Here is a 144,179-nt window from a genome sequence, read left to right as displayed (position 1 = left end):
TTCTTTTTTTTCTTTTGGCCTCACCACATGGCTTACCAGGGATGGAACCCATGCCCCCTGCAGTGGAAGCACAGAGTCCTAACCACTGGACCTCCAGGGAATTCCCGTTATTTCATTCTTTATAATGGCTGAGTAATATTCCATTGTATATATGTTATTGAGCATATTCTATCTTCCAGAGATTCTGCTAAGGGCTTGATATTCATTATTGTGTTTTATAATTATTGTAATCATTTTGAGTCACTTACTATCTACAGATAAGGAAATTGAGGCTCAGAATGATTAAATAACTTGCCCATGTCACACAGCTCATTTCCACTTGACACAAGGGAAAAGGCCCATTATTCATTTATTCATTCCACAGATTCTCCTTGAGATACTATGTGCAAGATAGAAATGACTAAGAGCTCATCACCTGATTTCTTTCAAACTTAGCTTCATTTCTTTCTAATTTGTTCAGCTAGCCTAAGAGCTCCTAGACAGATAGTTATTAACATTATTTTGATAAGCCTCCAGGGAAGGAAGTTTCTTATGTTTTCTTGGAAACTTGAGTTCCTTAGAACTCCCAAGGATTTCTTAAGGCTAACCTAAGATCCTCTTGCTACAATTGAAGCCAATTCCTCAAGGAGATGGGTAACAGACAGAGGGAAGTCTTTGAGAACAACCTGTCCTAGAAGGAAGGTAGATATAGTGAGATGGGGCCACAGGGTAAAAGAATATTAGTGCTAACTGAGACCTCAGAGGCTAAAGACTAATTCTCCCACTTTACAGGAGAGAAAATGAGCCTAGGGAGAATGAGAAATTTCTCCAAATTACTGAGCTATTCAGTAGCAGAGCTAGAACCAGAGTCTGGGGCTGCTTAGTTTCAAGGACATAAGAACATGGTGATAGAAATAGCTGAAGCTTTGAAGGCAGGCACCCCGGTTCTGGAGTTCCTGGTTGTGGGACTGGGCAGGCTTTGCAATCTTGTATACTTGGTGCCTTGGGTTTTTTTTTGGCCATACCGCACAGCTTGTGGGATCTTAGATCCCCAACCAGGGATGGAACCTGTGCCCCCTGCAATGGAAACATGGAGTCCTAAGCACTGGCCACCAGGAAATTCCTGGTACCGTGGTTTTCTTCAGTGTTAAAATAAGCTGATATCTACCTCATTGGGATGTTGTGATGATTAAATGAGATCATGTATATGAGTCCCATTACGAGGCATAATGGGGGCTTAGTTGATATTAATTCTTTCCCTATCCTGGACCCGGTCTTTTAATCAACTGTATTAGCTAATGTAACAAATCACACAAAAACTCAGTGGCTTGAAACAACGATAATCATCTATTATCTCTAGCAGTTGCTGTTGGTTCGGAATTTGGGAATAGCTTTGTTTGGTGGTTCTGGCTTCATGGTCTCTTATAAGGTTCCAGTCAGATGTCAGCTGAGGCTGCATCATCTGAAGGCTTGACTGAAGCTGGAACATTCAACTTCAAATTGTCTTACTTACATGGCTGGCAAGTTGGTGCTGACTGGCTGTTGGCAGGGGGTCTGAATTCCAGACCACATGGGCCTCTCCACAAGGCTGCTTGAGTGTCTTCACAACGTGGTGTCTGAGTGAGCAATCCAAGAGACCCAAGTGGAACCTGCGGTGTCATTTATTATAGATAAAGAAGACTAGAGCCTTGAAAATCATACACTTCTGCTGTATTCTACTGGCCACACAAGGCCAGCCCTGAATCATGGGGGCAGACACAGAAGGGCCAAACACCAGGTGAGGATTACTGGGGGCTGGCTGACACACTGTGTCAGGATGAAGTTCTATTTCTGTGTCCACAGTTGTGCCAAGGTGTCTTGTCCCCTCTTAACTTCCCCTGTGTTGAGTGTTGAGTTGGCATGTTTCAATAGTTTCTCCTGGTTCCTCAGGGCAGGCAGCGGCTGTGCCCCCCTTCGTGTCTTCTGGAGTTCTGAGAATGCTGTTTATAATTAGCCAAGCAATAATCCCCACTGCTGAGCTAACTCCAAGGCTCAGCTGCTTGCTTCTCTGGAGGTTTTTAAATAGAGAGGGATGTGCTAATGACACAGTACATTATCTGCCTGTTACCGTTTGGCAGGCAGTGTGGAAACGTGACTTTTTTAAGGAGGAGTTAATCAGTATTAAAGCAGCTCCTGTGGCATTGTCATGAAGCAGGCGCCAAATGGCTGCCTGGGGAAGGCTGAGGTTCCAAAGTGCTGGGGGCCTGACAACATGCCCTTTGAGTGGCTCTTGGGTATGACCGGGGGCAGAGATGGATGAAGCTTCTAAGAGACATTGCTGGAGGTCCCAGGGCCCTGATCCAACTGGGCTCATTATTATCATCATCTTCCCACTCCCTCTGCATTTTGAAGGCATTGAGTCTGCTCCCAAACTCAGCATCATTCTCAAAGAGGAAGACTGTGAAGTGTAATTGTTGCCTATGCGTTGATAACTCTCCATCTATATGTTTACCCTACCTACTCCTAAACTTATTTCCTGAGTTCCAGCCTACCCACCACTCATTTCCATTTGGATGTCCCACAAGCACGTTGAAAACTGAACTCATAACTTTCTTCCCACACGAATCCTTCTATGTTTTCCACCTCCATAAATGGCACCACCATTCTCCTTATTGCCCAAGCCAGACACCTGAATGATAGGGCATAAGGATTAAGAGGGAAGGGTAGGAAGATGGGAGCTTGAGTGCCGAGCCTGAATCTCAGCTCTGCCATTTACAAAATGGGTCGTCTTTGGCAATTTGCTCCACTTGATGCCTCAGTTTCTTCTTTAGAAATGGTGATCATGATAGAAACAATCCAAGGGGGTTGTTAGGAGAATTAAATAAGAGACTTCATGCCTGTCATATAGCAAGAGCTCGATAAATGCTCTAAGAATCATTAGGCTCTTTGGAGTTGATCTCCTAAGTATTTCCTGAATTCATCTACTTCTTTACATTTGCCACCGCCCAGCCTGGGTCACTGTCATTACTCAGCTGCACAAGTGCTTCTTGATGGAATCTCTGCAGCCAGGGAGATATTTTAAAAGTACAAATATGAGTGATGTCACATTCCTGCTTAAGTCCAGCCCCTTTGTTCTTAGAATTTGGGACAAATCCGTTGCATGGATCAAAGGTCTGTGCAGGCTTTCCCCTGCCTGCTTCTCCAGCCTCATCCCCAGCCTCCCCTTGAGCTTCTTTCAGTTCCTCTAATGGACCAGTTATCTCTTCCCTTCAGGCCTCACACATGCCTTTCCCTCTTCAAAGAAAAATTCCCCCTGTCAAGTCCATTCTCAGCATTCACGTGGATCTTATTGTTGAGAAAGAAAGGGAGAGGCAGGTAGAGGTGAAATCAGATCAGAGTGTTTTATCTCTTCCTTTCAAACTACTCCTAGGCCTTCAACAGACCCAAGGGTGGAGGTGATATTTGACTCCCAGGTGTCTGCATTGTCTGAAGAGCTGAGGGTGGAGGATTTTTCAGGCCAGAACTAGAGTTTTCCCAGGTGTGTCCAGTTCTGCCCCTTTGCCTGGCCCTCAGTCCTTTTCGTTTTTAAATCTCAGTTACATGTCACGCTTTTGAGAAACTGTTTCCAGGACTTGGCCAGGCTCCCCTTACCTCCTCCCTCAGTCCTGGCTGTTAATCTCCCCTTATCTTCTCCCACAATTTGTTCAGACTTGTTGAAATTATGCGTCATCTGGCAGAGATCAGGCTCACCTCTGTATCCTTGGTGTGTTCATAGTGATGGGTGCTTAATGAATATGTGTTGAAGTAACAAATGAATGGGTTGCTACAATTTTTCAAGTCTCTATGCTATGAGTATCCAAAGGCCCACCAAGGCTTCCTCTTTGTTAATGTTTTACTCTTATTTCAGAAGTGGGTACATAAATCAGATTCTTAGCTTGAATGTGTTTGGCACTTCTTGAAAAAAAAAAAGACATCTAGAATTCCTATGTTCACCCAATGAATACTTATTGAGCATTTCATATTACCAGAAGATATTAGAGATGCAAAATTGAATATGACATAGCTCTAGGGAATTCTCTGGCGGTCCCGTGGTTAGGACTCGGCACTCTCACTGCCGGGGTCCCAAGTTCGATCCCTGGTTGGGGAACTAAGATCCCGTAAGCTGCACGGCGTGGCCGAAAAAAAGCACTCTCACTGACTGACATAGTTCTAGGCTTCCTGTTGTCATGGTGTTTTCAGTCAGGTTAAATGTGGTATTGAACTAATATTTGTGGAATGAATGAATAAATGATGAATATGAGTAATCTAAAAAAAAGCAAAGCTTTTAAACATTATAATTGAAGACATTTGAATGTGTGTTGTTACAGTGCAGCAGGAAATCTATCTTCAAATTCATTCATTCAGTCAAATTAGTTACTAAACATCTATTATATTTTGAGTATATGAACTGGCTTCTGGATGGGAGCCATTAACTCCACCAAAAACGTGGAAAAATACTATGGGCTTTTGAAGACCAAATGAAATGTCCACACAAAAGAGCTATTTGCAATTTAAATGTGAAGCCACCAGCCTTGTAATAAACCGGCCAAGAAACAAACCCTGGGAACTTCTCATGAGAAGATTAGGTTTAGTAGTTTTGATAAATTATACAGGCAGTAAAAATCTGGGGAACTCCTAATTTGTTTATCCTCCATATTTAAGGTCACAGCATCAATCCGTACTTGGGAAAGGCTGCCAGACCCTTGGGCCTGTTTGAAAACCAACCAGTTTCTGCCTACAGATCAGTAATTTTTAACTTTTACGGACACATTCCCATGGAAAATCTGCTGAAAATAATGAACTCTCTCCCCAAGAAAATGTAGGCCCAGCATGCTTTGCATTCAGGTCTGGGGATAGTGCCCTGGGAGCCCAGAGTCGGGGATTAGGACCCTGGAGTGGAGCCATGGGTGTGATCCCATGTGGTCCCACAAAGGTTGCTTTCATTATTTTGGAGATGGAACTTTTGGGCATATGAGCGATGTTGTAATGGGATTGAGTATGCAGGGTGCATTTCAACAACTGTCTGATTTAGTTCCTGGAACATTTGAGGGGCCCTTATTAATGCCTGGGTCCAGGGCTACTGCCCTGTACCAGGGGGTGCCCCCATTGTGTGTTTTCCACATTGCAGTTGTGTCTTCTTTGCTGGAGCCAAGAGACCCAGAACTAAAACCTGGAAAGGCCTTTTAATATGGATTGCAGTGGATCCTGGTTCCTTGACAATTCAGTTAGGATTGGCCATGAGCAGCGTGGAGGCTGGGGTTGGGTTGGAGGAAGGCCTATAGCAACGACTGCATCTTCTGTTCACTGAATGGCCTCTCTTGCTACTGTTCTCTTCCTTACAAGGGAGGAGGAGCACATCCTCTTTCCTTCAGCGTCCGCAGAGTTCTCAGTGCCTCAAGGGCTGGAAAACTTCATTTGCATCACTTTGAATCGCAGCCCTTCTCTCCCCAGGAACCTGGCACAGTTTCCTCAAAGGGCCGAGTTAGATGCTAATTTGAGGGATTCTCCATTTACCTTGACTCATCTCACCATAGGTTCCTTCCTCAGTGGTATTAAGGGAGTTTAGGGATCCGTTTCCCCCAGATCCTTGGAGGAGGAGGAATAGGAGTGCCTTAGAATGATTTGGCTAGATGTCAGCTCAGTCTGTTTGGTCACTGTCTCAATCAAATCAACCAAGTCCTGGAGGGGCCACCTACAGGAAAGATACCACAGATGTGCGAGGGTCAGAGTTGCACAGACAGGTCGTTGCTTATTAAAAACCCTGATTGCTCTGTGCCTATCTGGGTCTGAGCCCTTTTGATGTCTTTTTGTTTCCGAAATCCCTAGGAATTTTCAAGGCTGACTCAAAATGCATGGTAGTTTTGGTGACATGCTGCTCCTGGCAGACACTCTGACACTTCCCTCCAGGCGGGAGGACCTTGGGCCAGGGCTGGCGAAGGGCTGCTCCCAGCTGGAGCTGCTGGGGTCAAGGCCTGTGAACATGCCCACCTGGCCCATGCCAGCCCTAGGCTTTCACTCACACTTCACCATTTTATCTTCCCAGGGTTTGACAAAAACCCAGCTTTTACACCACCAGTGTTGCATGAAACTGGCTGTTTGAAATATATTAGCAGCTGCCATTATATCCAGCTGGCAGGGTGCCAGGGAAGGAAATTAAACCTTGCATTTCCCCAGCCCTCCCTCCCCACTTCCTGCTAACCAATCGATTCTGTTCAGAGTGTGCCCGAGAGTGCCAACACTTGCCTTTTGCCAGAGCCATGGCACTTAGAATTCTCAGTGAATTTGGATATCCATTTAGCCTCTGCCAACCCGCTGACGGGCTCTGAGAATTCTAATGCTATTCCATGGAGAATGGTTCCCGATTGCCCAGTGTTTGACCCTGAGGTGAGTGTAGCCGGTGGAGAGACGGAGAGGGGTTATGGTTGCCAACAGCCCAATTTGACTTTTTAATGATGAAAAGGCAATAATTTATAAAAGTCAGAAGAGTGATATATGTCAACAGTTTAAGAAATCAGTATGTGAATAATAAATTATGGCTCTATTTATTCTGTGATAACAAAACCGTAATCTTTCATCGAGTGAGAAAATAACAAATGTACTGTGTTCTTATGGAGATAATTATTACTACCATGCCAAGGAATCATTGTGCCTCTTTTCCCAACCATTTTACCCAGACTGCCTCTTGACCCATGTCTGACAGGAGCCACGGAAATGTGGAAGGCCCCTTCTGGCTACCGAGGAATTTACAATCCACTCGGGGAGATAGCAGACATACACGTTTATACCTGTGACACAAGGCTGTGATAAACACTTGTCTGAGAGAAGAGGTACCTACAAGGAACATGAGGCACAGCTCACACCCATTCATTCATTCATTCATTCAGAAAACATTTACTGAAATCTTATGATGCTCCCAGAATGATTCTTGCACATGGGATTCAAAGATTAAAAATGTAAAATGTAAAAAAAAAAGTAAATTGTAAAAATGTAAAAAAAGTTTCTATCCTCAAGGAATTCACCATGAGGAGACAGGGGAAGGACATGACTTTCGTAGGGAAGACTTGGGTTCAAGTCCTAGGTCTGCCTTGGGCAAGTCACTTTTCCACTCTGAGTCTGCTTCCTCATCAACAAAATAGAGGAGAATGAGAACAACCTCAAAGGGATGGTGAGGATGAAATGAGATAAGGCATGTGAAGAATACTGTAAGTAAGCCGTAAAGCACTGGATAAATGGGACTTATCCTGGGCCACCAGGTGGGTTGAGAGCTGGGCTGGCTAACTGAGGTCTCCTGGTTTGGACATCTCACCACCAGACCTGACTGTTCCTCCTGTTGGTGGTCTGGTGGATCCTGCGATCTCAGGGCTATAGAGCTGCAGCCTGGGACTCATCACCTCTGTTTCTCTGCCTGCTGGACTGGCCTTTGGGGGATGAGTCCTCTTATCTGCAGAGCTCACCTACCTCTCCTCCCTGCCAGGAAGCTGGAACCCTGGGAAGACTCTACCATGATGTGGTGTGAAATCTGCTGAGAGCCTTGTGCCTTATTTACTTATTCATTATTTATAATTTTTATTCTGGAATATTTCAGACTTATATAAAAGTAGAGAAAATAGTGTAACGAACCGTCATGTATCCTCAGTGTCAACAGTTATCAATGCATATCCAATCTTGTTTCATTCATAGCCTCGCCTACTCCTCCTGCCCCCTGGATTATTTTAAAGGAAAGCACTTTAAAAACCCACAATCACAATACCACTATCACACCTAAAAATTAAAAACAAATTTCTTAATATTAGCAAACATTTAGTAGGAGTTCACTTTTCCCTGATTGTCCCAAAAATGTTTATATGGAGTAGATTTCTTTAAACTGGAGTCTGAACAGGGTCCACAGGATGTATTTTGTAGCTATTTTGGCAAGTGTATGAGCTGATGGGAATAATCTACTAGGGAGGGGAAAGTTGTTGATGCAGGACAGTGAGAGGATAATTTCAGGACCAAAATGCTCCAGTAGATGCAGGGTCCAGCGCACAAGTAGAAAAGTTGACATTAGAGAAGGGTGAAGATACTTTCCCATCTGAACAAAGGAGGAGAGGCAGGGGGTGTGGCTTCAAAGGAAGGTAGGTGGGAAGGCGAGGTGATTCTTAGCTGGTTGCTTCTATTTTCTCAGTTAGGTGTGAAGAGTATGAGACTTGCTTTGAGCTGGGGAGAATCTGAGAACTACTCTGAATAACCTTCATTTGATAGATAAGGAGAGCAAGGCCCCGAGAAGAGATTTGCCCAAGGTTCCATAGCTAGTTAGTGACAGGTTTAAGAGCAAAACCTAGGTCTCCTGGTTCCTAGGCCAGTGTTCCTTTTACTCACCCTGACTGTTCATAAACAGGAGAGCAAATGGTTCTTCTGTCTCCCTCCAGTGAAGCTTGGCTGGGCTCTGCTGGGCTAACAGGGAGGGCGTGTCCCTGGGGATGGTCACTGCTATTCCACATTGGGTTGGGTGAGTCCGAATACTGGGTATCATGATTTAAATCCAAGAGCTTGGCCAAAGAAGGGACTCAAAATCACGGAATCTCAGACTTAAAGAGGCCCCTCCTGGTGGTTCTCAAGACCCATGCTCAATGCTAGACTATGCGCCAAGGCATCCTACAGTCCTCCAATGAGCGATTGTCCAGCTACTCTCTGATTGCGTGCAGTGACTGGGGGCTGGCCACCTCTCAAGCAGTGTACCCTACTGGGGGACATTTTTAATGGCAAGAAAACATCAGGCTAATGCTGGGTTGAAATCTGCCTCCCTATAATTTCTACCCACTGAGCCTAATTCTGCCTCTGAAGCTATACACTTAGACTCATCCCTCTCCTTCCTGACAGCCTTTCAGAAACTTGGAGCCGCCTCTCAGTACCCCCTGCTGAGAAGTGATGCTGCGTCTGAGCCTGTCCCCAGGGCAGAGGCCTCACCCTGGAGCTTGGAGGACTGATTCTCTTGAGAGCTCGATTTTGGTTACCTGCTTTGTGGAATCCAGGAAATAAATTCTGCTGTCTATTCCATTTTCTATTTCTGAAAAATGCCTTCTTTTTTCATTTCGGTGCCCTGGGACCCCAATCAAAGCTGTCTAGTACACCTCATTCCTCTTCCAAGAATGTTGCCTGCACCCTCTTATATGCCCAGGCACAGGGCCTGCTTGCAAGAGAAAAGCTCCTCCCTGCTCCTTTAAAGCCCAACAAGGAGCTCCAGGGCACCAAGCCCCAATCAGAGGTCGCTCTCCCACCAAATTGTTGATCGACAACCAATAGGAAGTCTTTGTGGGGCGGGGGCGTTGCTCCTCAATGCCGTAGACACAGCTGTGGAATCTTGACTGGAATCCTTATACTTATCCCCTCACTATTCAAATTCTTCCCACCCATCAAGGCTCAGCCTCAAACTCTGTTCACCTGAGAAGTCTTCTCATGTACTCTAACCTACGTTAACGTCCCCTTTCTTGGGAATCTTTATCTTAACATCAGTGGCATATGGGTGGGAGCCATCTTTGCCTGTGAGGAGGAATATTCTATCACAGATATTGTTTAGCTGCGGCAATGGTGATAATAGAAAGCAGATCTGCCTTTAGTGAGTCTTTTGTTTCTAAATTCTCTTTGCACAGTCTACCTGCTTATCGCTTGCACTGGGATGGACACTCCAGCCCAGCTGCCTTGGTATGTCTCTGCTTGATAGTGACTCGCAGCTTGCCCTGTGGTTTCTCTAATGGTTTTATGAGCCTTGGTTTTCTCCCCAAGCCCAGGGATAAGCTGTTGATGCCTGGGAGGAGTCTGACTGTTTTCACCCATCTCTTCTTAGCCCGGCGCAGACCTGGGCACACAATCACTGCTTTAAATGTGACTCCCTGATCTTGTGAGTGAATAATTGGAGTGGTTCCCTGTTCCCAGCAACTCCAGAGCAGGGCATTGTGATTTTAAACTTTTCCTTTGAAACTCTCCCTTCAGATCTGTCTCAAGGAGGAGAGAGACTGGGGTGACTGAGCTTTTGTACATATGTGAAGAAAGAAAAGTGGTGCCCACAGGGTAACCCTCCCTACCCCTCGCACACCTGCCACCCTCAGCTGTGTGATAAGGCAGAGCTAGAAGGCCGTCTCGCAGGCTGGGTCTGTGATTCTCCAGTGAATCAGGGGCAGGCATCTGACTTTTCTCCTCTTCTCTCATCCCCCTTCTCAGCCTCACCTTCCTTTCCTAATTATTTTGACGGGATTTCAAAGAACAGAGAATCTTTTCTCCGGACCTCAGCAGTCCGTATGATTTCATTTCGATTTTGCTTTGGCTGAGTCCTTGACCTGTTATAATTATTTTCCCAAAATGCCTTCAGTCCCCAGTGCACACAGCTAATTATCTGTAGAGCATTCACAGAGTGATCTGTCAGCTTCTGATGGATCTGGGGCTCTGCGGCCCTTGTCTGTTGGTTGGGTGCTGGGTGTTCTGGCTGGAGGGCTTTGCATCACTCATTCAGAGTTTTGGCCTGTGGGAGGTTCAGTAAGGGCCCCATCCTTTACTGAAGCTGGTTGTCTGTTACTAACACCCAGTGATCACCAGTTAGCTCCTCCTCGCTCTTCATTCCAACCACGTGGTAGCTGGCCTGCTTCCTGGGAATGAGGCCACCCTGGGAAATAATTTCATTCAATTATTTATTCAACTCATTCCTTCATCTCTTCAACATCTTTTGAGACCCAGCTGTCTGCTAGACATTATGCCAGGTGCTATGTGTCTGATTTGAAAATGAATAAGCTATGACCTATGCCCTCAAGAGACCTGGTCTAGTTGAGGAAATGACAAGTACACAAGGTAATCTTATAAACTATGAAGGGGGCAGAGATCAAATGCTCCCAAAGCTCCTAGGACAGGAGAGGAAATTTACATTTAAATGGGAGAGCAGGGAAATGTTCTTGGGAAAGGATATGGTTAAGCTGGACCTGAAGAATGGATTTAATCTGGACACTGGGAAGCAGGAGGTGGAAGAAGCCCGTGAGTCAGTGAATCTGCAGGACCCTCCTGAAAGCCAGTCAGGATCCTGGCTTCCCCAAGGCCAGCTGCAGGGTCTCGTCAGAAACCTTGCCAACCTCCTGTCTGCCAGCCCCAGTCCTTACTCTCTCTCCTTACTCTCTCCCAACTGGAGCAGTGATCCTCTGGAGGCTGATGGTCAAGGTCACGTTCATGCAGTGTCACAGGCTCATGGCTCCACTTTCTTCTCCTTTCTGTCTCATCGCATAAAAGCTGAGGAAGCTCCCCACTTCCAACTTCTCCCACCTCTTCACTCTCCATTGCATCTTCTCCAAGTACTGGATGAATCACTCTAAAATGTCAAAGATGCTGTCACACAAACTGAAGACTTGCAGAAGCCCACCTCCGCTGCCCCTGGACCAATGCTATTTCTCATCTTTGTGCCTTTGTTTAAGCTGATCTTCCCTTTTCCTCACTTCTCTTGACAGGCTGACTCCTTACATCCTTCCAGACTCAGCTCTGGAAGGATGTAAGTGTTGCCTCTGCCTCACAACCCAGGCTGGAATATGTGCCCCTCTCAGTGTTCCCCTAAACACCACTGTTTCCCATAACCACAATAAATTAAAATTACCTGTTTGTATTTGAACCTGTGTGCTGTGTTCTGTGAGTCCCTGTGTTCTGTGTACTGTGTTCTCTGAGGGCAGCAACTCTGTATTTTCCCATCACGGTGCATACATAGTAAGTGCTTAATTGGTGTTTGCTGGGTCAAGAAATGCAGGCAGGGTACTCTGTAAAGCAGATGCCTCTGCAATCTATGTGATGAATTCTAGGATGAGGGATTGAAGAGAAGGACTTTGCAAATTTTTCTTAAAGCTGTCATGATATTTAAATTATCTCACTGCTCTGGCCATATTCTGGCAAGCCAGAAGGCCCTGGGAACACATTCAAAAGTGGGAAAGGTTTATAGGATGTGATGGGAGGCAGTAGTCTAGAGTGGCCTACAGGCCTGGGGATTGGGGACTTTCTGGGTAAGACTCTTCTTTTACCCACATGTGTGGCCTTTGTCAAACCCAGGCCTCAACAGTCTTCAGGAGGTCAGTGGTTCTCCAGGTGTGGTCCCCAGACCAGCAGCATCAACATCACCTGGGAACTTGTTGGAAATTCAAATTCTCAGGCCCTTCCCTAGACCTACTGAATCAGAAACTTTGGGACTGGGACTTAACTATGTGTCTTAACAAGTCGTCTAGGTGACTCTGTTAGATGCTAAAGTTGGACAACCTCTGGACTCGCTCAGTGCTTCTTAAATTGCACTCTGTATAAGAAACACTTGGGGTAACTTATTTAGAATGATGATCCCTAGACCCCATCACAGAAGTCTGATTTGGAAAGCCAGAGAGGCCCAGGAATCTGCACCTTAAACAAGCACCCTGGGAGATTCAGAATCCATCTCCAGATCCTATACTGAGTTCATCAACACTGCAGGAGGTGATCACTGAAGCCCCTGTGGCAGCAGCCAGCCTCTGGTTCTGATTGACTAGGAGCTGAGCTGTTGGTACAATGAGTGGCAGAAAGGTGGGCCTGAGAGGCAGGTGCTTGGCCTACCTTCTGATTGGCCAGGAGAGGCCCTCGGGAGGGACCAATGATGACTGTGCTGTGGGACAGAACTCTGAAAGGAAAGAGGCTCTGTACCTGGAATGGGACAGTCTTTCCCCAAAATAGCCCAGAGGGGTACCAAAGGTAAGGTGTAGCAGTTCTGCCCCTTTAAACACCCTTGTAATTTGCATTTAAAAATAGAAGCTCATGAATAATTTGTGAGTCATGAGCAAGCCCCTTCAAAATACAATCATGAATAAAATATCCTGCTTTGCTTCCTCTAATGGCGCTGGCCTTTGATGTTTTATTGATGGCTCGCCTGCCCTGAGTGCTGCCAGGCTCCTGGATTAATTCATGTGATCGAGCCCTCGACCCTCCCGGGTAGGTGGGCTTGCTCTCGCTGGCTGGTTGGCTTGCTTACACATAAATACACCAGCCTGTTTTAGACAATTCAAAAGAGTTGCCTCAGATTCCTTTGGAACAAGAAGTGTAATTACAGGGCTGTGGGAACCTCTGCCCGGCCCCATTGAGAGAGTGGAACCTAAATCACCAGAAGCCATTGTTGGCAGCAAGGTGAGTATTTGGGGCAGGTGCAAGTGTGTCCCCCATTTTACTGCTTCCTAAGAAGCCGGGAATGGAAAGCAGACAGGTGGGAACAGAGCCCTTCAGAACCCCAGCCCGGTCAGTGTTGGTAGCTCCAACATTGCTGTGGTTCCAAAGAGGACCCCACCAAGTCTGGGGTGACGAGAGGAGCCCAGGGCCACAAGGGACCATGGCAGAGCAGCTGAAGGCATTCAGGCTGGGGAGCAGGAGCTCCTCGACAGCTAGAGACTACAGTGGTCCGCTGGGAAACAGTGTGAGCTCCCTTGGACCCTGACTGCCCACTCCAACCCCTTCTCCCCACTCTGCGACTGACCATCAAGTCCTGGGCTAGAGTCCCCAGGCAAGGTCTCCTATGGAGAGTAGGACACGGGTCCTGGTCAAGATGCAGAAGGAAGTCATGGGGTGGAGGCAGATTGAAGCCATCAGGAAGCACAAGCCTGGTGGAAAGAAAAGACCCCGGAAGACACAGTTCAGCATGCCTGCACCCCCTCCAGGGATCGAGGGCAGCAAGACAGTCTGCATAAAGTGGGTTCTGTCCCGTTGGGGGCGGGCAGCACCAGGACTAGACCTTTGACCACCATCTGCCAAAAAGTTGTCGCCAAAACATATCCGCCCATTATGATGTAAATGGCATCCCTAGAGTTGCGGAGCGTACAGTCTGCAGAGTCACACAGCAGCCCTGGGCGGGGTTGGGGGAAGGGGCTCTCTCATCATCACCCAAGGCTGCCCTTCAGGGGCAAGTGCATTTAATAGCATCAAAGCCTCCTGCAAAAGGAACTCATGGCATTGCCCACCAGGGGTGGGGATAGGTATTTTTCAGGGAGTGTCTTAGTCCTTTTGGGCTGCTATAATGAATTACCATAGATTGTTTGGCTTATAAAGAGCAGTATTTGTCTCTCATGTTCTGGAGGCTGGTAAGTCCAAGATCAAGGTGTCAGCAGATTCCGTGTCTCGTGAGGGCCGATTCCTGGTTTGTAGATGGCCATCTTCTCGCTGTGTCCTCACAGGATGGAAGGGACAAAGGAGCTCTCTGGAGTCTCTCTTATAAGAGCATTGATCCCATTCATGAGGCTCCACCTTCATGACCTAATCACCTCCCAAAGGCCCTAGCCCTTAATACCATTGGGATAAACATATGGATTCTGGGAAGACACAAACACTCAGTATACAGCATGGAGGGTACTGGCACTGGGGTTCCCTGAGGCTCCTAAAAGAAGATCATGCTTATGTCATTACATCCCCCAGCACGAGAATACAGCCTTGGGTACAAAGATCTTCACTGTTCATCCAGTTCATTCATTCTACTCCTATTCATACTTGGATCAAGGGTTTATTCCAGTCTCTGGAATTAAGTCTAACTTAGTGTAGAGTCAATATTCTGGTATAAGAATGTTGGTTTGACAGATTTGAAAGCGGATCAGAAATGTGTGTGTGTGTGTGTGTGTGTGTGTGTGTGTGTGTGTATGAGAGAGAGAGAGAGGGAAGGAGAGAGAGGGGCTGTGGATGGAGGCTTGATTAGGAGAAACTAAGGAGCTCACAGGAGGTGAGAACAGCTAATTGCTGTCTTGTCCACACAGTCTGGGAGACAACGCAGAGTAAGGTATTGCTGAGACTCAGGGGAAGCAAATACCCTAGAAAAGGCAAGTGAGAAAACAGGAAATGTGTCCAGGCCAGAGGAGGGAGGAGACTGCTTCTATTTCCTCGTCTGCCTCTCAGTCTGTATTAAACAGAGCATCCTTTCTCTGGAACATTTTCCCTAATTTCATCCAGATCCCTTTGTTCAGGATTGACACAGGGGACAAGAAGGTGGCCTGACAGGGACTCTGCAGCCAGATGGCTGGGATTTTAGGATAATACTGCCACTTCCCGACCGGGTGGTCTGGGGAGAGTTAGCGCTGGTGAGCCTCAGGTTCCTCACCTAAAAACCTGTAAAGTAGTCATTCCACGCATGACCTTGTAGGGTTGTCGTGAAGGTGAAATGAGGGTGTTTAAGCCTTGGCACTTAGTAAGCTCGGTAAGTGTAGTGTCAATGCTTCTTGAAAAGCAAATACATAGGAATGGTAAGAATATCACTGTAAGATGTGGGACAGGTATATATATTAAATATGATGAATTAACAACTTTATTACACATACATGGAAACAAATCACATATGGCACAAGGGTATTCTGTATGTCTCCTTCTTACCCTATTCTTAGTTTCTAAGCCCCTTCTTCCAAGAGAGGAAGGTTTTTTTCCTCCTGTTTGAAGGGCTGTGTTTCAGGCTCTCCTTTATTTCATGCTTGTGCTTTAATCATCTCAACCCCCAAGATTTTTTATGCAGCTTCTCTTGCCAGGGAGCCAGTTTTACAGAAAACATGATTTGAAATGTCTAACAAATAAATAAGCATTCTACACATTTGTTCTACAAAGGATTTGTTTTCTCACACCTTGGTGCCCCAGACAAATACATCTGCCTCACTGGCACCTTCAATGGCAGCTGGTGTGCTTCTGTGTGATGGCTAAGAGGCAGGGGCAGTGCCGTGAGTGTATAAGGTGTGAAAGACAAATGACATTTGAGAGTGCGTTTTCATGGGCATTTGGGGGAAGGCTGTGGTTGCACCTGGGCCACTGCCTCTTCTCACTGAAGTGTGACTTCCACTGGTTACTGGCTCCTGCAAAACGGTCTTTTGTGATAGGGGCATTTGAGAGTAAGCCCTGCACTCTTGAAGTAGCAAATACCATGGCTGAAATCTCACTTTGGCAAAAGATAAGCAACCAAAGCCAATGAAAGTTTTCTTTTTCCTGTTGGGCCCCTAAAAATGGCACCGATGTAGATTCCTGCTTGGGTTTATCGTATAAGCACTTAGTAGCAGTGATGGGATCCCCCAACCCCATCCTGCATCCCCACTCACCTCCATCACCTTTCCAAGTCTTCATGGAGACAGGGCTGTGTTCAGTCAATTCCAGCTCTGGGGAGGCCTGGCCCAACACCAAGGGTGTCAAGTCTCAGGCCCATGGGGAACATGACAGATGGACTGTTTCAAGGACCTAATGCATCTTCCCACAGATGCAGTGGGAAAGGAACTACAAAAAGGAAGTGTTTTGCTCCAATCTAGATGCTCCCTCCACTGGCTGCAATAACCTCAGAGCACTAGATTCTAAAGAAAGCTCCGTGATCCTAGAATTTCATATCCATTCACTCAACAAACATCTATTCTGAGGTCCTGGGTGTATGGCATTGCTCTTGACCTCGAGAAGCTCACAACAAACAAGCTGCCGAACAGCTGATGTGAGTACAGAGGTATGTGTGGGTAGATGGAATGACCGGGCACTGCATCATGAGTTGGGGCAGGGAGCAAGGGGCCTTCGTAGAGGGGACAGCTTGTACAAAGACACCAAGAGAACAGCATGACATGTTCGCAAAGTTCTGTTCCTAAGTGTCCTATACTTGCTTCTCCTCATTTTATTTTCTTCCTTCCTTTCTCCATTTAGAGTTCTGAAATCACCTCCATCCCCTGTCAAAGACCTAGGAACTCCTGCAGAATCTTCATGGGGAGCTTGGCCATCCGGCCAGGACATCCTTACCTCTGATGAAGACCAGTGGGCAGTGTCAGTTCAGACTCAGTAGGGCTCTCAAATGAGCTCCTGGCATGCTGGGTCTTGAAGACGAGGCTCATTCTCCTCTCACCCCACTGGGCCTCTGCTCTTCCTCAATTGCATCCACATCTGGCCTGCTCCAGGCACAGGGCCTTTTTTTTTTAAGTATATTAATTTCATTAGTATTTCTTTAAATACTTTTTTTTTTATTTATTCATTTATTTATTTATTCATTCATTTATGGCTGTGTTAGGTCTTCGTTTCTGTGCGAGGGCTTTCTGTTGCTGTGGCAAGCGGGGCCCACTCTTCATCGCGGTGCGCGGGCCTCTCACTGTAGCGGCCTCTCCCGTTGCGGAGCACAGGCTCCAGACGCGCAGGCTCAGCAATTGTGGCTCACGGGCGTAGTTGCTCCGCGGCATGTGGGATCTTCCCAGACCAGGGCTCGAACCCGTGTCCCCTGCACTGGCAGGCAGATTCTCAACCACTGCGCCACCAGGGAAGCCCAGGCACAGGGCCTTTGCACTGCCTGTTTCTTCTTCCTGGTAAGCCTCCTTCCCTAGGTATCTGCATGACTCACCCACTTTTTTTTTTTTTTTTAATGTAGCTGCCATTTATTAAGTGCCTACCATGTGGCAGGGGCTGACCTAGCATTTTATGCATTATCTCATTTAATCCTCACAATAAGCCCATGAAGTAGGTATCATCATTCACTTTTTAAGAACTGGAGGTCGCAGAGATTGAGTGACTTGCCCAGGTCTCCTCTGCTAGGAAGTAAAAGGCTCTGTGTGTGTCCAGGTTTATCAGGTTTCAATGTCTGTGCTCTGTTCCTGTTGCTTTTTTTTTTTTTTCCCCACCCACTTCTTTTAAGTCTATTTTTAAACGCTCCCTTCTCAGTGAAACTTCCCTGGCCATCATATCTTCAACCCCTCATCAATCTACATCTTCATTTCCTGCTCTATTTTCCTCCAGAGCATTTATTAACATAGCTTATATTTTGCTTACAAATTGTCTTTATCTACCACTCCCCAGCCTGCAATTAGAATGTAAGCTCCTGAGGGCAGAGCTTTGCCTGCCTTGCTCGCTCCTGGGTCCCTCAACCCTAGAACAGTGCCTAGCACGTAGCAGGTGTGCCCTACATGTGTGTTGAATAAATAATAAAGACATGGATATTTCCGAGGACTGAAAAATGGGACTGAAGAGACGTGGCTGGGCCCATCTTGTACCTCTGCTGAGGGGTGGTTGTGCATTGCAAGAGAAATCGCTGGGAAATTCCTCCGCCTGGTTTCCAAAGCCCTGCTCCCTTGACTCGGGGACCCACCGATTTCTTTCAGAGAGGCCTCATGCCCCTCTGCCAGATCCTGTCACAGCATCTTCACGATCTCATTGGGGCATTGGGACTAGGAAGACAGTGGCGGCCCCTCTTCCCATCCTCCACACAGCAGATGCTGCTCGGATGTTTGTTCAGCTGAATGGGCCACCCCCTCCCTGCTCTCACCACAGGCAGTATTTTCTTAGCGTAACTTGGCAACAAAGGTGTGAAACAGAGATATAAGAATGTCCTTGTTCACGGCTTCTGGTTTCTGCCTACCTGAACTCACCAGCAGGAAGATCTTTTATTGGGGGGGGGGGGGCGGGGAGGAGGGAATGCAGAGCTGGGGGCCCTGGTTAGCTTTCTTGCTGTTTCTCCTGCTGCTTTTGCAGTGGCCTCTCTGCCCTTCGGATCCCAGGCTGTCTGGTTACTGCGTAACTCAGCTCCCAGCCTCGCCATGCGTACACCACCACTGCAGTGATGCTGGTCTTCGTTCCGTCCACCCTGAGACCTCCCAGCACCCTTCCCCTGTCTTTAGGGGAGATGGGGGTTGTGCGATAGGAAGGTGACACAGGAGCCAATCATGAGGGGAGAGATTGGAGGGAAATCCCATCGTTCCTTCACAGAGGTGGGTCAGACCAGAATTCCCTTAAAATCACCCTTCCTAGAACGGGGTCAGGTGAGGGGGATTTCCTCAGGGCTGGAATAGCCCAGCCTTCCCAGGGCCTTAGCAGGGCTTCCAGACACAGCTGCCTCTGCTGCCCCTTCCCACAGCAGAGGGAACCTTGGTCCTCTGGGAGCCTTCAGCTAGAAAGGAGCTCGAGTGGGAGTCGGGACCCAGTGCTGGACTGAGCAGGCACGTGAGCGCCAACTCTGGATGAGTTGGTGGACGGGCCAGCTGTGGCATGGGCCAGCCCTCTGTGAGCTTCAGTGATGTTTGGGGCTCTCATCCAAAGGCAGGTGGTTTCCCTGGTCCTCCCATTGCTTCTGTAGCTTTAGGCACAGAACCTGTGCTATACATGAAGTAGGTTACTTACTGTTATCCCCAAGAGGGCCCTCAGCCCTCCCCTGCTGCAGGGTTCAGAGGGAGAATTCTAGTTCTGGGGCCTGTTCTTGTGATGGAGGCTGATTGTGCCTGGAGGGTCGATCTCTGGTGGAAGAGATATACTAGTAGCTTTCCAGGAGAGCACAAATCCATGGGAAATAAGTTGCGGATTTCCCTGCCTGTCCCAACCTGACAGGGGAGAGAGAAGCCTGGGCTGAGAGTGACTGCCCGCTGAGTCACCTCTCGAGGGAACTTTCCCTGGATTGGTCACCTCTCCATCCCTGAACCCGGGGCTAGACCCTGACCAGCCTTGTGCTGGGCATCCGGGGACCTATTCCCTGCGCTTCGGGTAAGTCCTGCGGCCAAGCAAAAAATGCAATGACTTTTTGGACATCAGTGTTGTCATCTCTAAAATGGCCTGACCGATGATAAGTGGGCTTTTTCTTCCTTCTAAACTCCCAAGCTGGAGCCTTGCAATGTGCACTGCATAGACCAGAGACCAGGAAACTCCAATTACAGCTCCAGCTCAACATTTATTCGCTGTCTTTCAGCCTCACTGAATCTCTTTTTTTCTTCCTATGCAAATATGGGCTCATAACACCCCCCAAGGTTACTGGTAGGATAAAGTGAGGTATTATATGGGACAAAACTTTATAAACTTCTAGGTTTTATACAATGGAAAGTGCTTAGAAATCTCTGAATCTGGGAATGAGAGGAGCCTGCAAGTCAGGGGGCGTATGGGACCTTAACTCTCAGGGGGCTGGCTCACTTCTCTCTCAGACTAAATTATCACTTCAAATGGACAGCAGCCCTGAGGTAGCTCTTTATTTGACATTGAAGAGACATTTGAATATCATTAAACACTCCAGAGAGTCAGACGACCTGAGACCTCTTGACAACTTTAAAATGCAACCTGGCCATGGGCATCCCAAGTTGCCCTGCTTTCCACTGGGCTACTTGTCCTGGAGGTGGGCTCTCTTAAAGAGGTGGCATTTGGGGGGTCCTTCTAGCCATCAGTTTACAACTTTGGTATTTGGAAGAAAGAGCCAGAGTCAACTCAGAATTGCCCAGGACAAACTCTCCAGTCTGCTGTGTTTGCTGCTGCCAGATGGACCCCTCTATTTGGGATGGGAGAGGGATGTTAGGAAGAGAAGAAAAATTGTCCACCAGATACCATTTTTTACTCGCTCAGAAATTTAACTAGGGATCTCTACAGCTTCAGTTGGAGCCCATTTCTCTTTGTCTTTCCTCAGTGAAAGGAAAATAATTGGTTCCCATCATCTTCAATGTAGATAATCTCACTAGAGTGAACAATTGCTACACCACAGATTGGGCTGTGGGGCTGAGACAAAGGCAAATTCCAGAATTTTGCAGATAGATTTGATTTATTTTGTGTCTCTGTCTCATCTGTGACATGAACTTTCAGTTTGAAAACTATGATCATCATGATTTTAGCTTTTCCCACATCCTTTTTATTTCTTCCCGAAGTTCTTTTATCATTTATCTTGGTTCATTCTCTGTTCTTACACATGAAAATGAGATTTGCCTACTTCCTTCGTCTTGAACCTGGGCTCATCAAGGTTTCTCTGTCTTTTGGGTGGTTTTATCCAACTTCTCTTGGAATCTTGATGGTAGGAGCTGCAGAAGCAGGGTGAGGATACTTTTTATACATCCTCCAGGCTGGGAGGGTGGATGGAGAGGTTACTGTCTTTCCTGGTTGCTCTAAAGCCTCCCACCCTGAGCACGGGGAGAAGAAAGCAGGCAACATTTGGCAGCTCTATAAAGGTGCACTTTATTTTTGTAGAACTTTCAAATTTTTTCCCGAGGGCAAGTACATTCCCTTTGTAGAAGCACAGGGATTGGGCAGTTATATTTAAGAACCATTTCAGAAAATAGAGTATGCCTCTTGTCTTAGTTTGGGCTGCTGTAACAAGAACACCATAAACTGGATTGCTTAAATAACCACGAACATTTATTTCTCACAGTTCTGGAGGCTGGAAACCCAAGATCAGGGTACCAGCATGATTGGGTTCTAGTGAGGGCCCTCTTCCTGGTTTCTTCAGATGGGGGCTGGTAGCGGGGAGAGAGAGAACAAGCTGGGATCTTTTCATTAAGGGTACCAAACCCATCATGGAGGTTCCTCCCACACACAACCTCATCCAAACCTAATTACCTCCCAAAACCCCATGTCCAAATACCATCACTTTGGGGATTAAGGCTTCAACATATGAATTTGGGGGGGTACACAAATATCCAGTCCGTAGCACCTCTCCTCCTGTAGCATCTTCTAAGCTTTCACAGAAGCCATATTCAGTCTTTTTTTTTTTTTAAAGAAGTTTTAATTAATTAATTAATTAATTAATTAATTACTTTATGGCTGTGTTGGGTCTTCATTTCTGTGCGAGGGCTTTCTCTAGTTGAGGCAAGTGGGGGCCACTCTTCATCGCGGTGCGCGGGCCTCTCACTATCGCAGCCTCTCTTGTTGCGGAGCACAGGCTCCAGACGCGCAGGCTCAGTAATTGTGGCTCACGGGCCTAGTCGCTTCGTGGCATGTGGGATCTTCCCAAACCAGGGCTCGAACCCGTGTCCCCTGCATTAGCAGGCAGATTCTCAACCACTGCGCCACCAGGGAACCCTGCCATATTCAGTCTTATTTCCTAGCTTAAACTAATGGGGTCAGTACCAGCTGCCTTTCAGGCCAATGTGACAGTTTTTGTGTTCACTGGTGGGCATTCTCCAACTGCTGAGATGACAAAGTTAACAAAGGGGATGCAGAGGTCTGGAATAGGACAAGAAATCCAACTGGTTGCTCACAGCCACAACTGAACCCCTGGGATCTGTCACAGGAGTGTCCTTTTCTCCACACTGATGCTCAGAACTTCCTAACAAGGCCCGTGTCCCAGTGCTTCTTCAATACGTTTAGTGTGATTATGCACCTGCTGTTACAGAACACCTTTGAAGTGGGCTTGCTTTGAATTTACTTGAATCAGATAATTAGTTTACAGACAGAAAATATATACCGTTTTAATTTGTCCAACTTTAGTAAGAACTGCTTTGGGAGTTGTGTGCAGCATGCTATAAAAATAACTCCTTTTAATTATATTTATTTACTTAATGAATCACACAGATAGTAGGTAAGTGGAATGTTGAAGCAGCCTGCAGAGTTGCCCCAAAGCATCACATCTGTACCGTGCCTTACGATTTATAATGTAATTTCAAATCCAGTCTTATCTTACGTGTGCGGGGAATTTTTCGAGGTTTTGTACACCTAGTGAGATACAATGCTGGATCTCAGTTTTGGATCTTCTGGCTTCATGTCTTGTGCCGTTTACAAACGCATTGAGAAAAATCACACAATGGAGTCAAGAGAGCCTTACTGGAGTTCTCACTCTGACGCTTAGTAGCCATGTGACCTAGGGAAGGTCACTTAACGTGTCTCAGCTGCAGCAAATGAAGTCCTCATAGGTTAAAATTGGAGACAATAAACCTGAGACCGCTTTGGAATGCATAAAGTGTAGCTCTCAAGCCTTACATGGAAAAGGATGCCTGTTAATGCAGAGATTAAATGGGGTGCCTGGAGAGGCCATAATTATTCATGTTGTTGTTATTAGTAAGTGCAATTGACAACTGCTTCTTTGTATATAGCCTACACAGAAATTCACCTGGAAGCAGATCTTCTAGAACTCTTGATCCCTCTTACCTGTTCTTTTTACCCCCTCTCATAGTACTTCTCACCATCTAACACACTATACAATTTCCTTATTTATTGTGCCTATTGTCTGTCTTTCCTCCCACCAGAACGGAAGCTCCAGGAGGGATGGATTTTTGTCTGTTTGGTTCATTGAGGAATGCCCAGCATCTAGAATGTAGTATCTGGCACATGTTGGTCACTTAATAAGTATTTGTTGAAATAAAAAATCTTTTTGCTCTGTGGGTCAATCCAGTGATTTCCTTCACTTATGCAAATGTGGGCTTTCAGGGAGGGGGCATGGAAGAAACGCAGCAACTTGCAAAGGTAACCTGGGCCTTTCTGTAAGACAAAGAAAGCCAACTCCTCCTTCCCAGGCTGGAAGTTGGGATCTTCAGGGGGCCCAGAACCAGGCTAAGAGCAGGATGAGTTGAGATCGCTGACCCGGGGAGGAAAGGGCTCAGGTCGTCGGCCTGGGTATAATGCAGAGATGTAGAAATTCGTCAGGAAGGTGATTTCAGCACACCGTAGGACTGATTCTGGAAGCGCCTCCAGTCCCAGCCCCATTGGCATCCTTTGAGTATAGAGACTGAGCAAAGCATGGTGCTCAAAGCTGTATCAAGGGGACAGCTTGTGTCCTGGGCATCCTGGATGTCTTCCCTCAGGCAGTGGGCAGGGAAGGCAGGAGGAAGGCAGGGCAGGAACGGGTTAATGTGACCCTGTTCTTTCTGCTTGGTGTTTTGACTCTTTTCGGTATGAGTTCAGGATCCAGGGTCCCTGAGAAATGGGGGTGTGGGTGGGTGGGGAGCCTCAAGAAGGAACTGCTGAGCTCTCTGCTAACAGGACCTAAGAAAGTTCAAGTAATGAATTTGAAAAAGAAAAGAAAGACGACCATATTCATACTCCAAGTTGATTAAGTTGTGATGTCCTTTTCACAGAAATAGCAATAAATACATAGTTTTTGTTTGAATATTCTGTCTTTGCTCCCCCAAATCTCTTCTTTAAGTGTATGTGTATATAATTAGTTAAGTTTTAAAAAATCAAACACATCCCTGTTTCCTTTTCCAAACCATTACAGAGTTTAACATAGAACTTTACAGTTTTTTTTTAAGTGAAAAAGAAATACCACTTATAATTTCAGTTTGCCTCAACTGTCACTTACGTTCCCCAAACCTCATCTGTACATTTGAACTGTACAGATATCCCCCACTTTTTGTAAGTTTGTTCTATGAAACTTCATTTTTATGAAAGACCTACATTAGTACCTGTTTTTGCTGACGGAAAGAAATCTGAAGAAGATTTTTGCTTTACAAGGTGAAAAGCGAAAGTTCAGTGTTTCTTTTGCAGGAGCCCTTATAGAGGCAGCAGGCATCTGGAGCAGTGACAGTGGCCCTGCCAAGCTCCTTCCCCAGGAATTACACTCAGCGTCTTAGCACCAAGCCGCCATGGCTTTGACTTGTGTCTGTGAGCATCTCTGCTTTGTCTCAATTTGTTTTGTGCATCCGTTAGCAAGATCGCTTTACACCACTTGAGTTAATGCAAGGTTTTATCGGATAGTGGGGGAGACCTGTATATATACACACATTCACACTTGGTGTGTTCAGCCAGCACCAACGCATGGTTTATTTCTTAAAATAAATGAACTGGGAAAAAAGTGCAAATTGCCCTTTCCCAGAGAGTGTACCTCAGATCACACTTTCTAATGGAGAAGATGGGGAAATTCCTCGCCTAAAATGTGTCTACAAAGCTGCTTCCCATAGAATTGAGCATGTGTTGCTTGGCTGAGTTGGTGAAGGTTGGGGATGTCTTAGATTATAAATACATATGCTTAAAAATATACCCCCCTCACCTCATGACATGTATGATAGAGAAATATTTTTTTCCAAGAGTGGAAACCACTATTTACCACTCTCTATTTCAGTATCTGGGTCTCCTTTCTTGCTTTACCTCTTTTGAGTGGTGGTGGTGGTGTGTATGTGTGTGTGTGTGTGTGAGTGTGAGAGAGAGACAGAGACAGAGAGAGAGAAAGAGAATGAAAGAGAGAGGAGAGAGAGAGAATATGAACTAGTGACTCTCAGCCCTCTTAAAACTGCTGATCCCACAGAATGGTCACATCTCTTATTTAAAATAGCCATGACAGATTTGAATAATAGGTGCAGTAGAGAGAACAGCTGGTACCTAGAGGACACCAGGCACTTACCAGTCAGGCACTGGCTTCCAAAGCAGAAAAGCAGGTCGGGGTGAGGCGGTAGGGAGAGGCAGGGGGCGGGGTTCTCATGGGCTGGGTCCCCAGTTCCTCGTACCTCCATCGGGTTTTCAGAATACAAGTACAGGTCAAGAGCTCCATCCCCACTATACTTCCCACTCTTGCCTAACTGTGGTCTAATCATTTAAAAATGCAGCTCTGTGGGAGAGAAGGCAATATCCCGAAGACTTAACTGCCTTCGGGAGCTCAGACTCTTCCAAATATCTTGTTTTAGTCTGACCTTGGGTAGCAAGTGTTAAGCTAAAGGAAAATCATTTAGCAAAAGCAAAGCAGAAACTGATCAAAGGGTGCTCTAGGGAGGAGTGGAGGTGGGGAGAGGATGGAAGGGCAAGATTTGCCCTCTGTGTTTCTAGAATTTCTTCTTCCCCCAATATCACAGCACTGAGTCACAGACTAAGATAGTGCATTATCAGGGAGAAGGATGAGGACCCCTTTCTGTTCCTTACTCAACGTCATCCAGCTTCTTTCTCATCTGAGACTTGCCTTCTGGACCAACAGTGATTGCAGCGCTCTGCCTTAGTCTGCAAGTTTTCCTAGCTGGGCAGGACTCCTGCATCTGCCCTCAATATGTCCCTGGGGCCTTCCCTGGGCTTTTTGGAAAACCAAGCACTGCATCTTTAAGGACCAAATTAAAAAGAAAAGAGACGTTGTTGTTGTTGTTGAATACATACTGTATTTAACATTTTTTTTTAATCCCAGAGAAGTGAAATGCAACATCTGTTTGAGTTTATGTAACATCCAAAGACTGACGACTCAGAATTTCCTAATTAAAGTCATTTTTAAGGCACTCTGCAGAGCCAGCTTTCATCTCTTCCTTCATTGGGTTTTTCTCCAAACTGTAGCAGAATACCTGGGTTCTCTTTCTTCAAAGTGATACACACATGCTCATGCTTTTAACCTGCTCTTTGTCCGGACGACACCGATAAACAACACAATTCCAATTGGGAAACAGGAAAGGAAGGAAATACATGTGGGGAGATGGGTGAGGAGAGCACGGAGAGAACATCCAAGTCGATGAACTGATGTGGTAGGAGAAGAAAAGAGAAGGAGCAGAAGGGAAATGGAACAGGGTAGCGTGGGCCAGATGGCTGGCGGCCGGTGAAAAATAGGCTACATTTCCCAGTGAGGTTTCAATTAATTTAGCTGGTTCCTTTTTTTTTTTTTTTTTTTTTCATTTTTAAGCATAGGGAAAGTATAGGAGAGGTGTCTCAAAATTATGGAAAGTGTATATAGGTTAAGTGTGCTTGCTTGTGCTCATGCACTGATGAAGGTTTGATTTTAGAGATAGGTATGATTTGAGGGGTTGTAAAACGTCCCCCTCTGATAAAAAGTAATCTCCCCTACTGGCCCACTACTGTGCCTGAAATTCCCACCATGAGGGCCACTCCTTCAGATTAAGGCATTATCTGTAGCCCCTATTAAAACATAAATGTCACCTGGGAGGGGTAACACTCAACTCTGTAGCACCCACTGACTGAACTGTCTGTCACCTATCAGAGAGTAGGACCCTGAGAGATGGGACGTAGGGCAGGGACATTCTGACTAATTGGGAAACAAGGCCTGGTGATATGGGATACAGGACAGGGACCAGCTGGGCAGCTGAGGGTGTGCTTGACATAGTAGTTGCCCCGGGAGGTTACTTGGGGCCAAGAGAGTAACCTTTGAGGGAGATGGGGTAGCAAAAACAACTCTTCCCACATCACAGGTTTCCCTAGGCTGTGTGTGTGTGTGTGTGTGTGTGTGTGTGTGTGTGTGTGTGTGTGAGATGTGTCTAACAGTTTGTAGATATTACAACATTCTGTGTATATATCGAATATAGAATTCACTTGGGTCTATTATGAATGTAGTATATCTCTATGATTTGTATATCGTGTGTGCACATGTGTACACACACACACACACATATTTAGTCACACTCAGCAGTGGAGATCTTGTAAGTGTGAAATGTGAGGTGTCTCTTCTTAGCCATCTGCGGTATGGATGGTCCAATTCTTGGGGAAAGGACTGGCTTGGGGCAATGTGACTCCTTTCTCTGTTATCAGTAGACCTGCGTTCAATTCAGGTGGCTCTGCAGAAATGGCCGAGGCTTGGGTTATAAACACTGGGCACGGGCCTTCCCATCTGGGTTGGGATTTGGAGAATAAATGTCTCCAGCTTTGGAGTTTGGGAGCCCGGGGGAAGGGCAAGTAGAGAAAGAATCGGGGAAAGGGTAGGTTTCTGCTCTGAGAAAAGCTGGAAGTTGTCTGAGAGCAGCCCCCAGGCTGGGTGCAGGTACCAGCCTCTATGTACAACTGGAGGGACCTACCAGCTCTCCGGGGATCTGCTCAGGTTGTTTGACCTGATGGGGAAAGTTCAGTGGGAAGGGTCAGAGATGGGGAAGGTTCAGGGCTGGAGGAATGGGAAGAGAATTCACATTCCTCAATGGCCTTTTCCTATTCTTGGTGCTGAAGAAAGCTTGGGAAATAAAGGATGAAGGATGTGGGTGGTGGGAAGAAGCAAAGGAGAGAAGACACTAGAAGTGCTTCTCAACTCTAGTCTCACGTTAGAATCCTCTGCATAACCTTTTAAAAATATCAGGGCTAGGTTACCCCCAGAGATTCTGCTGGAATGACCTGGGGAGGGGACCAGAACTGGGTTTTCTGTAAGCTCCTCAGGTGTCTCTAATGTGCATGTGGCATTAGTTAAGAAGACAGTACCAGAGCAATTGAGAAGTCTAGTTCTGAGATGGTCAGGCTGGGGCTGAGTGGCTAGTCCCCATCATGCACATGAAGAAGGAGAAGGGGAGGACTGATCCGAGGGGGTAGGGGTAGGGGCTTCTGAGAGCTTCTATTTGGACAGTCAAGCTTCTGCTGATGTGTGTGGCTTTACAGCCTCACTAGCTGGTGGTTTCTAACCCCACTTCTGGTTAAAATCTGCTTGAGGTGGAGGTGTTTGGGCAGAGGGAGAGAATTTCCCGCCCTGTTTTCTGTCATTTAAAAGAGGAATAATTCACTGTGCCCCATGGGGCCAAGAAGACAAATTCTGGGACTGGGTGCTTCAAAGATGGGAGTAGATTTTCTGCTGTATAATAAATACATATTTCATAAATAAATAAATCAATGAGCAAGGCAATAAATAAAATAATGCACACAGTTTTTGCCTTCTTAGGGTGGTTCTCCCCTCACCCCCCGATCCTAGTGACATACACTTTGCCCTTGGTTACCCGAAGGTACCCAGCCTGGCCATGTAGGGGAAATAAGACTCATTTGGCGCTGGCTCTCCAAGGATCAGAGAAATCTAGAGAGAGTATTAACACTCGCCACCCATGTGGAGAAGGGAGAAAGAGGGGAGATATGTACTCCCTCTTGTTTTTCACCCAAAAGTGTAGGGAGGGCAGGCAGGTTTGGGAACCAACGCTGGAACATTTTAGGTATCTGAAGTCCAAGCTGACCAGTGCTTCATCCCAGCTTCACTTAGAGGGATGGGCATGGACTTGAGATCTGGATGGACCCACTCTTTCCACACAAAAAGATACAGCAGGCACAACTCTCACTTTAACACAGCTCCCCAGGAGCCAACCAGCCAGCCAGTTAGCCCATGGAGACTGTTGCATGGCGCGTGGTGGGGTGGGAGGGGGTACAGGTCATGGGATGAGGGGATGGGAGGATGGCGAGGAGACAGGTAGGATGGCACCCATTTTAATGGGAAATCAGCTGTCCAGGGCTTCAGCTTCTGGAGCCACCAGCCATCGCTCATTTCGTCCTCTTTAGTCTCTGCCATGTGGTTCTGCTCCTGGGTGTGCCTTGTCCTACTAGGTGACCTGTATGTGGACATGGAGACATGTAAATAAAATGGGCATTAAGACAGTGACCAAAGAATGCCATTCCTTAAAAGCAGATGTTCATAATCTGGGCTCCATAAATAGATTGCAAGGGGACAATGACCCTGAGATTTTTATGCAAAATTATCGGTACTTATTTACATATGCATTGCTCTGTCAAGATGGTCTATAGCATTTATGTGGTTCTTTAAAAATGATTAAAAACTAAAATAATATTAAGGGATTCTAGATCGTTTATAGAGGTAACCCATCAGCAAGGCACAAAAGGATCTACAGAAATGGGTGGGAATTCCAGACCCTCCATGGCCTTGGTTCTCAGCATCCAAAGGCACAAGGTAATTTGCAAGAATCGCTGATTCACCAGAACCCTATGGCTCACCCAGTATACCTGTGCATGGCCACATATTCCAACTGTGCTAAAACTTTTTGAATATGCCTGTATTATTCAACTTGAAGTTGTCAATCAGTTTTTCTTTAAAAAAAGAAAAAATTTTGCCACTATTTTTTGGGGTACTTGTATATATTGCTTCATGTAATAGTGGTGGTCCTAAAGAAGAAGTGGTGAACTGAATTTTTAAAATAAAAAGGGTATTTTTGAACGTATGAAAGGAGTTGCTCTGAGGTAAATCCAAGCATTGGGCATCTTCCTCTTTCTTCCGTGATCATTTCTGTATGCTTTGTATCGTTGGATTATTGACATGCTGGGTTTGCTTACAGGGATGTACTGCTATATGGCATAACTAGTTTTTATGATTCTAAATGAACACTGTTGCATTTTCAAATTTTATGCATGGTTTCAGTTTCAGAAAGAAACCAAATTCCAAGTTCTTGTAGAGATGGTCAAATAAACTTGTTCCAATTGTTTGAAGTTTGCAGACAACCCCATTATACATGCAAATGGGGACTTAGTAGCCTAGAAGCCATTCTAGAAACTGTCCCTCCCTACACCTTGTGCTCTGGAATAGCTACCATGCTCTAGTGTCAATGAATGCCAGTTCCTCTTCCTGCAGTGAGCGATTGGTCAGAGGCACTGATCGTGCTAGGCTCTGCCAGCCCTTGATGTCACACATGGCACAGAGTGAAAGACATGGTGGGTGATGGGGGAGAGTAGAGTACCAAGTGGGTACAGGTGTGCAGAGGCTTTGAGACAACCTCGGAGTCTCTCTGTTGCTGATGGACCACACTGCCTGTGTGCAGAAGTCATATCATCATGATGACTGCTTTACATGACTATTATATTCATTATCATATTATTCATATTATATTAATTATACAATAAAGATGCCTTTGGGGTAGCATAAGTTTTGTACAAAAAATATTTTAACTGCATGGTCGAGTTCTGTCTACCAGTTTTCCCCAAGGCAAGGCACAAGAAGGTCAGAGCTCTATGTCAGTGTGCTCCCACAAGCCTAAATCCTTTAAAGGGGTGACTGTGGCACTGAGGACAGGTCTTCTTCCCATTTCACAGATGGAAAAGTGCAGGTGATCTGCATGAGAGGACCTGCATAATAAAGTCAATTCAAAAATCAGGCCTCAGGGGTCTCAGATTTCCTGGTCCACTAGACCCTCCTGAGCATTTGAAATAGGCTTGGGAGATGCTTCCTTCTTTACTGAAGAGGAAAAGACATTGTTTTGGCTGCAGAAAGTTTGGAATCCAGGTGAATTTAGAGTTGCTTATTCTGTCATAAGAAATGCCACATTTCCTTTCTGATAAACATGCCCAAAGAAGGAATTTCTCTTTTTTGATTTTGTGAGTGGCTCTTAGGAACAGGTATTTTCTTACTGTTTCAGAAGACCCATGAAATTCTCCAGGTGAGATAGTAGATGAGTCTTTAGTCCCTGATGTGTGTGTGTGTGTGTGTGTGTGTGTGTGTGTATACACATGCATGCATGTGTACTGTGCATGAAGAGGTAAGTGAGGTAGCGCCTCAGTCCCTGTTCATCTGATACGCATACGCAGAGTCCTTCTTTCTTTCCTAATTAATTAGAAGTAATAGCTTTCTATAGTTTCTGGTACGTGAGGGAATGAAGTGGGAAATAATCTAATTGGCTGTCTTGCTTTCAAAGCCCAGTTTAATGAAATAGTTCTTAGCCTGAAGTGCATGTATTATCTTTCCTGTTATTTTTCCAATTAACGTTTCATTGGATCACGTCTGTGTGGAATATTCTAATTGGTTTGAAGGGTGGGGGTGATGGGATGAGAGCAGATGGAGAGAGAACCAGCTGTTCCCTTCATCACCAGAGCCGTGTATGTACTGATGTGGCTGTAGGTTTTCCCCAGTGCATTTCTTTGGAAGAGCTCAAAGAGCTCAAAGAGCTTGACAGAGTGCTGCCTTGTTACCTTTGCCATCCTCATTGAGCTCTTGGGCCAGACAGGCTGACTAAGGGAACACTTGCCAAGATTCTGGGCTTCCTTTTATGATGTGTGACTCCAAAGGGGAAAATGAGTGGCTTCCAAAGTTTCCTGTGGGCACTGTCTACCTGCAGACTCTGTTTAGCCTGGAACATAGGAGACACCCCCTACAAATACTTGTAAGAGTGAGTGTCCAGAGGGGTCTCACAACACCCTCCCATATCTGCTCTTCTTGTGAAGAGAACAATGCATAGAACATGGCACGAAGCAGGGCTGGGGCTGGGGCTGGGGTGAGGCAAGCCAGGTGCCGAGGGCACACACTGAAGGGGGCTCCCTCTCAGCAGATACAGAATCACAGCTCGCAAACAGGAGTTGGCACCTTCTTAGATTTTCCAGCCCAGGCACCTTGGTTGGTTCACGCTAGTCCCGGGTCTGGCCTGAAGCAAAGCATTCTGTCCTCCCTCCTGTCTCCTCCCTGCTCCTAGTGATGCTGGGTCTCAGCCACCCTGAGATCAGCCCCAAACTCAGCCATCTCTCCATTCAAATGCTTCACGTGCACTATCAGAGCCCCTCACGATCTCCAGGGAGGTTTGACTGCAGCTGGGCTGCTGCTCTGTGTCTTGGCCTTCTCCCTTCACTGCTGTAATTCGAACGTCTATATTCCCTTCTCCCGGGCATTTCTGACCCAGCATTCAGCTGTTTTAAGGGTCAGGCCACGTTTTCTGGGTTAGTGAAGGACAAATAGGAGCCCAGAGGCAGAGAAGAGCCTCCTTTGCAAGGCCACACGTGGCCTGCTACCCAAAGGCCTGTTTTCACATTTGTCTTGGTGAGAAGAGATAGTAGGCTCTCTTCAGGACCACTCTCCAGCTGGGCAAAATTACCTTTCTCCCCAGATAGTCTGTGGTGGGGCCCACCTGGCAGTGAGGCACAGATTGGGGTTTGGGGCAGGAAGACTTGGGAAGTAGCCCTGAAGCAGGCTATGTGGCTGGTCCAGATGGGGCCATGTGGAATAGGGCTATAGCAGGCAAGGCCGGCAGAGAGAGGGGCCATGGCCAAATATGCCTCCACAGTGGTGAGACAGCTTGGGGGTGGAGGCAGCGTTGGAAGAAGTATTTCCTCCTTTTATGTGCACCCATGTGACCAAATCTGTAATGTTACCTACAAACTGTGGCATCCCAGCCAAGATTTGGGGCATCAAAAACCATCTAGGGACAGACAGGCCAGTGGAGACCCACATAAAATTATATATATATATATAATGCTAATAATTTTTCCCTCTGTATCTCTTGCCTGAGCCAGTGACAGGAAAAACATAGCTGTTCCTGGCTGGCTTCTCCAGGAGGCTTAAACTAGGCAAATTGTGCTGGGATTTCAAGTCCAGCCCAGATCTGATCAACCTCTTTTCCTTTCCAAAAGGCAAGGAACTCTTGGAATTCCAGCTATAAATTCTGCTCAGAGCTGCTTTCTACAGGGCTATGCAGTGGTCTCCTTTCTTTTCTTGACTGCCAGGGTCCAGTTCTCTCCATTAAGGTGTCTGGGGGCAGGGGGAGCTCAAAAACCCCACCTTCCCCCAAGGCCATGCCTCCCTTGGCAGGGACAGTGGGTTTCCCTGAGATGGTCTTGGGCTTCCAATTCGACGGCAGCTGAGGACCTGCAACTAAGCCTGGGCCCCATGATTCTCCTGAAGTGACAAAACCTTACATCAGGCAGCACTTTAGACATTTTGGAGTGTTTCCAGACATCATCCTGCTGTGTCTTCCTGACTATGATGTTGGCTGGGCTGTATTAGTGGCTCAGTTAACAAAGGAGAAAACTGAGGCTGAGATGAATTACGTGATTTGCTAAAGGTCTAGTTCATCAGCTGCGTTTAGAAAATTCAAGTCATGCTGAGGTCTTGGGCTCTGGCCTCCTGTCTCAGAGTACTCTTCCAAGGTGGAAGAGGAGAGAAATCACCTGAGAGCACAGACCCTGAGACAGCTGAACCCAGACTCTTCAGGACAGCTTATTCTGTCTGGACAAAGTGCATCCGGAGATCAATTAGGGTGACCCTGCAAAGACTCCCTCTGCTAATCAGTCAGCCCTGCCTGAGGAGTAGCAGTGGCTGGACAGGCAGAGAAGGATGCCTGCATTTAACTAGGGAGAAAATGCTCTGTGAGAACGGAGTAAAAGTGTGGTGCCAGAAGACTGAAATCCAAATCTTAAGAGCACCACTGATATTAGTGTGACCTTGGACAGGTCACTTGACTTTCAAATCCCTCGTCAGTAAAGTGGGGATATAAAGCAGACCTTGTAAGACTGTTGAGAATCAAATGACAAAATTTTTGTGTCTGTGCTATGCAAACTGCAACATACTAATCAAATGGGAGTTATTGTTATTAATAACAATAAGAAGAGAAAGATTAGACCAATACTAAGATTTTTTATCTTGAATAGAGATGTTTTTTACTCCACACAAAAGAAGGTAAAAACCCTTTGTAAACTGTAAAGCACTGCAGACCTCAAAAGAATTATTAGGAGGACTGAGGTTAGCTAGTGATGGGATCCATCATGGGAGGGGGCATGGCTGACCAAGGTGAGCGACAGCACTCCGTCTCCCTAGAGGCATTCCTATAAGAGTGTTTAAGGATGGCCAAACAACCTTGGCTGTCCTCTGGCCACTGAGCTGGCAACTCTTCTGAAGGCCTTCCATAGGCAGATGTCCTACCAGGGAAACTGGAACCAGATGTACTCAAGATCTCAGAACAAATTAGTGACAATAAGACTCTGGGGTAAAAATATCTCTGGGCACTGAGCTTGCTCACTCCACTCCCTTTCTATCTAAGGATCTTTTAGGCTTAATTATAGAGTTCAGGCGTTCATTGGGGTTTTAATTAATTTTCTTTTCAGCTTGAAGCATGTGTGAGTGTAGCAGGTCTGTGTGTGTGTGTGTGTGTGTGTGTGTGTGTGTGTGTGTGTTTACATCTTTCTTTGCAACTCAGTCGGGAGCTGGCTCTGGCAATGTTTAATTGTGCCCTCAGTTCTAGCAAGAACGTTCAAGGTGCCAACCGGAGCTTGGAAAGCCATTGTTTCCAATGCCTCTGCCCCACATGCTGCTCCTGACGCACTGAGGGATGGCGGGTGGCAGGGCCTTGCTCAGCTGGGACCTCAGCTGTGGGATGCATGCTTTCCTCCTCCTTTTGTGCTCATGGTGTTTCAGGGATTCTCAGACCAGGAGAGCAGATTTCCTACTCCACTAATTACCAGTACTGTGTTAAGAGATGCCGAGTGACAGCCAGCTCACCCACACTGCAGCCCCCGACAGGCTTTTTTTCTGGGCAAATCTCCCTGGGGATTACACAGTTTTCTGCATAAGAAAACAGTGTTACTTCTCCTATTTTAATATGTCCACTTAGTAGACTGGTAGGGACTACATGACTGTGTGGGTGAAAGTGACTTGCTTTCTCCTTTCCTTCGTTCTCTTTTGTGCTCTCTAGGCAGGGAACAACGCGGGAGGCACCACAGTATAGTGTAATAGCATGGGATTTGAAGCCAAGTGGCTCAGTTTGAATCCTAACTCATGACATTTGCTATTTGTGTGCCTATGGATAAGTCACTTAACCCCTTTGGATCTCAATTTATTGTCTGTAAAAAGGGGATAATAATAGCAATATCAACAACAATATTACACTCATAAGACTGTCTGGGGATGAGAAAATGCATGTGGAAGCCTTTTGTAAAATACTCCATAAATTGTAGTTCTTTTATTTTACTGCTCAGAACTACTGCTGAGAACATGATTTTGACCTGTGAGATATTCCTAGCACCAGGCAAGAGGAAGTTGCAAAAAGGTCCATGGAAGGGGAGGCAGAGAAGGAACTCGCCTCTAACCTTCCCGGGTGCTGTGGACCAAAGCAATGAACTGGGAATGTAGGATGCTGCAAAGGGCCCAGATTAAGAGTTCAATCTCAGAACAGCTTGCATAGATAAAAGGAAACCAGGAACATTCATTTTTTTGAACATACTTGTGACAAGGATTTCCCCCTATTCTTTAAAGGATGGATTCAATTGTCTCTAGTGCTAAAAGGGTGAATGGCTCAAGGATGGTGACAATGCTTTGGCTGGAGACAAGGGGAAAACTGTGGGTCTTAGGTAAGTGTGACCATGCTGTGATATGAGATATGGGAGACCCAGGGTCTTCTCTTGGCTCTGCTGCTAATTATGACCCCTTGAATGATGTGACCCTGAATAGATGAGCTAATATAGCTCGACCTCAATTTCCTTGAGATCATGGAATAAAAAAATCTCAAAGGTGACTAAAGAATCTATGACCTAATGAAATGCTCTTTTCCACACAGGAATTAAAAACTCTTGTGCCAACTGTTGTGTGTATATGTGTTTGGAATCCAAATATATTACTAAGACCACCCAACTAAAACCTAATCAAGGCACCACAGGAGCCCCTTTAAGCTGATGGTATCTGGCATCAAACCCAGGGACTGTCAGGGGAAGAAAGGCCTCATGGGAGGATAGAGGTGACCCCAACCGAGATTTCAAGGTAAATTCTCTCTTGTTGGAGAGTTTCATTTGGCAATATCCCGATTAGCTGAAAGGTAATGATCTAAGGATGACAGAAAGAAAAGGGATCATTTCCTTGTAAAGCAACTATAACTTTAAAATAATAGGCTGCAGAGCAATAGAGCATTCTGCCAGGCTGATTTCAGAATTGAGAGACCCAACTATGGAGTTCTCAACAGTATCACTGACAATAATCAAAATGTATATTTGCACAGTGCCTTTAACTTTCATAAGCACTTTCCCATCTACTTTTCTCATTTTTGTTGTTACATAATTTTCCAGAAAACTTGTGGGAGGTCATTTCTTTTAAAACTCTGAAAAGTGTGAGTTTTCAGTAGGAACAAGTCTAGCTAAGTATGTAGCACCTTGCTTTATAAATACAATAAAAGTTATGCTCTAAACATAATTGTGTAAGTAATATCTTATTTTAATGGACAGAAATCTTGTGTAGTATTTTGCAATGTAAAAAATCCTTCCTCATTAACCCTCTGTTTGTAACAATTTTAGATTTTTAAATATCAGTTTTTCTTAAAGTAGGGCCAACAGGGATTGGATTTCAGGATAAGTAAGTATCCACACTCCAGAATTCCATAAGGGTAGCATCTAATTCAATCACAGGGAGAGAGTCCTGTTTCTGACATCAGCATGGAAATTAAGCAGTTTTATATTTAAACCATGGAGCTCTCTGGGACTACCTCTCCCATAAAATAAGGAGGCATAACATGGGAAGGGACAGAGGAATCCAAATGTAATAGCTGAATTATTACAGCTAAATGGAATGTCTCCAGGTCTTCTGTGAGTCACCGATGTGTCATTAATGTGGTGTTATAAATAGCTCAGCTTGCCATCAATAACTGATCTATAAGAGAGTAGCTGTTGGTTGGAGTGTGAGATTAACACTGCATAATTTGGAGTGGATCTGTTAACCCTCTCATGTAAATAAGCACCATCTCCTGGGACCTGAAGTGACCTGAAATAAATTAGACTGAATTGCATTTTTAATAAAAGTAATAAACAGGTCCTCCTGTTTTTTCTTCTCCATTTTCAAACTCTGATAAAAGACAGGTCACTGGAGCCAACCATGGGATTGTAATAATTGTGTTGAATCGTAACTCTCTCATCTCTGAAATTAGGCTGGCAGTATCCACCCATAAAATCCACGATGATATTACGAGAGTTTTATAATTATTTTGCATGGGGGGGGGCTTGAACAAGGATCTATCTATCTATCATCTATCTATCTATCTATCTGTCATCTATCTACCTATCAATCAAAATTAGCACTATGGAGAATAAAAGGAAAAGTTCTTTTTGTAGTGATTTAAAAGCTCTTTCTGTGGTGATCCATATGGTAAAGACTGGATACTTTTAAACGTTTATATTGGCCTGACTAAAGATCTCAGCAATACAGGTTTGCTTACTGTGAGTAACTCAGATTTTCATTAAGAGTCTGAAGTTAAGACTTATGAAGCACTTTCTCACAAATGCTCAAGCAGTTAGAGTTGAGCTTCTGTGAAACTGAGCTAAAATAAACATACATAGGTACACAGTATATGTACTGGGTATGCATAAAGGCTATAAGCACACATGCAGGTACAGCTGGCACATCTGCTAGTAATTATGCTGTATATATCCTGGCATGCATGCTTGCATGTGTGAATGTGTAACAGCAAAAATACTATTCTTACTTGTAGAAATGTTCTTGAAACTCTACATGGGTTCATGGCTTATAAACAATTATCTTTTTGTACATTTAGGGCTGGTACTGGGAACAGAATAAGCAGCTGTAAACAAAATCACATTTCGGGTTTCACTAAAAACATGGTGAAGGCCCCAAATATCACAGTTATTGCAGAATACAGAAACTATCTATCCAAATACTGTGATTGAGGATACTTTAAATAAGCAGTTTTTGGAAAGAGGTGGGTAGATGGAACCATTGAGAGTCACCATCAATTAGAACTACGGTCAGCAACTTGGACAGTTCCTAGGAGGCTCTCCCTCAGAATGGAACCAATATCATGTCTCCAGTTTTCTTAGCGTTTCTTTCATTCCAGTGAGTGTGTTGACGATCTGGTGATTAACTAAGACATGCACAGGTATTATTTTGCAATAACAAATTATTCCCTCCTCCTTCCATTGCCCATTCTCTTCACCACCTGACTTTCCTTCCACCCCTTTCCCCAGCACCCTCCAGTTGGGCAGTGGAACTGTATGTCTTACAAACACCTGGTGTGGATGTTTTCACTCCCACTTCTAATTGGTTGGGAAGCAGCATTTGCCACAGGCACTGTTTAATTTTGTTTCCATCCCCTGCATCTCACAGGAAAGAAATGGTCAATAGTTCAAAGAATCATCCTGGTCAGCTCCAAAATATGGCTACTTGCATGGTAATCACAGCAAGTCTGTCAAATCAGTGATTTCTTTATTCCTAAAAGGAAGGGATTTTTCCTAAGGATTATGGTTCTACCAACCAAGGAGCAGCTCTACTCTTCACAAGTGGCTGCAAAGGCTGGCAAACCATGAGGTCTGCTTTGGCTCAGAAACTCAGTTTGGCTCCTGCCACCCCTGGCAACCTCACTGTGTGTCTCAGTGGCGTGTGCTCCACACACAGTCAGGCCAGTCTGCTTCTACTTAGGAGGGATCACAACCAGAGGTGGCCCCCGCTTGGGCCTCCACATGAGGACCTGGGCATCGTTGGCATTGGGTTTCACTAGTGCGTTGGGGGGGATAGGTTCCATCCGGCTCAGGATCCGGGGCTGCTCCTGCTGAGTCCTGCCCACCAGCCGGGCCCGTTGCCCCAAGAGCTGAAGAGGGTCCACCTCAATGTCCACCCTCATCCTCCACTTGATAGTCTGCAGAATGATCTTCTCCTTCGTGGTGGTGTTCATGGCCACCAGCCAGGTAGTGAAACTTTGGTCCCTCTTGATCCTCGTGAGCAGTGGCACATTGCTGTCACTCACTGGCACTGCCCATGTCACACTGGGGTAGAAATTGTCATTCATGCTGACGGAGAACCTGGAGATCTTGTTGGTGGGGCCAACCAGGGTCACAGTTTCTGTGGTGTTCCCGTACCAAGGGTAGCTCACCCCATCTGAGTCACTGATGGCTTTTACTCTCCCTTCCCTCAAGTCAGGCAGTTCCCAGCTTGACCTGGCAAAGCAGAAGAGATGCACAAGAAAAGAAGAGGCTGAATGAATTTTTCAAAAGCTGGAGAGATGCCCACCACTTACTATCACAGTCAACTTGGGCAAAATGGGAAGTTCAGAGGGGAATTCAGGTCAAAAAGTTCTATGCTGTGTTGTTTTGGGATTAAATGAGAACAAATCAAAACAAAACAAAAATAAAAAAGCAATACCAGAACAAGTTAAATTAAGCCATAGCTGGTCCAACTGGAAGCAAAAATCTCAAAGAAGCATTTATGAGACCCACAAAGAGGCATCAATTAGCTGGAATGGTGCAATTGTAATGAACTACCTAGAGGCATTCAATTGCAAAAACCACTTTGTCAGGAAGTATGCGCATCTCTAAGGTTTGTTAAGAAAAGGTGGTGGTTGAAATCTGACATACTTGGAAGGAAGTATCAGGTGGAAAGGAGGGCAAAGGGAGGTAAGGTAAAGGTTATACTGATTTCCTAGGAAATCAAAGTAGTAGAATTTCTACTCAACAAAGAAAGCTGTTTAAATTCTAGTCATTGGCCAATCCAGCATTTAGAAAACAGACATAGAAACTGATAACACAGGAGATAATGGTCACCTTTAGGAAAACACCTCAGTGTGCAAGTTATGCCGTAGGCTGGCATACATAGTCTCTACTATGCTGTTCTCCCATCAACTTTAAGTCCAGCCTGGAAGTCTAATTGCTTAGTTTAGCAAACTTGCCATTCTGGGTACTTTGTTACTCCTGGCTGCTCCCAACCTTGAACAGAGGGAAGGAGGAGGATATGTGCCCTACTCTTAGCCCATGTTTCTCCCCCAGTGCTATGGACTACTCATCATCATCATCACAGCTGATACTTACTGAATGCTTGCACTATTCTGACCACCGTGCTGAGTACTTTAATTATGTCATCTCAGTTAATGCTCAAAATATCCCACAAAATAAATACATTTTTATTTCCATTTACACATGAGAGGGTGGAGGCTTAAAGATGTTAAGGTAAATGCCAAGGGTTCTACAGATTGTAAGACGTGGAGCTTGGAGTTGTCTGACTCCAAAGTCTATGTTTTTGACCACCGTGCTACACTGGTTTCTGAAGTGTCCTTACATGATGCTGGAGGAAGCCACAGTGGAGGGCATTCAGGCTATCCAGTGGGCTAGCAGTTCCCAGAGCTGCCATGGGAAGGTGGACTGGGTCCTCCTAGGGGCAGACGTTTAGTCAGCAGAACCTGGCTATGCAGCCTCCATAAATCCTTTCCTGGGACCAAGAATGACTCTCAGCAATGTTGCATGAGAAATTAATAATTAAGGAAAGAAATGAGACTGCTCCACACATCAGCTAAGAGGTGGAAGTCTTGTTCGAAATGAAGTTCTTCTCTTAGGAAGTGACAGAAGATCCTACGACTTTATTTTTTTTCTTTTTAAATATTTTTATTGAAATATAGTTGAACAAAATATGTTACATGTTTGTAATATAATGATTCACAATTTTTAAAGCTTATACTCCATTTAGTTATTATAAAATATTGGCCATATTCCCTGTGTTGTACAATATATCCTTGTAGCTTATTTTATTATTTATTTATTTTTTAACATCTTTATTGGAGTATAATTGCTTTACAATGGCATGTTAGTTTCTGCTTTATAACAAAGTGAATCAGCTATACATATACATATACCCCCATATCTCCTCCATCTTGCGTCTCCCTCCCACCCTCCTTATCCCACACTTCTAGGTGGTCACAAAGCACTGAGCTGACCTCCCTGTGCTCTGCGCTTGCTTCCCACTAGCTTTCTATTTTACATTTGGTAGTGTATATATGTCCATGCCACTCTCTCACTTCGTCCCAGCTTACCCTTCCCCCTCTCCGTGTCCTCAAGTCCATTCTCTACGTCTGGGTCTTTATTCCTGTCCTGCCGCTAGGTTCACTGGGACAGTTTTTTTTAGATTCCATATATATATGTGTTAGCATATGGTATTTGTTTTTCTCTTTCTGACTTACTTCACTTTGTATGACAGACTCTAGGTCCATCCACCTCACTACAAATAACTAAATTTCGTTTCTTTTTATGGCTGAGTAATATTCTATTGTATATATGTGCCACATCTTCTTTATCCACTCATCTGTCATTGGGCATTTAGGTTGCTTCCATGTCCTGGCTATTGTAACTAGCACGGCAATGAACATTGGAGTACATGTCTCTTTTTGAATTATGGTTTTCTCAGGGTATATGCCCAGTAGTGGGATTGCTAGGTCGTATGGTAGTTCTATTTTTAGTTTTTTAAGGAACCTCCATACTGTTCTCCATAGTGGCTGTATCAATTTACATTCCCACCAACAGTGCAAGAGGGTTCCCTTTTCTCCACACCCTCTCCAGCATTTATTGTTTGTAGATTTTTTGATGATGACCATTCTGACTGGTGTGAGGTGATGCCTCGTAGTTTTGATTTGCATTTCTCTAATGATTAGTGACGTTGAGCATCCTTTCATGTGTTTGTTGGCAATCTGTATATCTTCTCTGGAGAAATGTCTATTTAGGTCTTCTGCCCATTTTTGGATTGGGTTGTTTTTTTGATATTGAGCTGCATTAGCTGCTTGTAAATTTTGGAGATTAATCCCTTCTCAGTTGCTTCATTTGCAAATATTTTCTCTCTTTCTGAGGGTCTTTTCATCTTGTTTATGGTTTCCTTTGCTGTGCAAAAGCTTTTAAGTTTCATTAGGTCCCATTTGTTTAATTTTGTTTTTATTTCCATTTCTCTAGGAGGTGGGTCAAAAAGAATCTTGCAGTGATTTATGTCATAGAGTGTTCTGCCTATGTTTTCCTCTAAGAGTTTTATAATGTCTGGCCTTACCTTTAAATCTTTAATCCATTTTGAGTTTATTTTTGTGTATGGTGTTGGAACTGTTCTAATTTAATTCTTTTACATGTAGCTGTCCAGTTTTCCAGGTACAACTTATTGAAGAGGCTGTCTTTCCTCCATTGAATATTCTTGCCTCCATTATGAAAATAAGGTGACCATATGTGCGTGGGTTTATCTCTGGGATTCCTATCCTGTTCAATTAATCTATATTTCTGTTTTTGTGCCAGCACCATACTGTCTTGGTTACTGTAGCCTTGAAGTATAGTCTGAAGTCAGGGAGCCTGATTCCTCCAGCTCCGTTTTCCTTTCTCAAGATTGCTTTCGCTATTCGGGGTCGTTTGTGTTTCCATACAAATTGTAAAATTTTTTGTTCTAGTTCTGTGAAAAATGCCCTTGGTAGTTTGATAGGGATTGCATTGAATCTGTAGATTGCTTTGGGTTGTATAGTCATTTTCACAATGTTGATTCTTCCTGTCCAGGAACATAGTATATCTCTCCATCTGTTGGTATCATCTTTAATTTCTCTCATCAGTGTCTTATAGTTTTCGGCATACTGGTCTTTTGTCTCCTTAGGTAGGTTTATTCCTAGGTATTTTATTCTTTTTGTTGCAATGGTAAATGGGAGTGTTTCCTTAATTTTTCTTTCAGATTTTTCATCATTACTGTATAGGAATGCAAGAGATTTCTGTGCATTAATTTTATATCCTGCTACTCTACCAAATTCATTGATTAGCTCTAGTAGCTTTCTGGTAGCATCTTTAGGATTCTCTATGTATAGTATCATGTCATCTGCAAACAGTGACAGCTTTACTTTTTTTCTGATTTGGATTCCTTTTATTTCTTTTTCTTCTCTGACTGCTGTGGGTAAAACTTCTAAAACGTTGTTGAATAATAGTGGTGAGAGTGGACACCCTTGTCTTTTCCCTGATCTTAGAGGAAATGCTTTCTGTTTTTCACCATTGAGAACAATGTTGGCTGTGGGTTTGTCATATATGGCCTTTATTATGTTGAGGTAGGTTCCCTCTATGCCCACTTTCTGGAGAGTTTTTATCATAAACGGGTGTTGAATTTTTTTGAAAGCTTTTTCTGCCTATGTTGAGATTATCATATGGTTTTTATCCTTCTATTTGTTAATATGATGTATTACATTGATTGATTTGCATATATTGAAGAATCCTTGCTTTCCTGGGATATACCCCACTTGATCATGGTGTATGATCCTTTTAATGTGCTGTTGGATTCTGTTTGCTAGGATTTTGTTGAGGATTTTTGCATCTATGTTCGTCAGTGATATTGGCCTGTAGTTTTCTTTTTTGTGACATCTTTGTCTGGTTTTGGTATCAGGGTGGTGGTGGTCTCGTAGAATGAATTTGGGAGTGTTCCTCCCTCTGCTATATTTTGGAAGAGTTTGAGAAGGATGGGTGTTAGCTCTCCTCTAAATGTTTGATAGAAATCACCTGTGAAACCATCTGGTCCTGGGCTTTTGTTGGAAGATTTTTAATCACAGTTTCAATTTCAGTGCTTGTGATTGGTCTGCTTATATTTTCTGTTTCTTCCTGGTTCAGACTTGGAAGTTTGTACTTTTCTAAGAATTTCTCCATTTCTTCCAGGTTGTCCATTTTATTGGCATATAGTTTTTTGTAGTAATCTCTCATGATCCTTTGTATTTCTGCAGTGTCAGTTGTTACTTCTCCTTTTTCATTTCTAATTCTATTGTTTTGAGTCTTCTCCCCTTTTTTCTTGATGAGTCTGGCTAATGGTTTATCAATTTTGTTTATCTTCTCAAAGAACCAGCTTTTAGTTTTATTGATCTTTGCTACTGTTTCCTTCATTTCCTTTTCATTTATTTCTGATCTGAGCTTTATGATTTCTCTCCTTCTGCTAACTTTGGGTTTTTTTTATTCTTCTTTCTCTAATTGCTTTAGGTGTAAGGTTAGGTTGTTTATTTGAGATGTTTCTTGTTTCTTGAGGGAGGATTGTATTGCTATAAACTTCCCTCTTAGAAAGGCTTTCGCTGCATCCCATAGGCTTTGGGTTGTCATGTTTTGTTATTTGTTTCTAGGCAATTTTTGATTTCCTCTTTGATTTCTTCAGTGATCTCTTGGTTATTTAGTAGTGTATTATTTAGCCTCCATGTGTGTGTATTTTGTACAGATTTTTTTTCCTGTAATTGATATCTAGTCTCATAGCGTTGTGGTTGGAAAAGATACTTGATACAATTTCAATTTTCTTAAATTTACCAAGACTTGATTTGTGACCCAAGATATGATCTATCTTGGAGAATGTTCCATGAGTGCTTGAAAAGAAAGTGTATTTTGTTGTTTTTGGATCGTATGTCCTATAAATATCAATTAAGTCCATCCTGTTTAATGTATCATTTAAAGCTTGTGTTTCCTTATTTATTTTCATTTTGGATGATCTGTCCATTCGTGAAAGTGGGGTGTTAAAGTCCCCTACTATGATTGTGTTACTGTCGATTTCCCTTTTTATGGCAGTTAGCATTTGCCTATGTATTGAGGTGCTCCTATTTTGGGTGTCTAAATATTTACAATTGTTACATCTTCTTCTTGGATTGATCCCTTGATCATTATGTAGTGTCCTTCTTTGTCTCTTGTAACAGTATTTATTTTAAAGTCTATTTTGTCTGATATGAGAATTGCTATGCCAACTTTCTTTTGATTTCCATTTGCATGGAATATCTTTTTCCATCCCCTCACTTTCAGTCTGTATGTGTCCCTAGGTCTGAAGTGGGTCTCTTGTAGACACCATATATGTGGGTCTTGTTTTTGTATCCATTCAGCCAGTGTATGTCTTTTGGTTGGAGCATTTAATCCATTTACATTTAAGGTAGTTATCGATATGTATGTTCCTATTACCATTATGTTGTTTTGGGTTTGTTATTGTAGGTCTTTTCCTTCTCTTGTGTTTCCTGCCTAGAGAAGTTCCTTTAGCATTTGTTGTAAAGCTAGTTTCATGGTGCTGAATTCTCTTAGCTTTTGCTTGTCTGTAAAAGTTTTAATTACTCCGTCAAATATGAATGAGATCCTTGCTTGGTAGAGTAATCTTGGTTGTAGGTTTTTCCATTTCATCATTTTAAATATGTCCTGCCAGTCCCTTCTGGCTTGCAGAGCTTCTGCTGAAAGATCAGCTGTTAACCTTATGGGGATTCCCTTGTATGGTATTTGTTGCTTTTCCCTTGCTGCTTTTAATATTTTTTCTTCGTATTTAATTTTTGATAGTTTGATTAACATGTGTCTTGGCATGTTTCTCCTTGGATTTATCCTGTATGGCTCTCTGTGCTTCCTGGACTTGATTGACTATTTCTTTTCCCATGTTAGGGAAGTCTTCAACTATAATGTCTTCAAATATTTTCTCAGATACTTTCTTTTTCTCTTCTTCTCCTGGGATCCCTATAATTTGAATGTTGGTGCATTTAATGTTGTCCCAGAGGTCTCTGAGACTGTCCTCAGTTCTTTTTGTTCTATTTTCTCTATTCTGCTCTGCGGTAGTTATTTCCACTATTTTATCTTCCAGGTCACTTATCCGTTCTTCTGCCTCAGTTAGTCTGCCATTGATTCCTTCTAGAGAATTTGTAATTTCATCTATTGTGTTGTTCGTCATTGTTTGTTTGCTCTTTAGTTCTTCTAGGTCCTTGTTAAACGTTTCTTGTATTTTCTCCATTCTATTTTCAAGATTTTGGATCATCTTTACAATCATTACCCTGAATTCTTTTTCAGGTAGACTGCCTATTTCCTCTTCATTTGTTTGGTCTGATGGGTTTTTACCTTGCTCCTTCATCTGCTACATATTTCTCTGTTTTCCCATTGTGCTTAACTCACTGTGTTTGGGATCTCCTTTTCACAGGCTGCAGGTTTGTAGTTCCCGTTGTTTTTGGTGGCTGCCCCAGTGGCTAAGGTTGGTTCAGTGGGTTGTGTAGGCTTCCTGGTGGAGGGGACTGGTGCCTGTGCTCTGGTGGATGAGGCTGGATGTTGTATTTCTGGTGGGCAGGATTGCGTCCAGTGGTGTGTTTTGGGGTGTCTGTGACCTTATTATGATTTTAGGTAGCCTCTCTGCTAATGGGTGGGGTTATGTTCCTGTCTTGCTAGTTGTTTGGCATAGGGTATCCAGCACTGTAGCTTGCTGGTTGTTGAGTGGAGCTGAGTCTTAGCATTGAGCAGGAGATCTCTGGGAGAGCTTTCGCCATTTGATATTATGTGGAGCTGGGAGATCTCTGGTGGACCAATGTCCTGAACTCGGCTCTTCCCCCTCAGAGGCCTGACCCCTGGCCAGAGCACCAAAACCCTGTCAGCCACACTGCAGTTGTATGATCTTGGGTAGGTTATTTAACCCCTCACCAGTTTTGCTTCCTTGTGTGTTGGTCTTGGAGAGTCTCCTAAAGAGGCAGAGGGCAGCTTCGGCTCATGCTGAGGCAGAAATATTTAGAAGCTTGTTCCAACGCGATAAGCTGGTGCCAGCGGGTGCCACTGTCACTGCCGGACTTTATACCAATGGCCTAAAAGGGAGTTGCATTGCCAGGTTAATACTGAACTGTCTCAGAATCCTTCACACAGGGACATGGAGAAACTGACTGCTGCCTCCTGCTGCCCCCCACAATACTCCCTATGCCAGGCAGCCCCAGCCTGAAGGGAGGGGAAGGCTGGATTGCCTGGAAAGGAGGTGAGCCCACAGCTGCAAGAACCTTTTCTCTTGCCTCCATGCCCTTGATAACCACTGGGAAAAACTGCAGTGTATAATGGTTGGCAGAAACTAAGTAAGAGGAATCGACTTGATGCATAAAGTTGGAGACTTCAGTTACCATTTTGTTACCCATGCTAGTTGTAGCTTGGCCAAGGAGTAGCTCCCAGGTAATTCTATAGTCACTTCTTACTCTACAAAAGGGAATAAGTGTTGTTTGAGTGGGATATAATCATACAAGGTCAGGTCAAGTGAGAACCAATCTGCCTGCTGGGTTGATGAAATGGTCAAACCGGAGGCAGTTTTGCTCCCCGAGTCAAAGGGTTGTGACAATTATTCAGTCACCAGGCATTCATTTTCTGTGTTGCTTCAACCCTGTTCTTCATTTTACTTACAGTGATCAGGCTCTGCTGGCCTTTGGTTTCCTCTGTGGGACTGGAGGACAAGTATTCCCAATAGGGTAAAATTGTACTTGCCCTCCTGTCCTAAACACCGGGCCAGCTGTGGCGTGTTGCCTGGGGAGTTTAGCTTGTTATAACACTGTCCTTTTCAGGACTGGCTAGCTTGGCATTCTATTCAATTACTTTGTCTATAGAGTCTTTACATTCATGTTTTTTCTCCATTTTCCCGTCCAGAGCTATGTGAGCAACGACTCGGGCCCAGGGTCTAGAGGTCAGTTTTGTGGGAAAATCACAAAGCTTAGTTTGGTCCCAGATTTTCTGAAAACAGAGATAATACAATAAAGTTGCACTCTTGTGCCTGTCTTGAAAGAGAAAGAAGGAAGCTACCCTTGTCTTGGAGGATTCTCTGGAAGAGAGAAATAAAATAGACTTCTTAATCAGCACATCAAAACAAAGGCACCAGAAATACAAAGGATAATGAGAGACTACTACAAGCAACTACATGCCAATAAAATGGACAACCTGGAAGAAATGGAGAAATTCTTAGAAAAGTACCACCTTCCAAGACTGAACCAGGAAGAAACAGAAATATGAACAGACCAATCACAAGCACTGAAATTGAAACTGTGATTAAAAATCTTCCAACAAACAAAAGCCCAGGACCAGATGGCTTCACAGGTGAATTCTATCAAACATCTAGAGAAGAGCTAACACCCATCCTTCTCAAACTCTTCCAAAATATAGCAGAGGGAGGAACACTCCCAAATTCATTCTACGAGACCACCACCACCCTGATACCAAAACCAGACAAAGATGTCACAAAAAAGAAAACTACAGGCCAATATCACTGACGAACATAGATGCAAAAATCCTCAACAAAATCCTAGCAAACAGAATCCAACAGCACATTAAAAGGATCGTACATGATGATCAAGTGTGGTTTATTCCAGGAATGCAAGGATTCTTCAATATATGCAAATCAATCAATGTGATACACCATATTAACAAATAGAAGGATAAAAACCATATGATAATCTCAACATATGCAGAAAAAGCTTTCAAAAAAATTCAACACCGATTTATGATAAAAACTCTCCAGAAAGTGGGCATAGAGGGAACCTACCTCAACATAATAAAGGCCATATATGACAAACCCACAGCCAACAGCATTCTCAATGGTGAAAAAGAGAAAGCATTTTCTCTAAGATCAGGGAAAAGACAAGGGTGTCCACTCTCACCACTATTATTCAACAATGTTTTAGAAGTTTTACCCACAGCAGTCAGAGAAGAAAAAGAAACAAAAGAAATTCAAATCAGAAAAGAAGAAGTAAAGCTGTCACTGTTTGCAGATGACATGATACTATACATAGAGAATCCTAAAGATGCTACCAGAAAGCTACTAGAGCTAATCAATGAATTTGGTAGAGTAGCAGGATATAAAATTAATGCACAGAAATCTCTTGCATTCTTATACAGTAATGATGAAAAATCTGAAAGAAAAATTAAGGAAACACTCCCATTTACCATTGCAACAAAAAGAATAAAATACCTAGGAATAAACCTACCTAAGGAGACAAAAGACCTGTATGCAGAAAGCTATAAGACACTGATGAAAGAAATTAAAGATGATACCAACAGATGGAGAGATATACTATGTTCCTGGACAGGAAGAATCAACATTGTGAAAATTACTATACTTGCTTTGACTATACCCAAAGCAATCTACAGATTCAATGCAATCCCTATCAAACTACCAAGGGCATTTTTCACAGACCTAGAACAAAAAGTTTACAATTTGTATGGAAACACAAACGACCCCGAATAGCGAAAGCAATCTTGAGAAAGAAAAACGGAGCTGGAGGAATCAGGCTCCCTGACTTCAGACTATACTACAAAGCTGCAGTAATCAAGACAGTATGGTACTGGCACAAAAAGAGAAAATAGATTAATGGAGCAGGATAGGAAGCCCAGAGATAAAGCCACACACATATGGTCACCTTATCTTTGACAAAGGAGGCAAGAGTATATGGCAAGAATGGAGAAAAGGCAGCCTCTTCAATAAGTTGTGCTGGGAAAACTGGACAGCTACATGTAAAAAAATGAAATTAGAACACTTCCTAACACTATACACAAAAATAAACTCAAAATGGATTATGGACCTAAATGTAAGGCCAGACACTATCAAATTCTTAGAGGAAAACATAGGCAGAACTCTATGACATAAATCACAGCAGGATCCTTTTTGACCCACCCTCTAGAGTAATGGAAATAAACACAAAAATAAACAAATGGGACCTAATGAAACTTAAAAGCTTTTGCACAGCAAAGGAAACCATAAACAAGATGAAAAGACAACACTTAGAATGGGAGAAAGTATTTGCAAGCGAAGCAACTGACAAAGGATTAATCTCCAAAATATACAAGCAGCTCATGCAGCTCAATATCAAAAGAACAAACTACCCAATCCAAAAATGGGCATAAGACCTAAATAGACATTTCTCCAAAGTAGATATACAGTTTGCCAACAAACATATGAAAGAATGCTCAACGTCACTAATCATTAGAGAAATGCAAATCCAAACTACAATGAGGTATCACCTCACACGGGTCAGAATGGTCATCATCAAAAAATCTACAAATGATAAATGCTGGAGAAGGTGTGGAGAAAAGGGTACCCTCTTGCACTGTTGGTGGGAATGTAAATTTATACAGCCACTATGGAGAAAAGTATGGAGGTTCCTTAAAAACTAAAAACAGAACTACCATATGACCCAGCAATCCCACTACTTTCTCAGGGCATATACCCTGAGAAAGCCATAATTCAAAAAGAGACATGTGCCCCAATGTTCATTGCCGTGCTAGTTACAATAGCCAGGACATGAAAGCAACCTAAGTGTCCATTGACAGATGAATGGATAAAGAAGATGTGCCACATATACAACGGAATATTACTCAGCCATAAAAAGAAATGAAATAGTTATTTGTAGTGAGGTGGATGGACCTAGAGTCTGTCTTACAGAGTGAAGTAAGTCAGAAAGAGAAAAACAAATACCATATGCTAACACATATATATATGGAATCTAAAAAAATGGTTCTGATGAACCTAGGGGCAGGAGAGGAATAAAGACGCAGACGTAGAGAATGGACTTGAGGACACGGTTGGGGGGAAGGGGAAGCTGGGATGAATTGAGACAGTGGCATGGACATATATACACTACCAAATGTAAAATAAATAGCTAGTGGGAAGCAGCCACATAGCACAGGGAGATCAGCTCGGTGCTTTGTGACTACCTAGAGGGGTGGGATTGGGAGGGTGGGAGGGAGGCTCAAGAGGGAGGGGATATGGGGATATATATATATATATCTATATATATATATAGATAGATATAGATATAGATATATAAACACACACATATATACATATAGCTGATTCACTTTGTTATACAACAGAAACTAACACAACATTGTAAAGCAATTATACTCCAATAAAGATGTAACACAAAAACAAAAACAAAAAAACAAAGGCACCTGGTGCGTGTAGCTAATGGGCATGGTGACCTTGGGAGGCTACACACTCGTTCCATCCATTTCTGTGACTTTGGCCACTGCTCTATTGGAAATCCCTCAGGTCTGAGGCATGTTCTTTTCCATAGCCCCAGGGGCCCCAGGACTACATGATTAATGGAGGGTTTGATTTTGGAAGCAGCCAAAATTCATTATGACTTAAGCGTAGTGAATAGGGACTTAAGCCTAGTGTACAGGGAGTAGGTTTCTTTTTGAAAAGTACCATATCATTTTTATTTCTTTTATGAAAAATAGCTATTAATGTGCATTCCAAGGTAGTGGCTTTTTTATTTTTTATTTTTGCAAAAAGAGTTTTGCCTGTAAAATGCATGACTGGTTTATGCAGCTGATAAATTTGCTTTCATAATAGTTTTCAAATAGTTCCTGATAAGTTCCAAGAATAACAGCACCATTGGAATCACTCTATGACCATTATGACTACTTTGAATGGGATGCCAAAATCACTTCAAATTCCACATAGCCCAAACCAAACTCACCACATCCACCATAAACTTGGCCCTTTCCCCCGTCTCTGCTGCAGGCATTGGCCCACTGCTCACCCTGTCTTCCAGGACAGAAGTGAGGGTCATCTTTGGCTCTCCCTCTGCCTTCTCCTAGACTGCCAAAGCTGTTGTTACTGCATCTTGTGAATTTGCCCCATAAGTGATGCTTGAATTTATCTCCCTTTCTCCATTCAACTCTCACTGACCTTATTTAATCCAAGTCTTCAGCATCTCTTACCTGGTCTACTGTAATCGTCCATAACTGGTCTCTCTGCATCCAATCCTGATCCCTCTCAAATTCATCTTTTAGGCTGCACTCATGTACAAATATGCAGATCTGATTATGTCTTTTCTCTACCTAAAACCCTTCAAAGTCTCCTTTACCTGGACATCACTGGCATCACCTACATGAAAAAATTCAAGTTCCTTAATAGGACATATGTGGCCCTCTGCAGTCTGGCCTCCCTGTCTCCACATACCATGCTGTTTCTCACCTCTGCCCCTTTCCTCACTCTGTGCCGTCTGCCTGCACTGCTCTTTCCTCTCCTAAAGTCTCACTGTGTTTAACTATTTGACATTTGAGAATCATTGCATGCATCACCTCCTCCAGGAAGCCTTCTCTTCTGTGCTCCCATGGGTATATCCAGATCTTTACAGGTCCCAGATTATATTATAATTATCTGAAAGGCTTGTTCCCTTGCCTCCGTCATTCCTGGCTCAAATATCATGTTCTCAGTGCAATAGTTCCTGACAGCCATGTTCAAAATGGCAACTTCCTGCCCCAGCCCTCCCCAGCCCTGATTCATTTTTCTTTATAGCACTGTCTAATATTCTATATAATAATTTACTTAGCTAGTGGTCTATCTCGCCTCATCTCACTCCCCAAATATAACCCCCAAAAAGGCAGGTATTTCCTATGTTTTATTCACTGCCATATCTCCAGTACTGACAATTTATTCACTGCTATATCTACAGTACCGACAACAGTGCCTGACACACAGGAGTTCAACATTATTTGTTAAATAAATAAGCATTGAATTGATCTGAAGTGAAAGATGGGAGGAGACTATTTTCAGTTGGGATGTTGCTGCTTTTATGAACTTGCGAAGTTGGGTCTAGAGCTTAGGAGAAAATCAGGGCTAGAGATGTAAATTTGGCAACTATCTGCATGGATAGAATTGGTTGATGTGATGGGGATGGGTGAGATCTCTGGGGATGAAACAGAGATCTTAGGGGGCTTGTTAGATGGTCAGAAGACAAAGAGGAATCTGAAAAGCAGAATAGCCAGTGAAGGGGGGATAGAACTTGTTTCCAAAGTCAAGAGAATCTCAGGGAGTCATCACTGTCAAAAGCCACACAAATGGAAGAGAGTGGGGTTAAGAAAAAGCCATTAGATTTACTATCAAGACAGCAGTAAAGATATGCTGGTGGAGGCCATTCTGTAGGGGTTATGGAGGGAATGAATAAACACAAGAAAAAATGGAGAGTTCAGGGAGTTCCTTCAAGAAGTTGGGCAGTGAAGGGGACAAGAAAGATTAAGTAGAGAGCTGATCAAGCAAAGAAGCTGAAGGCAGGATTTCTGGAGCCAGACTGTCTAGGCTTGTAAACCTAGTTCTATCACTTAGTAGCTACCACTTACTAGACAAGTTACTTGCCATTTCTATACCTGTTTCCCCATTTATCAAATAGACATAAGAACAGGACTTACTTGATGTACTTGGTGTGAGAATTAAATGACATAATGAAGGGAAGTACTTAACACAGTGTGGCACAAAGTACGTTACATTGAAGGTTAGGTATCAGTAAGGAACAGAGATGGGGCAGAGTTAGAGAAAAAGGAAATGAACAGCCACTGAACCCTTCCACGTGCAAGCACTTAATAGTAACTATATGAGGCAGGGATTATTATACGCTGTTCATCCACGAGGAAAAGTGGACTAAGCAAAGTCATATAGATGGTAAGGGGCGGTGCCAGGGTGTAAAGGCAAGCCTCCCTGGCCCCAAACTCTGCCTTTTCTACTGCATCACACTGTGGGAAGAGCTCCTTTGAGTTCTAAATTTCATCTCTCTTTCCTTGAAGTCTTTGGTGTGGTGAATGGAGGAAGCAACCAAGACTGCCCTCAGGAGTCTTGGATGTCAATCCCAAGGTGACAGCTGGCTGACCTCAGCAAATCAGCCTCAGGCTGCTCATGTGTGAAATGGGAAGAAAAATAACCTTGCCTCCTTAATCTCAGAGCTATTACCAGGATCAAATGAAGTGATGATCTGTGAGCAACTGCTTTGTAAACTGTAACACACCTGGTCAATATTAGTTCTTATCATCTCATTCCCCTCCTTCTCCAACCACCCTTCTCCTCACGGTGATAAACACAGTGTTTTCCTTTCAGACAATCAGCTATTGACCCAAAGCTCACAGCTACTGGACTCGCCAATGGAGCTAATAATGAAAACATCGATTATTGCAACCTACATGCTTTCTGCATTCCATTTTTAGAAAAAAGAGACAAATCTCAATCAAACAAGCTCATGTGTAGCATTTCATTCAAATAAGTGGTCCCTGGGTTGAGGTCCGGGTCTCCACCCAGACCCAGCCAGTTCTCCCAGTGTCCATGAGGGCCAGAGCAACCTCTCTGAAGGAGCCTTGCTTTGCTCTTGCCAAAGCCCTGTGGTCATCAAGGGGATGGGGGGCCAGCAGCATTCTTGAAGGCAGGGAGTGGGCAGGTGTGCAGGGGCACTGCTGAGACTACTGTCCCCTGACGGAGACTGGAATGGGAGTCAGGGGAACCACACATGGAGAGGACTGATGGTTTCAAGCCTGTAGAGCTCCCAGGGGAGGCCATCTGGGATGGTTCTGCCCCTAGGCCTAGGTAAGAGAAGTCCCTGCCTGGCCCAACACTTTAAAGGTGCCCACTCTAGTATCTTCTGGCTATGCCCTTACACATTGGGCAAGGAGTTTGCGGGGCTAAGAGGGCATGCCCACCTAGAACCTGTGCCCCTCCTTCTAGACCACCCTCCAGGTATCTGGGATCCAGCTCAGATGGCCCCAAATTTGCCTTCAGGGTCTACACAGGCCTTTTTCCTGGTCTGTTTTCCTAAGGGGTCCACTCCACCTGTGTGTACACCCCTGGCCCCAAGGCTGTTTGTTGGGGGTATGCATGGAGTTTGGACATACCCATGTTAAATGTCCACATGCATATCTGTGATGGTCCATGTCTCGATACGGTACAGAGCAAGGGGAAGGAAGAGAAATGCAACCAGGGGCTGGAGGTTGGCTACTCCTACGCTGCTACATCTGGCACAGAACTTTTGGAATCCAAGAATTCTAAACCTGAACTTGGCTTTCAGGTTGTTATAAAGATACATCTGTCAAGGTCAGAGGATAGAACTTAGTGTTCTGTTAGTCTGAATTATACATTCAGCATTGTGTTAGTTCGGCTTAAAATTAATATTAATATTTTAAAATACGGTACGTGGGCCTTCATTCTTCCTCTGGACCCTACAAATATTAGGGATGGGTAACAGGTGGGAGATCTGTATCCACAGCTCTGGAACCATGGACAGTTCCAACCCTGAATTTTCTTTGGGTATGTGAGTTTTATTCACATCTGTTTAGTATTAACATTTACTCTTGGAAACAGCATTGCACCTACTTCTTACACTGATCGCATGACATGGGCATCATTCCATTTCCATTACACAATAAGGAACCTGCTCAAGGTCACACAGCTAGTGCTGGGCAGAAGTGAGTTGCGAACACAAGATCTTATTCTAAATCACACGTGTTCCCTAAAGTGACTCCCTGGTACTAAATTAGTGCTCCAAAGGCTCTGAAAAATAATAACAGTCATGGATGATATTAGCTGGCACTCAATGCTCTCACCGTATCTGTTGTTAAAATATTAAAACAGTTTTGGAACAATGGCTAAAGAGACTCCCCTCTCCCCAAGAGCATCCCCACTGGCTACCCAGGTTCCTTCTCGGGCCCTGGTTCTGTCCCAAATCCAGCAACTATAGGGTTAGTGTAGGCAGAGCAGAGGCAGTTCTGTATCTGGGTATCAGTCCTGGTCGCATGCCAGGCGCTGTTCTGAGAGTCTGTGGTCTAACCGCCTCAGCGCGTCTGCTCTTAAAGAAGACTGGCCGCTGTGTAAACTCTACTGCACTTGGAGGGTGGAAAAGAGGCCCCTACCTAGTTTCTTTCTGTCATAGCTCAAACCAATAGAGTTACCAGTCAGGAACGTGGAAAGTTTAGTTAAAGAGAAGACTACGCTTTCTGAGAATTCAGCGTTTCTGCTCCATCCAGCGCGGAGAAGAGTCATGTGCCTACGTCCTGGGAAGCCTCCTGCTCAGCGTCCCTTCTGACTCGGCAGAGGCGGTGCCCAGCATCTTTCCTCCCCCCCACACCCCTGCACAGGAGGCTCTGGAGACATCAGTCCATGGTGGGCAGGGAGGTCGAGAGGGAGAGGGTGGAGATAAGACCCTTTGGAAGTAGCAGAGCTCAGGGCTGAGAGAGGGCGGAGGTGGGGCTGGGGGGAAGCCAATACCCTGTATCACCCAGGGAGTCACGAAGCCCATGGCCCCTGGGTAGCCTCCCAGCCCACTCAGGCACCAATCCCAGCCCCGGCACTGGCACACATCCCGATTCTCAGATGGTCTGCACCATGATTACAGAGTAAGTTTTAAAATTAGGCTTTTCCTCATTCTGCACTGTTTATGTCAGACTCTGAGAAGCCTGTAAATACCACCCTCCCACCTCTGCCTCCGCCCCCTTCCTTCCTGACCACATCCTTTTCTTTCTGGCACACAGAGAGGCATTTTTCCCCCCCACAGCAGAAAAGACAATTTCCAGTGTTTTTAAAGAGTCATCAGCGTTGGGCGAGGCTCCATGTTTAACCGAAAGGCTTCTTTTGTCAGCCACCCTCATGTTCTGTTTAGACTGCGTTTCTCTACCAATGGAGACACCTTCTCAGTATGTATTTACTCTCGGGCTTCCCTGGTGGCGCAGTGGTTGAGAATCCGCCTGCCAATGCAGGGCACACGGGTTCGAGCCCTGATCTGGGAAGATCCCACATGCCGCAGAGCAACTAAGCCCCTGCGCTACAACTACTGAGCCTGCGCTCTAGAGCTCGTGCTCCGCAACAAGAGAAGCCACGACAATGAGAAGCCCACGCACCGCATCGAAGAGTAGCCCCGGCTCGTCGCAACTAGAGAAAGACCGCGTGCAGCAACAAAGACCCAATGCAGCCAAAAATAAATAAATAAATAAATGTTTTAAAAAAATATGTATTTACTCTTCACCACTTAGAGGTCAGTTACTGTCTCGAAGCCCTTGTCCTGGCTGGATTCTCAGAGACCTCTGCTGCTTCGTCCTAGTTGACAGCCCTGAGGTCTTGGATCGGCGGCCAGTTTTCTGGGTCATGTCTGAGTATGGTTTGCCTCTGACTCCAATTCTGAGCGTCTTGGAGCAAAGGGCCTTTCCCCGCAGAGAGAGCTGTGGGCCTCGGTAGCCTTATCCACAGAGTATCCTCATGGGTGCCTGCAGGGCGGGAATGCGGACCCAGGCTGTGTCCCTTACAGAGCCAGCCAGGCATGGGCACTCTGCTGGGCATGTGAGGGTCTGTGCTTGGCCTCAAGGAGCTCGCAGCCAGCCTGAGGTGACCGGCCAGACCTCCTGATGGGTCAGACGCCAGAATTCGTCTTTACGCTCTATGTGCATGGCCACCATCCCGCCCCTCATCATTTTTCCTCTCTCCAGGACACTGCAATGACCTCCTTGCTGGGCCCCCATGTCTAAGCTTGCCCTGCCCCCACAAGCCACGAATGTGGTTTTTAAGAAATGTACGTCAGATCGTGCCTCACCTCTCTGAAAACTCCGATGACAGCTTCTCTTGCACTGCACATCCACGCTGCATTATTTGGTCCCTGCCAGTTCTCCAGTCTCATCTCCACCACCTTCTCCTGGCTCCTTATACAGCCCCAACACTGACCTTTTTCATCCTGGGACAAGACAAACTCCTTCCCACCTCTGAGCCTTTGGACTTGCTGTTCCCTTTGCCCAGAACCCTCTTCCCCCAGCTCTTTCAATGCTTGGCTCCTTTTCATCCTCAATTTGCAGCTCCAAGTCGCCTCCTGAGAGGGGCTGCCCGATGGTGCCAGTCTCCCCACCAGACTGCAGGCATCTCGAGGACAGGCCTCACTGTGCCTCCAGCGAGCCCAGAGCAGGCGCTTCCTTCAAGCTTCTGCAATGAGCGGGCCGAGTGTTTCCGGCAGAGCAGGCAGGGCCGGCTATTGAGGTTAGTTCCAGAGGGCAGTAGAGGGGATGCTATGGGAAGGGTCTTCAAGAGACCAGGGGAACAGGCCTGATGTGACGACCAAAGGAATGCGAAGGGATTGGATGAAGACACATTGGGAGGAGCGTCTTATGGTTCCCGGCTTGGAGCTCGAGTTGAATGTCCTTCTGACATTCAGCATTGAGCATGAGCCCGGCCCCCCAGTTGCTGGGAGAGGCTGGAGGCACCAGGTGGTGGGGGTCATGATCTGGCCATGGCAGTCAGCTGTATCCTCTACTTCCATCCCTCTAAGCAGACAAATAGTGGACAAGAGAAGAGGGAAAGTGGACGTGTGTTTTTTTTCTTCTTATTTTGGAATTCTGCTACTACAGGTAGAACCTCAGTTAAAATTTAAAAAAGACATTATTGGATGGAGACTTCAAAATGTTAAAAGTATGATGATAAGATTATGGATATTTTCCTTTTATTTTTATTTTGTATATATCCTCATATAAAAAATAATTAATTTGCATTTATTCTGTAATCAAAAGAGATGAATTGCTTCACAGAATTGTGTATCATGAGGGTGAAGCATTTTGGGGAAAAAAAGAGGAGGAGGAGTGGCAACATAATGTAGGTTGAATTGAGCTGGGCAGGCTGAGGGGCAGCTGGAGGTGACACGGAGAGGCAGCGAGCAGGACTCACGCAGACCTGTGTGCAGCCCTGGACAGCACTGCCTGCAGGGCCGTGCAGACTTGGGCAAACAGCTAGGCCTCTTGGGTCTTCAGTTTCCAAGCATTATGGGAATAATAATAAAACCCACCTTATAGGTTGCTTTTAGAAATAAATGAGAAACCTATGCAAAGCAATCTCTGCAGAGTGCCTGGCACAGAGTAGGTGCTTCACGAATGGGAACTGTTATTACAGATACTACTCATTTAAGGAGAATGTTGACTGGTTGGGACCCAAGCATCCTCAAAGGGTAAGAGGTATTTCCTCCTTTAATGCAGGTGATGTGGGCACCTGAGTATTTCCCTCCCATACTGACAAGGTTACAGGAGGGTAGATGGCCACCCTTCATTTACATGATGGGGACACTGAAGGAGAGAGAGAGAGATGGTCCATTCATGACACTCACCAAGAAAGACACACATCCACATGTTCATTTCACAAAGATTTTTGAGATTTTCTGCTCAACATTGAGTCAGACTTTGTAGTTAACAGAGAGGACCTAGGACACCAACCCTCTCAAATTTTGCATGCGATTTCATGGGAGAAGGGCCCTGCTTTGGAAGCTACTAGCTTGGCCAGAGACCACTCTCTCATGCTCTTCTGGGATGACTTTTGGGCTACCTTCTCCAACGCGAGCCCTTTCACCTTCAATTTGTTTCATCTATAAAACTGAGAGGGTGGAATACCCAGTAATCTCATGAATAAGGCCATGTCTAGTCCTACGTTCTTTGACCAAAGACCTCAGTCCTTGTACTGATGGCCAGTGGGATTTTCAGGGCCATAGAGGAAGAAGTTCTGCTTTCAGAAGAGAACTGTAGTGGGTACTCCCCAGGGATGGGCTGCTCTCCCCAGAACACAGGATCCTACACAACTGGTTCTCCTTGAGATCCAAGGCCACTGGGGACTCAGGGTAACTTCCCTGGCTCTACACTGGGCCAGGGTCCCCATTCACATTCCACTCCAGGGTCTGGCACCGTCCTGATTGAGTCTCCTGCACTACCTGCAGCTGGGGAGCCACTGCAGCTCTTGAGCCCTGATGGGGCCTCTGACTTGCCGGTTGTCAGGCTTCCAGTCTGTGCCTTGGGTGGTGGAAGGAGACACCGCTCCTGCCTTCACACCACCTGGATCCCAGCCCCAAGCCAGGCCTCTCCTACAGCTCCCATTGGAGCCTAGAATCTGGGAGCTCCTGTGATGATAAAAGACCTTTGACACTGTCAACACCCAACCTCTTTCTTTCTTTGCATTTTTCCTCTTGTTCCTTGTCCCTGACTGGGTGGAGGTGTGGTTCACTTATTTCTTTTTTTTTGTTATTCAAGTGGGATTCCTAGTAGGAATCTTCTGGTGATTCCTGGAGGAGGACGTGTTGGGGTCCTCCCATTTACCCCGTCTCGGTGAGCTGACACAGTCTGGCACTGCGTGCCCGGTAGTCTCATTGACTGTCTTAGCCCAGAACATCTGCAGCTTTAACTGTTATTTATAAAGATACAGCTAGTTTTCTGTGGGCTGAATCCAATGGTGGCACATGTATCTGATGAAGACGATGTGAGGAAGGTTGGCTGGGGCCCCCCCTGAGGAGAAGAGAGCCACTCTGCCAACCCCACTCTGCCATCTGGACCTAACGTGGTTGGGGGCTGGGGCCAGAACTCAGAAGTCTCCCTATTTCTTGGCCTGGACAGCAGTTGTTGTGATTTCTTCCCATCCAATTTGGGAACGATTAAGGGCAAAGATTCTTCAAGGGCAAGGAGATATTGGTAATGACACGATTGCCAAATCTTCCCCAAGATGAACAGGAAGTCACTAGATATATACCATCTGAATGAATGAATGAACCACAGCAGGACTCCTGGGCACAGTGTCTGAGCAGGAGTGAAGGGGCACTGCCCACCCTCTGGTATCAGAGAGCATTCTTACCCTTCCCCTGCCTCTGGTTACAGAGGTCTCAGGGACCCAGGGAGAAGTGACCAGGATTTGGACATGTCTGCTGTCACCTTGTTTAAACCTAGCTCCTCTGACCAGAGCTGCCTGAGGCTCACTGATCCCAGCCTGGGGAAGAGAGAAGGTGGCCTCCTTCCACTCCTGCCCACCCCATCGGCTGGCCGTGAGGAACGTCCCACAGGGCTGTGGCTCAAGGATCTGGGTACTGGGGGGAGGGGGAGGGTTGATGCAGGGTCTGGGGAGGGGGGTCCTTGGCCTCAGCGTCTAGAGGAGCCTAAAGTCTGGAAACCAGGAAATAAAGTCAAAGTCAAAGATCTGTTCATTGGAGCAAGAACAAGACCAGGGGAATCAGATTGAGCAAAACAGCCATGGTGACAGGGTTGAGAAGATTAAGGCAGACAGAGGGGAGACTCTCAGAAGTCAGGTATTATTAATACTTCTACTACTCATAAGAACCGCTAATATATACTGGGGGCTTACCATGTGCCAAGCATTCGACTAAATGCTTGATACATCAACCTCAAAGGAGGCACTGTTACTCCCTCAACTTTTTTCTTCCCCCACATAAGGGACCTGAGGCTCAGGTTAAGTCACTTGGCAAAGTCACAAAGCAAGTAGGTGGCTGAGCTGGTATGAACCTAACTCTCTAGCACCTGTGCCCACCTGTTGCCCAGAACCAAAGGTACTGACCTGGGCCCCCTAACTTGATTCCCCAAACACTGGTTCTCTGTACAGGTGAAACCACAGCTAAGGTGAGTCCCCAGGGGGAGCATGGTGGCAGAGGGACAAGACTGCCAGGAGCTGCTGGGACCAGTCCTCTCTCACCAGCACTGGGCCAGGTGTGGCCGGGAAGATGGAAGCTGCCCTCGCAGAATGTGGACATGCCAGTTCCCCTTCTCCCAGCTGCCAAGTCCTTCCGCTGCTTCTTTAGGGAGCTCCCATTTCCCACCAAATAATGACCAAGGAGAGAAGGGGAAGGGTGGGGAAGGGTCAGGTTCATTCGTCTAAGCCAAGGAGGGAGGCAGACACAGGCTCACAGGAGGGACCAGGCTGAGGATGGAGGTGGAGTTATGCAGCGGCACAGACTTTTAAAATCAGAGTTTACGGTTTTCATTAACTTTCCACTGCGTGTTCATCACAGGCCACGTTTCACTGCCCGCTGGGCGGGGCAGCAGATGTGGGGAGTTACCGGCAGCAGCGAAGCTGGGAGCAGACCATGTGAGGATGCCGGCGGCTCAGTGTGTGTCCTGGCGACAGGGCTGTGAAAATGATTTATTAGACAGGTCCCTGTTTAGCACACAGAAGGGGCGCCCGTGTGCAGGGAGTTGCGCACATATGTGAGCACAGAGGACTTCACGTGGGTGTTATGACACTAGAGGGCAGAGAGATTCCAAAGCACGCAGCGGCTTCTAAGTTTTCCCCCAGTACAGCATGTCCAGGCGGGATGCCCCTCTGGGCGACGGTCGAGGTAAATGCTTCACACACTTGCTCTCTTGAATCTGTGCCAACACCACCAGGTGGCTTCTATTACCACCATCCCATTTTGCAAAGGAGGAAACTGAGACTCAGAAAGATTAAGAGGTACCTGGGATCACGTGGCTGGTAAGTCGTGGAGCCAGGATTCACACCCAAGCAGTTGCCTCCATGGCCCATATTTAAGCACTCGGCTCTCCAGAGACAGAAGGAAAGTACCTTTTCTTGAGCTCCTACTATGCTTCAGGCACCATGCTAGGTCCTTTGTCAACTCATTTGGTCTTCGTAACTGTCTTTGTGAAGGAGGCAAAACCCTGACTTAGAAATGCAGCAACTTAGGTTGAGAGAAGTTAGGTAACCTGTGTACATTCTCCCAGCTAGTAAGTGCAGAGCTGAGATTTAGCCCAAGAGAGATGCCGCACCCTTTCTCCTAAACTGGGTGCCTCCTACCTGACGGCATTGTGTTTTCAATTTTAAAAAGTTACACTACAGCTGACCCTTGGTATCCAAGGGTTCTGCATCCACAGATTCAACCATTGGCGGATTGAAAATATTGGGAAAAAGAATTCCAGAAAGTTCCGAAAAGCAAAACGTGAATTTGCCATGTGCCCTGGCAACTATTTACATAGCATTTACATTGCATTTATAACCATTTACATAACATTTATATTGTCTTAGGTATTATAAGTAACGTGGGGATGATTTAAAGTATATGGGAGGATGTGTGTAGGTTATATGCAAATACTATGCCATTTTATATAATGGACTTGGGCATTCCCGGATTTTGGTATACTCTGGGGGTCCTGAAACCAATCCCCCATGAATACTGAGGGACAACTGTATTTTTGACACCGCCTGCCCCAATCTGTTTTGTTTGTTGGTTGTTTAATTACTTCCTTTAGCACGTAATTCTTGAAGTCCTTTTGTGTCCAAGGCAATATGAGGGAGGGGACACAAAGCTGGCTGTGACCTGGCTCCTGGTGGGTTTGATGACCTTGATGCAAGGAGGAAGGTGAGGAGTGCCGCTCAACCAGAGAACATCCTGGGGGTGCTGGGATGGCAGAGGGCACTTGTTCTCAGTATTTTGAATGGGATTGTTTTACTAATTTCCTTTTCAGATAGTCATTATCAGTGTACTGAAATGCAACTGATTTCAGGAAGCGCTGTGTCTGCTGCTGTTTCCTTCCGCACCCCAGGGGCAGTGGCTCAGGAGTCAGCCTTCCCCAACATGAAGTCCAGGCTTGGATGCTTTGAGCCAATTCTGCTCAAGCTGTTGGTCACCTCCATCAAACACTCAGGGGACTGCCTTTTGCCCCTGGCTGGATCATCTCTGCTCTGATGATTCTGGCATCAGCCTGAGAGCCAGCAGGGGAGCTGGCTTTCAGCAGAGGCCTCTGGAAACTCATGCTTTTTAGATGTTCAGTTGAAATCAGGAGCTTTATGACTCTTCCTTTATTCAGAAGCCCATCAAAGCCAATGCGGGAGCTGCCATGGATTCAGAAGGAACACCAGCATCACACCTGCATGGCCCTTCAGCCCCACCATGTTCCACTCTGTCCTCACTCTCTTTCCAAGGGAATTTTCTTTCTTCTGCAGACCCTGTTGGGTGGGGCAGAAAAAGCACTGGGAGGCAGAAGATCCAGGACCGCTTTCCTGACTGTCACTCAGCCACATGACTCGCATGGGTTACATTATGACTCTCTTAGGCCTCAGTTGTCTGAGCTGTAAAATGGAGATCATAATGCCCCCTTACGGATTCACCATGTGGGTTACATGAGAAGTAAGTGTAATGTTAGGTTTTATGCCCATTACAACTTCCAGGCTTCATTGAGTAACTTCCAGCTATGGCCAAGCCATTTCTACCCTGTGATCCTGTGTGAAGGGTTTTTTGATCAGTCTAGCCCACCTGACTTTCGGAGGGCTGTGTGACTTCTTCCCAGGAGTAGGGGCAGAAGAAGCAGATGCTGGATTAATCTGGGGTTTGGGTTTTGCTGGGTTGGTGGCCTCTCCACTCTACGACTCTTCAAAGGCTTCCTATCACAGGCAGAATCAAACCTGGAGCCCTAACTTGCTCCACACGGCCCTGCTTAATCTGGCCTCTGACTCTCTCTCCAGCTTCATCTCACAGTACACTCCCCGTGCTCTCAGAGCTCTATCCCCACCAGCTTCCCTTACAGTCCTGAAACACGCCTGCTCTTCCCTGCCTCAGGGCCTTGGCACATGCTGTTGGGAAAGCACTTTTCCCACTGTTTGCATGGGTAACTCTGAATAATCCTTAGCTCTCAGTGCGAGTATTACTTCCTCTGGGACCTTCTCTAGTCTGCACACACCCTTCCCCAATGCTGAACTAAATTAGGTCTCTCTTATTGAACCCTGTTCTTTTTCTGATTCATAGAACATATCACTGTTTGAAGTTACATATGTGAGTGTGTTTATGGTTTAACACCTGTCTCTTCATGCGGACTGGGACAGCTCAACTCTGATCCCTGTTGTAGACCCGGCACCTGCCACTGTCTGCCTCACGGTGGTATTTCATGAACGTGTGGAAGGGTGAATGTCTGCAGAAGAGGCAAGAGGATGGAGGGTGTCGGAAGAAGAGTGATGGTGATGACGTGCCTGAGAGGTATGGAGGCAGGGAGAAGGCAGAGGGCTCTATGAGACGGAAGATGAGTCCAGTGGAAGGCCTGAGGGTGACTGTTTGAATTTAAGATTTCACAGGAGCAGCCTTGAAGGATGGTCTGTTTTGAGGCTCCCAGAAAGGGTACTTGCTGCCTCCTGATGGGGTTTTGTGCAGTCGGGGCATCCAGAGGGCCCCGGGAGCTGGGAAATGGACCGGGAAGTAGGAGAGGGCTCCATGGACGGGCCCATGTTGCCGTGACCCTGTGGTATGGGGAAGCCCTGCCCTGCAGGTGTCTGAGGGAGTTGGGACTTCACGTGTATCCCTTGGACTCAGCAGGAGGGAACTCTCTTTGGGAGGCAGGGGCTCTGTGAACACAACTTCAGTGGGGGTTAGAGAGCAGCTTTCCCTCGTGGTCTGGAGCCCTGTGGCCAAAAACGCTGCATGGACTCTGTGAGACTCAGCTTACACCTTCCCTGGGCCACACTGGGGCTCTTAGTCCTCTGGAAGCAATGAAAAAGCTGAACAGCAGAGGCAGGGATGGAAAACTAGACAGGAAGCTGGTAATAGCCTCTTGCAGATGTAGCTCTTTTATAATAGAAAGGTTCATACCAAGGTCAGATATACAATACTCCTCCTGTCCCGCCCACGCCTACAATTCTTCCCAGTGTTCACTTTCTGACCCTTTGCTCTCATGTGGGTTGAAAGATGTCAACATGAAAACTGGGAAACAGGAAGCCCTGTCTCGTATGTGTCACTTTTCGGGGCTCTTGAGCACACAACCATGGGGGGTAACTCTTTGTTTTCCAAGCCAGGACCATGATACCACCTGCTCATTCACTAGCCCAAGCCCCTGGATGGACGGGCAGACCAATGCCCCAGCCACTGAAACTGACCCCTATGCAACAGGAAGACTGGGCTGGAATAGCAAAAGTCATCAGGGGAAGTAGGTGCCATGAGCTGAAGGAGGAGGCCACATTGATGACAACAACAGGGTAAGAGCCATTCAAGATCATAGGTTAAGTCCATCCTTCTATGGCTAAGACTAGACCCACCGAAGGGAATGTTGTCCCAATCAAAATTGATAATAAAGAAAAACCACCCCATGGTGACAGATGATAACTAGACTTATCATGGTGGTCATTTTGTAATGCATAGAAATATTGAATCACTATGTTGTACACCTGGAACTAACATACCGTTGTAGGTCAATTATACTTCAATTGAAAAAAATCATGATGAAATGGATGTGGAGGCAGGGAAGTTTGCCAAATTCCTCTTAGCAGCAACCTGCTCCCAAACATAATTAGATAAATTGTGGGAAGAAGTTACATTGAAGTCTCACCCAACTACAGTGTCTGTATTCCAGACCCCAGGTCTAGCTCAAATGCCATTAGACAGGACAGAAATCATCTAAAGTATATACTGAAATATGATGTTATCTCTGAGAGTGGCGTTGTGGGTGATTTTATTTTCTGCCTTATACTCTTATGTATGAATTACTTATATAATAAAAAATGGTATTTAAAAAGAAAAAGAAAAAAGAAAACCACCCCAGAGATATGGCTCATTTAAATCAGTTCCCTGATTTCTTGAACCCTTACCATGTGCCTGGCTCTGTCCTGGGTGCAGAGGACGTCAAGACTCATAAAACAGGGTCCCTGCCCTCAGGGAATGTTGACATTATTTGGGGAGGACTCAGAGGCAGATTACTTCAGTACAATGTGGGATATTTGGGGACAGAGACATGTCATCACGAGGGCAGCAGTGCTTTTGCTGGGAGAGGATGGTGGTGGTAACAAGGACAGCCAGCGCTGATGGAGTGCCTGCTCTGTGCGGGCCTCGTTCACGGCCCTTCACGTGCATTAGCTGATTGATCCTCACAGCCACTCGGTGAGGCTGGAACTAGCCTTCTCCCCATTTTACATGGGAGGAACTGAGGTTTGGGGAGGTAAAGAAACTAGCCTAGGGTAACGCAGGATTTGAATGCAGGCCAGCTGGCTCCTAAGCAGAATCTGGATAAAGAATGAATAGCAGGAGAGGAAGCAGCATGAACAAAGGCCTTAACGAGTGGTGTGGGCAGAAAGGGTAGAAGAAGTAATTTCTGAATCACCCGAACATAATGTTGGGCTAAGAGCGAGGGAGGACGAGGCTGAAGGGGAGGTGGTGGCCTTGACAATTGCCCCAGGGCTGTCTGGTCAGGTTGGTGCACGGAGGTGGGGTCTCAAGAGTGATTCCTTGTGGGTCCTGCCACCTCCTGCTGCTACGGAGATGCTCCACAATGTTCGGTGGTTGAATGAATGGGAAAACCACCACAGCCAAATACTGGCTTAATATTCTGCTTTTCGCAACATCCTCCCCTTATAAATGATCTCGTTTAACCTTCATGCTAACCCTATGAAACAGACAGTATGTCCTCCATTTTATAGACAAGGAAACCAAAGCTCAGAAAGACTAACTGATTTTTCTCAAGGTCCAGCAGTTAGTAAGCGATGGAGACAGGTCTTGAGCCTATATCCACATCCTGTATGTTTCCTACCACATGCCCCACTGCCGTCACTGAGGCAGGAGGGCCTGAGAACCTGGAAACGCAGTGGTTGACACAGTTGAGCTATCATTTCTCTGAAATACAGAACGGGTGGGAGGTTTAGGTATGAAGAGCCCATTTTTCTGAAGAATTTTCCGGAACTTGACTCTCAGGAAGAAGATCTGTCCAAACGGTCTATAATACACTTAGTAAACATGAACAAGAAAAAATTAGCTAATGAGCTGCCATCAACGCTAATCATCTGTGCCAAAGGAGGCGAGCACTGATGAGGGAGATAAAAAGCCACGGGAAACTGTCTTTTGGATGTTGGGACCCCGGCCCTGCTCCCCAGCAGGGGGTCCCAGGCTGGCCTGAATTCCAAATCTGCCTGGTGTTCCTGACCCTACCCACTCTGGGGGCTTGTTTAAAGGGACCCCTCCAGGTGGTCAGTGGTCTCAAGCCCCCTCCTCCTCCTCCTGCCCCCAGTTAGTCCTGCTCGGTTTCCTCTCTTCCACAGACCTTTTGCCTTGGATTCACTTCTGGTTCTCTGCCTAATCTGCCCATTAGTCTTCGTGCTTCAAACTTCCTTAGCCCGTTCTTGTCATCCAGGATGCAGACCTGGCTTCTCCTTTATTCCATACTCCTCAGTTACAAGCCAGCCTTGCCCACCCAGCACTCCAGTCCTGACCCTTGGGAGCCCTAGGTGTGAGCCCCACAAAGTGAATTTTGTGTACATGGCACAGTTTTTATCTTAGGTCCAACCACCCCAAACATAGTCTCTTAAATTTGGCGACATCTGCGCAGTTCTTTTTGTGTGATACGGTAAAAGAGGCTCTCAGAAATGTTATTCTAATTTACACTTTCGATGAATGAAGTAATAAGGAACTTGTTTAATCCTCCCAACAATGTCCATTTTACAGAGGAGCACACTGGATCTCAGAGACCTTCGAACTTGCCACTAAGTGGCCAGGCCAGAATTAAACCTGGGCCTATCTGAGCCCCAAACCTACACTCTTTCAAATCCACTTGGAAGTGCAGCACTAGTTAAGGATATGGAAAGAAACAAATATATTGGGGCAGCTACTCCTTAAAGGAGCCTCGCAGAGAAGCATTATGGAACAGAAAAATCTTTATGTAACATAAATAAGCACCCATTAGTTTTCTGGTTTTATAAGTTTCTCTAAATATATATATATATATCTCCAGTTCCTTAAAGTGGGGCGTGTCAGTTTGTGAGAAATAACCCAGAAAAGTGGCCAAGTTGTGTCTCAAGTCTAGTTGTGAATGGTAGTTGTGAACAGCAGGAAAAATAGGCAGCTGATAATAAATTCTAATTTTCAAGCAGCTGTTCTAAGTCCCTGCCCTTCCCACTACTTTTACCAAGAAAAAAAGGGGTCTTATAGAGACCTGTGATTGCCAAGGGGGAGGGGGTTGGAGGAGGGATGGATTGGGACTTTGGGGTTAACAGATGTAAACTATTTTATATAGAATGGATAAGCAACAAGGTCCTACTGTATAGCGCAGGGAACTATATTCAATATCCTGTGATAAACCATAATGGAAAAGAATATGAAAAAGAATGTATGTATGTTTATACATATATATATATATATTTATGTATAACTGAATCACCTTGCAGAAATTAGCACAACATTGTAAATCAACTATACTGCAATAAAATAGATTTTTTTAAAAAAAGGAGTCTTGGGGAGGCATTTGTTACCTCTTACTTCCTTTTCCCCTGGGCCAAAAGCAGAAGGAAATAGGCTGAAATGTCACTCCCTGCCAGGTACTATGGGACCCAGAGTTCACAGAACCCCATTGAAAGCAGGGTGCTTGCCTTCTTTGCCATCAAATATCTTTCGGGGCCCTTCCCACATGTAAAGGCTCTAAGAGATCGAACCTGTGCTACACGAACGGACGACAAACTCATGAGAGAAAAGTGTGTCAAAGAGCAGTTCTCTGCAGAATAAAAGAATCCTGACCAGCAGAGGTTTCTCAAGGGCCTGGCAACGGCAGGCAAGCAGGTCACATGGAAAGGGCTCTTTATTATTTTTTTAAAGAAAGTGAGAAAATGAGCAGATGTAGATTAGGCACTGAAGGTAAGGCAGGCATTGATTTTCAGGAAAGACTTGATACCTCCTGATTGGCTCGGATGATATAAGCATAGCGCTGCTAGGAGGGGACTGCGTATCTTGGGAGCAATGACTGTGCAGAGGGGAGAGGTGGGGATGTGGGGAACAGGGAAGGGGGGCACACAGGGAGTGTGAATGAGTGAGTGAGTGAGTGAGTGAGTGAGTGTGTGTGTGTGTTCTGGAGTCCATGCTTTATAGAGCCAGAGGTCCGGCACAGGGAGGGGAAGCAGGAGGTTGGGATGCAGGGATGATCTCAGACAGCAAGTGCTGAATGCAGCCCCAGAGCAGAAGTCATCTGAGGGGGAATGCGCCTGGGGGAGTGTCCATACCCACAGCCAAAAGAAAAATGGTGGTAACTGAAGAGCACACAGAGGTGGTGGGAATGAGAGTCTCGGTCCCGATGGAGCGGGAGGCTGCAGCCAGGAGGGGGGGCGCAGAAGTGGAAGGTTGTCACTCCACTACGGAAGGAGGAAGTATCCTGTGCTCCCTGTGAAATCAGTCTTCAAGCCTCTCTCCCCGGAGGTGTGTGTGCCACGCTGACATCTGCTGTCTGCCAGAATGCTGCAGTGGGCATTCTGCAGTCAAGGTGGACCCAGCGCTGCCCTTGGCCATGCTGCATCAGGGCTGCAATGAGTCCGTGGATTCCTGCTGCCATGTTCTGTCACAGCAGATTTCCCTCTGCTTCAAACAGTGTGTACTTAGGAGGCTGACAGTGCGAGACAGTCCTATAGATGCAGGGACAGAATGTGCCTTAATTCTTTTGCAGTGAACATTCTGGCCCCGTATGGATGCTGCCATGAATCAAAATGGTCACATATTCTGGAAGGATCCCTGGGAGGAGCAGAGGATGGTTGGGGCCAAATGAGGCTGAGATGTGCAGGGGAGGAACAAGCTGGGGCTTCTGTTGTAGTGACAGCAATACAGGAGTAGTACTAGTTACTGTGGTCTATGCACCTATGACATGCCAGACAGGATAGAGCGTTTTATGTACATTTCTTCCCTTAATCCTTAGTGCCATGCTTCTGCACAGTGGATAGTATTAGACCCAATTAATATATAAGAACACAAGTTCAGGGAGCTGAAGCAGCTTGTCCAAGGTGGGGAGTCAGAGGTGGCCCAGCTGGCAGGCTGCTCTGACACTTAAGCTGCTCCTGTGCCCCCTCTTTAGGCAGGGGGAGCTCTGTCCTCGGGCCCCTGCAGGAGCAGAGTTGCGGGCACACGTGCGGGTTCAGGAGGCCCGGCCTCAGGTGGCTGCATTTTCCCATTGCCCAAGGGCTTGCCAGGCCCTGTGGTGGCAGCTTCCCATCCCTCCCCTCCGTCCTTTGAGCACGGAAAACTCAGCAGACAGGCCCCTCCCGCTCCCCAGTCCCACTGTGGTGGCAGGCCAGGCCCAGGAGGACTTGGGCAGAGGTGTGCACAGGCATCACAGGTGAGACCAGGGGTGTGGGGAGCAATCTGGGCAGGTAAAAAAGAAGGCAGACGGGCAGGTAGAGGCAGCGGTCAAGGTGGCCAGTGGGCCAGGAACCGGGGCAGGCAGGCAGGAGAGCTCACGAAGATGGAGTGGTCAGAAGACACGGAGGCAGGCCTGGTGCTGGCCCGAGGTTCGGGCACATCTAGGGGTGTGGGCACACAGCTTCACAGCTTCTCGATTCTGCAGCGTGGGCTGTCAGGAGCCACCGGGGAGGGGAGGTTAGGGACTACCCTGGAAGGAAGGCCACCACGACCGTTTTCAATAGGAGCAGTACAGCCAGAGCCTCTGGGCACAGACTGCCAGGCATTGCCCTGGCAGAGAATCCGCACTCCCTATCTCTGCCCCAGAACTCTTGCACACCAGGGACCCCTAGGCCTCCTCAGTCATCCCTCTCTTAACCCCTGCCAAGAAAGGGGCTGGGGGAAATGGGCAGGGCATTGCCCAAGTGAGAGATACAGTGAGTGAGGCTCAGACCCTCCCCCGCCACCTCCCAGAAGGTCTCTGGGGCTGGAGCAGGGGACGGAATCAGGAACTCTTGTGGGTGGAGACACTCCGCTGGCAGAGAGGAGTAAGGTGCCGATGCCCGAGGACTGGTGACGGTCAGAATAAACACGGAGATAATCAGATCCTAAGTGCAGCAAGCTGCAGACAGCAAGGTAATTCCCCATTCGGCAATGGCAACACCTAAAAGTACTGAACTGTGGTTCTCACAGGAATGCTTAATGGCCCACATTCAATCTAGAGCAGCTTCTGGATTATGGGTTAGGGTAAATAAAGAAGATCATCTAAGCGACATAACCACAGGTTTTTAGCTTAAAATGACATCTGGTACCAACAGAGTGTCTGTCTCTAAGAAACTCAGATTGCCAGTCATCCCAGGAGCCTCTCTGCTGCTCTCAGCAAGTTTTCATCCTGACTTGTTCTGACTGGTGGGAAGAACACAAGTTTGGACCTCCAGCTCCCCTTTGGGGCCCTGTCGTTTGTTAGCCAGGAGCCACTGCTGAGAACGGGCCGTCACCGGTCAGCATGTGGGCCGCAGCTCTGGCAAGGGCGGTGAGCTGGGTCTGCTTCCACCCGTGGGCTGGAAGCTCACCCCGCTGGCCAGCCCAAAGAGCCCCCCACGCACATCACTATACCCCCGTCTCTTCTCCAAGAGAAACAACTTTAAGCACACAACTTCCTGGTGGCTGGTCAGTGGCAGCATTTCCTTGGGAAGGAAGGAAAACTCAGGGTCTAATTCCTGGTTCTATAATGTCCTGGCCATGTGACCTAGGGTGGGTTACCTCGCTGCTTTATGCCTCAGTTTCGTCATCCAAGATGGGGACTAAGGAGGGGAATGTCTCTGACTGCCCTGAAGTCATCAGAGAGGTCTGCTTCAATGCTCTCATCTTCTCTTCACCCAGTTGGCCTTCCTGCCCTGAACACCCATCATGGCAGGTCTGCCTGCATCTCACCGCACCCTGACCTTTGCCTCTGGAAGCCAACCTAGTTGCCATGGAAACAAGGCTGGAGTCCTAGGATCAAGCGATGATGAACAGCTGTCTTCAAAGGGAAAAGAACAGGATTTATCACTGGCCCTGACCCTGGGTATCATGAAACCCTGACTTCACATCCTCCCTCTGCACAGGTGGGCACCTTTGAAGAGTCAGGCAGTAAGAGACTGTAACTGCTCTCTTACTTTTGCTATTTTGGATGTTGTTATTCATTATCTTTTCTTCCTCTGGCTGAGGCCAAGGCAAGTGGTGAGCAATCCTGGCTTTTCCTCCCGTGAGCTGCTCCCCAAAGCCCAGCTAATAGTTAACTTCCCTGCTTCTTTCTTGCTTGCCGGTCACTGATGTCATGAGCACATGTCATGTGCATGCTGGCTGCTGGCTAGTCCTCAGCTTTGGGAGAGTAGAGTTTGTGGCCCTCAACTATGAAAGACTCAGCTTCTGCTATCTCATCAGGCAGAGCTCCGGGAAGCTGAGCACATCTGGACCTGTGAGGAGTGAGACAGAAGATATAATGGGATGACGGCTTAGGACAGACACAAGCTCTGAACCTCCAGCTTCTCTGCATGTAATACTGAGAATTAAGAAGTTACAAGTGTGAGCATGGGCTGGCACTATACCATCAAGCTTTGGGAGGTCCTATGCCCTGTAAATGTTGACAGGAATGACCGAGAAACCTGAAAGGTCCCTGCTGAGCAAAAATGAAGGACACCACAGTTGTGAAAAACCAAGTGACCAGTATGAACTGTCTTTGATGACCAATGTTGGAGGGTGGAAAGCGTTAGGCCTCTGCGTGAAGACAACTGATGGGACCACTGTAGACCGGGGTCTCCTGACCATCCCACAAATGCTGGCCTGAACCTGACCCTTCTCTTACATATGTTCCCTGGATCAAGCAACTATGGAATTTAGGTGACTGAGATCAGTCCAAGGAACACATTTTTCAGTGCATCTGCTCTTTTCTGCATCAAGGAGACCCCAAATGTATGGCTTGTTAAAAATAGATACTCTCTCCAGGACTCATAGGCAGGAATAGGAAGGATAAGGTTATACTGGGTTTCACGTTTGTTCTCTGCACCACAATAAGTGGGCCTCTACTTTCAGAGCTTGGTTGTCAAGTCAAGACGCCTAATATGATGATCGCACCAATGCAGAGAGAGAGAAAGCTAGAAGTCTCAGACGAGTCCAGGACAACTTGTAACACAGGCTAGAAGAGCTGTCATCCGGCAAGGACACATTGACTATGGTCCACGTACAGCGTCTGTGCTGTACCTACAGTCTGTTCTGGAAATGTAATAAGTCTCTTACTTTAGTTACAAATAACTGGGAATTACCACTTCCTTTTGGCCACCTGAAATGGGAGAAAAGTCAAATCCACAAGGTCCCAAAATATGTCTTTATAACAGAAAATTGTCAAGTGGTTACTAGACCAGGATGCCTTCTGCACAGGGCTTTTGAGGGGATCCAATGAGTGCAGGTCATCAACGTTCAAAGCACTTAATAAGTACTTGGTCAATGTTCAATGTTATCTAATTTTCTGTAATATTTGAAATATAACCAGCCAGAAACTAGGGCTCCTGGCTTCCCAGAGGCTAGTTCATTACCTGTGGCTTTCCATTCTTTATTGCTCTCTGGCTAAGTTTCCATCCAGGTCGTAGTGATTTTGCCTAAGATAATATAAATTGAGTTCAGTAAGTTGCATGATCCAGGTTCTCAAAGACTTGATTAGCATCAGGAGACATTACTCAGCACCATGGCCTTCCCTGGCTATAATTCTGCAATCTCGTCTCCAGAAGCAGCCAGGTCTCTCTGGCATTGCTGTTTCTGTCTAAATTCTTGGGGTGTATCTCCCCCCTGGCTCTGTCTGCAATTCTCTTTCAGCTTAGTCATTCCCTCTTCAGAACGGATTTACTAGGGATTAGCTTTCTTATTCATTTATCACATTTCTATTATAATCATACTCACGACCCCAGTCCCTGGATAGACACAAAACAGAGAGAAAGGTCGAGAGAAAATATAGGTCCAAGCCCAAAGTAGGCTTCTATGGAGTCCAGCCTAGTTCTTCTCTTCCAATCTTCACCTCGCTTCACCCAATTTATTTACTTTTTATTTGTTTCTTTTCCATTATGGTTTATCACAGGATATTGAATATAGTTCCCTGTGCTATACAGTAGGACCTTGTTGTTTATCCATCCTATATATAATAGTTTATATCTGCTAATCCCAAACTCCTGATCCATTTCTCCCCCACCCCCCTCCCCCTTGGCAACCACAGGTCTGTTCTCTGTGTCTGTTCGCTTCACCCAATTTAAAGAAAAGCACTAATCAGGTTCTTAGGTCAACAGTCTGAATTACCTTGGAGAGAAACCTCTGGAGCCTGAAAGGGTACTTTCCCTTAGAATCATCCTCCAAATGCTGCCAGACCAAGCTCTGGGCCCTCAGCCCTCATGGCACCGCCTCAGATAAGATAAGTGAGGAAAGGCTTTGAGGGAGATGTTAATTCACGGATTTCCCTGATGAAGAGCAGAGTACACACTGACGTCCCACTCTGGCCATTCCTTTCTGCAGATGCCCCACTATTCAAGGAGCAGCTGGGTGCTCTGTTACTCCAAGAGGCAGGTATTGTCTCAGCTCCTGCCCTCAAACCAAGGAGGATGGGGATCTGACAACAAGGCCCTGGACCACCTACAATTCTGGGAGTACTTTCTATATGGCAGGCTCCATGCTAAGTACTCTATACATTCACCTCTTTTCATCTTTGCAACAATCCTATAAAGCACATACTAGGTGACCCCCATTTTACAGATGTGCAAACTGAGGCCCAGAGAGGTTATGTAATTCAGCCAAAGTCACTAACAGGTGCCAGAGCTGGGATATGAACCCATTAGCCTCTGTATTCTTGGGAAACCCACTTAAAATACATTGTTAAATTGGCTAAATTAGAGAGATGAGAGGTTAAAAACAAATCTGTTTTCTAATTAAAAAAATAAAACCACAGAAACTTCCTATCATGAATCAGGCTTGGCTGTGCCCCATCTGATGGTCATTCAGTCTGAAGATGGTCACTGGCCCCCCCCAGACTCTGCATGCCCTGTCCTGGCCCAGGTTGGGGGTGGATGTGTGGGGGTGGGCAGCAGATGAGCAAGCTGACTCTCATGACGGCCCTCTGGACCAGTTAGCTGTCCTCAGCCAGGATTCCCCTCCTGCGGGCTCCGGACTCACAGCCTGTCCCCATCAGGGTCCTGCCCCCTACAGGCTTCCTCGGAAACAATGTGGTTTAGTGAAAAGAGACTCTTTGCAAGGGGAAAAAGCTGGATTTGAAATTCCATCTCTCTTATTTGTAGCTGTATGTTCAGATGACTTTACCACTCCAGCTTCGGTTTCCTCAACTGTGAAGCAGAGCTAATCACTCCAACAATGTTATAAAGATTAAATTAAACATGTGGTGAGAGAACACAGGGAAAGCTTTATAAACATTAGCAATTAAATATATAACAAAGTTCATTTTCATCAGGGTGTGAACGACCATTAGGAGTTTTGCATTTTAAAGAATACTTGCATTTTAAAAGAGGAATCTGATAAAACAAATGACGCTCAAAGCAGTGGGTTGTTGATGTGACATCAGAAATCCAGGAATCCCACTTACTTCCTCTGGCAGGCCTGGAGGACAGGAATCATGCTGTCCCTCCCTTCAAAGAGGCTCTGGCCCTGCTCTGTTGTTCTACCTGGCCTCCCGTGCATTCACACTTGAGTGTGTTTCCTTGAACGGTCCTGCACAGAAATGAGTTGGTGCTTCCTGGTATATATGGGTTGCTGAAGGGAGGGTAAGGAGGTGGGGTCTACGTGCAGATGGGAGCAGCTGTGAGATCTCAGCTCTGCCGTGTAGGATGGGGAGGTCGGGGGAAGATGCCACTTCTGGCAGGAGCAGTGTCAGGATCCAAACGCATAAACCATTAAGGTCAAACACAGGGCAAAAGGAGGCAGCCCATCAGAACCAGTAACACCCCCTACCATGCTGGGATCCACCACCCTGCAGGTACTTGTTGGCATGCAAATTATTTACATAACAAGATGCAGGGCAGTAAGTAAATCAAATAGACACCATTTATGCTCTTAATATTCAGCCAAAGCCCCCCTCTGTGCACACGTTATGTCAGGCACTGCTGGGGGATACAATGTATGATGATAAAAAGACATTGTTATTGCACATTAGGATTTCTGAGGTGCTCACACATGCACTATCTAACTGAATTCTTGAAATGAACTGTGCAGAACATAGTCTAATGCCCATTTTGAGGTCAGTAAACTGAGGCTCAAGGAGGGTGTCCTGGGTCATAGTAAATGGCAGAGCTCAGGCTAAAGGCCATTGGTTCATTCATTCATTCATTCAGTCACAGAGTGGCCAGGATTTTTCCAAATTGATTTTGGTGTAGATCTGTCATCTTTAAGAAAAGACTGGCTGCTGAGGCCAGAGAATCCAGGAGCTTGTGAGAGGCAGGTACGTCTGTTTGGTTGATGTGGTCTCCCCAGGACAGTGGCTGCTCTCTTGGACACAGAGTGGGGAGTAACAGGTAGAAAAGTGAACTTTTACCTCCTTCAAACTGTGCCTCTCTTCTGCTCAGCTCCTACAAGTCCAGAGATGGATCACATTGGGGAAACAGGCAGCCCAGCATCCACCAATCACACAGGCGGTCAGCTGCCACTTTACACCTCGTTTCATCTCCACAACATCCCTGGGAGGTGTTAAAACCCCACTTTACAAACGAGAAAAGCAGGAGAGGGATAGGAGGCAGAGGGCTGCTGCATCCTCCTGCTGCTCTGAAGGTCGCCAGGAGCGGTGACCGCTACAGGGCTGTCCACCACCTTGCACGTCCTTCCCTTCCTTCCATCCTCCTGCTGTCATGGCTCTAGTTTACCCAGACCCTGATTTTCTCTCTCTTGCACTACTGCAATAATTCCATTTGACATTCATTTAAAAAAAAATGTATATACTTAGTGAGCTCCAGCAGTGTCAATGCTGGGCACTGGGATAGAATGATGCGCGTAAGTTAGTGCCTGCCGTTCTAGTGAGGGACACGACAAGAGAACAGGCAACCCTAAATGAGGGTGAGTGCTGTAGCAGGGAGAAGTCCAGGTGCAGCATGAGTGTGTGGCAGATGCACCCAGTCCAGCTGGGGGAGGTGAGGGCAGGTGGTGCTCATGGTCAAGGGAGGTTGGGGACCTCCAGGATGCATCCAAGTCAACCATCTTCCTAAGAACCCCCTTTGAGAGTCCTTCTGAAAATGAAAACCTAAGCAAACCACTCCTCTTCTCAAAACCCTTCAGTGGCTCCCTATCACCCACAGAATGAAGGACAGGCTCCTTAGTGAGGCTCCCAAAGTTCTCCAGGTTCTGACCTCATCTCCCACCATGTCCCAACGTATCTACGTGGTTGTCTCCTCCAGAATGGAAGCATCTTGAACGCGGGGCCTATGTTCACTTTAGTTTTCTGTATCCACGGCCCAGAACAGGGCTGCTATATATTTAGGTGTGATGGACTTATTAAAATAATGAATACATTCCTGAGGTCTGAGCCCTTGTCCCCAAAGAGAAGGCCAATTCTGCCTTCCCTTGGGTCTCCTGGTAGGAATGGTCCAAGCCCCCTGCAATTTTGGTCACTGAGGGTAGAAGAGAAGTTTAATAAGGAATGGGGCATGTGACTTTTCTGGGATGTAGCTCTGCATCCCAATTTCCTGATCTCAGCCCTATGGCGAGTTCTTCCTAAGTCTTGACACAGAGGAGTCCTGGGTCAGTTGACACATCCCCCAAGTCAGAGTGCATGGAAATTCCTTTGGGTGACCTGTCCCTTCCCCCAGTTCTCTGCATTCCATCCCTAGGAGCCGCAGCCCCTCACACAGTGCTCTGTGCACATCAAGCATTTAGGGAGTTCTGTGTGAATACTGAACACTCTACTCTTGCCACCAGGATGGGGTTTATAACGGAGACAAATTCTCCTGTGCTAATTTTCAGGGAGAAAAGAAATGCACTTCAAGCAAGAAAACTGGGCATCTGGGAAGGTTTCCAGCCAGGAGATTTCCAGCAGGAGTTGAAAAAATGTAGTCCATCCCGCACTGTAACAGGCTGGGGGTGGGGTGGTGGCCTTTACACCCCTTTCCCCAGCCCTGTGCTAGTCACCGCAGAGGACACAGAAGAGGAAGATGTGGAGCCTGCCCAGCACAGTATAACAATGTGGATTCCTTATTTCAAAAGAGACAACAGTGTAGCTTAGGTTCTCTGTTTTCCCCCCACCAAAACTCAGAAACCATAGCTGTGCTAGCCAATATCTTTGCAGAGTTAGACTGTGTCTGACCCACATCAACCTCAGGGCTCCCGACTCCCGCGGAGACAGTCTGATCATGTACAAAAGGTTCCCCGCAGCCTTCTCTAATTGTTAGCATAGAGACGGAGAGTCTCAAATATTTTTGGGGGGAGGGCAGAAGATGAGGAATGAGGGAATAGGAGGGGCATGTGGTACCACTATGCTCTCCAGATGTAACAGGAAAGCAGCTTTTGGTGCCTTAACGTGGAACAGCATGGTTTGTTCATTCATTCGATAAATGTTTGCCGAGGGGCAGGGACTGTTCTAAGCTCTTGGAGTCACAGCAGCAAACAAAACAAAGCTCTTGCCCTCAGGGAGCTTACATGGTAGGAGAAAAAGACAACAAGCAAACAAACAAACAGGATAGAGGTAATGAAGGATGGGGCTGCTTTTTAAGACAGAGGTGGAGGGAAGGTCTCTTTGGGAATGTTGTCCCATTGTCATATTAAGCAAATACCAGAATGAAGTGATGGAGGGAGCTGCTTGAATGCGTGGAGGTGGAGGGTTCCGGGCAGAGGGGCCAGCAAAGGCCTTGGAGTGGGGAAGTACTTCTTGCATTTGAGGTCTGCTTGGGGAAGGTGGGTAGAGGTGAGGTCAAAGGGGCTGTGGGCCCAGGGGTGATGCAGATCCTATGGGCCCTGGAAGCCATGTTGAACGGACTCTGGGTGTCTGCTGTGCACCTTCTATGTGCCAGACATGTCCTAGGACCTGGGGATACTCCGATGAACAGTCACGACCCGCTGCTTTCATGCAGCTTATGATCTAGGGAAGGATGACGGACAAAGAGAGGGAGTCCAGGACCCCATGGTCAGTGCTAAGGGGGCACTTGGAGGAGCTGAGGGCTCAGGAAAGGCCTTCCAGAGGAGATGTCAGCAAAGCTGGCAGGAAGAGTTGTGAAATAAGCCAGAAGTCAGCTGTGTTATGGAACCAGTTTTGCTCACTTGTTATCTCAGTCAAGTCCCTTGATGTCTCTGAGCCTCGACTTCACTGCGCATAGAATGGGAGCAATAATAATAATACCTGTTCTCTAAAGAAAAAACAGGGTCATAGGTGTGAAAGTACTTTGAAAACTGTAAAGCCTCAGACAGATGTAAAACACTGCTGTTAGCTCACTGCACTGTTTTCTCTTCCTACGTATTTTGTTACTCTGGGTTTGAGCGCACAGGCTCATAGCCTCTCTCCTTCCCCCTGGAGCCAACCGGAGCTGGTGGCTCAGTCTGTGAAGATCTAAGCCAGGCTTCTTGGCCAGAGGCCTGGTTGCATTGTGTGGACTCCATGCATACCGTGGCCACCAGTAGGGCTGCCGGAGCCACCCTCATGGCATCTGCTCCAGTGGTAACTGGAATTGCTCAAACGTGTGTGTAGACACCTGTTTGCTTCTGGGCTCTTCATCTTCTCCAACCAGAGCCAGAGGTGGGACCTTGACCCTGCTCCCCAAGCCCCAGATGAGAGGCGGCCATCCTGCACTGCCATTTTTCTGCGTCTGGGAGGGGGACATTGTTGCCACATACACCAGGCTTGGCTCTGTCCAGAGCTGCATTTCTCTGTAGCAAGAGGCATTCAGCCAGGGAAAGAGAAGAGCATGCTCTCTCTATAAACAAGGTCCATCTGGGGAGTAAATTTCCATCTGCAGATTGGCAAAGTCATAGTTTAACACCAAACAATCTCCAACGAATGTAGAATGAAGTGCTTTCCACAAATCTTATTCCATGGTTAAGAAGCTCTTTTTCCTAGGTCCCTTCAGGAAGAAGAGAGTTTCCTTTCAATAATCTTAGGCTTTAGGTATTTCATTTTCCAGGGTATTTTCTCCAATCAGAGTTGTCCTATGGAAAACTCACCCTCCTCAGCTGAAACACCCACTCTCAATTCCTAGGGGAACACTGGCTGGGTTCAGGTACTGGTTCTGTGACCCCGAGCACCCCTTGGGCCTCAATAACTATCTGTAAAATGGGGGGAATGAGAACAGATGACTCCAAGGTCTCAGGACCCTTTGTTTTTGTTTTTTAGTTTTTATAAAATAGACTTTATTTTTAGAGCAATTTTAGGTTCACAGCAAAATTAAGTGGGAGATAAGGAGATTTCCCATATATGCCCTGCCCCCACTCATACATAGCCTCCCACATAATTAACATCCCCACCAGAGTGGTACATTTGTTACAACAGATGAACCTACACTGACACATCATTATCACCCATAGTTTACATTAGAGTTCACTCTTGGCGTTGTATATTCTATGAGTTTGGACAAATGTATGACAAATGCATCACATGTAGGCACAATTATAGTATGCAGAGTAGTTTCACTGCCCTAAAAATCCTCTGTGCTCCGCCTATTCATTCTTTCCCTCCTTTCCACTCCTGTTTTAAATTCTATGCTTAAAATACATGATTTCAACTACTGCTCTATGTTTAGAAACTCCTCTGCTCTGAGATTCAATACCAAGTTACCTGTGCTAGTTTGACTTGTTTTGTGTGTTTCCTTCTATAATTTTTTGGTATAAAGTGAAGATCTACATATTTAACAATAAGAATAGTTAATCAATCATCCTACTAGTATTTCTTTAAACTCTCTTTCCCCAAATATATGTGACTCCCATTCATCACAAGCTAAATTGTAACTATATAATAGTCTACTTCTGCGTTATATTCTGTGCCATTCATCTGTCCATTAATTTTTTTGTCAATTAAAACTATTTAATAAAAGTGTATTTCAGTATTTGATAGGGCAAGTCCCTCATTTTCAAAACATTCTTGACTATTTTCATTGACTTAATTATTCCACAGGAATTTTTTGATGTGTTTTTCAAGAAAAAATATCCCATTAATATGTAGTGGAATTAATTTCCATGATTTAAAAATTATGTTGAGTCACGAGTTACTTAAGGAGCATAACCTTGGTTCTCTGGTACGGCTACTCCTGGAAGACTAGTATGAGCAACGCTTTTAATTGGCAGCCTGGGAGGAACAGGAAACAGCTACATGGGATGTAGCCAAGGATGGGGCCAGCCAGAACTCACACAAGAAGAGATCTGACTCCCTTCAAGAAAGAGCCAAACCATTTACTCACTCAATATCTATCTGAATATGAATCAGAAAACAAATTTGGCTTTTAATCCAAACACAGAATGACTGGAGTCTGAGCTACAGAAGAATAGAGAGGTAGCAACTCTTTAGATTAGCTAACCAAATCCCATCTGCCCTCACATTTTTCTACTCCACATACTGGGAACCAAGGCTGTAAGCGATTGAGAAAAAGTCATCCAAACATATCAGATCATCATCGCTGATAAGAGTCCGAGACTTAGAAGTCTTTTTTTTTTACTCTGAGGGACCCTTTGTTTTTAATGGCACCACCCTGCCATCTTGTCCTGGCTGAGGAGTCACCATGTCCCTTGACTTTTATCTTGACTGTTCCCTTTCCGTGGTCTCTTTCTGCTTCCCCCGACAGTTTAGGGAAAGACACAAGTCCCTGGGGAGGATTCTTGCCTAATATGGCATGGTGTGGAGCATTTAGTTTACTGTTGGTGTTCAATAAACACAACAGCAGAATAACAGACCCCAAATAGCAAGTTTTTCTTTGTTCATTTAGATGATCAGCTGTTACCCTGGTTTCCTCGTCAGCACAAGCTACTGCTTCTCTGATAGGCTAACAACCTAAGCATCCATTTATTCCCATCTGAGAAGCGTAGTTTCTAGGGCCACTGTTTCATTCCAGTTTTAATGGCACTTATTTTTCTATGGATATATGCTTTCATTAGCATAGATTTCTGTTGAGAAGGCAGTTAGCTCTTTTATTCATGGTAGGAATGGCTGAACTGTGGGTATATAGGTAGGCTGAAAGCACTGGGGGTCTGACTGGTCTGGAAGAGAGTGGACTTTAAATACCTAAAGAGTTATCATGTATTCTAAACATTCCTGGATAATTGGGGCCCAGGGGCTGGACACAAGCAGAGCTTCTGGATATCTGGGAAGGGCACAGGGGCTGAACCAAGTGCAGTCTGAGACGTAGAGTTGGGAGTGCAGCTGGGATGGAAAGCTAACATGCAGTCCTCCTGGAGTGAGAGTGCTCTCTCCAAAGTCCGGGCCTGCCCGGAGCCAGCCTGACATGAGGCAGCTGGGGAGGAGGTGGGGGGCCCAGGAGCGGTGCGCCAGGTTTCAACTGGAAGCGAGGAGGCAGCGCTGAAGTGGTCCTTTGAGGCAAACCTCCTGGACCCGACAGGGGAAGTGCGACTCATCTGTGGGAGATGAGGGTAGAAGGAGACGGTAGAAGCAAGGAGCATGCACAAGTGGCACCAATGGGGGAAGTCACAAGGAAGCAGAGTCTGCCTTCGTTGAGAACTTGTTGACAGCGGGAGGGGCCTGGATGGAGTGGGCTGTCTCCTGAGATGAGAAGCTCAGTGCAGACTACGGGTAACCAGGAGTCAGGAACTCGTAGAGGGGCTTCCAGGATGGAGCAGGTGGTGGTCCCTAAGACCCTTTTAGCTCTAAGAATCTGACATTCTATGAGGTTTTGAAAAAGTATATACCAAGGTAGCCATCTAATGTGTAACTTCAGTTAATCACATAGCAAATAAAATCAGCAGTAATTTCACACTCTAATGGGTTTTGTGACTTCACAAGATAAACGTGTAACTTAATTGTTAGGAAGAGCCTTATTGGATATGTTTATTACCTTGACTGAGGTGATGGTTTCATGGGTGTATGCATATGACTTTAATTTTAAACTCATCAAATTAAATATTAAATATGTACAGGTTTTTGGTATGTCAATTATACCTCAACAAAGCTCTTAATAAAAAAATTGTGAATTAAAAAACAAGAACCTTATTGGTCATCTAATCCATGGTTGGCCAATTATGGCCTGCTGTCTGTTTTTACAAATAAAGTTTTATTGGAACAGCCATGTCTATTCATTTACATATTGTCTTGGCTGTTTCCGTGCTATAATGGCAGAGGTGAGTAGTTGCAACAGTGACCAAATGGATTGTGAAGCCTAAAATGCTTATTTTCTGGCCCTTTAGAGAAGAAGTTTGCCACCCTTCAATCTAATGCAGTCCCCCATTTTATAGGTAAGAAAACGGAGGCTGACATAGTTAAGTGACTTCCTTTAGGTTGAGTTAGTTGGTGACTGAGTCGGGACAAGAACCATGGCATCTGATGCTCAGGCCTGTATTTCTCTGCCTCAGCCCCTAGTGTCCCAATGCTGGCTGGTCTGTGTACAAGCACCTCTTAATGTCCTGCCACATTCACGTTTCACAGACCCAGGGCCCGAGGGGCAGAGGTGAACAGACCCGCCCACCGTCACTCCACCCACCCGCCAGCCACATGACGGGCCTCGCGCTTGCGAGTTCCGACCCTACAGAGCTGGCTCCAAACCACTACTCCAGGAAAGCTGAGGCCTTGGGAGGCAGTGAGAGCTTCTAAGAGCTTCTAAGACAAGCACTCATCCAGCTCCCCGAGTCCCTCTCAGCATTAGCATTCACCTTCTGTTATCCAACAAAAGGACACATTTACAACTGTCTCAAATTCAACCTGAAAACCCTTTTCACAGGTTTCCAGGGAAATTACTCCAAGCAGCCCTGATGGGTTAAAATGATTTTAACACACCCAGTTGCCTTCAATTACTTTGGTGGCATCTGCTACAAAGAGCAAAACATATGAGTACCTGATATTTACCTTCTTTTGCAGTAAGAGATTCCAAAGGAGACAATGCAAAGGGTAAACAAAATAAAACAAAACCAAGCCCTATCTACCCACAGTCATATTTAAAGGAAAAAACAGCCAATCTGAGGCCCAGGTCAGGCCTCCACTTTCCATGTGGGAGATTTCCCAGAGGGATGAGAACCAATCAGACCATTAGAATGACCTGTATTTGTCCAGGAGAGTATAAATTGAAAGCCAACACCCACTTTCACCCTTCTTCCAGCTGCCTCCCTAAAAGGGCTGTTTTCCTCCTCCTTGCCCTTTATAAGCCTTTAAATTTTCTGCATTTCCACTTCTCTTACACATCTCTCTTAGACAGATAAGAATGAATATTCATGCAGGAGACTAAAGCACATCAGCAGTCCTAACATAAGTGGTCAAGAGAATAAAGGACGAGGTTTGTAAGTGGCCACATGAGACTCCTCAAGCCTTGCCAAGGCGATACTTTTGACATATGTGTGGTTCCCTGGGGCCACAGGACTCCTGCCCAGCTCTGACACAAGCTCGAATTCCAAGGGTGACGTTTCCCACCCAAGGGAGGAAAGCTAAGGATGAGAGAGAAGACAGATCCACAGAGGCAGCTCTGCTTGGGGCTCAGCCAGTGGATCTACTGTTACTTGTACCTTTGAACTCAGTCCGCCCCTCTCAGCAGAGTCAGATCTTCACAGCGCAAAGATGAGAACCAACATACATTATGTCAGGCACTGGGTGGGGTGCTGGGAATCAACGGTAAATAAGGTCCTTGTCTTTACATTTATTGAGAATCTATCTGTGCCAGTTCCTGTGCTAGGGGTTTCGCATGTGCCATCTCTCTAAATCCTTGCACAGCACTAAGCTCAACATTATTATCCTCATTTTATACATGTAGCACCCACAACTCAGAGAAGTTAAGTAACTGGTCCAAAGATGTACAGGAATTAAGTGGTGGAGCTGTGCTTTGAACTCGTGTGCGTCTGGGTACTCTCTATTACTCCGTGCCAGCGCAAGACCTGGGGACTTGCTTTCACCGCTGTTGCTGGCTGACTGTGCCTCACCCACTTAGTAAGATGCCCAGCAGCTGCAGGAACACGGGTCGAGGAAGAGATGCATGGGGTGTGCTGCGTGTCATGTTGAAACGAGAGCCCGTGGAAACGCTGAAGGTCATTTGGAGAAGAGAGGCAGAGGAGTCAGAGGAGGCAAGAACAAACCCGATTTGCGTGGAAATACAATTGTTTATGTTGGTGTGAATTATATGGATTGATCTTGGCTGCTGTGAGTGCCAGATGTACAGACAACTGTGCTCAGTCAGGCCCCAGGGGCTCCTGAAGAGGGGTCCCTGAGGGCCACTGTCAGGGATGCTGAGGATAGTAAAAACACCAGATTCCAGCTGAATCTGAAGTGAGGTGGGTGGAGAAAACAGGAGGAGCTGAGAGCTGTTTCCAAGAGAAGGGAGGGTGGGGAGCAGAGGACCTCTACAGAGAGCTCGCAGTTAACCAGGGTGAACGGATGAATGCTTGAGGCGGGAGGGGTCGGCCTGACTCTAGAACCCCTGGCCCCAGAACCCCTGGCCGCATTTGCACACACCATTTGTTTTGTCCTTTACACCTAAGTTTCCAACACCTCTGCCTTCTCTCTACTTGGCCACAGTTAGCAGAAGGAGGGAGTGAGAAAGCAAATCAATGCAGTCCTGCCGTCAGCTTCAGGTGTTTGTCCCCAGGGCATCAGCTCAGCAATTGCTCTCCATCTCCCTCTTTACCACCAACATCATCACCACATTCCCCCCAATTCCCCTAAAATTTTCAGGGTCTGGGACAATAATTTTTTTAAAAAGCCCACATACCATATCACTAAGTATTTAAAAGTTATAAATCAATCCTACAAATTGCTAAATAAAATATGTGCTCTTCTCTGACCTTGACAAGCTTCAGGTCTGGAAGGCTAGATTCAAATTTAGAATTCTCGGACTCCACCGAGTTCTGCTGGACCATGGTGGTGAGGGATGGTAGTCACACGGATGTGGACACCACGATCCAAGAGGAGCGACACCCACATCATGAAAGGCCACAAGGGGCCCCATACAAACAAGTGCAGACACTGTGGCCCACAGGGGGCTGATCACACCTGGGCGTGGACACCAAAGTCCACAGGGCCAGGTTCTATACACACCATCACCTTTGGTCACCTGGGGCCTCTGGGGGTTCCCAAGGCAGTGGAGTCCACCCTCAGGAGGTAGACCTGGGGAAAAGGTCTACAAGGGTCCTGGAAGCATGCATGAGGCTGTTTCAATAGGGAGTTCTGAGGTCCTGGTACCTGAAGTATAGTCTAGAAGGAGGAGTCCAGACATGTCTCCTTGGCCCTTCAGAACTCCATACTCTGTGGAGTGCAGGGCCCTCTAAGGCATGGGGCCCAGGACAAGGGTCTAAGAGTGGCAATGATCTTCACTGATAGCCACTGAGCATCACATACTAATAGTTGTCCTAAGCATTCTATGTGGGGTAACTTAGGTAATTCTCACAACTCCATGAGCTGGGTACCGTTATTGCCATTTCTCAGATGAGGAACCTGAGACCAGAGCAGATAAGCCACTTGCCCACAGTTATACTTGATGGAGCAGGCTGTCTGGCTGCAGGTCCTGACTCCTATCCATCACCCCATGCCCCTCCTCACATGGGCGAGCCCACCTTCGGGGCCCGTAAGGCTCACATGGCAGCCTCCCAGAGGGATACACAGGTCTCAAGACAACTCCCAATCAGGCACTATGGAGCTCCTACTGTATACTCATTGCCTATATTCCTGAATGTTTGGAACAACTCTTCGTCATATCCCTGCATCTCTGACTGCTTTGCTGAATCACAGATTAATTCCCAGATCTGTGTGGTGGACTTGCATCATTTTGAGGAGTTGGAAGTGACTTGGAAGATGGATTTTTTTCTTGTCTCAGACAAGATAAGGAATAGAATCTTCCTTAAGGGAGGGGACAAGCATGGTCTGAGGGCATGTGTGGTGTGATGCCATAGCTGGTAACCAGAAGACTGCTGCTCTACCCAGGACACAGATCTGCCTAAAGTGTAAGAGGTGGAAAACAAACAGCCCAGATGAGCAAGGTTTCTAGCAGGCAGTGATGGTAGCTGCTCTTGAATTGAGGGAAAGTACAAACCAAAGGAAAGAAAACTTTTGTACCTCATCTTGGTTCCCTTAAAAGTGCAACCCACCTCTACCTAAATCAGATAAATGTGAAGGAAGATACCATCAGCTCGATATTTACATATGTTTGTAAAGTTTATTATCCAACGCTATGTCAGCCAACTCACATCTTAGATAATCATAGATGTTGGACTAGAGATAACAGCAACCCACTCTTAAATGGTTAAAAAAAATCAGTCTAGGGCTTCCCTGGTGGCGCAGTGGTTAAGAATCGGCCTGCCAATGCAGGAGACACGGGTTCGAGCCCTGGTCCAGGAAGATCCCACATGCCGCGGAGCAACTAAGCCCGTGTGCCACAACTACTGAGCCTGCACTCTAGAGCCCGTGAGCCACAACTACTGAGCCCGTGTGCCACAACTGCTGAAGCCCGCACATCTAGAGCCCGTGCTCCCAACAAGAGAAGCCACCACAATGAGAAGCCTACGTACCACAACGAAGAGTAGCCCCCCGCTCACCACAACCAGAGAAAAGCCCACATGCAGCAACAAAGACCCAATGCAGCCAAAAAACAAAAAACAAAAAACAAAACAAAACAAAAAAAATCAGTCTAAAGGTGAGAATCACCAGGGACCTGGGTTCAAATCCTCATTTTTTCCCTTAGCAGCTGCATGGTGTTGTGTATGTCATTTGATCTTCCTGAACCTTGGCTTTCTCACCTGTAAAATGGGGATAGAAAGTATTTACCAGGATTATTGTGAGAATTAAATGAAATGATGCTTGTAATGTCTCTGGTATATAGAATGTACTTTTTTTCCTTTAAAAATTTTTTCTTTTTAAATTTTTTTATTGCATGATTCTTCAAATTCTATAGTGCCTTACAATTTTCAAAAGTTTCACATGAATGATTTCATATAATCCCACAGTAACCTTTTTGTCTTTTTCCCTCTGCCCCTATATTTCCTCTCCCCACTGGAAACCACTAGTTTGTTCTCTGTATCTGTGAGTCTGCTTCTTTTTTGTTGTATTCATTAGTCTGTTGTACTTTTTAGGTTCCACATATAAGTGATATCATACAGTATTTGTCTTTCTCTGACTTCTTTCACTTAGCATAATGCCCTCCAAGTCCATCCATGCTGCTTCAAATGAAAAAGTTTCAATCTTTTTTATGACTAAATAGTATTCCATTGTGTGTATATGTGTGTGTGTGTGTGTGTGTGTGTGTGTGTGTGTGTGTGTGTATACATACACCACATCTTCTTTATTCATTTGTCTGTTGATGGACACTTAAGTTGATTCCGTAGAATGTAGTTTTTTTTTTTAGAATGTAGTTTTTTTTTTTAACATCTTTATTGGAGTATAATTGCTTTACAATGGTGTGTTAGTTTCTGCTTTATAACAAAGTGAATCAGCTATACATACACATATATCCCCATATCTCCTCCCTCTTGTGTCTCCCTCCCACCCTCCCTATCCCACCCCTCTAGGTGGTCACAAAGCACCGAGCTGATCTCCCTGTGCTATGCGGCTGCTTCCCACTAGCTATCTATTTTACATTTGGTAGTGTATATAAGTCCATGGCACTCTCTCACTTTGTCCCAGCTTACCCTTCCCCCTCCCCATGTCCTCAGGTCCATAGAATGTACTTTTAAAATGCTATTTCCCCCACTCTCAGGCCATTTCCCCTTCCACTCCTCCCTCCTGGGAGCCTCGGTCCCCATGCTGTCTTTAGGATCCCATGGAGCGGGTTGTTCACAGCTATGGGAGGCCTCTTCTGCGTGGGGGAAACGTGGTCAGGCTGGGAGGCCCGGGAGGAAGGTACAAAAGCAGCAGAGGGCAGGGCCTGCTTTTGATGAGGAACCACTCTAAGGAAGATGGGAAAACAGACAAACACATTTAAAAGAAATCCCTCGGCAGTGACAGACAGCAGAGCCCTGGGGGGCAGACCTGACACGGCAAGGTGACAGCGTGCTGAGCAGAAAGGGTTTGCTGCAAGGGGAGAACAGAATTTCTTGCGCCTCTGCCACCTGCCGCTTCCTGGCCTTGACCTTCCAAGCCAGGCCACCTGCAGCTGGTCCAGGGATCTTTCGGCCGTGGGCCTCATGGGCAGAGACACAGCTGATGGTCAGTCAGCGTCTGGCTCCTCCTGCTCTGGGCCGCCTCTGGTTTCTCAGATCAGCCTGTCATCTCCATTCCTACTTCAATTCTTTCAGGTCAGGCCCTCGCCACTTCTCTCCTAGATGAGGATGATAGCCCGTCACTGGTGTCCCCAGCTCCAACCTTTCTCTCTAATTCATCCTCCATACTGCTGTCAGGGTGACATCCCTGAAAGGCTCAAGTGACCCCAGTTTAACACCCTTTAATAGCTCCTAGTGAGGAGGAAATCCCAGCTCCTTGGCGTCATCTATTAGTCAGGCCTTTTTCATTTGCAAATATCAGAAACCCACTTGAAGAAGTCAGGATTGGGAGGGAGACGCAAGAGGGAGGAGATATGGGGATATATGTATACGTATAGTTGATTCACTTTGTTATAAAGCAGAAACTAACACACCATTGCAAAGCAATTATACTCCAATAAAGATGTTAAAAAAAAAAGAAGCCGAGATTCTAAAAACAGGTTTGCTAGTAGGACAGTGAGAAAGTTCACAGCACAGAAGGCAGGCCTGCAGGAACCTGGGCAGCTCCTGGATCTGAGGGGCCAGGACTGGGGACCATGCCACAGTGGGGAAGAGGTCTTTAGTCACCCAGAAACACACTCCTCCAGCAACATGCCACGAGGGGCAGTGGACTGGTCCACCCGGGCCCCAGAGGAAATTTCAGGGGACCATTATGATTGGCCAGCTTGGGGCGCATGCCCTTCCCCCCGTAACTCTCATGGCCAGTAAAACTGGGAAGGTGACTGGTACCTGGGCCTAGATGGAGTGGGAAGTAGATTGGAATCTGAGCTAAAAGAAGTCAGGAGAAGGGTGCTGAGCTGATGAAACCCCCCATGATCTGACCCTGCTTCAGCTTCATCCCTCAGCATCCTGCCTGGAACTTTACACGGTAGCAACACTAGCCTCCGTGCAGCTCCTAACACACTCAGGTATGTCATATGGTTTCCAACACCCCTTTCCTGGACCATCTTCCACCTCCTTGGCTTGGGTAATGCCTACTCATCTTTCCAGACTCAGTGCATTGTCACTTCCTCCAGGAATCCTTCCCAGATTAAAGTCTCTTTTTGGGCTCCTAGCACTCCCGTGCATCTTTATATCACTTATTACAGAATAACACTAAACAATAATAATGACAATAAAAACAAACATATATAACATTTACTGTATGCCTGGCACTGTTCTAGGTATTTGACATACTTTAATTCATTTGCTCCTCACAAAAACCCGATGAGGTAGGCACGATTATTAGTCCTCATTTTATGAAGCAAAGAAACCGAGATACAGGTGGTTTATGTAACTTCCCCAAGATCACAGACCTAATAAATAGCAGGGCCAAGTTCAAACACAGGACTGGTGGCTCTGGGTGTGTGCTCCTAACTACTGCTTCTAGAAGTGGCTTGAAGAGCCTCAGTCGGCCTTGCTGGCTTGTGAGCCCTCAAGGGCAGGGATGGTGACAGCCATCCTCACACACCTAGTGATGGCTGAGCTGGCACTCACGACATACTGCCTGATTGATAGAACTCAATAGAACTTTCTCTGTTAGGTGATAGAAGGAGGAGGATGGAAGGAGAAAAGGCTACTTGGGCCCCTGGGAGCTGGATTTTGCAGGGCCGTGGAAGGAATGGGGTCAGAGACGTCCAGCCCCACAATGCCTGTGTCCTAGAGGTCACGGTATTGGGCGGGAGGGAGGTGGGGTGTGGGCACAGACACCAAAGAATCTTGCCAGAGCCCTGCTGCCCACCAGGCCATTTCTGTGGAATGTCTCTGGCTGACTCGGCCTCACTTTCTTTCTCTCCAACTTGTCTCCATATTCTTTAAGCAAAGTTGACTTCTCCTATGGTTTGCTGAGACTTCCTTAGCGGCACAAACAAGGAGGCTTCTGCATTGAGCTCTCACAATCGCAGTTCCTTTCTGTACATAACTTGGTAAGGCCAGCGTCAGGGTGTGCTGCGCTGGGGGGATTCTCTCCCGGAGCTGAGGCATTCCTCAATTTAGCTGCACTTTACTACAGTTGTCTTTCCTTAAACAAGCTACCAAATGCTCCCTGAGTTGGTTTCTCCAGTTGCATATTGAAGCTGACTCTGATCACCTGCCCCAGTGGGTCATAGAGCTCCATGAAATAGTCTATTTGTGTCCACGAGGAAGGTGGGCGGCAAGGGGGGATTGCTCCCATAATGGACAGACCATGGAACATGGCCCGTGTTTCCCTCCAGTGGAACCTCAACCCAATACAACCCAACAGCAAATTAATCAATATGAAAGTCAGATACAATGAGAGCAGCCTTTTACTGAGTCTTTGCTATGGGTCAGGCTTTGAGCTAGGCTATTAACAAATACTGTCTACTTTAATCCTTACAAATCCGTGTTAATCCTTTCAACACTATGACTGAGTACCAGTATACGCCAGGCTCTGTATTGGGCACCTGGAACACAGCACCAAACAAAACAGACAAAGAACGTTGACTTGAATACAGATAGCAAGCAATAAACATAATAAACAAGTAATAAACAACAAGGTCAATATGTAGTAGGTAAGGGAAAAATACTATGGGTAAAACAGTAGCACAGGTAAGAGGGACTGAGAGTGCTGGGGGATGGTCCAGGGAGGTCTCATTGAGAAGATGATATTTGAGCAAAAATTCGTTGGAAGTGAGGGAATAGGCCATGTGGCTATCTGGGGGAAGATCTTTCTGGACAAAGAGAATGGCCAGTGTGAAGGCCTGAAGGTGGGAATGTGATGGGGGTGTTCAGGGAGTGCTGAGGAAGCCAGTGAGGCTGGGAAGGAGTGAGGGCAGGACAGATGAGGATGAGAGACAATGAGGGGCCATGTAAGGTAGGGCCTTGTAGGCCATAAGACGAGTGCCATTATTATCCTCATTTTACAGATGAGGACCACTGAGGCAGAGCAAGCTTATGCCATGACCTGTAGGTATTAGAGCTGGGAATTAACCAGCTCTAACCACATCCACAGCCCATGTGCATATCCTAATACTATATACTCCCCCTCTCCACACATGGCAAACCAGGAAGTTTCTTGATATCCTCCCATGTCAACCAAGTTAGGCTAGGTGGGACCCAAGACTCAGAAGTTTCTGAACTTGGAAGGAATCCTAGAGATCTTCTTGTCCAATTCTGGCATTGTGGAAGGAACAATAGATTTTGAGGCTGAAGCCTGGGTGTTCTCTCTTGCTGGGTGACAAGACTTATGACATATGACAGGTATCCTTACCTGCTAAATGGAAACAATCACTCCTGCCTCATATGGTTGTGCAGATTAAATGAAATGATGTATGTACCAGGGCTCTGAAAAATGCTGGCAGTTCCTCTTTTTTTTTTTTTCCCCTATCTATCTCCTTCCCTAGCTTCTTGGAGCTGCAGTCAGTGACAATCCATCTTCAAGTTCAACCCTGCCTCAGACAGAGACAGGGTATGTAGTTTTTAAAAAAATTTTATTGGCGTATAGTTGATTTATGATGCTGTGTTAGTTTCAGATGTACAGCGAAGTGAATCAGTTTTATATATATATATATATATATATATATATCTCCATTCTTTTTCAGATTCTTTTCCCATATAGGTTATTACAGAATACAGAGTAGAGTTCCCTGTGCTATACCATAGGTCCTTGTTATTGACAGAGGAATGGATAAAGAAGATGTGGTACACATATACAATGGAATATTACTCAGCCATAAAAAAGAACAAAATAATGCCATTTGCAGCAATATGGAGAGACAGGATATGTATTGATAGCCTCCCCTGTCCACAGTCACCACCAATCCAGTGGGGAGCTTGGAGTTTCCCTGGGACTGGGGAGCAACATCCCCCTTATCTGTCCCCACACATGGTGAGTCCACTGTCCTCAAACTGTCATCTGGTGCTCCAGGGGTTCCCAACCTTGAGTCTCCTCACTCCCTCTCCCATCAGCTGGGGCCCCACTGTATGTGCTTACAGCTCTGTTTAAAGTGTTAGATACATAATAGGTGCTTATTAAATGGTTGTTATTGTTATTACTAGTAGAAATGGAACTCGCTGCCACAAAAATATCTTGCCAGTTTGAACAGACATTGGCAAAGGAAAACTTGATGATGGAAAGAGAAAGATAAATTTAGTTCACCAATCTGTCTGAACAGCCATTGCACATGTGGGGAAGTCAGTGAAACAGCTGCACCAAGATGCGAGATCACACAGACGGCCTGCCGGGGTTAACTTGCGGGCTGAGGATGGTATCAAGATCACACCTCACCTGCGACAGCCCTGGTGGGTCAGGTGGCAAATGGATCTGCACAGAATTACTGAGCATGCACCTGTGATTATCTTCGAAATAATCAGTATAAAATGCAAAGCCGTCTAGTTAATTCATTCCTCACTCATTTATTTTCTCCTCACTATTTTATTCATACCCTAGTCACTTATTTTATGCATTTATTTTCTTCCTCCCTAGCTGTTCCTCACTCCACGGTGGCCCTAATCAGCAGTGAGATGGACCAGAGGAAGCCTGCAGCTGGAGGAAAGGAAGCAAAGGTGATGGACTTGACAGAAGTTGCCATGTGGCAGGAGCCTGGACAGAGGACTGGGGTTCCAGTCCTTGCTCTGGCACACAGGAGCTGTGTGGCCCTGGACGAGTCACGCACTTCTCTGCACCTCAGTTCCCCACAAAGCGGGGGCTTAATACCTGTGTTGGTTTCCATCGTGACAGCTGGCTTGGCTAACATGGATGAAATGGTGAAAAGTTATCCACATGTAAGGCTCAGTTTTTTGATCATCAGCTGGAGAATAGAGGAGAGACGTGTTCACAGATGGATCCCACTGCCAACATATATAAACCAGAGGCAGGGGACCTGGTCCTTGGACCTCTCCTCCCACTCTCCCCCTGGGAGCAAACCTGGTTGTCAGCGAGAGTGGCTGAGGTAGGATGGCCTTCTCTCCTGTGTCAGCCCCACAGATGCATGAAGCATCCCTTTAGCTGGTTAGCAGATAAATATTAATGACTAAACACGTATGTAGGGTGGAAGATGGACGGGTGTCCTGGGAGCCATCCCTTTGATTGTCCCTTCTTAGATGCATTTAAGGATCTCAACATCATAATTGCAGAATGTGCTGGAATAAAATAATAAAAAGGGTGGCAGGGGGGCAGGGGAGGTAAAGGAAGGTTCATGGGAGGAAAAATAAACCAAAGCCGAATCACCTGCTGAGGGGACAAGATGAGAATGTGACAGAGGCGTCCCTGGGAAGGATGGAAGCCTTTTGTGGGAACATAAACATGGGGATACCTGCTCACACACTCAAGGGTCCAGCCTCTGTTTTCCTGCCTGGGTGTGTGAGCAGGAAGTCCAGCTGGACCAATTTGGGCTCAGAGCCCCTGCTGTGGGCACACTCCTGTGTATATAGATTTAGAGCGTCCCGGTGTATTGTTAGAATATTAGGAAAAAGCAGCATATGGCATATGCTCTGTGTGCAATTCGGTTCCTGCTGTTAAATTAGTTAATTCCATACTCTGATTCTTTCTGCTTATAAAAGGTGCTTTGCACAGGGACTCAGGCCCCAGGCTGAGCTTCTTTTCTTTTTTTCAATGAATGTTATTTTTTGAGATAAATAGTCCCTAAAAAATGATAGATGGATTTGAGAAGCCCATCTCTGTTGAAAAAACAAAGCACTGAGCAAACGACTGTGTACTTTTTCCCACAGGAAGCGTGCGAGACTGTGTACAGGCATGGATGCAGAAGGATTCGGGAAACCCACACATTTAATGCTTTTCCCTGGCCCCTGCTCGGTGCCCAGAGTTCCTGATTTCTGGTTCTTCCTCCGTTTCCTCCTGTTCTATTAATGGAAACCTCTTTCTCAGGGATCAGAGTCAAAGCTGTAGTCCCCTCTGCCTCCTTCCCTTCCTCCCTGCCCCCCACCCCCAATTCCTCTTGCTTCTCCCCTTGTACTTTCTTCTCCATTTCCTCGTCCCTGCACTCCAACCACTGTCACTCTAGTCTAGTCCCCCAGTCATCTTGTACTTGGCCTCTCCTCACTCCCATCCACCCCAGACACTACTGCCAAACCCCTTAAACACAGTTCTGGCCATGCCATCCCATTACTCAGAAACCTTCCATGGCTCTCCATGGCCCACCAAGCTAAGGACAACTTGCAAACCCGGCATTCAGAGCCTTCATCAACTGGCCACAAGGCCATATCTCCTGCTACCTTGCCCTCTAGTCCTGTGTGCTTCTCTGCCCTTAATCACACTGCTCCCTACTGAAATCCCATTCGACCCTCAGGGCCTGTCCCAAAGAGCACCGCTTTCATGAAGCGCTTTCTCTCTGCTACCTGAGTGTCTCTTTCTGGCCTTAGGTGTGTACACTCTGCATTCCAGTCATTTCCGTGCTTAAACATTCCTCCCACTGGAATTTATCATCCATGAAAATAGGCACGGCTACTCACCTCTCTGGCTCTTCACTTCACATACAGTCGACACTAAACACGTTAGAAGAAGGAAACTTACTTGAATTGCATGAAGTAAAGCACAGACTTATCAAGTTACTTGCTGGGCCATGGAGGGGTCTGGTATAGAATGTGCTGCTTCTACTTTCTGCTTCTACAGAACTATAGTCAAATCAGAGAAGACCAAAATGCTAAAGGATAACGATGACAACTCTGATGTCCTGTATTTGCACACACTGTGATTCAATGTATCTGGATAATCTTATCAGTTAAAGCAGTGCTTCTCCACTGAGGCAATTTTCCCACCACGGGACACTCAGCAATGTCTGGAGACACATTTTGTTATCACAAGGCAGAAACGCTACTGGTAGAGGCCCGGCGTGCTGCTAAACATGCTACGATTCACACGACAGGCCCCCTCCCAGCCCCCCACAAAAAAATTATTTGGACCAAAATGTCAATAGTGCTACCGTTGACAAACCCTGGATTAATGTAAAAAAGACATTATTAACCCCACAATGCAAATGAAGAAACTGGGGCACAGACAAGTCAGGTGGCTTCCCCAAGATAACACGGCACTTTAAGTGGCAGAAATAGGCTTTAACTCCAGGTTCCCTGATTCCCAGCACTGTGCTCTTTCTCCTAGATTACGCATCCATCTGCATAGCCAGACACCACGGCAGGAACTCAGAAGCACCAGACTGGACCGAGATGCTATTATTAAGCCTGGTAGATGCCAAAGTGACCACAGGGGTGTGGGCCCAGGTTGGATAACTTGGTCTACCAGCCAGTCCTGCTCCAGGATGCTTTTCTATATCTCCTCCTAATTGAACAACACAGTGGGAGGCAATGCCAGCAGCCCAGAGGGCAGCTGACCCCTATCCCAGTAGGCAGGGCCAGACTGCTCTAGGGTTGAAGCAACTCCACTGGACCATGTTGGAAAGGGTGCCAGGGAGAGGAAAATAATTCCCCCTCCCATCAATGGATAATTGAACCCTCCAGCAGACAGTGGCTTTGCAGAGACCAAATAGCATCAAGGTCAGTCTTCCTTACTCCAAGTGCTGTATGCAGCCTGGGAAGCAGCCCAAGGAGGGTTGATATCCAGTGATGGGAATGCCAGCTGGGAAACTCTACACAAAACCTCGCTTACTGAATTTCTTGACTCCAGAGAGCAGAGGGGCAGCATGTTGGCATGGAGGGCTTGACAGACACAGATGTCACTTTTTCTGAGCATTTGGGCCCATGTCCTGAAACCCACCACCTACAGGAGAGTGGTGGGATGGAAAAGGGCTGAGGAAGACTGATGGGGAGAGCAGGAGACTTGCGGGGCAAGAGCTCTTCCTCAAGTATCTTCAGGGCAGCCATGTGGATCTGTGAAAAGGCGTATCTTAGGGGCTCTCATGGGCAGAACTGGAACTCATGGACAGCATAAAATTTGACAGGTGTGGGCCCAATGTGAGGAAGAATAGGGGTAACTGTATAAAACTGTATGAGGGTCCATGTCATTGGGATTCAGGGTAAGCTGGATGATCTCCAAGGGATGTTGAAGAAGTTCTCAATTGGATACCTCCAATAACCTGCACGTTTTATGAAAGAAAAAGCAAGGCTACGTGGCAATGTGCCAACTGTAGGGCCTAAGCTTATGACCCACCTAGCATGGGACATGTGACTTGAAAAAGCCCTGCCCCAAATAGCAGGAGATGTTCAGCTGAACGCAGAAGGCCTAGGTCTTAAATTTTGCAGTGACAGTGACACATATGCATTGCTTTCACTCTGTTCAAAGCTGTTGACTTCAGTTAAGAAAGACTTCTGGCGGCTTCCCTGGTGGCGCAGTGGTTGAGAATCTGCCTGCCAGTGCAGGGGACACGGGTTCGAGCCCTGGTCTCGGAGGATCCCACATGCCGCGGAGCAACTAGGCCCGTGAGCCACAACTACTGAGCCTGCGCGTCTGGAGCCTGTGCTCTGCAACAAGAGAGGCCGCGATGGTGAGAGGCCCGCGCACCGCGATGAAGAGTGGCCCCCGCTTGCCACAACTAGAGAAAGCCCTCGCACAGAAACGAAGACCCAACACAGCAATAAATAAATAAATAAATAAATAAAATAAACCCAAAAAAAAGTTTAAAAAAAAGAAAGACTTCTGCTTCAGTCTAAGGCTGAAAGTCAGGAAGGCCATAAAAGCTCACCTAAGTACACTTTTCATCAATTAAAAAAAAATTTGTTAGGAGATGTCTCTACAGTAAGCACAATAGGCTATGAAGACTGGGCATGTATTAGCTGCCATTATTAAATAAAACTTGTAATAAAGTGAATATGATATGTTCAGCAATATCTTATCATTACTATTGTGTAACACAGGGATTAAGCAGTTCACATAAACAACTGAAAGGTGTTTGTTTGGTTTTTCTGTTCTCACTTTGTTACTTAGAGTGGTGGTTCCAAATCTCCTCTCCCCCAACACTCACAGTATGAAGAAAATGACACACTGAGGTTGACTGCTATTGCCTGATTTCAAATTCTGGCACTGCAACTTAACAGTATGCAAGTCATGTAATTTTCATGTTGTAGTTCCCTAATCTGTAAAATGGGGATGATACTACTACTTACCTTTATAGGGTAACTGCTGAGGATTCAATGAGATGTTTGTACAGGGCACAGGAAGTGTGGGCACAGCAAGTGGCTGCTAAACGTCAGCCGTCATTACAAGGGCTTTCCCATGTCATCTCCCTTCTCCTTCTACCACCATAAGGTGCTTCCCCCCATCCCTCCAGTGCATCATTCTCCACCTAACAGTTGTTCCCTCTTGTTCTGCCTAATTAGACAAAGATTCTCATGTTAGGATGAAGGCACCAAGTTCAAAAGCCACTTGCTTCCAGTTATGTTCTGTGAAGGAACCACTATAAAGTGTAGTATACTCATCAACTATGTGAACCAGTAAGGTCAGCTTTGTTGCTAATGGCCCCAAAGTATTATTAGATAAACAGCGACTTGAGCTATAATACCAGCTCATTGGTGTGATGAAACAATGCTTCATAATATCTGCTGGCTTCTCAAGATGAACCATGATGAAAGCAGTAGGGCAGTTTGTAGGGGTGTCCATTGTCCTATTTATCTCTTCAGGGATACGGGAACAATCTCTGGGGCCAGTCCAAGGTCTTCAGCAGTGCTGGGGATTTGCTGGGCAACTTGTGCTTCCAACAATGAGGGAAGGTATGGGTAGCTTATTAAATGTTTATTAAATTGGCAGGATCTTGGCAGGAAAGGGACATTGCTGACTCTGGGAATGACAGAGTGCCTCTCTTCTTATCTTTGAGAACAGGATTTCCGCTAGAGTCTGGATCCCAGTATTCTTCTCTTGGCTTCGTGTATGGTGAACGGCTGAGCTTTGCAGAACTGAATGTCCTGATCCAGCAGCTGCATGCAGTGCTTGAAACTCCTAATAATGCCCGCTTTGGTCTTTCTCAAGAGCAGGTTACAAGACCTCTAGCAGAGGATGCTTGTTCCTGTATAACTTTAGGTTTAGAGTTGTCTTTCCCAAAGACGTATGCAGAAGGTACAATTTCTTCAACAAAAGAACCTGCAATTTGAATACTCTTCCAGCAGGTGGCAGTGATGTGAACCAAACTACAAGGTATCTGGTTCACGTGGGGAATCTCTCCCCAAACTCCACAAGTGTAAAACTGTTTTTTTTTTTTAACAGGTTTTCTTGGTAATGTCTTTTTTAAAAAATATTTTATTTATTTATTTATTTGGTTGTGCTGGGTCTTAGTTGCGGCCAGTGGGCTCCTTAGTTGTGGCTCTCTGGCTCCTTAGTTGTGGCATGCAAACTCTTGGTTGCAGCATGCATGTGGGATATAGTTCCCTGACCAGGGATCAAACCCGGGCCTCCTGCATTGGGAGCATGAGTCTTAACCACTGAGCCACCAGGGAAGTCCCTGCAAGTGTATAACTGCTATTTCCACTGATTTATTAAAATGTATACAACTTTCAAACAATATTAATCAGCAAAATTGAACAACCTTAAAGAAAGAAAAAATATAGATATAATGTGAAACACTCAACCTGATTTTTACTGGTTAGGAATGTTTTCTACCGCTAATTTCACACCCAGTTAATTGCAGCAGACTTTGCATAGCCGTGGGCTGCAGGCTATAACCTTTCCCAGGCTGCTTCCTTCAGCTGCACCAGCTTCTCTTTCCCTGATGGTTACTTACGAGGAGCTTGCCATTATAATTGCCCTGTTCTGGAACACCTCTCTCCTTTCTCTAAACATTATTATTTATTGAGCACTGACTCTATACCAGAAACTGGACAGAACACTTTATGCCAATAATCTCATTTCTGCCTCACCACAACCCCACAAGTTCCATGTTATTACTTCCATTTTACCATTGAACGACTGGGATCTGCTGGTGACTGAGCCACATCTGAACTCAGATTTTGCCTCACTCTCACACACACTGTGAGCTCCCCACTCTCTCTCTCTCACTTCCTCTACCAAATTCAAAGAAAAGGAAATTATGGGGAGTTTCCTGATGCTGACACGGGTTTCCGTGCACTGCCCCTATAATATTCATTTCCTGTCAGAAGGGGGAAATTGTCTACTTTATCCTTTTTGAAAAATAAGACAAAACAGTCTCTCCACCCCACTATTCTTTTATTCTAGGCATTCCCTGAATGATTGTGCATATCGTATTTATTTATAGATTCATAGAATTTTGCCACCAATGGGACCTCAGAGGGGGTTTAATCAAACTCCCTTTCTTTGAGATATGAAAAACTAGGGAGGAGAGCTGCAGTGACACCCCAGGGTCAAGCAACTGGTTAGTGGCAGAGGCAGGATTGGAGCTCAGGAGTTCTGTCTTATGGTTGGACTGTAGTACCCTGTAGGTTTTTCCAAATCATTTCAGAGAGTTCTGAAGAAGTGGCCAATTGAAAGAGATCAGAACATCAGCATTATCATCAACAACAAAAGAAAAAGAGAAAGAAGGAAAGAAAGACTAGAGGTTAAACTAGTTAAACTGGCTTAAAAAGAATGGAGCATGAGAATTTAAAACACCTCAGTAGGTCAGATCAGCATTCACCCCACCTTACCCAGAGCCCCTGATGGTGGTGTCACCAAGGGTCATGGGAAAATATGGGAGACCCATCTGTAATGTTAACTTTAAGCATTTAGAAAACGTTACCTAACTTCCCTTTAATAACCCCATTTATATCTGTCATCCATGACTCTCTGAAAGTTCATTCCTGGAATCTATTTATAATTTCAGTCCATACTGTTTCTAGGAGTAACAATTTTTACACATTTACTACCTGCAGCGTAAAGTACTACTTCCTTCTATTTGGCCTAAAACTATCAAGCTCTCTGGCTGTGCTCAGCAGGTCAGGATGAGAAGCCATTAACATCTTTCATCTGAAGAATTATTTTTAAAGAAGCTAATTAAGTCTACAATGAAAATAGGTATATTGACTATGCAAAAACATTAATTAGGACAATTTTGAGGTTCCTACAAGCTTCCTGAAAGAGTTCAGTCCACCTACAGGGCTTTATCTTCTCCAGATGTCTTCCAGGTAGAACCTACTTCAGTAGGAATTTTCTTTACACACCTGTGTGGACATGGTTTGTGTCTGTCCCAGAAGAAAAATGAAAATAGTGAGTCCAAGGGGCAGGAATATATAATCTATAACTACAGTATTACAGCAATGACATCGTGAAAATGCATTCTTTTGTTTCCAAAGTCCAAAACTCTGAAAACAACTCCTTTCTAAACAAAGGTATGTTGGGAATGGTTAACTGACTCCAATATCTAAAGCTGGGAGATGGATAGCAGGAAACACCATCTCGATGAAGATTCAGGTTTCATTACCTGAATCCTTCCAGATCACGATTTATATCAAAAGCATGCGTTGCCCCTTGTCTGTTTCACTAACAGTAAGGAAAAAGCTTCCGTTGCTTTTCTATTCAGCCCGATAGCATGAGACCTGTTGGGTGGAGACATTCTCCTTGAAGATTCAAAGAAAGGGCAGATAGATGGCACTCTCTGAGTCTCCTTTTCTGGCCAGGGGAGGAAAGGGATGGAGAGGCAATCGGCCAGAAAGAATTCCAAATGGAACAGTTTCCATGGAGGTGTCAGGGTTCTTGGGTTACCAGCCCCAAATGACACAGGCACAGAGTGCTTCTAACTCAACACCATGGCGTCTGTCCAGTGAAGAGGGGAGGTTGGTGCCCAAATGTGTTTCTCTCTCCTCTAAATAGATTTACAATCTGTATGCATTCCACAGAGATAGTGCAAAGGTTAATAATCTGAGGTATTTTAGAATCAGTACAGACCAAACCCCCTTTCCAAAAGCTGGTTTTTGATGTATTAAGAAGAGATCTAGTCTCCCAAGACCCAGGAAATCCCCAGAGGTTCCTGCATTTGCAAGATGGAGCAGAAGGAATGTATAAACATTGCAAGCCTCAACACTAAATCTTTTCAAGGAGCCCCTTTGAGGGGGACTTGTCACTCACCAGTATTTTAAGATGGGCTAAGTACAGTATCTTAACCAAACCCTGCCAGTAATTTGCTTGTCTATGAGACCAGCTGGGAACTAGCAAAGGACACGGAAGATGTAACAGAACAAGGCTCTAAGAATTCTAATGCATGGAGGGTGTCAGAGATTTAATGAGTTCAATCTTATACCAATGTCTGAATTCACAGCATGGCTTTTCCCAAGAAGTGCCAAGTACTTTAAGGATGACACGTTAATCTTCCCAGAGCCTGGGTAATGGAAAGCCTGAGCCTGCAGGGACAGGGTGTGAGGCTGGGGAAGCAGACTTCTGGCAGACTTCTAGCTGTGTGCTGGCCCCCCGAGAGTGGATCGGTGACGTGGGTAACAGGACAGCCGTATCCAAACGCCTCATCTTTTTGCCCTGACTGCTGCTGCCAGGGCTGCCAACTCTCACTCGCAGTGTTATTGCAGACTGTGACCCCTTACTTCTCACTTTCTTTACAGCAGCAGAACTTTATTGATAAGTAATAACCAAAAATAAAAGAGCTGAAGAGCAGATAAGTGAGTGAAGGGGGTAACAGGAAGATTTGCCAAAAGAAAAAAGCAATGAACTTATGGAAAGTAACGCTATAGGATGGACAAATCCACCTTCTGTCCAAGGTCCTGGGTTACCTCACCCACATTTGGGGGTGTGCTTGCTCCAGACCAAGAGTCTAGGCTCTCTGTCCCTGAGCAGAAAGAAGATCTAGATGCCTGGTGGGGTGCTTAAGTTCCTGGCCTGACCCAGTACAAATAAGGCTCTACCCCACGTGCTAGTGCAGTGCCTGGCACACAGCAGGTGCTCACTGAGTGTCTGCTAAGTGAATGTACGTGTACTGCACTCTACAGTATAGTAAAGTGCTTGCTCATCTTAACTCCCTCACTCATCGTAACTACCATGTGAGGTAGGTGTTATTACCCTCGAATTAAACTAAGCCTGTAAGGCAAAAAGAAAGTGCCTGAACCCAGATCGTCTCATTCTATTACTTTTTCTAAATATCTGTAGAAAAGGAATGTTCCAGGCTGACCTAGTGGAAACAGCATGGGCTGGAAGGGAGGAGACCAGGTTTCTATGCCCAGAATGTTAGACTGGAAAAGAACCTGGAGAGCTAGTTGGGGGATGACAAGCAGTTTTATTTTATGTGCTAACTCTGATTTTCAGCAGTGGCTGTGGGCCGCTGGGGAGCAGGGTACTGAGGACTCTGGGGCTGCTCAGGGGAGCAGCGTGCTGTGATCGATTAGCCATGTCTGCCACAGGTATGGAAAGGGCTAATTGGACCAAAGATGTTACCTATTTGTCATATTTTCTTTTTCTAGTCTACCTACTTATTTCATAGATAATAAAATTAAGTCTATCAGAAAATTAATATATTTGAAGTCACACAGCTAGACAGCAGCAGAAGGGAAATTTGAAGCCAGGACTCTTGACTGCTAGTGCAGTATGTTTTCACTGTCATACTATTCTGGTTCCAATACTTAGTTCTAGCTCCCTAAATATGGATAAATGAGTCCCCTATGACTCTGTTTCCTCACTTGCAGATTAGAGGAGATAATTCCTGTTTTATCTTTCTCACAGAATTACTGAAAACCAAATGAAATGCCAGAATCCCAGAACTTGAAGCTCCCAGGCCCACGTTCTTGCTACTGCACCATGATGCTATCAATAGACACGAAAACATTGAAAGGCGTAAGCAGCCCTAAAAACGTAGAGCAGTATTATTGGAAGTGAGGAGTCTGGAGCCCTAGATTCTGCTTCAGTTGCATCTGCTCCACACCTGCAGGCTTTCTCTCTATAGCCCTGCGCGCAGGGGCTCAGGAAGAGTCTGAATGGGAGCGAATCAAGGCTAACAGGGGAAGCAGACCCCAGTCCCCTGGGAGGCAGTTGGTCCCATGTATGTTGCAGAGGAGAGCATGAGACTGGAGGTGGAAGCTCCAACCTCTTATATTCCACTCATCTCTTCTAGCCTGCTCTCCGGAGTACGTGTCCCAGACCTAGTCAATGAACAGGAGCTGTATGATCGGAACCTGGGATACTGCAGGTAGCCTCCCAGCTTCTCAGCAGTATGGCTTACATGGGAGTGAGGCTGGGATTCCTGGGTCTTGCATTGAGGGGATTCCTCTGTCTGTCTCCTACTTCTGCACTCTCCTCATCAAAGGCTCCATCTCCACCTCCCCTGCTTGCTGTCTCCTCCTCCTCTTCCTCCTGACTCACTCTCATTGGTCCTTCAACCAAGTTGCCTATCCTCTGAGGTCCTCCTTCTTCAGCCTCAGTATCACAGTGATCTCAAGAAAAGGCAACCACCCCTCGCCATGCACATTTGTGAAGTACTGGGTTTTGGTACCTTTCATAACAACAGCCACTGCATCTACCTTGTCTCTCTTAGAATGAGAGTTGTCATAGAGTGGAGACCATGATTAAGCCTAGAGGCGTTAGAATACAGAGAGATCACTCATCTTAACCAGCCTCAGATTCATAAGATTGCAGAGCTAAAAGGAACTAACAAGGTCTAGTCTAACCAGCCACTGGAAACAAATTCTAAGTATTAAAATTAACGTATCTGAAGTCACGCAGCTGGACAGTAGCAGAGGTGAAATTTGAAGCCAGGACTCTTGACTACTGGTCCAGTACTTTTTCACTATGTCATACTATCCTGGTCCAAATACTTAGTTCTAGCTCCATAACTATGGATAAATGAGTCCCCTGTGACTCATTTAGAAAAGTATCCCTGAACATAGGAAACAATAGCTCCCAGGCAGCCCACTTTGGAAGTCCAAGAAGCTCTGACCCAATACATTTATTTTATTTTTGGATTGCCTCTGCTCACTAGAAAGTAAACTCCATGAGGGTGAGGATTTTTGTCTGTTTTGTTCATTACTATAGGTCTATTACCTGGAATAGTGCTTGCAAATGGCAGGTGCTCAATAAATATTCACTGAACAAATTAATAATTGGTCTTCTTTCTAGCCCTTGGGGCCTTTTGAGAGTCTGATCCTCTTCCTCGTCTATATGATAGCACCTCAAGATTCAAGACAGCTGGCATGTCCCTAAGTCTTCTTCCTCCCTGCCTAAGTACTGACAGTCCCTTGAACATTATATGAAGAATATCCAGACCTTTTGCCATCTTGGGGTGTTCTCTGAAGTGCTCCAGAATCACAAAACAGCAAGGGGGAACACCTGAAAATTTTCCTAGCTAGTCCCTGTTCTCATTTTACAGACAAGAATTTGGAAGCCCATAAAGGTACAGTGGCTATGTTAGAAGGAGAGGCCTGGGCTCAGAGCTTTATTCAGTAGCAGGTAGGCCAACATCAGAAACAGCTGAGATAAGCTCCATGATGCAGAAACTTTGTAGGTAAAAACAATCCCACACCAATGTATTTCCCATCTTTTTGATGCTATTCCTGTGAGTAGCAAAAACAGGCGTCTCCAAAAAGAAACCAACCACTATGGCTTTCCATGCAATCAGACTTTTTATTCATTCAACAAGCACTGCTGACAGGTCAGTGTGTGCTATGAACTGTGCTGGGCTTTGAGCCTACATAATTGGGAAAAATAAGTTTCTACACACTTGACACTTACAGTCTAGTGGAGAAACCCGAGCAAACAAACAAGATGGCCACGGTGATAGAGGGGCAGAGTTGACAGGGAACAGAGAGGGAGGAGCCCCAAAGTCATTGTCAGGGAGATGGGGAAGGCTTCCTGGAGGAGGAGGTAGCATTTGAGCACCAACAAGCCCCACCAACACATGCCTGGTCGGGGTTTGCCACTGGTTTCAGATTGAACCCTGATACATATAAGATGAGCAGCTGGCAGAGGGGGCTGTTAGGCTCGTCTTATCCAGACTAGCAAATCCCCTGGGCTACTCTTCCTGTGGACACCATCAGCCAGGCTTGTGTTGCCCCAGAAATAGCACAGTATGTTCTTTCAGCCAAAGAGTTGAACAGCCCTGTTGCTTTCTCATGCAGCTGCAAGTTGGGCTGTCCTACTTTGGAGATGAAGGTTAAGAGGCTGGACTCTTCCACGATGCAGAGCAGGGTGGCAGCCTTCCTACCACCACTGCCAGGGCCCCCTCGAAGGCAGGATGTGATGAAGGCCATGCAGGATGTGGGGCAGGGTGGAGGCAGATTTCTCCAAACCCTTTTGGAGGACTGCTTTAAATGAGCAGGAAAGAGAGGTGTAGAGCACACACGTGTCTGACACCCTACAGCAGAGCCACACTCTTCTTAGCTAGAAAATAACCTTTCTAGTAGTGACTAGGATATTCCAGGAGCAGAATTGCTACCTACCCACTGCATCCGCCTCCCCACCAAACCTTCAAGTGGGCAGATACCATGTTCATTCTTTCATCCACTGCACAATCCACTGCCATCATGAGACTCCTAAGAGTTGCCCCTGTCCTGGAGAGAGAAGGCTGACTTGCTGGGAAAGAGCAGAGACCACAATCAGGTGAGAGAACTGGCCCCAGCTGGATTGCCGCCTGGGAGGATTTGGATTGGACAGTGAAAGTGAATATGCAAATTAGACTCCAGACATTGTTAGTGCCTAGAGACTGTGATTATAAATCTGGGAAGCCAGACAGCAGCATTACAGAGCTCTGGGCCTTCAGGAAATGATAGGACAACTAATAAATCTGACCAGAGGAGGGAGAGAGGCACCATCATCTCCGCTCCAGGGTGGGCTGAGGAAACTGACCTGCAGAAGGCCTCTGTCCTTTGCTAGGATGCTGATGCTGAATAAGTCATAGGGTGTGCCTCAGTTTCCCTTATTGCAAACAGTGGGCGAAGTTGCTGATTGTTAGGAAACAGCTGAGGTTTCTAAGAAAATACTTGATGATAAAACACAACAAAGAAGACGTTTTTTTTTTTTGGCAAGATTTGTATCAGTCCTGACCACTGGTCTGTAGCATGGAGAGGAGGGGAAGTGTCCTGAAGTTTACAGAATGGTTTCCCATTATCCTATTCGCTCTCAAAACAGCCCTGTGAGGCAGGTATCATTATTAATGCCTCCATTTTCCAGATGAAGAGACGATGGCTTAGAGATACCAGGCAACTTGACTTGCTCAAAGTTCACGGCTAACCCACAGCAGAGCTGTGGCTACAATCTGGCCTTTGGACGCTAAAGCCCAGGCTACCTCTGTAAGTGAAAGTAGCTAAATTAGAGGCGCATTAAGTGTCTACAAAGCGGAAATCTTCATGTATTAGCAATGCTCCCTTGACATCGAAGGCTGGGCCAGTGAGCAGGCAGAATGCTCATAAAGGGCTCACCCACCGTGGTCCAACAGATATGTATGACATGCCCACTGCGGCAGTGACATATAAGGTGCACAGAGACAGTCTCTGCCCTCATGGTCTCTAGTGCAACAGAGAGATAAGTCAACATGCAATTACATCACAGTCAGACAAATAGTTGATGGGGCAAGTGCCCCATCACAAGCAGAGGTTTGGGGACATCGAAATCTCCATGAGTTTTACTCCAGTTATTGAGCAAGACACCCCATTTCCCTGCATATCCTAACAGCATCAAACAACTGAAGGAAAGGAGTTGGAATACTGCTACCTGTGCATTTTCCATGTAGCTTTGAAACCACTTTGTCTAAGACAGAGTTTCTTAAAACTATTTCAATTGAGTGTTTACTATGTGCTGGAGGCTGGGCCCCTACAGGTACTTAAAAAGTTTGTTAAACAAATAGATGTAGGATCTTCACAAACACTCTGCAAGGAAGGCATGTTTCTCTGCGTTTTACAGAAGAGGAAAGCGTGTTCCTACGAGGAGGTGATGAGAGGTGCACATCCATGTGGGGCCTGGTAAGGGGTGACCTACAGATGAGTGGCAGCCACGTCTGGTTGTCCTAGCTGCTTCTAGAGGCAGTCCATGACAGCATGCATTGTCTTCTGCATCCACATTGGTGCATGCAAAGCCGTACAAGCCAGGGACAGACGGCAAGTGCCCCCCACTCTGTTGGAGGGAGACTGCTCCGGGCTGGATGGGGTGGAGAAGGGGAGGGGGCAGGCTGACAGGTGCTGAGCTGGTTCCACAAAAATGTGGTGCTCTCTGCACTCCTGGCAAGACGTGCCGACTGTGAGAGGTCCTGGGTTTCCCTGCTCTGAGCACAGTTCCCCTGTGAGCAGACTGGCTACGAGGGTGATTGGCACAGTGGCAGACGGCCCTGCTCTGTCCTGGGGCATGTCTGCATGGAAGGGCACTGCTGCCTTGTAGAGGTCTATACCCAGGTGGGTCACTAGGGGATGCTGTGCAATGGAAAATGATTGGTAGTGAGTGGAGGGGTCAGACTGCACTGAAATGAGGCTCTAGAGTCCTGGACAACTTGGGTCTATTTCAGCTTGGGACTATGTCCCCAGAAACCCACTTCCAAACTGGAATTTCCCAGATGTCTGGGTCTTTTGCGTGACCTCACCCAGGCCTGGGAAGACTGCATAACTGAGGCTAGAACACGGGGCAGCAGCAGAAGCCTTAAGTCCATGGAGAGGCACTTGCTGAGTACCGGGTACTGAGCTACAGTACATTGGCCCTCTCTTCAAGGGTACTGGGGTCTAGCTGGGACAAGTGGGAGACTATTTTTATATGAGGACTGACCATAAGACAAAGAAACTGGTTTTGTTTGTGATTTGAAGCATCATTATCATTCCTTTAGGTTTGTGTATAATCTTGTTTATTTCAACCAAATTATAAGTTCCCCAAGGGTGCAGCCTTGTCTTCTAAGTCTCTGACCCCAGAGTTCTAACACATGAAGGCATTCTAGGCCTTTTTCTATGGAATGATGTATGGGCAACTAGTTGCATAAAGTAGGTTCATCTTAAATCTACTGAGTCCCACAGGCCTAGAACAATGGATTGACGGAAGGGTTACCTGGAAAGGAATTGTGCTTATACCCTGAGTGAGGCAGGGAGACACGCTCCAGGATCAAACATGCATAGCACAGGGCTTCTCAGGTCAAGGAGCTCAGTCCATGAGGGACATGGCTTGGCCAACAGCACCAGAGGCCAAAGAGCCCAGTGGTTAGGGTGTAGACTCTGGAGCCAAGATCATTTGGGTTCAAAGCCCAGCTCAAAAGTGCTGTGAGATCTTAGACAATCAGTTAATTTCTTTATGTCTGAATTTCCTCATCTGTTAGTGGCCATAATAACAATGCCTAGTTCATACGGTTGTTGTGAGGATTAAATGTGTTAAGAGATATGAAGTATCTGGGAACACATAAGTGCTAGCTATTAACACATGGAAGAGGCTGGGGCAGTGGAAGGGAGGGACACCGAATCCAGGCTGGGGGAGGGTGCCAGGGAAGGCTCTCTGGGGAGATACATCCTGGCTGGGAACTGCACGTAATTTGGTGTGGCTCTGGCTGAGGGACCAAGGAGGGACAGGCAGATGAGATGGATAAGAGACGCCTCTGGTCCCCTAAGCAGGGAAGGTTTAGCGTAACTTGCTAAGGAGTTTGAATTTTATCTCGAAGGGCATGGGGAACTGTAGGAGACTTTTAAGTAGGAGGGGGTGACCTGATCAGACTGATAGTCTGAGGTTCTCGCTCTGACCGTGATGCAGAGGATGGCTGGTAGAGGGGAAGAGTGTGGAGATGGGAGGCAGGGAGGCCAGTAAGGAGGCCATGGCGTTAAGGCAGGTGAGAAGCTGAGGCTTGCACTAAAGGAGTGGGGATGGAGAGAAGAGGGCAGACAGATCCGAGAAAGATGAGTTAAGTAAGTCATGTTAAACAACAAGACTGGCAGATACTAAAACACCAACAATAGTAATATGTATGGAGCCCTTAACCAGGCCCCATGCTAAACAGTTGGCATGGGTCATCTCATTTAGTCCTTACCCACATCCTACAAACCTCAGAGGGGTGCGGGGTGGTGGAGGGATGGGGAAAGAACAGACGTCCACACGGACTGGAGGACAGATAAGACACAACCTACTAACCTACCTTTGATGAAAATAAAAAAGGAGATTTTATCAAGGAGTAAGTAATGATAAGGAAGCCAAAACAGCTGACAAAAGTCACCAGTGAAATCCTGAACCCGAATCAGTGGGTCCAGTAACCAGGGTTCCCAAGGAATAAAGGGATTGGCAGGTCTCTACTGTTAAGTATTCAGGAAATAAATACCAAAACGTAAAATTGCCTGACAGTCTGCAGTCTGTCAAATGCGTGTGTGTGTGTGTGTGTGTGTGTGTGTGTGTGTGTGAGAGAGAGAGAGAGAGAGAGAGAGAGGGAGAGAGAGAGAGAGAGAGAGAGAGAGAATATGTTTTCACAGATCCACGCATGCTCCGGCATTTGGATGGGAAGAAAGAGCTGTGTGTAAGAGGGGGTCTAGGAATGGGTCTCATCCTCCTTATGAATGATCTTGATGTGGGTGTCACAGGAATGAAATCAACAGATGGCAATAAATTTGTAGGAAATGAAAGAGACAGATTTAAATCCAGGATCACAGGAACCCTTAAACTGCTTCTATGCAAGGGAGGCATATGAACATTAAATATTTCCTGAAGGATTAGCTCAGTTCTGAAAGGTGGGAGGCAGGGACAGGGAGGAGGAGGCCGGCTGTCCTCATGATGGAGCAGGAAGAATCAGAGAGTAATGGGGCAGGCGGAGACGGGAGCAGAGAGAGGTCTCCCATTCATCTTAAGCTGTACTGGCTCTTGACAGACAGGGAGTGGGTGGCTGTTTATTTCTCAAACCTCAGCTATTTTCTTCAGCAACAAGGTGTAAACTAACTCTGCTCAGGGCAAAATCTTCTGCTGCAAAGGGGAAAAATCACATCAAAGGTATAGAGCCCACAGGGGAAGGAGGGACCTTCCAGGGAGGCCCCCTCTCTGTTCCCCACAATGGTACCTCTCCCAGAGGCTCCCCTAGGAATTCATTCATCTTTCCATAAAAAAAGCAACTCCCTCTTCCAACCCCCTGCCTAGGAAAGGAAGAAGTTTGGGGTTTCTTTGAAAGAGCCAGAGATGGGGTGGGTGTTAGGGGGACTCAACACCTGCCAGGCTTGACTATCATTTGAAAGGTACACATCAGCCCCCAGTTCCTTGGATCTCAAACTTTGCCAGAGAAGACAGGTGGGAGGAGGCCCTCAGGTTGGGTTGAGTCCATTCTAGTCAAAGTGAAGGATGTGCCCCCCAAATGGCCCTGGGACAAAAAAATCCGAACCGTTGTCTGACATCCCCAGGATGCCAAGGACTGCGGTCATCACCAAACCTGCCTCAGACTCTCATCTCTTCCATCAAGGTTGTTCCTATCATGCTCATCTCTCCAAGTCATAGGTGCCTCCTAGACATGGAACTGAGGCAAGATTTTACGTTCTGGATGATTTTCTACCTGCCCAGCCTGTTTGAATGGCAAAAAATATCATTCCAGAACACATCTGGCATCCTGCCTTCCAGGGCGTTCTGCAGGTTGGTACCAGATGCCAGCTTGGCATCAGTGCTTTGCCTGGGCTTTCAAAGAAAAGAGGGCTTCTCAGTGGGCAAAGGGGGTGTGTGGAAGGGCCTGTGTGGTACAGGACATTCATCTGCTCTGCGCTGTGTGGAGGAAGAGTCAGATGTCTCCCCCAATTCCCTTCCAGCTGCTTCATGAGTTTAAGAGAGGCCACAAAGCATTATCTTAGCAAAAGTCAGCAGAATGTCCAGTCCTGGGTCTGTATATGATCAAAGACAAGCTCAAGTCTGACACATTTGTGGCACCCAATGGGGCCCATCTATGCAAGTTTTCCAAATGAAAGGGGATTGACTCTTTTTCTTGGTTGGCTGCACATTAAGCTGATGCTCAAATTCAGGACCCAGAAGGCCAGTGGGATGGCAAAGTGGACAAACAGTGCATAATGAGTCAGAGGACACTTTGTTAGCCTATGCCTGCATCCTTCTGGCCTTGGACAACTCACACCACTTCTGAGTCTTTGTTTCTTCATTTGCAAGAGAAATGATACCTTCTCTACCTTTAGTCTCATAGTTACTCTGAGAAGCAAAACAAATGTTATGAGCCAAAGCACTTTGTAAGCTTTTATTACCAAAATGAAGGATGGTTATTAGTAATATGGCTTGGAAGGGCCAGAATCTTCCCTGAGGACAATTCAGGGGAGTGCTTTAGGCCTTCAGTTCAATGGACTAATGTCTCAGAGTTACTGCCACTGCCATTTTGTTGACAAGGCTTTTGACCTCAAGGGCCAATTTCTACCTTCTTCATTCAGGGTTTTATGGCATCTGGGACCACAAAGCATTGGGTTATTGAGGATCCTGTCTGAGTCACTTTTTCTACCTCTGAATTAACCTTATTGATTATTGGGTCAGGGGTGGCACATTAAGCTGGCACTCACATTCAGAACCCATAAGGCCAATAGGATGGCAAAGTGGACAAACAGCGGGGAGTGAGTCTCGGGGGACATCTCCGTCAACCTCTCAGCAGAGGCAAAGGGCCTCCTGAGCATTGGTGTTCGTTTCATTTTGGCTCGTGGGGCCTGGAATTTTCCTGGGCTTCCTTTTCTAGAAGCATTAGTTCCTTAGCCTTCCCCAGTATTCAGTGCTCAGGCTCAGTTTACGACTCTGTGATAATGACCTACAGTTCCTCTTTGCAGGTCTCATCCCCTGCCACCAAGCACACACACACAGCCATCAGCGTTCCTAGAAATTCTGAGCTCATAACCTAATTCCAGGCCTTTGAGCTCTGAGTCTGGTTCTCACCCGCCTGGGGTTTAAGCGAGACCACATCTAGGGGGAGATGAGCAGAGAGGTGGTCAGGAAAGAACAAAGTGCAGCTCCGCAAGCCAGCAATGGACACGGGGAAGGCTGTGTGTGAGGTGAGGACAGCCAGCAAAGTCCTAGGGGTTGCTGAAGGTAACAGCTGGCGTCTCTTACTGGAACGCTGTGGTTCCAGAGATAAGAAGCAGGTGCAATGCCGGCAAAATAACACCCAGGTGGGAATCAGTGAGCAGGAGGCCTGGGGAAGTCTGCTCGTGGCTGCTGCCCGCTCAGGCCAGATCTCATCTGAGAACAGAGTCCAGGGGTGAGCAAGTTAGACCCAGTAAGGATGCTTTAGGGAACTGGCACAATTCTGCCCGGAGAAGGCTGGATGAAAAGGCGACTTAATGGTGGTTGTCAACTGGTTTCTACGCATCTATAGGGTTCTCCCTCCTCTGGGTGAGCTCCCTGACCACGAAGCTTATGCTGGACCCAGCACAATGCCAAGTACCAAGGTGCTCAAAACACCAGCTGGCTGATCCAGCTGGATAAAGGGCTTTTACACAACCACAGCAGGTTTTTCTTCACGGTATGAAACACTTCCCAGCACAGTTCCTGGCACACACCAGGTATTCAGTAAATTTTTGTCCATCTAGTTATTTGTTCACCCATTTAAAAAACACGTAACAAAAACATAGTGCCTGCAACGCCTCAGGCGCTGTAACTAAGCACTTTATAAACTCATTTCGTCTTCCTAACAACTTCATGATGTAGGAACTATTATTACCCCCTTTTATGAATGGGGAAGCAGAGGCACAGAGAGGTTAAGCTACCTGAAGCTACACAGCAAGCAAGTGGTGGAGGCAGCATTTGAACCTACGTGCAGAGGCTGCAAGGTCCATGCTTTTTAACACTACATTGCCTTCAGTCAAAGAGGAATGAAGGGCGATTTTCAGTGACCAGTGGCTCTGAAAGCCATGCCCTTCTCCACTGCGGCACACTCTTCCTGTTAATCTACGGCTTCATCTGTAATAACACCAACTACAACAATGATTCTCTAACTCTGTGGTCCACCCACGTAGAAGCCCCAGATGAACACAAGGGAAGATGTGAGGGGTCTAGAGAGCTGGTAACACAAAGAATTCAAATCTTGGATACTATTCTTTCAAGAGTGGTTTTCTTGGCTTACAGATAAATCCTGAAATACCTTTCATATGCGTGCAGTTTGGTAAGAGTGCTTGCAATAGTTTTGTTATCGGATGTTCAAATTACTTGCTGTTCCCAGCATTCTCAAGCCCTGCTTGGAATCTGAAGTTAACTTTTCTCTTTTAGGTGAAGCAATAATGTACTAATAATGGCGGTCAGGGCATAGATTTGGAGTCCTTTGAACCTGGTGTTAAATTCTGGTTCTAGCACTGTTACACGATCTTTCAAAAGCCTCAGTTTCTTTATGAGTGAAATAGAGATAAGATGAATTTAAATGAACTTTAAATGAGGTATAATTTGGGTAAAACACCTAGCATCTCATGTTTGTCTTGTCCCTATTAGGTGATGAACCAATGATGGTTATCTGAGTTAGGAAAGGACTTACCCTGACAGTCAAGTGGGTGAGACACAGCTCAGATTTCTGATGGGTACTAAATGGACGTGAGGGGCGGGACAATTCATTCTACCACTTGGAGTCAGGAGGCCCAGCCGACAATCGTGGTTCAGACCCTTTCTTCCCAATACAGTTGTCTATTAGGCTAGGCCATTCCTGTAGACTGTCGTTCCATTTTGGAGTGTGTTTCCCAGAGAAATGACAAGATTTCATAAAAAAAATTAAATTCACGGAATTGAATTGCTATCAAAAGCACAGACAAAATTTTTAAAATAAACACAATCCTTCGAGGATCTCAACTGGTCTGCCACTTAACTCTTTGTATGACTTTGGACAATTCCTTTTACCTCTTTTAACATCTGGGCTTTTTTTTTTTTTTTTAAGCCTGTAAAAAAAAATAAAGGAGTCAGACCCAGGAACTCCAGCATCTTTTCAGCTTCCAAAGTTCTATCACTTTTTCTTTGACCAGCATCAGCTACCTAAAGGGAGCAATCAATTTGGAATCAGATGGCAACTGTGGCCACTTCCTCACTTAACCTGCCAGATCGCTTAAGCTTATGGAGCCTTGGTTTTCCCCTTGCTACATGGACAGTAATATCATCTCTAAGAGTGAGCATGAAGTTCAACAGAAGTAACATACACGAAAGCATTTTTGTAAATGCTGAAGTGCTAGCCTAGTCTTTTGTCATCGGAGTCTAGCTTTACGTGGTCCCAACCACCTTGAGATCTCCACAGCCCTGAATAGCTCAACGTAGGGAATCCCCCCCTCCTGCCTCCACCTCTGGAGAGAATCAGCCTGCTGAGTGCCAGGGCCATGCCAGGCATGCGCGCCTTCTCAGGGGTTCCTGGGTATGCCTTCCAAAGAGCAGACAGCTATTGGAAAGCATACCCCGCCTCCCTCCCACACTCCTGCCTCCCGTTGGTCTTTCTCAGAGCCATCTGGAAGAGAAGGAGGCAAAACAAGCTCACGAACTGCCAGAAGCCAAATGCCAGTGCAAAATGAGCCTCGGGGGTAAGGCCCAAGGAAGAAAAGTGTGGAATCCTGGAGCCAACTCGAGCCTCTGATGCTACAGAGAGACACTGAGGATGGTTGTGCTCGAGCGGGGTTCTGAGGCTCTCCAGGAAAGCAGCTTCTTTTCCAGCAGGACATTCTGGCTTGTCAAGGCCAACTCGGGGCCCTGAAGTGTGTACAGATGGGTGGCAAATGCAGTAGTCATTCAGCAGTCGCTTACCACACGGCAGAGACACTGGGTCCGCGGAGAGAGCAGTTTGCGCCCGTCAGCCGTGCCCAGCGCCCAGTGGGGGTCTGACGGGCTCTCTCTTCCTTAGCTGTGGACCCAAGATCCTCAGAGTGCCTTGGCTCCCCTCCTCACCCCCAGCGCCAGAGCGCTAAGAAACCTCAGCTCTTTCTATCAACGCGCCTTGCCTAGGCAGACAACTTGCTTTAAAAGACATTCATTCAAACCAGAAAAAGTAGCCACTGAAAGCTCTGTCTATGGCTGAGGAACAGAAGGATCTAGCAAGCAAATCATAATGTGGTAGACTAAATATCTTGAAAAACCCTCCATTACAAATTTCTTACTGAATCCACAGTTGAGCTTTGCAAAATAAACCCCCAGGGGTCAGAAAAGGAGAGGAAACTGAAAACCAAAGAGGTAAACAGGCTCAGCCTCAAAATGTATAAAGAAACAGTGGACAGCCCTGCAGGAAGAGTCACGAACACACAAGCAAGAGGGAGAAATTTCAGCAGGCTTTCTCAGTAATTGATAGATCAAGCAGATAAAACTTGGCAAGAACACAGAACATTTGTATAACACAGCTAACAAACTTGAGCTTATGGACATAAGAAATAGTGAAAACACATTCATTTAAAGCATACATAGAAGCCAATCAGAAATGTTCAGAAGTTGGATGGAGTGACCCGGAACTGGGATTTTGAACTCACGTGGAAAGTGATTTCCCGCAGGGGGACCCATCTCAGTTCTGTCCTGGGTCATGCATATATCACACCGCTGACAAACGGGTATGGCACCCGAAGAAAATGAACACCTGAGACTGGAAATGATTGCATGTAGAGTTGTAACAGCTCAGGAGTTCATTGTTACCTTGTACATTGGTCTGCGCTCTTGAACTCTGGATATATACTTAGCCCTTGACCTGTCCCAGGGAAGACAGCCCGACCGTTACACCCACTTCTTTTTCTCTGGTACTCTGCTTCCATTTAACCAGAGGTGTTTCTAAGAGAATACTTTTTCAATGTCTTTGTTCTTTCAAAATGGCATGACAACACTCCAAGATGCTTTTCCTTTTCGTGGAAAGTCATCAACACTAGCGTGTAATTCTAGATCCCAATCCTGATGCCCAGACATTCCAGGAAGCACCAGATGCTGAGGGAAAATCTTGAAAAAAAACCTCTCGGCATCCAAGTAGGGGATTTCCTTCTCAGAATAACCACCTAAACATGCCTGTGTTCTGATCTAGAAGCATCCCTACTCTGCTGGGCTCAATGGTGGTTGTTTGTCCAATTGTAGGGTACCTGGCCTATGACTCCTCAATCCTGAGTCTGAAGACATTGATACAAACCGCAGAAACTGTGGCCCCATGTGAGTGGAGAGGAAACTGTCTTAAACGCTAAGTGGTCGCAAACAGTCCCCCATGGGGGCTGTGCCCGAGTGTCTCGGCTTCAGTGCTGGACCCACGCCATTATTCATCCATTTGGCGAAAGAGATTGGTCGCTTAATAAAAAAGTAACGGTGCACAGATCCTAAGGTCGACAGACAGGGTTTCCATGAAAACTTTCTCACGTCGGCAAATGCACCTTCCTCGTGTGGACAAATTCCCCCCTTCCATTCGGCGCTGAGGCCTGGTGGTTACTGCGGGAGAAACGGGCCCTCAGCGCTACATCTGCACCGTGACCCCTTTCCGTCAGCCTTTCTCCAGGTCCAACTCTCGGTATAAGTATGCAGCAGGTCCATCTCTGAAAGTCTTTCCAACGGTGACTAAGCAACCCCACCGGTACCCAGCTGGTCTAGATTCCCTGTGGGATTCAGGTCCTGAAGAGACAAGCTCTCCAGAGACATCTGAGAGGAACCGGCATTGGCCAGTGCAGGAGGATGCCTGCCTCGACCACAGAGGGGCTGCTTTGGCATTCCCAGCTCCTACCCTCCCTTGCGTCTCAGAAGCCTCTCAGCTGGGGCCACTCAGCTTGGCCACCCGCCTGGAGATGGTTACCTTAAGGGGCTTTTCTGCAGAGAAGACTCTGGAGTGTGGCTGTTCTCTGGCCTCGGGGCGGGGGGGGGGGCGGTGAGAGCAGCTGCCACCCTTGCTTGGACCCCGCCTCCCCCGCCCCCAGCTTCACACCCGGCAGGACAAAAGGTCAAGAGTTTGTACCGACTTGTCGGGCAGGAACTAGGCTGCATGTGGCTTCCCTGGGCCCTGTCCACCCCCCATCAATTGTCCTCTTTATCTTAGGGTCTGCTCTCGACACCCAGGCCTTTCTGATGGCTGCTGAGAAGACAAGGGCAGTACAGCATGTTCTGAACCCCCTTTCGTACTCCCTCTCTCTGCTCCAGACTGTGCGCTGACAAGCCCTGAGTGCTTGTCCAATGAATTCCCTCCTCCCTGCCCCCACCCGCTCTGGGGATGTCCACAGCGCTCTGGTCCTAGCTGTTTCAGCTTCCTCACCAGACCTCTGGAACCTAGTTTAGTTGCCCCTTTAAGTCACAAGCAATTTTCCTCATAAAGATCATCCCCACTCATGAGATGAGAGTGGAAGCCCAGTGCAGTCTCAGAGGGTCCAAGGAGGACAGAGGATCTCATGGGCGCCCCCGGCGGCAGCCCCCTCTGCATTTGTGTCTCCTACCTCAGAGGGAGAGAGTAAGCCCGACAGGGAGGACCCAGGAGGACAGGGGGCCTGGGGGCAGGCGTCCGGCTGAGGCCCAGCAGCTTGAAGAGTGCCTGGCCCGAGCAGGGAAACCAGAGGGTCAGAGAGCAAGCAGGGAGACACTGAGATGGACACAGAGACAGCACAAGTGGTGGACAGGGACAAAGGCAGGCAGAGCCTTCAAATACTGAAAAATATACTTCATATACTTCAAATACTGAAAAAATCAGGCAGCAGGGCTGATCAGACAGGTACAGGGAGCCCTGAGAGTTACAAGACTTGAAAAGGCCAAGCCAGGTTGGTGGGACAATGGGGAGAGTCCCAAGGAGGCCAGGAGACCTAAAGGTGCCTCCTCCTCCAGGGAGGCCTCCAGGGAGGGCCAGGGGTAGGTCCCAAGTGCAAGTTTTGAGAGGGAGGGCCAAAGCTGGAATGGGACCGGGTGTGGGGAAGGCAGACCCCCTGACATCACACTGGATTTCCAGAGTCTTCCTCGTGAAAGGCAGTCTGGAGTGGTGCAAAGATCTTGGGTTCAGCCAGACAGGCTGCTTGGAGGCACAAACTCGGCCCCTTCAGATCCCAACAAGGGCAAAGCAGATTGTATTGTAGCCCTGACCCGCTGGCTCCTGCTCCCCCCCACCTCCCACCTCCTTTAGAGTAAGCAGACACAGGACAATTGGATCATGCCCCTATGCTAAAATGTATCGAGTTCACAAAAAATAAAAGGGGGGAAAAAAAATGGAGAAAACCCAACTAAAAGCCACAACAGAAACAGAGTCTCCAGGCTGCTAGGATCTCCCTCTCAGACGCCCCCATCTGCTCTGCTCCACAGGGGCCGCGCAGCTGAGCCCTGCTGTCAGGGGAGGGCCCTGGCCCCCTCACAATCTGTCATCTCTGATACCACTTGGATCCCGTTTCTTCTGGAGCTGCCAGGGGCCATGGAGCTATCCTGCCTGTCTGTGGGCAGGGCCCAGGGGCCCCGGGATGGCATCAGCGCCTGCCCTGGGGGGGGGGGGTTGTTGAGGGGTGGAGAAAAGGATTTCTGGGTTGTTGGGCATCCATGCTGAAACTCAATTTCCGATTTTTCCATACACCCCTCCTCCCCTGGGCTGCCGAGCCCTCCCATTTCCTGCCATCTGTGATGGGCGTCTCTGGGGAGCCCCTCTGTTTTCTGGCTTGCTAATCACTGCCTATGGACACTGGGAAAAGCCTGGTTTCTCTGCTCCTGGCAACTGTGTAGACATCCCCTGGGCCCATCTGAGTTCCTCTCTGTGCGGCCCAGGGCTGTGCTGCTTCCTCCCTTGGGCCCGTGGCCATCTCTGCCCACAGACTTGGTCCCTCAGCAAACGGGGGGCGGGGGGGGTGTGTGTGGAAAAACAGGCGGTGGTGAGCCCTGATGACTGCTTTACAGACCAGGGGTGCCCCCTGCCTTGACCCACGGAGCGAGCCACCTGCTCCCCCTCAGGTCTGGTGTGGCCCGGTGGTGAAGAACGGTGGCTGTGAAGTCGGAGGGACCTGGGTCTGAGGCCCAGTTCCAGCACTCCCTCGCTGGAGTTCAGTGTCCTCTCTGGGCTTCAGTGTCCCCATCTGTGAAATGAGCAGCTGGGCCAGACGATTGCCCACAGGGCCCTGACACCCCCAAGTCAAGGAGGGCTCTGCTGACCCACCACTTGCATTTTCCCGGCTGTTCCTCTGCCCTGTAATCTAGACTCTGCTATGACTGGCAGCTGGAAGCAGTCACGTGCAAGGCAGCTGGAAGGGCGGAGTGCTGACCTGGGTGCTGGGATGGTCTCCTGGGTCTGACCCCGAGACCCCGATCTCATTAACACGCCCTGACCAGCTGAGCAAACGGGCTGGGAGGTGAGGAGGCTGCTTGTTTCCAAAGTGATTTCAACCCTTTGTTCCCCAGGTCCCCACAGCAAGCACAAAAGCAAGCACTCAGGAAATATCCTGAATGCTCCCTGCTCATCCATTTGCTCATTCATTCACTCTATCGTGCAATCATTCGTTCTTAATGTGGCAGGGAAACATCATAAGGAATCACTGGAATTCTGGTTTCTGATCCTGGCTCTGTCACTTATGAGCTGGGTAATGCTGGCAAGTTACCTACCCTCTCTGGGCCTCTGTTTCATCATCTCTAACATGGGGAAAGCATGGCACCTGTCTCTCAGACAGTGCATATGAAGCATTTAGCACTGGATAAGTGTTCAACATTAAGTTGATCATCATTAAGTTGAGTATGTTGTTCATGGCCTCGTGGGGAGACAGACAATAAGCAGATACCTGCCCACTCCTTAAAGTGTACACATGTCCCAGCAAGACAGACTCCCGGCTCTGAAGGCCAAGAAGAAATCTTCAACAGGAGTTTGGGTTTAGATTTTTGGCACAAATCTCTTCTCCATCCTTAAACAAGGTGAAGGCTATTTATGGAAGTTTGAAAGGGAGTCTCAAATATTTGAGTCACTTAAAACCTGGTCTTGAAGTGACTTCCCCAGGCTCAGCCGTGGAGGCTGCCATTTTGGAATGGAGGCTCAGCTGGTGGCTCGTGGGAGGGGGAAGAATGAGAAGGCCACATCCTGTTCTCTTTCAAGCCTCTCCCTCCCCACACATACCAGCTCCTGAACCCTTCCTCCCGCCCATGCCTAGGGCAAAGGAACATCTCATTGGTCTGTTTCTGGCAGTTCCCAGGCTTGCCAAAGGCTGTCCCCGTCACCACTCATGCCCTCAAGCCATGACCTCCTTGGCCTGCATGCCCCCTCAGGATGCTGCAGAGCTTGCTGACTGAGGATGCTGATTTATTGCTGCCCATTAGCCAGACCTCTGACAGCCTCTGAGCACCCCGGCCTGACACAGCCCACAAGCCAGCTTGGAAAGGTCAGGTCTCAAGAGAGGAAGCCAGCCACCAAGGTGCCATCACGTGGCACATGGCCATGTTTATTTTGTCTTAATCAGACAGTCTGAAAATTTCTCTTTGCTTCTGTTGAACATATTTAGATGTTTCTATCTACCTTCTCGTGTCTTCAGAGGCCATAAATGACGCCCCCCAAAGTGCCCGTGTGCCGACTGACCCTGGGGTGCTCAATGGCTCTGAGCACGTGACTCTGAAGATGACCTCTCGCATCCCCACCTCCTATCCCGGGTTGGCGCTGACCATGCACTTGGCTCAGGAGGGCACTAGGGCAGGAGCTGGGAGCCCTGATTCTACCAGCGCCTGCCCTCATGACCTCAAGTGACCTTGAGCACATTACTTATCTAATCAGCTTGCTTATCTAAAATGGGAAAAATGCTTACCCTAAATAGGTTTCATGATTATTTTGGGATGATGTGAGGTCCCCTTATAAAGGGTTTCTTCTTCATGGTTTCTTCTTATAAGGAAACAAAATCATGGAAGTATATGTTAAAGATATACTAAAGATATATTGGAAAGAATATATTAGAAATGGTTTCGGACACAGATTATTTCAGGTGTGGGTCTCATCGTCCACCCAGGCTGGCAACTCCAGACCTTCCTGAGCCTGGACAGCACAGCGGACATGCTCTAGTACCCCCCCAGCCCTGAGTCCTCGGCTCCTCATCTGGGGCCTGACTGGTACACCTCAGGAGGACCTGGGGGCAGGGCAGGCAGTCCCCACGAGGACATGGCCGAGTTGCAGGCATTGCACCAAGGACTGGGAGCGGCCAGGGCCCTGCATGCTGCTCATCTGCCCGGGGCAGATCCGGGAGGGCGACCTCTGGGCGGGGCAAGAGGTAGTAGCTACCACCCTCCGCTGAGTATGAATGGAAAACAGCCCTGGCCCTGAAGGATCTACAAAGCGACTCTCTCTCCTCCCCTCTGGCTCTGAGTGGGGCTGTGGGAGAGCAGTGGCTGATGCATGAGGGACCCCTCTCCAGAGTGTGAATGCTTCTCTCTGCCAGGGGAAGCCACAGGGTCACAACCTCCCTGTTCCTTGAGGCTGATCCAGAGTCACCCTCTAGTAGTAATCACAGCCACACTCTATAATAATAAAAAAGCAACATGTGCACAATACACTACAGTTTGGAGAGCCCTTTCACACTTTTCATCTCACTTGATTCCTGACCCCCAGCCAAGGAGACAAGACAGATCTTTTCATTGTCTATTTACATGCATACAAACTAGATACTGGATTGTTAAGGAACCTGCCAAAGGTCACACGGCTGAAAATCGAACCCATGTTTTCTGACTCGAATCCCTGTGCTGGGGAGCCAGCTGCTATACCTTCAACTGGCACAGTGAACAGTTCCAACTGGCTTGTATCAGAGCCACCGAGGGAGCAGGGTCCACACAGCTAACACACTGGCCTGAGGGGGCCTTGGAAAAGGAATAATAGTATAAGAATTCCTGGGAGCCAGCGGAATGTCCGATGAGCTGATGGTAGAGCCAGGGGTCCTTCCCACCACCAGAAGGGGGTCCTCTTTTCTTCCTAATCATCTGTCCAAACAGCAATTGTCTGGAGAGTTTGAGGGATGAACAGACTCACAAGTCCAGTAACTGAGTGGTCTGGGTGACTGTCAGCTGGGGTCCAGGGCTGTCCATCTGAGCTGACATGTGATTCCCAGGGAAGATTCTGGAGAAGACAGCACGGGGCTAAAACCTGCAGTCCAGACTGGCCAGCTCGGGGTCCCTGAGAGCTGAGGAGGCATCCCCTGCTCCCAGGGAATGAGCTTCTCAGCAATGGATGGACCTGGTCCCTTGCCCTCTTGGCTCCACCCTCTCACAAAGATTCAGCTCAGCCACTTACTAGATGTACGGTCTCATCTGACCCCCCTGAGCCTTAGTTTCCTCATCAGGTATAAGAGTAGCTTCCAGCTCCCAGGGCCATAATAGAGAGGGTCAGACAAGATCAGAGTGCTACACAAATCAGAGGGAAAGGGGATATTTGGGATCTTGCGTCTTACACCAGATTCTGCATTTCCTTACTCAATCGCCAGCCTTCTTTAACCTGGAACGTGAAGCATCTGCAGACCTAACCCCGCAAACAGCATTTGCCTCTGCTGTCATGTGGAAGGTCGCTGACATCTTGCAGTCCAACACCTCCCAGCTCACCCGTCCCTGCTTTCTCCATCCCGTGCAGCTGTATTTCAGCATCCCAGGCTACACAAGCCACATCCCGTTGTTAACTCCCATTTATTTCTCCCCTTCTCTTTTCTGAATCATTTGTTTCCTCCCCTGTTCCTCCTACACCTCCCCTCCAGCTCCAGAGTTGTGCTTTATCTCCAGAGAGCTTAATGCTTCCTGATAAGACCAGCTAATCCTCTGCTGCTCCTCTTTTGCGGAGATGGAGAAGATTAGAGGCAAAGGGTCAGTCCGCCTCCCCTTCAAGGGCACTCAGGACTTTAATAAGGGAATTGGATCCTGCTTTCCCATCTGATGCTCTGGGACTGAGGGTCCCCATCGTTTCTGATGAGGAGCAGCTCTCGCTACTTCCAGATCACGAGGCCCCTGACTGAGGGGGTGTGATGGGAATGGGGGATGGGTGTTGATGCAAGTCTCCGCGGGGAGACAGAGGAAGTAACAGATGTGAGCCCTGTGCTGAGGCGCATTGGACCTGGTAGGACAATGCACCTGGAGACTCATCAGGCTCCCTGGACAGATAAGCCGAGCTGGCCCTCAAGAGCAAAATGCCCGAAGGAGGCACCTCTATGACCAGTGAGAGCCACACTCACAGCCATGCCGCACACGCAGCCGTGAACAAGGGCGGAGGTGTTCACTTTGTGGGCAATGACCCTATCAGGCAAGGTATTTAAGTGATTGCTAGGGCCATCACCTCCAGAAGCCCTGGGGTTCAGACCGCGAGTTAATGATGCAGGTGGAACTGTGCTACGACAAGGTTTCTATGTCCCATCTCCTTGGGCAGACGGTGAATGCCACTTTGTAGTAGGTGACGTGTCAGTGAGGCTTCAGTGTTTGCTGAACCTCACTCGTGGTGTTCAGAACACCTCAGGGCGACAGAAGAAGTGACGGACACGAGCCCTGGGCTGAGGAGCAGCGGATCTGGTGGGATGATGCAGGTCAAAATGACACAGAAGCACAGCGGAGTTAAACTGTATGTGCTACGTGACTGCTGGAATGTCAAGAGTTGGACAGATTTGTGGGGTTGCCGTAGGTTTTATATGAAAAGCTAATTCTGCAGAGGCATGATTTGTTGAAGAGGACACAGACTATTTGAGGTCAGAAAAATGGCTCCTTTATTTATTTTTATCCAATGTTTATTGAACTTCTGCTATGGGTCAAGCACTGTTCACAGAGAATAAAATGGATGTAATACCTGCTTTAATGGGGCTCATATTCTTGTAGATAAGTCAGACGTTAAATAAACATATAATTACTTGCTTACTTGCAACAATTACTTGCAACAACTAAAAGAATAGTGTATTACTCAAGAGAACAGGAGAACCCTAATTTAAACTATGAACTCAGGGCTGCCTCTCTGAGCAGGTAACAGTTGAGACCTGAATGAGGAGCAGGCATTTTGCGAGACAAGCGTGGGCGAGAAGAGCATTTCAGACAGAGAGCAGCACATGGAAAAGTTCTGAAGTGGGATGAAGCTGGTTCCTTTGAAGAAATGGAAAAAGGCTGATGGGGCTTAAGAACAGAAATCCAAAGAGTGGGAAGAGATTTTCAAGTTTTATCTTGATTGCAATGGAAAGTCATTAAAGGGTTTAAGCAGGAAAGCGACAGCATTTATGTTTTTAAAATATCACTCTGGCTATCGTATGGGGGATAGACCAGAGGGAGGGCAAGAACGGAGGTGGCAAGTTTGGTCAGAAATCCTCCATCGGAGCAAGTGATAGGTGATGGTGACATGTCCTAAGATGGAAGGGGTGGATGTGGTGGCTGGATTAGAGCTATCTGTGAGATGCAGTCAGCAGGATTTGATGATGGACTGGACGTCTGGGGAAGTATCCAGAGTGACACCCAGATTTTCAGGTGGAGCAATCCAGGGACTGGAGGTGTTATTTATTAAGATGGGAAAGAACGGTGGAGGTGCAGCTTTTGGGTGGGAGCTACAGCAGAGATCAAGAGTGCAGGTTTGGATACATTAAGTTCAAGATGTCTTTCAGACAGCCAAGTAGAAATTGTATGTAGGCACACACACCTACACTGCAGGTGACTGTGTAGCACAGAGACCATCTGCTGCTATTGGGATGGATGAAATTACCATCCATCCAGTATGGCGTGAGAAATGTCCTGATGAACTGTCCTAGGAGGTCAGATAGAGGAACAGCCAGAAAAATAGCATGAAAGCTAAATGATGGAAGGAGTCAAGACACAGGAAGCTGTCAACTATGTGGAATATTGATGAAAAGGTGAGCGTGTCTCAAAGTGCCTGCTGGATCTGGCAACGTGGAAAAGCCCAGACGAACTGAGCAAGAACAAATTTGGAACAGATAGAAACCAGCTTGGATTGAACTGAACAGTCAACAGAGGTGGGTGGGTATAGTCAAAGCCTCAACAGTGTTGGCTCTGAAGGAGGAGTAGAGAGACAGGCAGGAGCTGTCTCCTGAGAGGAGTAAGCTCTGACCTCCTCAAGCTTCACCCAGGACAAGGTTCTCCAAATTCTATACCATCAGCCCTAAGCTGACCAGAGAGCTCCCTACGGCTCTAGAAGACAACGCACATGGGCTCAAAGGGAGTGGGAAGGGCCTCCAGCCAGCCACTGCCGGCTCTCCCCTTGACCTCAGCTTCACCTTCATCCTTGGCACGTGAACCTCACTCTTTGTTCTTGGGTATTGTACTCTAGCATGCAAAACTGTTCCATCATGGGGTGGGGGAGGGATGGATTGGGAGTCTGAGATTAGCAGATGCAAAGTATTACATATAGAATGGATAAACAACAGTCTTACTGTAGAGCACAGGGAACTATATTCAATATCCTGTGATAAACCATAATAGAAAAGAATATGAAAAAGAATGCATATATATGTATAACCGAATCACTTTGCTGTACAGCAGAAATTAACAAAACATTGTAAATCAACTATACTTCAATAAAATAAATTTAAAAAAAAGAAACTGTTCCATCATAAAGGTCTCATGCCTCTACTGAAAAGCTCCTGTATGCCCAAGAGGCATGGAGAAGGTATGAAGAGCTTCCTTATACTCTTCTGGTTAAGAAGACCTGACCTTACTTAACCTTCTCTTTTCCAGATCATATTGTCCTAGGCCTTCCCCAACAGACCCTTTCTGACCTCATCTCCCACTGTTCTTCCCCCTGAAAGCTCCTCTACTACCTACGCATGCCCCCTTAAGACACCTTATATTTTCCTACCGCCATACCTTTGTTTTTCCCCTTTAGAACTAACTAGTCCCTCCTCCTTGCCTCACTGAATCTTATCCACATCTCACATTCAGCTTGAGTCCTTACACATCTAGAAAACCCGGCCTGGTCCCCTGCCCCTCTCTCTGGCCTTCCTCCTACACTGCTTGGGAGCACTGGCTTTTTCTGCGTGTGCCCCTACCTCCTACACTGAGGATCAGTGACGCTGTGTGCTTATTCCTTTGTTTTCTTTGCTGGCGCTGGTACATCAGAGGCACTTGGTAAATATTTGTTTATTGATGGGTTGATTGAGAAAATACAGTAGCCCTTCCTCCCTGAAGGATGAAGCCTTGCAGTGGTCTCAGCAGGGCTGCATGACCGGGGCTCATCAGGGCCAAATGAGAAATAAGTGGGTTCCACAAGCATTTATAGCCTGTTTCCTGTAGAATTATTGAAGGAAGTTCCAAGTCATTTGAGTTCAAGTTCAAATTAAGCTCCGGCCATCCTGACCATCAACTATTTCAAATGCTCCTGTAGAAGCCTACTCGTTTTTGGAAATGTTGCGAATTTAAACCACAAAAGCTCATGTTTTCTTTTAAACCTATAGATAGAAGTTTCTTGGCATTTTAAGTTGCGGGTTTCCTCTGGCATAGTCCCTTTTAAATGTTGAAAAGGTAGCTTTCTAACCTACACTCTCTCATCGTGTCATGCTTCATGTAACAAGAGCATTGCACAGGGGTGAAAATTCAGCCTGCAGTGTTTTTTCCACTCAAGGTACTGGCTAAAGTGGACATAGTAACTAACAGACTTCAGTGACTTTCATGCAATATGAGTTTCCATCAAAAAGTTTACACTGATGAAGTTTTCAGGGCAGAAACATTTTGTGGAAATTGGTTCAATCAAATCTGGGCTCCAAAGTGGCCTTAGACACATAGCAATTATCGCAGCCATGAAGAGACAGGTAGACCCTTGACCCATTTCTAAAATAATATGCTTTGTGATTTGCTCCCTGGTACCAACAACAGGAAAACCAAGAATCTTAAAATACAGAAAGTGGTAGTTTAAAGGCAAAACTTTTTTCCCAAATCCCAAAGGCAAGAATTCAGCAAGGAAGGGTCAGGGAAGATGTGTCCCTCTGGGCGGGCACCAACTCATGCCCATTAAAGCAGGTTCCCATGAGGGCATATCCTCTCATAGTCAAGGAAGTTCAACTACCGTGTGTGTTTATACCTCACCTCGGCTTCTCCTGAGGTAGAATATACTTTCTTTTATGGAAAGAATGATTTATTTGCTTTCCGAGTACTAATTTACAAGAGATGTGAGGCAACAGAGAGCCTTGGCTGTGCAGTCTTGGGAAAAGTAAGGCTGTTTCGGCTCAGTACCTCCTAGCCTCCTCCAGAGGGGCCCCAGGCTGCAGTTACAGCCCCCCAGCAAGGCTGCACACTGCCATTAGGGCCAGGCCAACAGGACAAAAGGGAGGGTGCCCTTGCCCTGTCTGGGGCTTTCTCTGACTTGGCTGGAAATAATAAGTTTCTTAAAAAAAACATCTTCAAGAGACACATGTGTTCAGATATAATCATTCTTTCGAGGATGTGTCTGTTTTTAAATGGCATGATTCACCCCAAATAGTATGTCCCCCATTTCTCATATCCAGCTGCCATACAGAAAGACAAGAACACTCTACGTGCACAGGCACAGAAGAAACTGGGCTGTCACACTTCTTCCCTAGGAAGGAACTTTCTCCAGCATTTAGCTTTTACGGTTAAAGAGAAAAGTTCAAACTCTTTGGGGTGGGGATGGGAGGGGGGAGAAACAAAGCGACCTGTCAAAATTCCTTTTAGCACCTACGACTAGTGTTAACTCACATGCTCTCAGAGTGCAATAAAAAGCCTCCAAACTGCTGTTAAAGAGATAGTTTGACCTTTTAAAATGGAAACTCTCCCACCTTATATCCATATTCAAAAGATGAACCTTGGGAACTCTAGAGTTTTAGATTAATAATGAAATGAGGCTGCCTTTCCAGAACAGGGTTTCCCTACAGGCTGCAAGCTAATTAGGGTTCTCTAGACCTACATTGTAACAGCAGGTAGAACGCAGGCCCCAAACCTTTTAGCCATTGTAGTTGCCAACTGCCCATAGTCTACTTCTGAAAGGAGGCTGGCAGGGAGTCATGAAAATTTAGTAAATAAAGAAGTCCTGGACGCGACTGTGGAGTAGCCTGCGGTTCCGGGGCAGGCTGTCGGCCCCTGGCGGCAGAGGAGTCGCCGCGATTTCGGGTCTCCACCGCAGCCGCCGAGCTCGGCGCGCACCGAGCGGCGCTGCTGAAAGAAGTTGGAGAGCTCCCAGATCGCCAACAGAATTCGGCGGTGGGCGCTGGGGAATCACTTCCAGCGTCGCAATCAGTAAAGTTTTGGAGTAAGTAAAGACTTTAGACCGACAAGAGACCCATACTTTCCTTGAGCATAAGACACACACCGCACCACGCCAGCCAGAGGCTGCTCTTACAAGGCCATCAGCCCTGCTCCACCGGGACGCGCCCGATGCCTTCCAGTTCCCACCACCCCAGTACTCGTCCAGAGGGAGCCGAGCCAGAAAAGCGGCTCTCCCGGGTTTGCGGTTCCGGATGCAAATGCCTCCAGGCTTCCCGGCCCGGGGGACAAGGGCTAGAAGTCAACAGTCGAGGGAACAAGGGCAGAACCACCAAGTCCAGCTGGGACACCCGGGACCTTCTCCTCCAAGCCCGCTCGGGTTTCTCCAACGGACGCGCGCGGCACAGCCCACGCGCCCCCGGCACTCCACTCCACTCCTCTCTACAGGTCCCCCCCAAACTCTTCCCGGGAAGCCCCACAAAGCACAGACGGCGCCCCGAAACTCCCAGGGCACTAGCCAGCCACCCCCACCTCCGTCTCTCGAACCCTCCTTATCGCACCGTTCTCGCGTTCATGGGGAGTCAGAAGCAAACCACGAGAAAATGCCTTCGCGAGGAGCCTCCCTACACACACCCGCCCTGTCACTGAAACAAAAGCGTAGGGAGGAGGGAGATGGAAGAGGAGGCGGGAGGAAGGTTTAGAAAGAGGATGGGGAGAGCAGTAAGAAGGAGCTGGAGAGGAGGATCGGGATCAGGAGAAGAGACCGGGGCCAGGGACCCCGTTCCGACTCCGCGCGGCCGGTCGCTTACATGCCCAGGTCGCTGTAGGTGTTGAAGAACTCCATCTGGTTGCACGCCTGGATCCAGCCCACCACCCAGGTCTCGTGGCGGGGGATGGGGGGCATGACCACGCGGGCCGAAGCTTTGAAGTAGGGGGTCTTGTAGCGCAGGACGATGGGCGAGGTCTCCTCGATGCGCGTGGGGCACTGGTCGATGGTGGCGCACACATCGTACACCACGATGTTCTCGCGCCGGATCCGCGCCTTGCAGGTAATGCTTTGGATACAGCCCATCCTGCCGCCCGGCGCCGGCGCGGCGCGGCGTGGGGCAGCGCGGGGGACCGCGCGGGCAGCCGGGGGCGCCCGTCACACCGGCATGGCGACGCGCCGCCCGCTCCGGGTCCGGCTCAGCCCGTGCCTAGGAGCGGTGAGTCGGCGCCGGGCATTCTCCGAGGCAGCCCCCTCCTCTCGTCGCCGTGCCGGGTCTCCGCTGCCCCGACGCCCGCCCGCCCCTGCCCACGCCCGCCCCCTCTCTCCGGCAGGGCGCGCGGAGCGTGCGCTCCTAGGAGGCGGCGGGCGCCCCCGCCGGCTCCAGGGCCGGCGCGGAGGGCAGGGAGGGGAGCGGCACTGCGAGGAGTGGTGCCCACCCCGGGCCGGAGCCCCCCGCCCCTCGCCGGAGAGGAGGAGGCGGCAGCGGCGGCGGCATGTAGCCGGGGGAGGGCGGCGGCGGCGGCAGCGCCGGGTCTGTCTGCCTCCGCGGTAGCAGCAGCAGCAGCAGCCGCCGCCGCCGCCGCCGCTGCATGAACCTCTGCACCGCGGCTGCCCCCCGCGTGCAGCGCGCCCAGAGGCTGGCGAGCGGGCGGCCCGAGCGGCAGGCGGAGGCAGCAGTGGCGGCGGCGGAGACCTGCGCTCCCGCCGGCCCCGCCCCGCAGCTGGGCCGCGGCGACACTCCTCTGCCCGGCCGCCGCGGGCTGGGGGGGCGCCAGGGGACTGTGGCCCAGGGTGGAAGGCCCCACGGGCTGGACAACCCCAGACGAGATCCGCGGAGGAAACTGGCTGTACGCCATCAGTTTTGTCCCTCTCCGGCTGCCGTCCGGCTGCCGTGGGGGGGTACTGTGTAAGGGTGGGGGTGTTTAAAGGACAGCCAGCTCAGGGGTGGGGCCCGACACGTGGGGACCGGGAGGGGCGTGGCCGCGGTGGGTGGTGTTCCGGGGGTGGGCGTGGGGGCTGTGGGGACCCCTCGTGGATTGGGTGGGTGGCTGGGTGGGGCCGAGAAGGGTGCGGCGCTGTCCAGGGTCGAGGAAGGAACCCGGCAGTGAGTCTTTGGGGCAGCCTGAGGGTTAGGGGAGCAGCTATATCTGAGATTGGCCAGTTATTTATAATGTAGTTTGTTAGATTAGAGTTAGACTGAGGTCTGGGCTCCAGTATGTTGATACATGCAGTGGATTTCCGTCTTTCCCTGACTGGGTTTTCTCTGGAAGCTTTTCTTTCCACCACTGTATATGGGGAAGGTACCCAAAGAATCCTTCCGTGCCCTAACACCAAGTCACCAAAACTCCCAAGAGTTTTGACTGAAGCTCGAGCTCAGTTTTACTCATCGCCTGCCTTCATCCAAATCTTTTCCTTCTTAGAAAACGCTCTTTCAGCAAACCCCCGCACATTGGGGAATTAGAGCAGGAAGGGACTTACCCTAAACACTGCCTTTTGAATGTAGCTGCATCCCGAGACAGGTTGTGCCTTGCAGAACCGACTAGCTGGATTAGAATGCTTAGCAGCCTTCTTGAGGTTACCCAAGGTAACCTGTGACCTGTTAAGTACATGGAGAACTTGAGAACATTTTTGGAACCGGGCTGGATTTAAATAGTAACTGCTTAATGATACATGTCCAGGGTGCCCGTTTGTAGTAATCCACATGGCCTACAGAAAGCCTGGAATCTTAGGACCTATTCTTTTCTTTGCTTGTCCAGGGCACAGCATGGTGACTGGCACATAGTAGCTGTGCAACAGTTGTCTGTGAATGAATGAATGAGTGAACAGAAAAAGCCTCACTGTAATTGTCCTGTAGAAACTGCCACCACAAATATGATTCCTTGTGTCTAATATTGTGGTTTACAATGCCAAAAAGAAAAGAAATTAGCAAATGGTCTTATTGGGCAGTTATTTTTAACATTTGTATTTTCAAAGCCAATAGCTTCTCTTTAAGTATTTCTTCCATGATCATTGAGCATTTGCTGGATCTGGTGTCCAAGTGTGAAATATTCTGACTTAACAGGCTGCACAGGAGGCTGGCTAGAGTTAGTCTTTAGCTAAGACAGATGTGATGAGTAATTTAAAAGTCAGTTGAGATCTAAAAGCACTCTTCATCCTTATTTTAACTTTTCTGGTACCTTGATTCACTTTAGAGTTAACAAAAAAGCAGTTTTGCCCTTTGATAACATGCTTCTCTCATTTTACCATTTTAGCCACCGATCTCAATCACTGATCCTTTCATTCAGCAAACAATGACCGCCTGGCAGGAGCCAAGCAGTCAAGCATTGTGCTGAGTACTAGGATTCAAAGACAAGAGCTTGTGGATCACTGGAGAAGATAACCTTGTGAACAGTTTGTCGCTGTAAACTATGACACATGTTTTAATAGTGTGTATTCAGGGCCACAGGAGCCCAGATAGGAGAGCCACTGAGAGATTTACATGTGGCTCCCTTGAAGTAGTGGCATTTGAACTGGATCTGGAAGGTCCGATAAGAAGCTCATTAAGAGTAGAGGAGTGAAAGGGCAGTGCAGGATGAGAGTTGGGCAAATGCAAAAATGCACAGAAGTATGAAAGAACACAGCATGTTTAGGGACATAAACAGCTCAAGTCAATGCAGTTCTCAAAGTGTTATGTGTAAACCATTGGCATCAGACTCACTGGCCAGGAACCAGCTATTGATGGGAACATATTTTGATCTTCAGTGGAAACTAATGAATGCAAGATTTGCATTTTGAGAAAAATTACTCTCTATCAATTAGGAGGATAGAGGAAGGACAGGTTAGAGGCACTGTGTCAGGATATTGTGATGACAGATGATTTGGCCCTGAGCTAGAGCCGTTCCATGGGACTGGAGAGGCCTGACTGCTTCTGAGAGTCATTTAAGAGGTAAAACTGATTTACTTTGTAACTGAGGAGATGCTGGGGGAAGAGTCTGGTCAACTCTGAGTTTTCCAGCTTCAATTAAATACATGTGATCCTAATAGCCAAAACAAGGTGACAGAAGTGGAAGCAGATTGAGGTTGTGTGTTGTCATGTTAAGTTTGAGGTACATGGAGTGTATTTTGGGTAGGGAGCCAGAGTTTGAGTTTCAGTGGTTATTAAGTTCCAAGAAATAGACCAAGAGAAAAGCATTTAACTGGGAGAATTTAGTTATCTTTGTTGATTTGAGTTGCTTGTCAGGCTGCAATTTTGTGGATAAATATTATCCTTTGTCTTCTGGTAATACATGGTATGCCTGCATAAATAGGGAAGGGCAATAGTAGCCTTCTCCAAATAATAGGAAAATCATATAAAGGAGAATATATCTTACTTTTCAAACTTAAAATGAGACCATGTTATGTCCAATAGAGTGCCAATAAAATATAACTCATCATTCACAGACATGGACCCTTGACATTCTCAAAGGGTTCATCCATGACCTTCATGAGTATCCAGAATCATGAATGTCACGATGACATATAATTTTCACTATAAAAAGCAGTAAAGTGTAACTGAAAAATGTAAGGGATCATTTTTAGACTCTTAATGGTTCTATAAATATGGCGCCAAGGTAATTTCAAAAGCTACTTAAATAAATTTTGCCATTAAAATAAACTCTTTACTTCATTACATCTGTACCTTATTAACTCCATATTCCTCTGACTCTGCAAAGAAAAAAAAAAGTCAATCAAAGTATGAGAATTACTACATAGATGTCAATGAGAAGAGCTAAGCTGTGCTGGGGCACAAATGCCAGGTGTTGGGTGTGGTTCATTCACTAACTAAGTGGCTGGCAAGTACACTCTGGCCTCCTAGCAGGCCATTCAGATTTGTGTCTCAGAAAATTACCTCACTACAGGGACCTTTCAGATCACTCAGTGGAGACTATTTTCATCCATGAACATTCAGTCTGCAAATGCCAATGGGCCGCTACATGTAGCTCAAACCAAAGTCTTCAGAAGTACGACAATGTCTCTGTGCTACTCTTTTAAGTTTCTTTCTCTCCTGGTGAAGTAAATCTCCCCTGCCTCTATTAGCATCCTGTACCTGCCTCTGTGAGCACCTTTCCAGCTGTTTCACAGTTGTTTGCTCACACTTGTCTCCCTCAATAGGCTGTACACTCCTCAAGGAGATGTGTCATCATGCCCTGTTGTCCAGCCTAGTGCCTGGCACCTAGGAGCCGCTCAGTAAATATTTGAATGACTAAATTTATTTTTTAAATCTGGTAAAATACTATTTTCCATAACTTAACTATAAGCTCTGTCTCCTTACCTACAATGAGCATATTTTTTTAATCTACTTCTTTCTGTATGGTACCTCTTTTTCTTCCCACCGTCTTTCCCCCAGCGTCCCTCCTAGATGTAAAAGTGATGCCCTTTGTCTTTGAGCACTAAATCTCCTCTCAAGGGTTATCAGTTCTAGGCACCAAGAAATGGAAAAACTTCAATGACAGGACCTGGATGACAATCATTCCTTGTGAATAACTTCATTTGAGTTTATTCTCAGGGCACAGCACAAATACTCCTTTGTACTTCATGCTTGTGATATTCTTGAGCATGACAGAGCCCCTCAGATCCCTGAGTTAGAGCCCTAGAGCACACTCTCCAGGATGCTGGCCTCTGCACCCCCTTTACAATCCATTCCCTCAGCCTCCAATGACCCCATGCTCCATCTTTCCAGAAGCAGGTCAATCTCTGACTTTATTTTTCCTATCAGTTGACTCATTACTCAATTTGTCAAGTGAGCTTTTTAGAAACTTCGGGCCACAAAGGCCTATTTTCTAGTTGACCTTGGCAAGGGTTTTCAGAAACTGTAGAACAGACTACCAGATTTGCTGGGAAATAACCTCTGGAACTGCTAAAAAGGGAGATAATTTCTATCTCGCTTATACGGTCTGAAGGCAGGCAACGGGTTAAATGAATCCTCAATGTCCAAGAGAACAGGATTAAAGAAACAACTCTTTTTGGGGTGAACTCCTCCTACGACCACTTCAAGTCAGAGTAACCAATTTCCCTTCCAGGCTAGGCTAAGAAGCTCTACAGGAGGTGGACCCTGGCAATGGACTCTGACTGCTTTGCTAAATGCATTGAGCCCAAGGTATGGCAGCTGCTTCAGGTAGCCAATATTTATCAAGCTTTTCCCACCAGCCTCACGTTACAGTAGGCTGCAGAGACTACCAAGAATGCCCTAGTCTGTGAGCCGTCCTGTTGAAGGTCACTCGTGCCTGTCTCTGCCACAGAGTCCTTTTCTTAGTCTTTTTTTTTTTTAATTAATTAATTTATTTATTTTTGGCTGTGTTGGGTCTTCGTTTCTGTGCGAGGGCTTTCTCTAGTTGTGGCGAGCGGGGGCCACTCTTCATCGCGGTGCGCGGGCCTCTCACTGTCGCGGCCTCTCTTGTTGTGGAGCACAGGCTCCAGACGTGCAGGCTCAGTAGTTGTGGCTCACGGGCCTAGTTGCTCCGCAGCATGTGGGATCTTCCCAGACCAGGGCTCGAACCCGTGTCCCCTGCATTAGCAGGCAGATTCTCAACCACTGCACCACCAGGGAAGCCCCCCTTTTCTTAGTCTTTATCTGCAGGACTTGATGCTCTTCTTTTTATTCCATGATTCTGCAAATCCTAATTCTCCTCTTGGCTTCTCTGATTCCTCTTGCTTTCCCTGGTTCCCCCAGGGTAGTATTTTCTGAGGGTCCCTCCTCCCCTGTCTGAACTCCTGCAGGGCATAAACCGTTGATATTGGTTTTAACTATTATTTTCTATGATGTCTTCCAAGTCTGTCCCTCCAGCCCAAACATTTCCTGAACTCAAGGCTAGCATGTCCATCTGCCTACTACTAGATGTTTCCGTTCAGACATACTGCCAGTTTCTTCATCTCAGTGAGTTGACACCTCTCTTCCAGCAATCCAATGTCACCTCCTGACTACCCTGTTTCTTTTTATTTTATTTTTTGTGTTCAGTATTTTTTTGAATTTTTAAATTTTATTTTATTTATTTATTTTTTATACAGCAGGTTCAGGTTCTTTTTTTTTTAACATCTTTATTGGAGTAAAATTGCTTTACACTGGTGTGTTAGTTTCTGCTTTATAACAAAGTAAATCAGCTATACATATACATATATCCCCATATCTCTTCCCTCTTGGGTCTCCCTCCCTCCCACCCTCCCTATCCCACCCCTCTAGGTGGTCACAAAGCACCGAGGTGATCTCCCTGTGCTATGCGGCTGCTTCCCACTCGCTATTGGTTTTACATTTGGTAGTGTATATATGTATATGCCACTCTTTCACTTTGCCCCAGCTTACTCTTCCCCCTCCCCATGTCCTCAAGTCCATTCTCTAGTAGGTCTGCGTTTTTATTCCCATCCTGCCCCTAGGTTGTTCATGACCAATTTTTTTTTTAGATTCCATATATATGTGTTAGTATACGGTATTTGTTTTTCTCTTTCTGACTTACTTTATACAGCAGGTTCTTATCAGCTATCTATTTTACACTTATTAGTGTATATATGTCAATCCCAATCTCCCAATTAATCCTACGCACCCCCTCCACTTTCTGCCCTTGGTGTCCATATGTTTGTTCTCTACATCTGTGTCTCTCTTTCTGACTTGCAAACCAGTTCATCTGTACCATTTTTCTAGATTCCACATATATTTGTTAATATACAATATTTGTTTTTCTCTTTCTGACTTACTTCACTCTGTATGACAGTCTCTAGCTCCATCCACATCTCTACAAATGACCCAATTTTGTTCGTTTTTATACCTGAGTAATCTTCCGTTGTATATATGTACTACAACTTCTTTATCCATTCATCTGTCAATGGGCATTTATGTTGCTTCCACGATCTGGCTATTGTAAATAGTGCTGCAATGAACATTGGGGTGCATGTGTCTTTTTGCATTACGGTTTTCTCTGCATATATGTCCAGTAGTGGGATTGCTGGGTCATATGGTAATTCTATTTGTAGTTTTTTAAGGAACCTCCATACTGTTCTCCATAGTGGCTGTATCAATTTACATTCCCACCAACAGTGCAAGAGGGTTCCATTTTCACCACACCCTCTCCAGCATTTGTTGTTTATAGATTTTCTGCTGATGCCCATTCTAACCGGTGTGAAGTGATACCTCATTGTAGTTTTGATCTGCATTTCTCTAATAATTAGTGATGTTGAGCAGCTTTTCATGTGCCTCTTGGCTATCTGTATGTCTTCTTTGGAGAGATGTCTATTTAGGTCTTCTGCTCATTTTTTGATTGCATTGTTTGTTTTTAATATTGAGCTGCGTCAGCTGTTTATATATTTTGGAGATTAATCCTTTGTCTGTTGATCCATTTGCAAATACTTTCTCCCATTCTGAGGGTTGTCTTTTTGTTTTGTTTATAATTTCCTTTGCTGTGCAAAAGCTTTTAAGTTTCATTAGGTCTCATTTGTTTATTTTTGTTTTTATTTCCATTACTCTAGGAGGTGGGTCAAAAAAGATCTTGCTGAGATTTATGTCAAAGAGTGTTCTTCCTATGTTTTCCTCTAAGAGTTTTATAGTGTCTGGTCTTATATTTAAGTCTTTAATCCATTTTGAGTTTAATTTTTTGTATGGTGTTAGGGAGTGTTCTAATTTCATTCTTTTACATGTAGCTGTCCAGTTTTCCCAGCACCACTTATTGAAGAGGCTGTCTTTTCTCCACTGTATATCCTTGGCTCCTTTGTCATAGATTAGTTGACCATAGGTGCATGGGTTTATCTCTGGGCATTCTATCCTGTTCCATTGATCTACATTTCTGTTTTTGTGCCAGTACCATATTGTCTTCATTACTGTAGCTTTGTAATATAGTCTGAAGTCAGGGAGTCTGATTCCTCCAGCTCCGTTTTTTTCCCTCAAGACTGCTTTAGCTATTTGGGGTCTTTTGTGTCTCCATACAAATTTTTAAGATTTTTTGTTCTAGTTCTGTAAAAAATGCCGCTGGTAATTTGATAGGGATTGCATTGAATCTGTAGATTGCTTTGGGTATTATAGTCATTTTCACAATATTAATTCTTCCAGTCCAAGAATATGGTATATCTCTCCATCTGTTTGTGTCATCTTTGATTTCTTTCACCAGTATCTTATATATTTCTGAGTATAGGTCTTTTACCTCCTTAGGTAGGTTTACTCCTAGGTATTTTATTCTTTTTATTGCAGTGGTGAATGGGATTGTTTCCTTAACTTCTCTTTCTGATCTTTTGTTGTTAGTGTATAGGAATACAAGAGATTTCTGTACATTAATTTTGTATCCTGCAACTTAACCAAATTCATTGATTAGCTCTAGTAGTTTTCTGGTGGCATCTTTAGGATTATCTACGTATAGTATCATATCATATGTAAAAAGTGAGAGTTTTAATTCTTCTTTTCCAATTTGTATTCCTTTTATTTCTTTTTCTTCTCAGATTGCCATGGCTAGGACTTCCAAAACTATGTTGAATAATAGTGGTGAGAGTGGACATCCTTGTCTTGTTCCTGATCTTAGAGGAAATGGTTTCAGTTTTTCACCATTGAGAATGATGTTTGCTGTTGGGTTGTCATATATGGTCTTTATTATGTTGAGGTAGGTTCGCTGTGTGCCCACTTTCTGGAAAGTATTTATCATAAATGGGTGTTGAATTTTGTCAAAAGCTTTTTCTGCATCTATTGAGATGATCGTATGGTTTTTCTCCTTCAATTTGTTAATATGGTATACCACATTGATTGATTTGCATATATTGAAGAATCCTTGCATCCCTGGGATAAATCCCACTTGATCATGGTGTATGATCCTTTTAATGTGCTGTTGGATTCTGTTTGCTAGTATTTTGATGAGGATTTTTGCATCTATATTCATCAATGCTATTGGTCTGTAATTTTCTTTTTTTGTAGTGTCTCTTTCTGGTTTTGGTATCAGGGTGATGGTGGCCCCATAGAATGAGTTTGAGAGTGTTCCTTCCTCTACAAATTTTTGGAAGAGTTTGAGAAGGATGGGTGTTAGCTCCTCTCTAAATGTTTGATAGAATTCACCTGTGAAGCCATCTGGTCCTGGACTTCTGTTTGTTGGAAGATTTTTAATCACAGTTTCAATTTCATTACTTGTGATTGGTCTGTTCATATTTTCTATTTCTTCCTGGTTCAGTCTTGGAAGGTTATCCCTTTCTAAGAATTTGTCCATTTCTTCCAGGTTGTCCATTTTATTGGCGTAGAGTTGCTTGTAGTAGTGTCTTATGATGTTTTGTATTTCTGCAGTGTCCACTGTAACTTCTTTTTCATTTCTAGTTTTATTGATTTGAGTCCTCTCCCTCTTTTTCTACATGAGTCTGGCTAAAGGTTGATCAATTTTGTTTATCTTCTCAAAGAAGCAGATTTTAGTTTTATTGATCTTTGCTATTGTTTTCTTTGTTTCTATTTCATTTATTTCTGCTCTGATCTTTATGATTTCTTTCCTTCTACTAACTTTGGGTTTTGTTTGCTCTTCTTCCTCTAGTTCCTTTAGGTGTAAGGTTAGATTGTGTATTTGAGATTTTTCTTGTTTCTTGAGGTAGGCTTGTATAGCTATAAACTTCCCTCTTAGAACTGCTTTTGCTGCATCCCATAGGTTTTGGATCGTCGTGTTTTCACTGTAATTTGTCTCTAGGTAATTTTTGATTTCCTCTTTGATTTCTTCAGTGATCTCTTGGTTATTTAGTAACATATTGTTTAGCCTCCATGTGTTTGTGTTTTTTACGTTTTTTCCCCCTGTATTTGATTTCTAATCTCATAGCGCTGTGGTCGGAAAAGATGCTTGATATGATTTCAATTTTCTTAAATTTACCAAGGCTTGATTTTTGACCGAAGATGTGATCTATCCTAGAGAATGTTCCATGTGCACTTGAGAAGAAAGTGTAATTTGCTGTTTTTGGATGGAATGTCCTATAAATATCAATTAAATCTATCTGGTTTATTGTGTCATTTAAAGCTTCTGTTTCCTTATTTATTTTCATTTTGGATGATCTGTCCGTTGGTGTAAGTGAGGTGTTAAAGTCCCGCACTATTATTGTGTTACTGTCGATTTCCTCTTTTATAGCTGTTAGCAGTTGCCTTATGTATTGAGGTGCTCCTATGTTGGGTGCATACATATTTATAATTGTTATATCTTCTTCTTGGATTGATCCCTTGATCATTATGTAGTGTCCTTCCTTGTCTCTTGTAAGATTCTTTATTTTAAAGTCTATTTTATCTGATATGAGTACTGCTACTCCAGCTTCCTTTTGACTTCCATTTGCATGGAATATCTTTTTCCATCCCCTCACTTTCAGTCTGTATGTGTCCCTAGGTCTGAAGTGGGTCTCTTGTAGACAGCGTATATATGGGTCTTGTTTTTGTATCCATTCAGTGAGCCTGTGTCTTTTGGTTGGAGCATTTAACCCATCCACATTTAAGTTAATTATCGATATGTATGTTCCTATTACCATTTTCTTAATTGCTATGGGTTTGTTTTTGTAGGTCCTTTTCTTCTCTTGTGTTTCCCACTTAGAGAAGTTCCTTTAGCATTTGTTGTAGAGCTGGTTTCGTGGTGTTGAATTCTCTTAGGTTTTGCTTGTCTCTAAAGCTTTTGATTTCTCCTTCAAATCTGAATGAGATTCTTGTCGGGTAGAGTAATTTTGGTTGTAGGTTCTCCCTTTCATCACTCTAAACATATCATGCCAGTCCCTTCTGGCTTGTAGAGATTCTGCTGAGAAATCAGCTGTTAACCTTATGGGAGTTCCCTTGTATGTTATTTGTTTTTTTCCCCTTGTTGCTTTCAATAATTTTTCTTTGTCTTTAATTTTTGTCAGTTTGATTACTATGTGTCTCGGCGTGTTTCTCCTTAGGTTTATCCTGCCTGGGACTCTTTGTACTTCCTGGACTTGGGTGGCTATTTCCTTTCCCATGTTAGGGAAGTTTTCAATTATAATCCCTTCAAATATTTTCTCAGGTACTTTCTCTCTCTCTTTTTCTTCTCGGACCCCTATAATGCAAATGCTGGTGCATTTAATATTGTCCCAGAGGTCTCTTAGGCTTTCTTCATTTCTTTTCATTCTTTTTTCTTTATTCTGTTCCATGGCAGTGAATTCCACCATTCTGTCTTCCAGGTCACTTATCTGTTCTTCTGCCTCAGTTATTCTGCTATTGATTCCTTCTAGTGTATTTTTTGTTTCAGTTATTGTATTATTCATCTCTGTTTGTTTGTTCTTTAATTCTTCTAGGTCTTTGTTAAACATTTGTTGCATCTTCTCAATCTTTGCCTCCATTCTTTTTCTGAGGTCCTGGGTCATCTTCACTATCATTATTCTGAATTCTTTTTCTACAGGGTTGCCTATCTCCACTTCATTTAGTTGTTTTTCTGGGGTTTTTTCCTTCATCTGGTACATAGTCCTCTGCCTTTTCATTCTGTCTATCTTTCTGTGAATATGGTTTTCATTCCACAGGCTGCAGAATTGTAGTTCTTCTTGCTTCTGCTGTCTGCCCTCTGGTGGATGAGGCTATCTAAGAGGCTTGTGCAAGCTTTGTGATGGGAGGGACTGGTGGTGGGTAGAGCTGGGTGTCGCTCTGGTGGGCAGAACTCAGTAAAACTTTAATCCACTTGTCTGCTGATGGGTGGGGCTGGGTTCCCTCCCATTTGGTTGTTTGCCCTGAGGTGACCCAGCACTGGAGCCTATTTGGCTCTTTGGTTGGACTAATGGGGGACTCTGGGAGAGCTCATGACAAGGAATACTTCCCAGAACTTCTGCTGCCAGTGTCTTTGTTCCTGCGGTGAGCCACAGCCACCACCTGCCTCTGCAGGAGACCCTCCAACACTAGCAGGTAGGTCTGGTTCAGTCTCCTATGGGGGTCACTTCTCCTTCCCCTGAGTCCTGATGTGCACACTTACTTTGTGTGTGCTCTCCAAGAGAGGAGTCTCTCTTTCTCCCAGTCCTGTTGAAGTCCTGCAATCAAATCCCACTAGCCTTCAAAATCTGATTCTCTAGGAATTCCTCCTCCTGTTGCTGGAGCCCCAGGTTGGGAAGCCTGACGTGGGGCTCAGAACCTTCGCTCCAGTGGTTGGACTTCTGTGGTATAAGTGTTCTCCAGTTTGTGAGTCACCCACCCAGCAGTTATGGGATTTGATTTTATTGTGATTGCACCCCTCCTACCATCTCATTGTGGCTTCTCCTTTGTCTTTGGATGTGGGGTATCTTTTCTGTGAGTTCCAACGTCTTCCTGTCAATGATTGTTCAGCAGTTCGTTGTGATTCTGGTGCTCTCGCAAGAGGGAGTGAGCACACGTCCTTCTACTCCACCATTTTGAACGAATCTCAACTACCCTGTTTCTACCTGAAGGTTCTTCCATCTCTATCTTTGCCACTCTCCTCCCACACATCAAGGCAGAGCAAATTTTTATCATGATTCCCCCTATTGTAGAAACTTTCAGTGTTTTTTGGTTACTATCAAATTCACCACAGATCTCTTGACTTGGTAGTGAAGTACACCATGATGGGACCCCAAGCAGCTGTTCTAGCCTTTTTTCCCTCTGCTTCTATTATACCCTGGGCCTCAGGCCAAGCAGATGGCTCACCATTCCCTTAACAGGTCTCCATCCTTTCCTCTTCTCTTTGTTTAAACTATGTCGTCAACTGCATGTTCATATCCCACCCTGCTCCATGACCATGATAATAATAGCAATGGTGTATGTCTCATTGATTCCTTTCTTAAGTCTGTGAGGTAATATCGTTATCCTCTTTTACAGACAGTGGTGCAAAGAGAGTAGGGGACTGCCCTAACGTCACAACTAGCAAATGGCTGGGCCAGGATTCAGATCTCTGTCTGACCACACGCTCTGACCTCCTGACTCTCATGAGAAATTCTGTAAGCACTTCATCTAGAAATGATCTTTTCAACCCCTGACCTCCTACTCAGAACATTCCTTGGACACTGAGTAACTAATACATGAATGAATAGAATAATAGCAGTTTTTAATAGCTTTATCGAAAGATCAAAGGAGAAGAAAGAGTCAAGGATAAATCCAGATTTCTAGGCTAATTGTTTACTGAATGATAACATCATTGTCCAAATGAATCACATGAGTAAAGGAGAGTTTGGTGGATTGGGGGCTACAGTGATCTCGTTATCAGGGTATCCAAGTGTCCAAGTGAAGATGCCCCTTGGGGAAGTCACTGATGGGTATATCTTGTTTGAGTTGTCATTTTAGAAATTATAGTTTATTTTATTTATTTGTCTTTTTTAGGCCGCGCTGAGTGGCTTGCTGGATCTTCCAGACCAGGGATCAAACCCATGCCCCCTGCAGTGGAAGTACAGAGTCCTAACCACTGGACCTCCAGGGAAGTCCCTAGAAATTATAGTTTAGTGAAATTCCTTCTATCATTTCTCTTTCCTTCCCTTTCTATGTCTCACCTTCCCCCCTTTACTTTCTTACAGGAATATCATTGACCTTTACTTGGTATCTGGTATTATGGTGGTGCTTAGAGATAGTGAGGTATGGAAAATACTACATCCTGTTCTTACCCTTACCTTGTTCGTAGCACTCATCCTTTAAAAAATACTATTTATTTACATGTCTTTCTCATGGATACATTATCATCATCTTAAGTTTGTGCCTCATATTTAATTTGACTTTGTGTCATCAGTTCTAAGCACAGTGCCTAGCACATAGTAAATGCTCAAAAGAGTAAAGGGTGGTCTGATGCAGAACAAAGGAAAGGGTATTTCAGTTTGAGACCAATGCTTCTTAAATTATAATGCACATATAAAGCCCCTGGGGATCTTGTTAAAGATTCTGATTCAGTAGGTCTGAGGTGGGGCAGAAATGAGATTCTGCATTTGTAGTGAGTTTCTAGGTCCTTATTATTCAAAATGTGGTCTGTGGACCCACAGCATTGGCATTCAAGTTGAGAAGCATGATGAAGAAGATGGTGTGTAAGGGAGCAGCAGGAAGTTTAGTGCGGCAGAGCATAGCACCTGGGAGGGCACTCATGGGGATTGATAAGGTCAAAAAGGGAGGCTAGGACCAGAGCCCACAGCTCCCAGTAACTACATGAGGCAGAGGCAGGTATAGTGAAAAGCTAATGCAATTGGAATCAGACATACCTGGGTTCTAATCTCAGTTTGGACAAGTACAGGTGGTACAATGTCATTGTCCCTAATCCTCATTTTCCATATCTACAGCATGAGGACAGGGAGAGCACAATGTCTCCTTCACGGGGCTGCTGTGAGCATTAACTAAATGTAAATTTCCTTAGTCAATGCCTGGCACATGGTGGATACTCATTAAATGGTAGTGATCATCATCACCAGGGTAGGTGATGGGCAGTGTGAGTCTGGGCAGACAGAGAAAATACGATTTCTGCCTATAAGACTTTCCAGGGTGGATGAATCATCAGCGTGGATGGGCCTTCTGGCTATTGCCCCTCCATTTTCTGTTTTGGCTTCATGACTAGAGGGAATAAACTGT

At 46.2% G+C, this 144,179-nt stretch overlaps 1 protein-coding gene across 2 annotated transcripts; it reads right to left on the bottom strand.

The window, feature by feature from the left end:
• Nucleotides 1-24,327: 24,327 nt before the first annotated feature.
• On the bottom strand, nt 24,328-129,987 carry FAM78B (family with sequence similarity 78 member B). Of its 2 annotated transcripts, XR_014256977.1 has the most exons (3): nt 129,522-129,987; nt 38,009-38,934; nt 24,328-28,853 (listed from the first exon to the last, which is right to left on the bottom strand). XR_014256977.1 is itself a non-coding variant. In XM_082438912.1 (2 exons), the coding sequence occupies exons 1-2, from the start codon at nt 129,782-129,784 to the stop codon at nt 38,412-38,414; spliced, it is 786 nt and encodes a 261-aa protein (XP_082295038.1). In that variant the 5' UTR covers nt 129,785-129,987; the 3' UTR covers nt 36,551-38,411. The 2 variants fall into 2 exon arrangements, 1 of the variants encoding a protein (XP_082295038.1); XM_082438912.1 differs by lacking the exon at nt 24,328-28,853 and having other exon boundaries at nt 36,551-38,934.
• Between the last annotated feature and the right edge of the window lie 14,192 nt (nt 129,988-144,179).

Source organism: Balaenoptera physalus (genome assembly GCF_965194825.1).
Source record: "Balaenoptera physalus genome assembly, chromosome: 1".
NCBI classification, from domain to species: domain Eukaryota; kingdom Metazoa; phylum Chordata; class Mammalia; order Artiodactyla; family Balaenopteridae; genus Balaenoptera; species Balaenoptera physalus.
Note: the sequence above shows the minus strand (reverse complement) of the source record. Positions and strands in the feature narration are given on the sequence as shown.

Coding starts and splice junctions, on each gene's coding strand:
- FAM78B (XM_082438912.1), bottom strand. CDS start 129,784: ATGGGCTGTATCCAAAGCATTACCTGCAAGGCGCGGATCCGGCGCGAG. Junction 38,935..129,521: donor ACCTACAGCGACCTGGGCAT/GTAAGCGACCGG, acceptor CTGCTTTGCCAG/GTCAAGCTGGGAACTGCCTG.